This window comes from Lampetra planeri, chromosome 38 (genome assembly GCF_965212315.1).
Source record: "Lampetra planeri chromosome 38, kcLamPlan1.2.h2, whole genome shotgun sequence".
Classification (NCBI taxonomy): Eukaryota; Metazoa; Chordata; class Hyperoartia; order Petromyzontiformes; family Petromyzontidae; genus Lampetra; species Lampetra planeri.
The window spans coordinates 4498084-4611621 of NC_136144.1; the positions used below are offsets into that span (position 1 = coordinate 4498084).

General features: G+C 53.0%; 5 protein-coding genes across 5 annotated transcripts in view; 3 read left to right on the forward strand and 2 right to left on the reverse strand.

Annotated features, from left to right (window-relative positions):
- The window catches only part of IMP4 (IMP U3 small nucleolar ribonucleoprotein 4), an 8818-nt gene extending 689 nt beyond the window's left edge, over positions 1-8129 (forward strand). Inside the window, exons 2-9 of the mRNA XM_078612224.1 lie at positions 573-681; positions 1341-1424; positions 2572-2681; positions 3349-3481; positions 4107-4261; positions 5358-5452; positions 6465-6535; positions 7227-8129. Of these exons, the coding sequence (XP_078468350.1) occupies positions 573-681; positions 1341-1424; positions 2572-2681; positions 3349-3481; positions 4107-4261; positions 5358-5452; positions 6465-6535; positions 7227-7339 (870 nt within the window). The 3' untranslated portion in view covers positions 7340-8129. The remainder of the gene's footprint in view (positions 1-572; positions 682-1340; positions 1425-2571; positions 2682-3348; positions 3482-4106; positions 4262-5357; positions 5453-6464; positions 6536-7226) is intronic.
- A 3959-nt stretch (positions 8130-12088) lies between these two features.
- On the forward strand, positions 12089-23409 carry CNBP (CCHC-type zinc finger nucleic acid binding protein). Its single transcript, XM_078612227.1, has 5 exons — positions 12089-12140; positions 17097-17450; positions 19368-19430; positions 20465-20663; positions 22180-23409. The coding sequence occupies exons 2-5, from the start codon at positions 17264-17266 to the stop codon at positions 22295-22297; spliced, it is 567 nt and encodes a 188-aa protein (XP_078468353.1). The 5' UTR covers positions 12089-12140; positions 17097-17263; the 3' UTR covers positions 22298-23409.
- A 4443-nt stretch (positions 23410-27852) lies between these two features.
- On the reverse strand, positions 27853-36709 carry PEX26 (peroxisomal biogenesis factor 26). Its single transcript, XM_078612226.1, has 7 exons — positions 36462-36709; positions 34699-34830; positions 33759-33904; positions 32574-32673; positions 31337-31476; positions 29828-29989; positions 27853-28768 (listed from the first exon to the last, which is right to left on the reverse strand). Exons 1-7 carry the CDS (start codon positions 36581-36583, stop codon positions 28674-28676), a joined length of 897 nt encoding a protein of 298 aa, XP_078468352.1. The 5' UTR covers positions 36584-36709; the 3' UTR covers positions 27853-28673.
- A 5446-nt stretch (positions 36710-42155) lies between these two features.
- LOC144731222 (serine/threonine-protein kinase B-raf-like) lies at positions 42156-72674 on the forward strand. Its single transcript, XM_078612228.1, has 17 exons — positions 42156-42723; positions 48181-48282; positions 49103-49486; positions 50217-50320; positions 51475-51577; positions 52468-52616; positions 55422-55593; positions 58254-58284; positions 59792-59904; positions 61321-61438; positions 62090-62174; positions 63476-63652; positions 65272-65318; positions 65896-66014; positions 66546-66677; positions 68375-68509; positions 69923-72674. Exons 1-17 carry the CDS (start codon positions 42628-42630, stop codon positions 70112-70114), a joined length of 2259 nt encoding a protein of 752 aa, XP_078468354.1. The 5' UTR covers positions 42156-42627; the 3' UTR covers positions 70115-72674.
- Positions 72675-73393: 719 nt separating this feature from the next.
- LOC144731159 (solute carrier family 23 member 1-like) lies at positions 73394-109290 on the reverse strand. Its single transcript, XM_078612124.1, has 12 exons — positions 109213-109290; positions 106817-106894; positions 104465-104631; positions 98465-98555; positions 85915-86138; positions 84111-84228; positions 79604-79760; positions 77659-77912; positions 76331-76495; positions 75663-75771; positions 75090-75185; positions 73394-74513 (listed from the first exon to the last, which is right to left on the reverse strand). Exons 1-12 carry the CDS (start codon positions 109288-109290, stop codon positions 74284-74286), a joined length of 1767 nt encoding a protein of 588 aa, XP_078468250.1. The 3' UTR covers positions 73394-74283.
- Between the last annotated feature and the right edge of the window lie 4248 nt (positions 109291-113538).

A 113538-nucleotide genomic window follows, 5' to 3' on the forward strand; every position in this document is an offset into this window, starting at 1 on the left:
CGGTTGCGACCTCTGGTAGGTGGGAGCGATGGTGCTACAGCACAGTAGGGGGCACAGGTGGTGCATCGGCCAGTCGTCTCAGTCAGGCAACCAATGGCAACCTGGGTCTGTCTGTCCGTGACCTCCTGCTGCCAGCGGGAGTTCGACGCTTTTCACGTGGCCTTAACGTGCACGTAGCCTGGCACGAGCGCCGTGGTGACGTCACCGCCACTTGGTGGCCAATGGCGGTTGTTGTTGTTGATGGTCGTCTCGCGGTCAGCGCGACGCTGCGCTACGAACCCGGCCACCCGAGTTCGATTCCCGTTCACGGCCAACACCGGTGACGATTATCTGAACCGGTCCTGGGCCTCCCCTAGGTCGACTCGGCCTCAAATTAGTACCTGAGTGTAGCGCTGTGTGGTCAACATCGCTAGAACTGGGGGGGATACTAGCACTGGGGGGGCGTGGTGCTGGCCACCGCACCCCCCTTCGTGTATCAAAGGTGCTGCTCGCTAACAGCACTTGCACCCGACGGTCCCTTTGAAGGCTACACGGGGGGTGGGGTGATCTCTGTGTGTTGTGTGGTGGTGCAGCTGAGGAGGCAGGCGCGACTGCGCCGCGAGTACCTCTACCGCAAGGCGCACGAGGCCAAGAAGAGCCTCGTGGAGGAGAAGAAGGCGCGCCTCAAGAGGGCGCTCGACGGTAACGGGCGGCGGGACGGACCTCGAGACGGGCTCGCGACGACGACAAGACGGACCTAGAGACACTGAGACACGCGGGACGGACGAGAGACGGATCTAGAGAGACACGAGACGGACGAGATGCAGAGAGACAGATCTAGAGACACGCAAGACGGACCTAGAGACACTGAGACACGCGGGACAGACCTCGAGACGGGCTCGCGACGACGACAAGACGGACGAGAGGCAGCGAGACGGATCTAGAGACACTGAGACATGACAAGACGGACGAGAGACGGACCTCGAGACACTGAGACACACGAGACGGACCAGAGGCAGCGAGACGGATCTAGAGACACTGAGACACGCAAGGCGGACGAGATACGGACCTAGAGACACTGAGACACGCAAGATGGACGAGAGGCAACGGGACGTTGCAGGACGGGACGATACGGACTAGAGGCAACTAGACGGGACATTGGCTGTAGATGGAACTAATCGTCCTGGCGCTACAGACGAGAGAGGGGCGGATGGGCCCTGCAGACCGTACAGACGACGCAAACGACACTGACGACACAAGCGTTCCCGAATGAATCCATGCGTGCGCATGATTTTTCTTCCTTGTTAATTTTCTCCCCCCGCCCGCCCCCCTCCCCCGTCCCCCCGACGTCGTCACCGTAGAGAACCTGGTGCTGCCCACGGACCTGCGGCGGGAGGCGCTTGAACTCCAGAAGGCCGCGGAGTTCGACGACCAGGGAGGAGAGGGTGAGCTCACGTCGCCGCGGCGCTGACCGTCGCGTCTCCTCGCGTCTCTCTCCCTTCCCGTGAGCCTCCGGGGCAGGGGGAGAAGCGTCGCGAGTCTCCGCCCGCTAGACACGCCGGGTCGGCGCGCCTCCCCGGCTCGCCATGGGTCCTTCCTGCCGAGCGGTGGCACCGCGGTTGCGTTGACCGTAAATACCGCACGGCGATTGCTTCCCAAGTGGACGTTGAAAAATCTCGTGGCGTGAACGCGGAAGAGAGTCGGCCGTGGGAAGTGTGTGTGTGTGTGGTGGCTGCCGTCAATTTTGGTCGATTGTCGAATGAAGGCGGTGGTCACCGCATCACGTGCGCTTCTGCGGCCATCGTCTGGAACGCTCTTCCTTCCAACATTAGGAAGCCACTGGAGCTTTGCACTTTAAAATCATCGTCTAGATTGACAAACTCATTTCTTGAGAACTGCTTTTTGTGCTTACTTCGTCACACCTCCGATTAGCATGCTAGGCTACGTACTGTACGAGCTCACCTCCACCCAACTCCCCCTTTGTGTTGCTCCTGCATGAGCGCGCTGCTTCCGCAGCTCCTGTTGCTTGCGCAGCTCTTTCTGCCACCCACTCACTTTGGAACCCTGATAAGCAGCTACATTTGGAGGCTTGGCCACTCTTTTCTCTCCGCCTGATGAAGACCGCTTGTGTTGCGATCGAAACGTCGTGGGTTTTTTGCTTCTATTATTTTCAAAAAAAAATTTGTTTCGATTTTTTTTGTTTGTTTTCTATTTACGTCACTTTACCGAAAGAACCAAGAATATTAAATCCTGCAGTCACGAAAGTTTTAAGTCAGAATCGTACGAAGGAGGTTCAACATACACTGACCAACTCATTCACTCACTCATCATCTTACTCAATTTACCCACTCACTCGCCATCTCACCCACCCACTCCCAGTGGATGAGTCAGTCACTCACTCTTGCACTTGAGACTCATCCTGGTCTCATAAGTTCTCAGCTGACCGCACAAAATCAACGCGATCACTGCCGAGTGATCTTGTGAACCGTTCAACCCGCACGGTGAAGTATGACAAATGATCACCCTCTGCGTCTCCCCCCCCCTTCCCCACCTACCCCCTCTGTCTACCCCCCTCCCCCCCCCCGCCGATAGGAGTGAGCAGCCACGTGGATGACGAGTACCGCTGGGCCGGCGTGGAAGACCCGCGCATCATGGTGACGACCTCGCGCGACCCCAGCTCCCGCCTCAAGCAGTTCGCCAAGGTGCCGGCTCGCGCTCACGGGGGCCGGAGGGTTCGGGGTCGGGTGGCGCGTGAGGGATGTGGGTCCACGTGTATTGCGTGTGTACAAGCGCGCAAAGACACAAGTCCCCCATATAGCCTTAGCAGGCTGTTGGGGCAGGTGCTGTTTGTGAGGGGGTGGGTTGCCAGCACCACGTCCGGCCGCCTTTTTCTCTGTCGTGGTGATGTTGACACGCCACACGAGGCAATCATTTTGTTCTCTCCGCATTTAGAATCGACATCACGCGTTTAGAGTATTTGGCTGCTATAAATGTCCACGTGATGATAAGCCACTTCGTTTGGCTATCATTTGTGGACGGGTCGCTTCTGGAAAAGAGCTGCATAGCACAGTGGACCTTACCTGGTAAAATATAAATAGTAAATAGTTGAGTTTTTCCATTGGCGCATCTGAGTTGTGCCAACATGGGGGTTAGCGACCCCGTATACCGGCACGGCTCGGCTTCAGCAATGGAAAAAACAAACAACACAACCCAAGTCAGATGCGGTGGGGGGGTGGGGGGGGGGCAGGTGGGGGGGGCGTGAAAGCAGCATGGCCGGGAAGGACGCCGGCGGGACGAGTGGGCTCGGCGCGTGACCGCTTGCCGTCGTGTTACCCCACCATCACCACCACCCTCCCATCACCACCGCAGGAGATAAAGCTGATCCTGCCGAACGCTCAGCGGATGAACCGCGGAGGCCACGAGCTGGAGGCGCTGGTGCGGGCGTGCCGCGCCAACGCCGTCACCGACTTCATCGTCCTGCACGAGCACCGCGGCATGCCAGGCACGCTCACGCACCGCGGGAGACAAAGCTCCCCCGTGTAGCCTTTAACAGGCTGTCGGGGCATGTGCCGTTTGGCGAGCGACCTACGAAGGCCGGCACGGCACACGGCGGGGTGCATGGTGTTGTCATTGCCGCGTCTGGCCCCCTTTGTCTTCCCACTGTCGATGCTCGAACTCGGGTCACCGGGTTCGTAGTGTAGCTACTCCGCTACCGCTCCCCGGCGTGACGTGTGTGTGATGTGGTACAACAGACGGGGGATGGCGGTGTATTTAACTGCGTGTGCGATGTGCGTTGTGGTGTAGTATGACGCTGCAGATGGATTGCGGTGTCTTAACTGTGTGGGGTGTGATGTGGTATGACGCCACAGATGGAATGGCAGTGTGTCTAACTGTCCAGTGCACTGTCCGTGTGACGCGTGGTATGATGCCACAGACGGGATGGTGGTGTGTCTAACTCTCCGGCTTGTTGTCCGTGTGACGTGTGGTATGATGCCACAGACGGGATGGTGCTGTCTGACTCTCCAGCGTGTTGTCCGTGTGACGCGTGGTATGATGCCACAGACGGGATGGTGCTGTGTCTAACTCTCCAGCGTGCTCTCTGTGTGACGTGTGGTATGATGCCACAGACGGGATGGTGGTGTGCCACCTGCCGCTGGGCCCCACGGCGTACTTCACGCTCTCGAGCGTGGTGATGCGGCACGACATCCCGGACGTGGGCACGATGTCCGAGGCGTTCCCGCACCTCGTGATGCACAACTTCACGTCGCGACTCGGCAAGAGGGTGCGTGCGGGCAGCGTGCCAGTCTCACGCACATCTTCCTCCCCCCGAGCACAGAGACAAAGATGCCTCGTATAGCCTATAACGCTTCATCATTTCGATGACGCACACATACGTCGTCGAAACGGAACCATACGTCTTCTGACCTGACGATGTACCGAGACTCCCATAAGGCCATGCGGGAGGGCGCGTGGCACAGTTTTGCTCCATAGAGTGTGCTGGTCGTGTCACTACGGTTCTCTGCGGTGAGTGCAACGCCTCTAAAAAGCAGCAGCGCTACGCCTCTAAGTAAAATTAACGCTGAGCCGCTCGCGCGTGCCGAGATTCAGCGGTGAACGTGACACCTACCACCCGGCAACTTGCAGATGTCTCGGAACGGGAAGGGGTGAACAGACTTTTGGGCCAGGTGCTGTCTGCCCCCCCCCCCACCCCCGTCTATCTGTAACGGGTGGTCATCACGAGGACTTGCGTAGAGATGATCCGGTATGGACGAAGCCGGAGTGTAAAGTCGCGTTGTCGGTAGGGGCTCGGCACCACCATCACCGCCGCCGTCATCAGGAGTGACTTTGTCTCGCGACGAGACGTGCGTCGCTGAGCCGCGTAGCTCTTTCAGAAGTGACCTCGCTATGGCAAACGATAGCTCAACGAAGTGGCTTATCATCATCAAGTGGACATTTATAGCAGCCGAATACTCTAAAGCGCCTGACGTTGATTCTAAACGTGGAGGGGAAAACCGGAGGACCTGGAGAAAAATCCACGCGAGTTGGTGCAGCGGAAGGACGACAAACTGAACGCAAAAAAGCATTTCTAAAGAAATGAGCGTTCAATCTAGATTTTAAAGCGCGTACCTCCTAGTGTGTTCCTAATATCGGAAGGAAGATATCCACAGATGCCCACAGACATCCAGAGACTCGTATAGAAGCAAAGAGACCCATAGAGAGACCCCCGTTGAACTTCTTTCGCACCGTACGTAGACCAACCGTGCTAATCGGAGGTGCTGCTGGGGGTGGGGGGGGGGGGAAGAGGAATCTCCGCGCGCGCGTACCCGATGGTTACCCTCGGCGTGTTTCCCCCCGTCTCTCTCTCGTGGCGAGAGCAGGTGTCGGACATCCTCCGGTACCTGTTCCCCGTGCCCAAGGAGGACAGCCGGCGCATCATCACGCTCGCCAACGATGACGACTACATCTCATTCAGGTGCGCCTCCTCGCAACATCTCGGTTTTCGTCGTCGTCCGCTGATGGGTCTGCCGCAGCGTTCTTCATTGCAAGGCCCCCCGTGGGCCACTGGTGGCCTTTGATTTAACATCAAAATGGGATTTTTTTTTTTGCACGTTTTTGTACAAAGCATAAACAAATGGGTGCTTTTTCTGGACGATTTTATTGTTTTTGTAGCGGATGTTTCAATTTGCGTACAGTACATTTTAAATGTATCTTGTAATTTTATTGCTTGTTGCGGTTGCACCCGAATCAAGAGCCGAATGGCTCACAGGGATATTCCAAAATAAATGAAACTGAAAAAAATGAAACTGAAACTTTAGTGCGGCCCCCGAAAATGCACAAACGTGAAGCTAAACTATTTTGTAAGAATTGACGAACCGGGCGATGTTGCGATGTGATTTGACCCAACTAGGTAATTTGCGAGTTGTTTTTCAAACACGGTACATTTGCACCGTGACGCCGGCATGCCACGGTGGCGAGATGTTAACCACTTCGCCTGGTATGCGGGAGGTCGTGGGTTCGACCCCGACCCTGATGCTTTTGTATATTCGGAGTTTGAATATTCTCCCTGTGGTCGCTTCGATTTTTCTTCGGGTCCTCCGGGTTTTCCCCTCCACATTTAGAAACGTGCGTTTAGAGTATTTGGCTGCTATCAATTTTCACGTGCTGATAAGCCACTTCGTTCAGCTATAATTTGTGAGAACTAGGTCGCTTCTGAAAAAGAGCTACGTAGCTCGGTGGTAAAATAAAAATAGTTTAGTTTTACTTTAGTGTTTCGAACAATGGCACGGAGTTTATTTAACGCCCGCACTGAAGCTGACGGCGCGTAATGTTGTTTATTTCTTAATGCATCCGCAGTATTAACCGGGGCGGCTGCTGTTCTCTAACTGGCAAACGTCTGCAAGGACGCGCAATGACAGTCCAACGCCGTCCGTGTGACTTTCCGCGACCCCTCCCGTGACATCTGTGCCCGCCCCCCCTCCCAACAGACACCACGTCTACAAGCGCGACGGCAAAGACATCGAGTTGAAGGAGGTGGGACCGCGGTTCGAGATGAAGCGTAAGTCTGCTTGACACGTTGCTGCTCGTCTCAAGGAATGTGGAAATTCCACATTCCTTATGATTTCCCTACGAAGTGGTTGCTCCACTTTTTTCAACCCCGGGGAGGATGATGGGCTTGAATGTAAGAGTCTAGCGTCGGGCCGGGCGGCCCGCGGGTAATGCGCAGAATGGGTTGGAACTTGAGTCGTTGGGGTCGCGGGTCTGGTTGCGTTCGCTGTTCTGCGACCCGACCCGTATCCCAAAACCCCAGGTACGATCTGTGAATTCAAAGATGACCGGGCGTAATGCTGGCCACCCACCAGAGGTCGCAACCGGGTACCCGTTACCCGTACCCTACCCGATACCCGGCTACCCGTGCCTGGCCGGGTACGGGTAGCCGTTTGCGACCCTGGTGCGACCGGGTACGGGTAGGCCGTGAGTCACTGGTGAGTAACCGTTTGTCACTCATTTCGGGTAGGGTACGGGTAGGGAACGGCTACCCGTACCCGGCCGGGTACGGGTACCCATTTGCGACCCTGGTGCGGCCGGGTACGGGTAAGGAATCAAAACCCGTTTGAGACCTCTGCCACCCACCCCTTTGTGTGCCGTGCTGGCCTTCCTATGTGCTAACTCACGAACAGCGCTATTCCCAAACGGTCTGTTAAAGGCTACACGCGGGGGAGGGATCTTTGCCTTTGTGTGTCGCGCAGTCTACGAGATTAAACTGGGCACGCTGGACAACGCGTCCACCGCCGAGGTGGAGTGGCGCTGGCGACCGTACATGAACACGGCGAAGAAGCGGAAGTTCCTGAGCGTGGAGTGAGGGAGGGGGGCGACTTCCCCCCCCCCCCAACACCGCGGGGGGAGGTTTTTCCCTGGAACCCCGGAGTTGGAGTCGAACCTGGCGGCGCTCTCCGCCGAGGCGTTGAGAGGTCGTCGTGTGTGGATAGGGCAGTGCGTGAATCGCTGTGCCAACCCTCGTCACACACGCGCATCATACGCGTCACACACACACATTGCGGATGTACATTTATCACACACATGGCACGCACATCGTCACACGTGTCGCACACAGACGCACACAATTGCACAAAAAGACAAAGGTACCCCATATAGCCGTTAACAGATTGCTGGGGGCAAGTGCTGTTAGCGGGTCGCGCCTATGAAGGCCGGTATGGCACAGAAGTGGGTGGGTGGCCAGCCCCACGTCTGCCTGCCTTTGTTTCCCCAGTTTTGCGATGTTATACACACCACACCACGAACTCATTTATGACTGAATAAAACTCGGGGAGGCCCATGACCGGTATCATATATTCGCCACTCTTAATGGCCGTGAGCGGGAATTGAAGTCTGATGGCTGGGTTCGTAGTGAAGTCCGCTAACCGCTGCACCACCGCTCGCCAAACGGGGCACACAAACCTACACGCATAAACAAAATGAAACATTAACATTTATTTAAGTAAAAAGTCAGGCAGATGGAGATAGTGGCATGTCGCCGTGTACAGCACCTCTCTCGTAGCTACGCACCTCGGGTGGGAGCTCTTGGCTTCAGTGCTACCCAGGATGTTTGTATGTGCAAACCTGTCAAAATAAATCATATTTTTTGGAAGTCACAAGCGCCTTGCGTCACATATTGTCTCAACCATTTGAATGGACATTCTCCCTCTTCCACCCCCCCCCCCCAGCTGTCCCCGTGTGGCACAAACTAAACTAACAAAACGAATCTATTTTTATTTTACCAGATAAGGCCCACTGAGCTCGTTTTCAGAAGCGACCTGGCGACAAATGAAAGCCCAATGAAGTGGCTTGGGATTTATAGCAGCCAAATACTCTTAAACGCATGTTTCTAAATGTGGAGGGAAAAACCGAAGGACCCAGAGAAAAATCCTTTCGGCCACGGGGAGAACAAGCAAACTCCAAATAAACAGCCGTCGGGATTGAACCCGCGACCTCCTGTATACCAGGCGAGGCAGTTAACATCTCGCCACCGCGATGCCCCAAGGTGAATAGGCACGAGCCTTCGAGTGGGTACTATTAGTTTGCCAGCAGGGGGTGATGATTCCAGATTTCAGTTTCGATCGAAACTGAAATCTGGAACACTTTTATCGGAGGGGTTCGACTACATTGGGATGTTTTGCTCGTGCAAGTGTGTTCATCAAATACAAGTTTGGTTATTGAGAGTTATGAATGTCATGCATTTCATGTTTACTTTAATGGAGTATTACTGGTAGGAACGAAGTGAACCAGCCTACAATAGATTATATCGTCCGTCCGATGTCCGATTAGGTGTAGCAACATCGCCCCCTACTGCAAACACTTGGCAGGACCCTACAAAAACCTTTACACTCAGTGAGGCTTTCCTGGCTAAACAAGTGTAATAATACATTATGTTTATATTCTTTGGTTATTCGTTCCTACCAGCCCACCCCGCAGGGACCTGTTTAATGTGTGAAGACAACATCATTTGTATATTCTACAGTATGTTTCACACGTTCTTCAATGACGCTGCCTTGAGAAGGAAATATATGACGGGCGATGTTTGGGGCAATGGCCCTTCAACATGGCACATGCATGGAGGTCGTAGAACCCGTGGCACCGCCACTTCAACGGTGGGGACCGTGGCTCCATTGACACGTCTGTGCGTGGCTCTGCCTTCCCCTGTGGTGAGAATGAGACCAGAAAAAGGAAAGGAGACCCACTCCATATGAGGGCACAAGCGTCAATCCGTCACGCTCTGGATCTCGCCAACGGGACGTCGGATGGAAAACATGTGGAAGCGATAAGTTTCTCCTCTGGCGAGAACATTCCCACGAAATTGTTGCCTTTCCCAATTAAAGAAATGTAGTGCCCCAAATAATGAAAAACATCGCCCTGATCCAAACCAGCGGTAGCCGAACTCTTCCGGAATGCTCGGGATTTATTGGTACAACCGTTCGGATGTTGGTGTCCGCATGGACTTGCTTTTAAAACCCCTGCTCCATGTGACGTCTTTTAAACAACACCTGTGGTCGCGTCCGCTCCCCCACCTTTCTATCCCCTGCTTTTGTAATAGATATAACCGGTGTAGTTTATGTTGACGGTGTGTCCGTGCGTCACATCGCGATGTAACGGGACCCGCGCATTGCCTCAATAAATAAATAAACACGTGGCTTCGCTGTTGTGACGTCACCACGCGGGGCCGAATGACGGTTGGACGACGTCGCCGCACTCGCCGAGCGGGCAAGGGCTCGGTGAAATTACGGTACCGGCTAAACCCGTGCCCCCTCGCGGGTTTAGCTATTGCGGTTGTTTGCGCCGAGCGTATCGAGGTCGCCGATTGCGATATTTCTGTGGTGCCTGTGCCCATCGCAACTGTGCTGCCCGTGATGATGCTGCTGCTGCAGCTGCCGCGGAAGAACACACGTGGCGCCCTCTCGTCTCTCCAACTTGTCTTTCAAGTTGGGCCATCGTGGTTTTCAGGTCACTTGGTGTTTCCAGCCTCCGCGAAGGTTGCAGTGAGGTTAAAGTCGCACGATTTGTATTCCTGTAGTGCGCACTACAATACGCAGATACGTGCACAGTACGAGACCGTAGCTTTATTGAGCGTTCAGCAAACACGACTAACCCTCGCCCTATACGGTGCCATATATCGTGACACGCATTTGTTAACGTACAAAAATTGGATTTGTCAATCAAATTAGAACTGTAATGCTGAAAATGATACTCAATGAAACTAGGGGTTTTATGGAGCATCTGGGGCAACCGAAATGCTACCTTCTGGGGAGGGCTTCTCAACGCTTCATGCCTCGTCCCCACTGATGCCCTGTTCTCCCCACCCCCCATGTGTCCAGATACTACTGACTATTGTATGTCGGGTGTGCAGGCATATAGAGTCAGTAGATACTGACTTGTGTGTAAGTATACAACACATTCCTGCGGAGGGAGCTGGTAGGAACGTTGGGTTGCTCGGTCAATGACTAGGGTCAACGGCGGCGTGGTGTATTCCGCAAATATGCCCGACTGTGAGGGCGGGCACAAGCCGGCGTGAGTAGGTTAAACGTTGAGTTTCATAAGGGCACCACGGGGTGACCAGCCCCTCCCCACCCAGCCCCACCCCACCCAGCCCCACCCCACCCAGCCCCACCCTCCCCACCCAGCCCCTCCCTCCCCACCCAGCCCCTCCCTGCACGACGGACGGACACAATAATCCCCTGTCGGGCTGGTGGAACCAGTGGGTTCCTACCAGTATAAAGTCAGTAGATAATACTGACTATTGTATGTAGGGTGTGTAGGCATATAGAGTCAGTAGATACTGACTTGTGTGTAAGTATATATAAAGTCAGTAGATACTACTGACTTGTATGTAGGATGTGTAGGTATATATGCCTCCAAAATGTATTTTTTTTTTGGGGGGGGGGGGGTCGACAATTGTTGTAAACCTGTTGGATCAACGTTTTACCCCCACATTTAGTGGGGGGTGGTCCACTTTCTATAACTTGTAGATTCTGGACTTCTGAAAAGCTCTCATTATTTAGTTGACGGACACACGGAACGCCGGGCTTTTATATTAGATTTGCAAGTCCCTTTCATGATTACATGTCTTGTTCTCTTAAGAAGGGCCATTGCCTGAAACGTCAACAAGGCCACACAGACACTGCTCTTGATGAGCATGCTGAGTTTGTTTTTGCTAATTGTGCTTTCTCACCGCTGTCAACGCATACCTGTCAATTCATATGGTTTACGGGCCGTCCATAAATGACGTCACGCACCTGGGGGGGGGTCAGACATTTGTGACGATGTGTGACGAGGGTGGGGGGGGTTGAGAAATGTGACGTCACATCAAAATGCGCAACTTGAAATAAATATAGACAACACGTTATACTTAATTAAATAGACTTCTTAATAAATGTTTTCTCCTACAGCATCAGAGTGCAGGGCACATTAAATACGCACTACAATGACAATGGTTTAAAGCGATTTGAAGCATGTTTTTTTTTGGGGAGGGGGGCAGCGCTTTGTGACGTCATATTTGAGGGGGGGGGGGTCTGACTTTTTGTGACGCCGCGTGACGAGGGGGGGGGGTCAAAAATCATCCAAAATCGTGTGACGTCATTTATGGATGGCCCCTTAGCCGTATTCGTGTACAGGGAAATGTAGTTTTCAGGTCCATACGGCATACAGACGTTTAAAATAGGGCACACAAACTTGTTTTTGTCTATATGTTTGTGTTTCTCCCCTGCGATAGGACTTTGTAGGATGAACGTTGAGATTTGTAAGGGCACTGGGTGACCAATCAGCTCTGAATTGGTCTGTAATAAGCTCAGCTCTGGTAAGGGGTTGACAGATGTTGTAACACATTGGGCAATAACACTGCGCGACCTTAAAGAAAAGAAAAATATATTAATGGGCGACGTTTCGGGTGAACGACCCTTCCACATCGCATATAAATAGACGCCATAGAGATTGGAAATCGTTGCCCGCTATGGAGATCCTCTGGGCCTGTGGCTTTGCGCACGGCACTTTGACAGCCCCGCCCCCTCGCCCCACCCCCCCCTCCCCGCCGTGCCGTGCGCAAAGCCGCGCGCCGTGTGCAAATCACGTGTTCGTCCATTGACTCAGACACTGCGCGGCTCCGTGTGGCTCAGGTGGGTGCCGCGTAGGGGTCCAAAACGGGGGTTCTTTAAGGGGGTCTCACCTTCAGGTGGTGGTGGGGGGCGCTGAAGGGGGCAGCAGGTCTTGGTGGGAGTAAATGGACCCCCCCCTCGGACTTGGGGTGGGGGGGTTCCACACCACCGCTGTGTTACCCCTTACCACGCCGTGCTTACCCTCGCTGAGGCCTGCAGGCCCGGACCCCTTGACAGCACGTGGGGGTATCCTAGGCCTCGGGCTTTCTGATATGGCATTGGGTAGCCTCGTCTGTGGGTTCCCCTTGTAGGGGTCTCGGGTGTGTGGCGTTTCTCGGTGCCTGGGCTTTAAGGGGGAGGTGGGTGGGTGGGTCTCGTGGTTCCTTGCGCGAGGGGGTCCGGGGTGTCCCTGTGCAGGTATGCAGAGTCGGCTGTCTCCGCCGCGTAAGTGGCCCATGCTCTTGAGGGTTCGGGAGCCGCCTTATCGGCGTCGTGGACCCTGCAGTGTCTGGGCCTCCTGCCGGGGGGGTGGGTGGGGGTCGAGCTACAGGGGTTCGAGCTACAGGGGTTCGAGCTACAGGGGTTCGAGCTACAGGGGTTCGAGCTACAGGGGTTCGCGGAGGGGGTGGGGAGGAACCGGGTTCGAGGTGTCCCAGTGTTGCAGCTGCTGCTGCTGCTACTACAGCTGACTTAATCGTGGGGATTTTGCCGTTGCTTTCTATGCACTTAACCCAGGACCGCTTTCGATGTTAACGCGCCGTCTTTAGTCGTGGGAGGAGGGGGGGTCCCCTTTCTCCACCCCTCCCCTTGGGGGGGGGGTCCGTTTCTCCACCCCTCCCCTTGGGGGGGGGGGGTCCCTTTCTCCACCCCTCCCCTTGGGGGGGGTCTCCTTTCTCCACCCCTCCCCTTGGGGGGGGTCCCCTTTCTCCACCCCTCCCCTTGGGGGGGTCCTCTTTCTCCACCCCTCCCCTTGGGGGGGGGGGGGTCCCCTTTCTCCACCCCTCCCCTTGCGAGTCTTCACGGGGCGTGGATCGCTGCCCCGGGGCTAAAAATAGAACAGCGGCGTGGAGAGAGAGGGGGGAGTGGGGCCAAGGGAGAATTACTGACTTGTGTGTGTCTGTTGAACTTCTTTCGCACCGCACGTAGACATCCGTGCTAATCGGAGGTGCGAATGGGGTGGGGGGGGTGACCGAATCCCGGCGAGGAAGCGAGTGCGGGGATACTTCTTGAGTCCATGGACCCTGGTGGTTCGCCTGGTCCCATAGTCCCCACTGCGTTATGGGTCTTGGGCATCTAGGGATGGGCGTCTATGAAGTGGTCGTGTAGGGGGTCCAGGTGGCCTTGTTCTGTGTAAGGGGGTCTCGGGATGCTGTCGTGGTTCTCTGTGTAGGTGCCGAGGGATTCCGAGCTACCTGCTAAGGGGTTCTGTATATCGGGTCACTGGGGGCCTTGGATAACTGTGGATGCTTTACTGGGACCCCGTGCAAGGGCTGAGGGATCCCTGTATGGGTGTCGCGTGGGTCCCCTGTGTATGGGGGTTTAAAAGGGTTCCCTGTGTAGGGGTCTTTGGGCCCCTGTTGGGAAGCGTTCACGTGTAAGAGGGCAGTCTGTGTAGGAGGGGCGGTGTTCGGGACTGGGGGGGGGGTCTATGGGTCCCCGTGTAGGGGTCTTGGGAGTAACTTTGGGTCCCTGAATTCGAGGGGGTCTATGGGTCCCCGTGTAGGGGTCTTGGAGTAACTTTGGGTCCCTGAATTCGAGGGGGTCTATGGGTCCCCGTGTAGGGGTCTTGGAGTAACTTTGGGTCCCTGAATTCGAGGGGGTCTATGGGTCCCCGTGTAGGGGTCTTGGAGTAACTTTGGGTCCCTGAATTCGAGGGGGTCTCTGGGGTGCTCCCTCGCCGCCCTGCCCGGTTGTGGCGCAGTCGAAAAAGGCGCGAGATCTCGCGAGACTTGGAAGGCCGCGGCGGCCGCTCTTTTGATGAAGCCGCGAGCCTCGGCCCAGATCTCGCGAGATTTCCGTGAGGGGGGCGGGGGCGGGCACGCTCGGAACCACGTGACCGAACCCAATACTGTACCGTCAGTACAGTACAGCAACGCAGCCCTGATCAACGCGGGTAAACATCGTCACGGCTCCCTGCCATGTAATGATCTTACTCGGCGTCCTCTAAGACTCGTCTTGTGTTTCCCACAGTCGCCCATTCCCTCATCGTCGTTCACTCCTCACCCTCATCACCCTCATTTGCATCAACACAACGCGATCATAACATCGCCTTATCGATCTCATCACTCCTCACCCTCATCACACTTGCATCGACACAACGCGATCATAACCTCGCCTCATCGATCTCATCACTCCTCACCCTCATCACACTCATTTGCATCAACACAACGCGATCATAACCCTCTGTCACAATCACCGTCATTCACCTCATCACTCGCCCATCCCATCGTTATCGTCTTTTCGTCTCGTCTCCATCACTTCATCTCATCACACCTTACCCCTCATCACACTCATCACATCAACATCGCGCGATCATGACCCCCTGTCGCAATCACCATCATTCGCCTCATCACTCGCATCATCACCAAACCACCTTCACCCCAGAGGTCTCAAACAGGTTTTGATTCCGTACCCGGCCGCACCAGGGTCGCAAACGGGTACCCGTACCCGGCCCTACCCGTACCCTACCCATACCCAGCCGGGTACGGGTAGGGTACGGGTATCTGGTACCTTATTGCGACCTCTGGGATGAAGCCATGTTGCAGGCGCGTGTGGGTTGATTCTAGGAACTTGAATTGTGAGAAGAGACAAGACGTTGGGAAATGAGTGACAAACGGTGACTCACCAGTGACTCACGGTCTACCCGTACCCGGCTGCACCAGGGTCGCAAACGGCTACCCGTACCCGGCCGGGTACGAGTAGCCGGGTATCGGGTAGGGTACTGGTATCGGGTACCCGGTTGCGACCTCTGCCATACCCTCTACTGGCCCATTGATCGTAATAATGATGCCCATGAACAACCTGAGGCTCGAGGCTCTTGCAGGAGGGTCCAGCTAAAATTGGGGTGTTTGAATCAGAATCCGTATTTATACAGGAGGGATCCGCTGAGCTATTAAGCTCCTTTTCACAAATCTCCAGTATTTCACAGATCTCCAGATTGGTCAATTAATGAACTGTAATACACACAGACACAGTACAGTAAAACCTTGGACTGCGAGCATAATTCGTTCCGGAAACGTGTTTTGTAATCCGAAGCACTCGTATATCAGTTGTGAGCACGTGACGCTCGGCAGACAAAGCGTATACACGTACTGCTCGTATTGCAAGACCTCGCTCGTTTATCAAATTAATATTTATTAAAAAAATTTGCTCGTCTTGCAAAATACTCGCAGACCAAGTTACTCGCAATCCAAGGTTTTACTGTATATAAACATACATTACATAGATACACAATACATAGGCACCATACATAAATCCCTTACGTAGACACGTACATCAACATACACATCACATACACACTACCTATACATAAACATCACATCGACACAACAGTACATAGACAATACGTAGACACACCGTACGTAAATATACACGTAAAATAGACGTACAGTACACAGACATCCATACACATTATATACTATAGCCATACAGTGTATAGGTATGTATAGTATACAAATGCATTATATTGAGTGCATACTGGAGACATGCAGTAGATACAGTATATAAACCATGCGCATACAGACGATGCACTGTGCATTACCTAAATATAGTACACACAGTACATGCAGTACATTTTATACGTACAGTTACTACTAGTCAACCCTATCCGTATGCGCTACACATGAAGTTGTTTGTAAGCGTGGAGTGGTGTGGGCGTGAGTGAGTGGTGTATCTGTGGCTGAGTGGAGTGTGCGTATTGGCCAGTTGTATTTGTGGGGTGGAGAGTGTGCGTGCGTGTTCAGTGTGTGTGTGAAGTGGTCTGTTTTGCTGAGTGTATGAGTGGTTGTAGACGACTTTTCTGTGTGGAAGTGGTGTGTGTAATGGCTGGTGGTATGGGCAGTGTTTAGCGAGTGTGCCTGGAGTGGTGTTTGTGTGGCTTCGTGAATGATTGGTGTAAGTGTGGCTGCACGATTGGGGCTGGTGTGTGTTGCATGTGTTAGTGCTACTTGTATATGCGTTCTTTGGATGTCTGCATTGTACTTTGTGAGTGAGTGGGTGATGTATGTGTTGTTTGCATGCGTGGTGCTGGTGTGGCTGAATGTGTAGTGAAGTTGTGTGTAACTGGTGTAGTATCTGTACCGAGGTGTGCGCATGAAGTGTTTAAGAGTGGCACACGTGTGCCTGGGTATACACGTGGAGTGTTGTGCGAGTGGCTGCATGTATCGGCTTAGAGTCGCAAGCGCACATGCGGAATATTGCGAGTGTGATTCTAGATTTGAAGCTTTCGTGACTGCAAGGATTCATATTCTTGGTTTTTTTCGGTAAAGTCACGTAGGTAAAAAATTTAAATTAATAAACGTAAAATAAAATAAAAAACCACGACGTTTCGGAAGCAACACAAGCTTCCGTCTTCAGGTGGAACCGTCACAGCACGATAGCTGTATCAAGTGAGAGAAATACCAAGAAAACCGTACCTGCATATATACTGGTTGAGGGTGGGAGGAGCCAAGGTAGGCCCTGAATATTATTTTTGTGAGGTTCGGTGCGGCTGAAGCACGCTGTTAGGAATGAGCCTCTGTTGTGTAAACTAGGTGCGGATGATGTAAATGTGCGTGTAAAAGGGACTGAGCCTTTTGTTATGTAGAGGTGGTGCGGCTGAAACCGCTGCCAGGAATGAGTCTTTGTTGTGTAGAATGGTTGAACTGGGAGGTTCTAAGAGTTGTTAAGGTGCGGCTGATGATTTTACCTACGTGACTTTACCGAAAAAAACCCAAGAATATTGCAAGTGTGACATTGCTACTATCGCTCCCCACGCAGGGCAGGTGCGGGCGGAGGAGTGGAGAGGGGCGGAGGAGTGGAGAGGGGCGGAGGAGTGGTGAGGGGCGGAGGAGTGGAGAGGGGCGGAGGAGTGGAGAGGGGCGGAGGAGTGGTGAGGAGCGGTGAGGAGAGGAACGGGAGTGAAGGGAGAGCGGCAGGCGAAGGGCATGAGCAGTAACGAGTGTTTCAAATGTGGCCGCACAGGCCACTGGGCCCGTGAGTGTCCCACAGCCGGGGGTACCGGGGGTACCGGGGTTGCCGGGGGACCCGGGGCACCCGGGCCGGGCCCCGTTGGGGGGGGCCGTGGACGTGGGAGGAATCGTGGCGGGAGAGGAGGCTTCGCTGGCGGACGAGGTGAGAACTTGCGGGCGATGGTCTTGTTGTGTGCGAGCGAGTGCGTGTTATACTGGGGAGCGGTAGTGTAGCGGTCAGCACGCTGCGCTATGAACCCGGCGACCCGAGTTCGATTCCCGCTCACGGCCAACACCAGTGGCGATTATCTGAACTGGTCCTGGGCCTCCCCTAGGTCGACTCGGCCTCAAATGAGTACCTGGTGCGGTGTGTAAACATCACCACGCGGGCGACAAAGGCGGTCGGGCGTGGTGCTGGCCACCCACCCCCTCGTGTACCGTTGCGGCCTTCATAGGTGCTCGCTAACAGCACTTGCCCCTACAGTCTGTTAAGGCTATATGGGGGGTCTTTGTCTGTTATACTCTTTGGTTTTTTCGGTAAAGTCACGTAGGTAAAACAATAAATAAAATAACTAAATTAAATCACGACGTTTCGGAGGCAACACAAACTTCCTTAATCCGAAACGTCGTGATTTCATTTAGTTTTCATTTATTTTATTTTATTGTTTTACCTACGTGACTTTACCGACAAAACCAAAGAGTATGAATCCTTGCAGTCACGAAAGCTTCAAATCTAGAACGAGTGTGTTCTTCTGTCGTCCTCGACCTAATAGCAGGTCCTTGGCTCGGACTGATCCGTTCCAACCGTTATTGATCTGATATCAGGACGGGCCATTGCCTGAAACGTCATTAATGTAGTGTTGTTTTATATTTCGATTTAAAGCTTTCGTGACTGCAGGGATTCATCTTCTTGGTTCTTTCGGTAAAGTCACGTACCGAAAGAACCAAGAAGTTGTTTTATATTGTCAAGCAGCATCTTTTTCCGTCTCTTGGGCTTAATCCCAGCTTCCTTCCAGAACTTCTTGCATCAAGCTGTCATCTTCGGAGGATGTGTCCACTAACCACATCTCTTGACCATTCCGAAGCATCACACCATCATCGGTTGTCGTCACACACAGCATCATGACCATCATCCTTCTAGAACTTCTCACATTCTTATTTGTGGAGATTGTACGCTAACCGCATGGTTTGACTTTTTTGGATTGTTCTAATCATACGTATTCCTGAACATAATGGAGAAATACTTTCTCAATAATATCTATCGTATTTATATTTATGTGTGTAATACAGGTAGGAACAACAGTTCCACACTGCCCACCAGGGATTATTTGTCTGTCTGTCGTGCATAGCCACGCCCTCGATTCGTATTTCATAGAGCGCTTCGGGCGGGCTCAGCACCACGTGACGCGCCGCTCCACGCAGCTTGCGCCGCGTGACACGGATCGCACGAATGCGCCGTCCAACCAAGTTCCCACCTGCCCACTCCGAAGGAACGTGTTAATTATACGCATGTAAATTAATTATATATGTGTGTGTGTGTGTGCCATTGCACACCCGGTTACAGTTTTTCACCAGCCGCAAGTCCTAATCCGATTCCCGACATGGGCCAAGGTTGATCCACTGCAGGATGAAGGCCTCCCCAGGCCGCCACCTCACACGATCCTGCGATGTCACAATCCACCCAGCAGCCATTACAGTAAAACCTTGGATTGCAAGTAACTTGGTCTGCGAGTGTTTTGCAAGACGAACAAATTTTTTAAATAAATATTAATTTGATAAACGAGCGAGGTCTTGCAATACGAGTAGTACGTATATATGCTTTGTCTGCCGAGCTTCACGTGATCACAACTGATCTACGAGTGCTTTGGATTACAAACACGTTTCCGGAACTAATTATGCTCGCAATCCAAGGTTTTACTGTATTCTTATGGGTGGCATAATCTCTCTGGTTTTTTTTCTGTGTAGGGGGCCCAGTGTTCGGGACTGGGGTGGGGGGAGGGTCTCTGGGTCCCTGTGGAAATGCGTGCGGTGTTTGGGTTGACGGTGTCTCTTGACTGACTTCGTTCACCTGTGCTCGCAGATAATTGCTACCGCTGCGGAGAGTCGGGCCACCTGGCGAAGGATTGCGAGCTGCAGGAAGATGGTACAATCATGCACACGCATGCATACAACTGCACGCAACAGCAGCAGCTACAGCCGCCGTTAGCCACTACGGAGCTTGTGTCACACTAAGTGCACTGTGAGGCCATGTGAAATGTCGTAGGAGGTCATGTGACAGGCCGAGGTGCTGCTCGAGGTTAACTGAGATAACCGGCAAATGCACCACCACCTATGCTGCCCACTGTGCCAGCTTGCTGTGTCTTAGCCACCCGGCGCTCCACTCGTGAACGTCACTTCTGTCTTTTGTTTTTGGAGGGTGGCGAATGCCTCCACCTGCCCAGTAAAATCCTTCACGAGCCTCCTCCACATTGGCCAGTCTTGATTGGACACACGAGGTAATGATCCCCAGTATTACCTTGAGCAGACTGTACGTACTTTTAAATCTAGATAGAAAACTCATTTAGAACTGATTCTTGTGTTTAGTTTGTCCTTTCCCCACACCTCCGATGAGCACGGTTGGCTAAGTACGGTGTGAAAGAAGTTCAGCATGCATACGAGCCAAATCCCTAATTTCGATCGGATCATTGGGGTTTATCAGTAATAGATAAATCGGCATTTTACGACCCCCACTGCCACTGTGTAGCATATTATTATGTGCCAGGGACTCTGAGATGATAGGACAATAGTCTGAGTCCATAATTGACAATAAGTAACGGCAAAGCAGTTATAAGTGACTCACAGAATTGTGCGCAGTTGCGTACACAGTCCACGACTTCCTTGAAGGCAAACACCTTCAGGGAGCGCGATGCCGATCACACGCGGTTCTAATTCGAGCCTCGATCGATGGCTGCGCCATCGCCGAACACGCGTCGAATAAAAACCAAGGGACCAGTCCTTATTCACTAACAACTATCACTTTTCATTGCTGGAGGGTTTGCCCCCCTACCTGACACTCCTGGCTCCACCATTGGCTAGGGAGACTCGCATCTTCTGCGACGAGCAGCAGCAGCAGCGAGACGTCACCCTCGTCTTTGTCCCCCTCCCGCCTCTCCCGCCTGCCACCCCTAACCCCCCCAGCTTGCTACAACTGCGGCAAGAGCGGCCACATCGCCAAGGACTGCAGCGCTCCGCGCAAGGAGCGCGAGCAGTGCTGCTACAACTGCGGCAAGCCGGGCCACCTGGCACGTGACTGCGAGCACGCCGACGAGCACAAGTGCTACACCTGCGGTGGCTTCGGCCACATCCAGAAGGAGTGCACCAAGGTCAAGTGCTACCGGTAGGTTGGGGTGCGGGGTCGCGGGGTCGCGGCCCCAGACCGGGACGTGCGCCGGAGGAATACTTTCCCGAAACCGTCACCGCGGCTTTCGTCGTCGCTTGCGACCGCTTTGTTAGCATCCGAGTGAGTAGTTGTACGACGAGAACCGTCGTTTTAAAGCTTTCGTGACTGCAGGGATTCAGACGCTGTCTCCCCGACAGACCTGGTCTTCACCTGAGGACGGCTGCTTGCGTTGTGGCCGAAACGTCGTGAGAATTATTTTATTATGTTTTATTTTTATTATTTTATTACTTCCCTTCTACGTGACTTTACCGAAAGAACCAAGAAGGAGAACCGTCGTGTCTGGCCAGACAGCCCCTCTATAGTAGCGCCCACCCCCCGACCCACGTTGGGATCGGAACGGCCGATCGTAGCTGAGCAAATGTTTTGCGTGGTGACGGACTACCTCTGCTACAAATCGCTGAGCATCTCGAAGCTTGAAAAGTCGAGTCGGTCTCAGCTGTGAGCACCACGTTGCGCAGCTGCTCGCAACCGGTTGTGGAGACATCCGTGCGTAAGCGATTCGATTGCGGGTAACCAGTTGTTTAGGTGCGGGACTCCGCTTGTAGGGTTTTCTGCACCGCTGGAAGGTCACACACACCGCATCGTGTGCGTCTGTGGGTGTGTCCACGTTTGCGCGTGTGTTCATCGGTGCATGTTCACGTACGCGTGTGTGGGGAGCGGCGGTGCACCGATTTTTTTGTTCCACGTTGGGCCACGAACCCAGCGACCAGAGTTCGATTCCAGCTCGCAGCCAACATCAACGTGACGGCGATTATCTGAACTGGTGCTGGGCCTCCCCGAGATTCGTGGTTCTCAAACTTTTTGTTGTTGCTGCTGTTCCCCTTCTATTGATTTGTTTCAACCGAGTACCCCCTTGCTTGAGCCAATATGGTTCTAGGTTAACCATATGGATGTAAAATCTATCATAGTTATTTTATATTGGCAGATTCATACGTGATTATTTACCAATCAATGACTATTATGTGCGATGTAATTTCACACATTTATAAATTACTTCACGTACCCCCCTGGGTCCACGTATCCCCCGGTTGAGAACCACTGCCCTTGGATTGACGCCCTTAAAATGAGTACCTGGCACGGTGTGTAAACATCAGCAACTGGGGAGACAAAGGCGGCCGGGGTTTGTGCCGGCCACACACCCCCCACTAGCTCGTGCGCCGTACCGGCCTTCATAGGTGCTTCTAGATTTGAAGCTTTCGTGACTGCAAGGATTCATATTCTTAGGTTTTTTTCGGTAAAGTCACGTAGATAAAAAATTAAAATTAATAAAAGTAAAATAAAATAATTGTATTTATTTTATTTTACTTTTATTAATTTACATTTTTTACCTACGTGACTTTACCGAAAAAACCTAAGAATATTCATAGGTGCTGCTCGCGTACAGAACTTTCCCCCAACGACGACAGCCTGTTGAAGTGTACGGTGTGCGGGTTGCGATCTCTGTCTGTGTCAGGTGCGGCGAGACTGGCCACGTGGCCATCAACTGCAGCAAGGCGAGCGAGGTGAACTGCTACCGCTGTGGCGAGGCGGGACACCTGGCGCGGGACTGCTCCATCGAGGCCACGGCCTGAGAAGAGCAGCCGGGGCCGCCCCTTCCGTCCCGCCCGCCCCCGCCCCCCCTCTCTCGCCCCCAACGAGGCGGGGGAAAGAGTTCGGGGGGAGGGGGGCGCACGCAAGTGTCGCCGCCAGTGGATAAACCGCGCGGAGGAGGAGGAACGGGCTGCTGTTTTTGAGCTTTTCTTTCTTTTTCCCACCGAGTTTACCGGCCCTAACCCCCCCCCCCCCCTTTGTTTAGCTTGGTAGAGGTGTGTGCTATATTAAATTTACTTCAACGATGAAAAAAATTACGAAAGCGTAAACCCCCCCCCCACTCCCTTTTCCTCCTTTCTGGGGCTTTAATGGTTGTGTTTGATGTGTCTCTCGGGAGGTGGCGTGGGTGTCTATTCGAGGGATCAGCAGGGAGATGGGAGACGATGTGGTTAACCCCGTGTGACGCGCCCCTCCCTCGCTTCGGCTCCCTGCTCGTGGGCCCCCTCCCTCCCCTCCCTCCCCTCCCTCCGTCTCTCCCCACCACTTGGGCGCCGTCTCAACCAGAGAAGCGCCGTCAGCGGGCGGCACCTCTCCGTCTTTTTCTCACACCGGTTTCCATTGGAGCAGCAGCAGCAGCAGCAGTAACGGGGAGCGCGGGTTGTGCTTGCAGGCCCGGCCACGCCGTAGAACCAAGCTAGGGCGTGGGTTCGGGCCAAGAAGGGTCCTGACCAGGCGTGGGCTCTGAACAGATGTGGGTTCAGATCATGGAAGTTCTGGACAGATGTGGTTTCAGATCAGAAAGTTCTGAACGGATGGCAGTTAAAAATGGATCTGGGTTCAGGCCAAAGAGGCTCTGACCATGCATGGGTTCAGATTGGATTTGGGTTTAACGCCAAACTGGTTTTTGACCAGGCGTTGCGTACTGAAACAGATGTCGGTTCTGAACGAATGTCAGTTCTGAACGGATGTGGCTAAATAGGTTCAGGATACATAGGGTCCTGATGATGTGGAGTGGGATTCTGAACAGATGTGGTTTCAGATAGGGACGGGCCTTCCAGCCAAATAGGTTTTGACCTGGAGTGTCCGCTATTCCTGATGTAGGTTCTAAACAGAACATGGGTTCACATGTTAAAATGATTTGCAGTGGATGCACATTCATACCAGACGTGGGTTCTCAACCATATCGGTTTTTATCCAGAATTGTGACCATACCAGATGTGGGTTCTGAGCAGAAACTGTGGGATGGGTTAGGATCCCACAGAAGAGAAGGGTGGTATGCGGATTATGCGTACGATCTGGCTGGAGTGGGCGGTGCAGACTACAGCAGGAGTTTTCTCTGCGTCCGCGCCACTGGTCACTTGGTTTTATCTTGAAAATTCCCGTTGGGGCCACGGAACGCGATGCAGAGAGGTTTCGATACTGCCCACCCCTGCCACTCAACTTCCCCCGCCCACTACCCATGAGCCTCACGTTTTTTTCTGCATCTCGGGAGCGAGCTGAAAAAACGTTTTATCCACCGGCTAAAATTAAGAAAAAATGCGTTTGAGCCTCCAGACAAGTAACGTAACTTAATATATAAATATATTGCCGTACACCTCGTTATAATCCCGCATGTGAACGTCTCGGGGTAGTACAATTGAGACGATGGAGCGGCTCCGTGATCTCTGCACTGCCAATGGCGGCGTTCAGCTCAACGGTGCAGCCAAAGGGGACAACCACCGCCACGGGCGACACGGGAAGGGAGGGATCGGCTGGGCAACCACCTCGCAGAGGGTGGCAGCGGGGGGGGGGGAGTCAGAGTTATTTGGCAAAAAGGAACCAAATGCTTCCAGCTCAAAAGACCGTTTTAACTGCCCTCCCCTTCGAATTTCAAATCCTTTTCAACTCTGCATACCTCCGCTTAGCACGGAGCGAAACATGCGGAACGTTCTTTGGCCCCAAAGGCAATTCCTAACTGTTGCGACGTGAACCAAGTGACCATTGGATGGCAGCATGGACCAGAGAAACAAGTTTTTTTTTTACGAAGGTACACAATGTTACTTTTATCAGCTTCCAGAGCAAACGGCTCGAAACTGGGAGGAGGCATCACAGCGATGGGTGGCGGTGCACCGCGCGCACACGAACACCGTGAAGCGTGGGCCTCGCTTGTGCCAGTGGTGGTGTCGTGTCGATTGATCACTTCGCCGAAGTTTGGCGAGCGTTATTTTTGTACAACTGAACCTTATGGCGGTACCCCGGCTCTTGCATAATGTCCGTGATGCAGTCATTTTTAGGCTGTCGATGGTCGGCGATGCGGCAATCGACTCATCTCGACGAGCTTTACACGATGCACGACGGTGCGTGTGAACGTTCAGGGTTTCGGCGCAATGGTCATCGCTGCATTTCGACATCCTAAGTAGCACCGATTTCGGATTGATTGGTACCCCCAGTCACGGAGTTAAGTACACCCCTGGAAAAAAAAAGTGTCCCACAAATGAAATATTTAATTGCCTCGGACATTTTGTATTATTTGGAACCTCCATAAGGAGCAACTTAGCTTTGGTTACATCGTGGCAAATTGAGAAGAGGGAAAAACTTTTTTTTAAACGAATGATGAGTTAAGTATAAAAGACTAGTTCCTTGTTTGTAGCGCTTTATTTGAACTGTACTTGTCAATAAAACTGCAGGAGGAAGGGGATTTGGTGCACTCGCATGCGCGTCTATTTTTTTAAAATCCTTTGTATTAAGTTCGCTTGCTTGCTTACGACCGTGCAAATCTTTCGGTCGTTTTTTAACCCACTTCCCGTTATCCAATCGAGCTGACATTTTGCACACAGACTCGTTGTGCGTGACAATGTTCGTGAAATTTTTTTTTCCAAAATGTTACACTTTTTAGGACAAATATTATATTTAATTACCAATTGCAATCATCTGACCCATAGGTGGCAGCCATCTCAAGCCAGAGGACGAGAGGACTCTAGCCGCCACGCATATAAAGGATTTATAGTGAAAAACTTTGTTTTTACGGGTTAATTTTTTTTTTAGTTTCCGTGGGTGACGGCAGTGGTTTGTGCTCTGCTATTGGAACCTGGTGACTCGAGTTCTTCTCCTGGCCGTGAATAACGCCGCCAGTTCATTTGTCACCATATTCTCCGGATTGTTCAGGCACGCCTTACATTTTGGGGTATTTGTCATGAAGTCTTTTATAATCGGGAGAAAGTCTGGCAATACGGGCGCTCTTTAATAAGAATTCCATTTTTCATAAATGTGCTAAATTCCTCTGCTGATATGCAAATTCCTTTGTTAAGGCGCCCTTCCTCCCCTAACCCAGCTTAAATATACGCTGCCAAGCGTGGTGGTGTTCATTCAGACGCCGTCTTTCCGACAGACCTGTTCTTCACCCGAGGACGGCTGCTTGCGTTGTGGCCGAAACGTCGTGAGAATTGTATTTTATTATGTTTTATTTTTATTATTTCCCTTCTACGTGACTTTACCGAAAGAACCAAGAAGATGAATTACAACGGCGTATGCGTGTGCTCATCGAGCGAGAAGCGGTATTTATTTGGAGCACGCTGCTTTAAAATCGTTCTTCTGGAGGATGAGCCTGTTTTTGGGTGAAGCAGAGAAAGCTGCTCAAATCCGTCAGGCACGGCGTGGGCTTGTTGACGAGATTGTTTCTGGACGATGGTTCTGCATGGCTGGTGGTGTCGCCTGTCCGCTCCGTGTGGTGGTCGCGTACCGCTGGGGTGAACTGTCTTCCGGAAGATTGCGAACAACGCTCAAACGCGCCGAAAGCTCACGTTCATTGACGAGAACCGGACCGACATGGCATCCGAGCGGTATACACAAGGGCTGAATGTTTTGGGGAAAATATCTGCGATTTTTCTGACATTGCGATTTGATTTGCGATAAAAAAATTTAAACTGAAGCTTCAGTTCAATATTCACTGTGTAATAGATTTAAAACGTGAAGCATTACCACATGATACCATCAAAAAATGAACTGCTCTATATGCTAATGCAAGGATGAGCACTTAAAATATATCAATTGCTTCCAAAATGTATTTAAAATGTTCTAATCGAAATAGAACAATTAAACATAGAACAATTGTTAAGTTAAATAAAGTTATAATAAAAAATAAAATGATTCCAATAAGAAAATAGGACTTTTCAAATCGCAAAAAATTGCAGCCTTTGCGATTTGCTAATCGCATTGTTTAAAATTGCGATTTCGATTTGAAATCGATTAATCGTTCAGCCCCAGTATACACCGGGTCTCCTAAAGCCATCCATTGAATTTCAAATGGTGATTGCTACAAAAACCATGTCTAAATTAGCTCTAGCCACCTGTAATAAGTTGTCACGTGTGACCCACCCCCACTTTTGAATCCCTTCCCTCGCCACCTCTGAAAATGCACGCCCACTTCTGCGTGCGCCCCTCTTCCCGGACAACTTGGCCCAGTCATATGGTCTTTCGATTTTCCTACAAGTACCCATTGATCCCTCGCATTCATTTTTATTCCAACCGTTAAATCCTTGACCTCGCTCCCTCTCTGCCCATGCCGTGCCCATAGGTAAAGAGTTGCATGTCCGTGCAAATAAAAACTGAGCCAGGCCTGGTGCGGTGTGCAAACAGCTGGGAAGACATCTTCTTGGTTCTTTCGGTAAAGTCACGGAGAAGGGAAATAATAAAATAAAAATAATAAAACATTACGCTGTCTTTCCGAAAGACAGCGTCATTCAGAAGCTGTCTTTCCGACAGACCTGTTCTTCACCTGAGGACGGCTGCTTGCGTTGTGGCCGAAACGTCGTGAGAATTCTTTTATTATGTTTTATTTTTATTATTTTATTATTTCCCTTCTACGTGACTTTACCGAAAGAACCAAGAAGATGAATCCCTGCAGTCACGAAAGCCTTAAATCGAAATTTAGCTGGGAAGACGTTGGGAACCAGGCGTTGTGAACGCCACACCACCCTACTGTTTTCTGTGTTGACCTTAATAGGTGCTCGCAAACAGCACTTTCCCTGGCAGTCTGGAAAAACGTGCGATATTTAGTAATTCCAACTCCTACTCTTCAAGAGAGCAACTCGGAGGCTTGAGGAACCACAGGTAAGCGGGAAGGCAGAAGCCACGGAGTCGGCACCAACAATTGCCAAAGGTTTGCGGTCCTCTATATACAAGGGCAATGGTTCCTAACCTGGGGTGCGAGATGTCCTTTCTGGGGGTGCCGGATTTTGTTTAGAAGGTAAATCATCGAAACAAATTGAACACGAGCACGTACGTACAACTACTTTGTTTCATCAAACCCATCACATTTTTTTAAGCTCCAGAACCAAAGGGTGTAAGGCTGCTGTAAAGGTTAAGCACGATGTACTTGTGTGTATTGAGCCAATGGGTTACATGGCGGAAACCCAAGCGTGCGAGAGGCAAGCTTGTAGAGATGGAACAGGCGGAGTCCACATTTTGCTGTACCACAACACTCATGGGAAGGGAGTTTTGTGATCTACCAACCCTCGCTGCCATCTGTGCTGGTGATTGCAGGCGTCCGTAGTTGCCCCTACCCACCTTTCAGGCATGGCTGCCAAGTGCAGGATTAATCTACAACAACCAATGCTTGTTCCTTTGGCAAAGAGGCATTTATTTACAGCTCTTTGGAAATTATTTACAGTTGCGCGTTTAATCGCCTGCCGATTCGATACATTTTCACGCTTCTGGCTCACGATTCAATACCGGGATCTTGCAATCGGTGTTTTTCTACGGCGTGGTCTGTCCCGTTTAACTGAAGGAGCATAATGTGATTGCGTAAATCGCAGATAATTATTATTTGTTGTTTCATTAGCAAAATAATCCACTTTAATCTTGAGTTGTTTTGTGACATACCGGATTCAATCTAGGAGAGCTGACCACGTCGGTCGGGGAGAGCAAATGTCTCAGTTGGAATATTGTGAGTTTTCATCCGGCTTGGGAACGTGGAATTTACACCACTGCCCAGCTCGGGCTGTAAACATGAGAATGAGCAACACCGCAATGCTTCATTCGCTCGAAGCAAGAATTCACTTTAGATGGAATGAACTTGGCAGATTAAAACTTGCGAGATGTACAACGGAGACGAAATACTCGTATCGAATCGGGACCCCCCCGTTTGCATCGGCTTTCTCGCGTGTTCATGCTTCACGAGACCGCGTGTGCGCGCGGGCGACGGTTTGGGGGAAGCCTTCATCTAGTCGTGGATAGATCACGCACTTCCCATTTAGCACGGCTGGCTATGTACGGTGCGACAGAAATTCAACGCACGAAACGACGACAAAATTATTGGCCAGGTCACGCTTTCCCCCAAATCCGGCGGACGGTCATCTTAGGTGGTGGGGTGATATTGTTGCCTCTTCGCCACTCCACTGTGCGTGCTGCTCTGTCCTTAAACGGCCGCGGCGGGTTGGATCAGTGCGTGGGGTACAGCCGCCCCATCGTGGCTCTCCAGGCCCGCACCAGCATCCTCACCAGGGCCGAAGTGGGGCGCAGGGCGGCAGGTGACGCTGCGACGGAAAAACACTTGGAATTATTACCAACGTCTCCCGTTGCAGACGTGACGTTAAGGGGGTTAAGGGATTGTGTTTATCATTGGGCTGTTGGGGGAATGCTTTGGTGTATCATCGCCTCGCGTCTCGTCTCGACCCATCCGTCGCCAGAGGTCGCAAACGGGTTTTGATTCCTTACCCGTACCCGGCCGCACCAGGGTCACAAATGGGTACCCGTATCCGTACCCGGCCGGGTACGGGTAGTCGTTCCCTACCTGTACCCAGCCGCACCAGGGTTGCAAATGGGTACCCGTACCCTGCCGGGTAAGGGTAGCTGTTCCCTACCCGTACCCTACACGAAATGAGTGACAAACGGCTACTCACCAGTGACTCACGGCCTACCCGTACCTGTACCCGGCTGCAACAGGGTCGCAAACGGCTACCCGTACCCGGCCGGGTACGGGTAGCCAGGTATCGGGTGGGGTACGGGTATCGGGTACCCGGTTGCGACCTCTGTCCGTCGCCCTGTGGCAGTCGGGCCAGGTGACTCGGTGAGCGGTAAGGTTGCGAATTCAAATCCTGGTCAAGGAGTTCGCTCGGCACATCATCCCTCCGGGGGCCAATAAAATATGTACCACTTTGTGGGGACGTCAACAGTGGTCCTATGGGTAGACTGGCACCTACCATAGCAATGTTTCCACAATTGACTGAGGCCTGTTGAGAGATGAGCACCACTTCATTGCTTATTTGATCAGAAAATTCACTTTTAGGTTAGCACTGGTGGCCTTTACTGCGGCCCACGACAATATAAAAATGTGAAAACATCGTCATCGTGCTGCTGTCAAACCCCAATGGTTTCAATTGTATGGCGGCCCTCACACTGACGATGTCTTATTGGCGAAAGTGGCCCCCCCTCTGAAAATTTGTGAAGAACACTGGCCTAGGGGATCCCCAGCGGCAAGCACCCCTACTGCATATGGGAATGGCTTTTCATTCGGAGGCAATGTTACTCAGTGGGTTTGAAACGCGGGCTCGACTGCCCCCTGAGGCCTGTGTTGGGAAAGTTAAAATCCTCACCGGGGTCGAGTTGGAAGAGCAGCATGGAGAGGAGGAAGAGGAAGAGGGCGGCTTGGCGAACGGGGGCTCCGGCCACCGACATCACGGCCAAAATGGTCCGGCACACGCGGCCCCAACGCTCGTTAACGGGTCTGCTGCTGCTGCTGCTGCTAATGCCATCGCCTGGAACAACACCGCCAAAGTTATCAACATTTACAGCTGCTGTTCATCACCGAGTGGCGGTGAACGTCACCACAGCGCTTGTGCCGGGCTAGGTGGACTTTGAGGCCACGCGAAGTGTCGAAAGGCCCGTTGGCAGGCGGTCACAGAACAGACCCAGGCAGCATGGGTTGACTGAGATGGCTGGCAGATGCACCAACTGTACTTCCCACTGTGCCAACTGTGTTATCTGCCCGGCGCGCCGCTCGTTGTTGTGTCGCTCCTGTGCCCTCCGTTGTTGCTGGAGGGCCACTGCCTCCAACTCCCCAGCAGCAGCGTCCTTGACGAACCTCCACAAAGGCCGACCTTGACACCTGCTGGTACCGGTAATTATCGGCAAGTCCCAATTATGGCCATACCGCCACCAACATCATCGCACCTCGATGACCCCACCATCACTATTGCCGCCACCACCACCACCACCACCACGACACCTCGAGCACCGAGGGTGTCGTAATCTCGCTGCGAGCAGCAAACAAGCAAGAGTCGCGCTCCTTTCCATCGGTTGTCGCATGGCGGCCGACGGACGAGGCACGATGAACGTCTTCCACTCCTTGATTTGTGTGGTCACTGCAATCGCATCCTGTAGGCCAGGTATGGGGGAAACCTTTTCCTGAGCGAGAGCAGAATCGGACCTTCGGTGAGCCCCACTGGTCCTGAGTGCCCCGCGCCACCACCTCTACAACCACCAAACCGCACTGAGCGGTCAAACAATCCCCACAACCGCCAACATCGGAGACCATCCAGTGGTGGATTGATAAAGAGCTTTGCACAATAATACTGGTAGGAACCTCCTGGTTACACCAGCCCACAGGGGATTATTGTGTCTGTCGTGCAGAGAGGGGCTGGCTGGGGAGGGAGGGGCTGAGTGGGGAGGGAGGGAGGGGAGGGTGGGGAGGGGCTGGGTTGGGAGGGTGGTTTTTGGGTGGGGAGGGTGGGGCTGGGTGGGGTGGGGAGGGGCTGGGTGGGGAGGGTGAGGAGGGGCTGGGTGGGGAGGGTGGGGCTAGGTGGGGAGGGGGTGGGGCTGGGTGGGGAGGGGCTGGTCACCCCGTGGTGCCCTTATAAAACTCAACGTTTAACCTACTCACGCCGGCTTGTGCCCGCCCTCACAGTCGGGCATATTTGCGGAATACACCACGCCGCCGTTGACCCTGGCCATTGACCGAGCAACCCAACGTTCCTACCAGCTCCCTCCGCGGGAATGTGTTACCTGTTTTACCTCGGCAGCAATAATATAATGGTCTATCCCGATTGAAATTGACTTGACGGTGAAGCATAACTCTGCACTGTTGTGGGAAGGTGGGCTGGTACCATTTGTCTGGGCGGGCAGTGGTGGCTGCTGCTGCTGGTCACATGGCCTCTGTTTGGGCACAGAAGCCGCCCTCTCTCTTGCTTCCTGCAGCAAGACCTGGGCCCGGTCTCCCCGCCAGCTCTCCCACACCTCGGTCATGCTGCAAGCGCACATGCAGACACACGCACACACACCAACCATAACAAACACACACAGGCGTACAGACCTTTACATGCACACGATGAGACAACATGCATAAACGCATGCAGATCAACGCATACACGCAGATCATCGTCACGATCCATGGACAGTTAGCCCGTAGGTGTCCAATGCACATTTCGTCATTTGTTTCCACTTTCCTCTCTGTCTTGTGCCAATATGCTCAAGTAGTGACCACATCTTTCTGGCACCGATCTCTTGTGATGTCATCGTCAAGCCGTTCTCTGCGAGGTCTTCCTCTTCTCTTTCCTGTTTCCTTCCATTTTTTCCCCGAACAACACACTTTTAAAATGTCCTCTTGTCCATCGTACATGTGTCCAACCGGTGCAGATACTAAGGCAAAAGATCCCCCGTATAGCCGTTAACAGACTGGTTGGGCATGATCTGTTAACTGTCAACTATTAAGGCCACCATGGCACCACGCACGGACGCCTTTGTCTCCCCAGTGGTGATCTTTACACATCGCACCAGGTATGCACTTAAGACCGAACCGACCCAAGGGATGCCCCCTACTGGCTTAGATATGTGTGACCGTCGTTGTAGTAAGCGGGAATCGAACCCAGCTCGCCAGGCTCGGAGCGCAGTAAACTAACCACTGGTCCACCAATCCCCACAGCACATAGATACAAAGACATACACCATACCATGTACACATAGCAAGCATGCCACAAACACAGAAGCATTAGTTTTAACTTAATTACACTAAATTTCTGCTGCAGTTTTCTTGCCGTGCGACGAACTCTGGGCAGCAGGGCACATCCGATTAGCACGGTTGGCTACGTACGGTGCGAAAGAAGTTCAACATAGTTTGTTGTCCTTCCCCCGCACCTCCGATTAGCACTGTTGGCTACGTACGGTGCGAAAGACGTTCAACAAACGTGCATACACGAAACGTGCCCCTCGCGTTAAAAATAGAGATGTCAATCCAAGTCACGCGCAGGGTAGTCTCGCAACATCCAACGTCATTCACGGGCCGTTCTCTCTCGCACGCGGCGGTGCGCGCTGGCTCGCCGCCACAGTTTTCCCGAATCGGCTCACCTGCTGAGCAGCTCCTCCGCCTCTCCCCACCGCCGCAGCGGGAGCAGCACGTACGTCAGGTGAAGCTCCGCCACAAGGGCCGACCCATCCTGCGTCTGGTCTACGCAACATTCCAAGGACAAGCCTGTGATGATGTCGTTCTACGGGAGACGGAGCCTTCTGCAGCAGAGGTCGCAAACGGGTTTTGATTCCTTGCCCGTACCCGGCCGCACCAGGGTCGCAATGGGGTACCCGTACCCGTACCCGGCCGGGTACGGGTACTCGTTCCCTACCCGTACCCTACCCGAAATGAGTGACAAACGGTTACTCACCAGTGACTCACGGCCTACCCGTACCCGGCCGCACCAGGGTCGCAAACGGGTACCCGTACCCGGCCGGGTACGGGTAGCCGGGTATTGGGTAGGGTACGGGTATCGGGTAGGGTACGGGTATCGGGTAGGGTACAGGTATTGGGTAGGGTACGGGTATCGGGTACCCGGTTGCGACCTCTGTTCTGCAGCCAGGGCTCCCGGGATTGTGGAATCCCCTTCCTTGGGCAATTTGAGATTTCCGAGTACCTGTCACTTTTTAAATCACGTCTTAAAACTCACCTATTTGGACAGGCTTTATCCGTAACGTGAGATGTAAAAAGCAATTCTATTGTCCGATTGGATTACTCTGCAATTATTATTAGTCGCTTTTATCCGTTATTAATTTTATTGCCATTTCCAGAGTAGTCATTGATGTTGCTATTATCAGCTTTCTACTTCGCTTAGAATCTATTTATATTTGTGAGTATAGTTTTTTTTACGTACAGCACTTTGAGATACTTCAATATGGGAAGGCGCTTTATAAAATATATTGATAATTGTTTTTTTACCCTTCTATCTTGCAACAAAACTGACACCTTTTTTACGAGGAGTCATGTTTGCATAGACCACAATACCTGCAGTCATAATGCAAACAAAAAACATAACTCTGATAATGTATGCACTGTCCTTGAAGTTGATTGGTCCACACCTGAGACAGCTTCCAACTTCAATGACAGTGCATACATTAACAGAGTTGTTTTTGTTTGCATGACTCCTCGTAAAAAAGGTGTCAGTTTTGTTGCCAGATAAAAGGGTAAAAAAACAATTATCATTTTTTTTACTGGCAAATGAGGTTCCAATGGTGTAAAATATAGATTGTTATCATTATCCTCGCCTTCTCCCGTCAGGGTCGGCCTGTGGCCGCCGCCATCTGCCGTGGCGTCCGGTGTGGCTCTCCGGCGGGCGACGCGCTCCTGTAGCCAGGCCCACGCCACGTCCAGCACCATCTCGGGCTTCCCGACCTGGCTCATGAGCAGGATGCTGGAGGGTGGCCGGAGTCAGGAAAGGGTGGTGGTGGGGGGGGGGAGGAAAAACGATAAGTGTGAGTGCGTAGGATGATGAGATCTTCCACAGTTGAGCAAGTACAGGGTAAATCTCGACTTAAAGCTTTCGTGACTGCAGGAATTCATATTCTTCTTGGTTCTTTCGGTAAAGTCACGTAGAATGGAAATAATAAAAATAAAACATAATAAAATAATTCTCACGACGTTTCGGCCACAACGCAAGCAGCCGTTCTCAGGTGAAGAACAGGTCTGTCGAGAAGACAGAGTCTGACTGAGTCAGAAAGAACCAAGAAGATGAATCCCTGCAGTCACGAAAGCTTTAAATCGAAAGGAATTCATATTCTTTGGAACTTTCGGTAAAGTCACGTAGATAGCACACGGTGTGAGGGCGGGAAGGTGATGCGTTCCAGAGTTGAGCAGCACATTGTGTGAAGGTGGTGATGAGTTCCGTGGTTGAGCGGCACAGGGTACCAAGGTGAACGGTGATGCGTTGAGCAGCGTGGGCGTTTCTTAATTTGTGGGTTGCGGGTGAGGACTCTAGTCACGACATTTGGACATCAGGGCTTTGACGGGGCCCAATGTTACGAAGGTGCGGATAAGGGTCTCGAGACGGATGGAGAGGCGAGAGAGTTGCATTCGTTGAGTCGGGGTGCGAGGCGGAAGGCACGATCAAGCGTCTCCGCAAACAGCCAGGGCAAGCTACTGCCGGATGCGGGAGACGTCGCGCAGACACGGGCTCCTCCCGAAAGCTGTTGGCGCCTCGCTGCTCACCACAGCTGTAGCACCTGGGCCGGCAGGTTCCCCGCTGACCCGTACTGCGCCAGCACCCAGGGCAGCACCTCGGCCCAGCGCTCCATCTCCGCCAGGGCCTGCACGCCTAGGGCACAGAGCGTGGCGCGAGGCCTGCGCCGACCGGCACCAACCGTGGCACAGCGAGCGCCGGTTACAATCGTCATTGTTCGTTACGCTGGTAGTAATTCATGGCAAGCGCAATTGACGGTGTAAATTCACTCTTTGGTTCTTTCGGTAAAGTCACGTATAAAGAGAAAATTATAAATTAAAGAACAGCATACTGTATGATATTATTTAATTATTATTTTCTCTTTATACGTGACTTTACCGAAAGAATCAAAGAGTAATTCCTGCAGTCACGAAAGCTCCAAATTAAGTTTGGTGTAAATTAAGTCAACTGCGCTGCTGTAACTGTAATAACTGGACACATTCGTCAATAACACTTGCCATAAAAAGGCGAGACACCTACGAGTTTGGTGGAGCTCTCCTGGGTATGTAAATTATTTATCGCACAATTAGTTCAAAACTGTGGCGTCACGGTGGCTAGAAGATGTTAACTACCTCGCCTGGTATGCAGGAGGTCGTGGGTTCGATCGCACCCTGACTGCCTGCTGCTGTATATTTAGTTTGTGTGTCTCTCTCATCATCATCACGGTGGCTATGAGATGTTAACTACCTCGCCTGGTGTACAGGAGGTCGTGGGTTCGATCCCGACCCTGACTGCCTGCTGCTGTATATTTGGAGTTTGCGTGTCTCGCTCTCTCTCCCCGTGGTCGCGTGGATTTTTCTCCGGGTCCTCCTGATTTCCCCTCCACGTTTAGAATCAACATCACCACGCGTTCAGAGTATTTGGCTGCTATACATTTCCACATAAGCCACTAACTTCGTTGAGCCATCATCTGTGGCCAGGTTGCTTCTGAACAAAAATATCTTAAAGGTATAGCGCAGTGGGCCTTACCTGATAAAATACAAAAAATATAGTTATATATAGTTTTAAACTCTAGGCCGGTTTCGACATTCATAGTCAAGTCGGATTTAAATTCCCAATATTCAAATATGCTCAAAATTACCCCCTCCCCCCCGCCAAAATATTGCTATAAAGTAGATTTCTGTTTATATGATTGTGGTTATGGTTGTACTTTATTAATCCCTAATCTCTGCCATTAGTTACAATGAAACAAGAAAAGATAAAAAAAAACATAGCAATGTAATACAATATACTATTGGACATTATTGTAAAAAATAAAATAAAAACATAGCAATGTAACACAATACACTATTAGACATTAATGTAAAAAATAAAATAAAAATAAGAAAACCCGAGCAATGTAACACAATACACTATTAGACATTATTGTAAAAAATAAAATAAGAAAACCCGAGCAATATAACACAATACACTATTAGACATCATTGTAAAAAATAAAATAAAAATAAGAAAACCCGAGCAATGTAACACAATACACTATTAGATATTATAGTAAAAAAAAGAAAACCCGAGCAATGTAACACAATACACTATTAGACATTATTGTAAAAAATAAAATAAAAATAACCCGAGCAATGTAACACAATACACTATTAAACATTATTTTTTAAAAAATAAAAAAATAAGATTTGCCCCCCCACCCCCCCAAGTTGACTCCATGGCTACATCCTTGCGCCAACAACAACAGCAGCAGCAGCAGCGAGGTCCGTCTCGTGTTGCCGGCGAGAGAAGAGATCTGTGCAGACCGTCTTACCCACAGCCTCCTCCTCCTCCATCTCCCCTCGCGTTCTCCTCACACAGCGCCCACAGATCCTCGAATCTCCCCGTCACGAGAAGTCCATTGGCGCGTTCCGCCACCGCCACCGAGACGGACATGGACGTAGAAGACGACGACGACGAAGATGTCGTCCCAGGGAGAAGCGCTCCCTCTGCTCTCTCTCTATGGCTCCGTGCTTTGGTAGCTAAACACCGCACCGCGCTTTCCTACCACCACCCACCCCACGTAATATGGCGGGCGATTGGTTCGCTGCTGCTGCTGCACAGCCGCGGGGCTGCACTGGGGTCTCCCATCCCCATCTAACATGGAGGGAGGTTGATTCGCTGTTAGGGGCCGTCCATAAATGACGTCACGCGATTTGGGACGATTTTTTGACCCCCCCCCCCCTTTCGTCACACGACGTCACAAAAAGTCAGACACCCCCCCTCCCTCAAAAATGACGTCACAAAGCTCTGCCCCCCCCAAAAAAAATAAAACGCGCTTCAAATCGCTTTATTGTCATTGAAAATAAGAATAGTTTAAGTTGTTGTTACCCTTTCTGACTTTATTCTTTTCAAAAGGTATATATGTGGTGTTTGAACATCTTAGGGGCCGTCCATAAATGACGTCACGAGATTTTGGACGATTTTTGACCCCCCCCCCCTCGTCACACGGCGTGACAAAAAGTCAGACCCACCCTCAAATATGACGTCACAAAGTTCTGCCCCCCCCAAAAAAAACATGCTTCAAATCGCTTTAAACTATTGTCATTGTAGTGCGTACTTAATGTGGCGCTGCACTCTGATGTTGTAGGAGTGTTGTTATAACAATTAGTGTTGTTATAACAATTTTCTATTTATTTAAAGTTGCGCATTTTGATGTGACGTCACATTTCTCAACCCCCCCCCTCGTCACACATCGTCACAAAAATCTGACCCCCCTCCCTAGGTGCGTGACGTCATTTATGGACGGCCCCTTATTGTATTATCTGCTGGGTTCTCTGTGGTTCTGTACGAGGCTCTGGATCTCTGTTGGGACTCTTCCGATATTAGGAAGCCACTTTTCACTTTTACATCATCTAGATTAAGAAACTCATTTGTTTACAACTTTTTTGCTTCCTCCCCCCGCGCCTCCGATGAGCACGGTTTGGCTACGTGCGGTGCAAAGGAACTTCAACGTACAGTACATGGGAGCCGTCCATAAATGACGTCACGCACCTATGGGGGGAGGGTCAGACATTTGTGACGATGTGTAACGAGGGGGTGGGGGGGTTGAGAAATGTGACGTCACATCAACACGTTCTACTTAATTAAATAGACTTTTTAATACATGTTTTATCCTACAACATCAGAGTGCAGCGCCACATTAAATACGCACTTCAATGACAATAGTTTGAAGCATGTTTTTTTTTTGGGGGGGGGGGGGTGGCAGAGCTTTGTGATGTCATATTTGAGGGGGGGGTCTGACTTTTTGTGACGAAGGGGGGGGGGGGGATAAAAAATCGTCCAAAATCGCGTGACGTCATTTATGGACGGCCCCTATCCCGTGAAGTGTCGACGGTTCGATATGGGCAGGAGGTCACGGTGACAGAACCCAGGTGGTGCCATGGGTTGGCTGACTGAGATGACTGGCAGATGCACCAACTGTGCCCCCTACTGTGCCAACTTTTACTGGTAGGAACCTCCTGGTGACACCGGCCCACATGGGATTATTGTGTCCGTCGTGCAGGGAGGGGCTGGGTGGGGAGGGAGGGGCTGGGTGGGGAGGGGAGCGTGGGGAGGGGCTGGGTGGGGCTGGGTGGGGAGGGGCTGGGTGGAGAGGGTGGGGAGGGGCTGGGTGGGGAGGGGCTGGTCACCCCGTGGTGCCCTTATAAAACTCAACGTTTAACCTACTCACGCCGGCTTGTGCCCGTCCTCACAGTCGGGCATATTTGCGGAATACACCACGCCGCCATTGACCCTGGCCATTGACCGTGCAACCCAACGTTCCTACCAGCTCCCTCCGCAGGAATGTGTTAAGGCAAGGGTGGGCAAACTTTTTCACTCGCAGGCCACAATGGGTTCTAAAATTTGACAGAGGGGCTGGGCCAGGAACAGATGGATGGAGTGTTTGTGTGAACTAATATAAATGGCATGTAAAAATCATTACATGAAAGGATTTGGCCTTTAACAGGTAGCAAAGCATTTATTTGCAAGGAATTTAAATTTATTATTTTATCTTTATACGTGACTTTACCGAAAGAACCAAAGAATAATTCCTGCAGTCACGAAAGCTCCAAAATTAAGATTGAACCACTTCTATGGGGAAGTTTCAAGTTTACCTTTTCCTCTCTCTCTGGGTTTTTTGCTCTCTCTTTCTGCATGTATATTTAGTGTACTTTTTTCTGTCTACACTCGTTTTTTGTCGTTCTTATGTTCTGCTCTGTCTGTGTGTCTCCGTTCCTCTTGTTTTTATGTTTTGTCTTTCTTTAGAATTGACATTGACATGTAATTTTTTTCTCTAACCCCTCCCTCTCTCTGCCTCCGCCCCCCTCTGTCTATTTAAGGCCACCCCACAGAGACGATCCCCCTCTCTGTACCTGTGTTACTCTCTGTATGCATCTTGGTGATATCTGTCTGCTTATATGTCTGTCTATAGTTTTCTGGTTAGATTTTTTGTTGCTATTTCATTTATACCTGATGACGATTGCTTGTGTTGCAATCGAAACGTCGTATGCTATTATTTAATTTATTATTTTATCTTTATACGTGACTTTACCGAAAGAACCAAAGAATAATTCCTGCAGTCACGAAAGCTCCAAAATTAAAATTTAACAAATTGCACGAACATGAACAATACAAAAACATGTCGTAACGTGACTGATGAAACATCATGAAAACATCTGAGGCCTGCGCCCAAACCAATTACCTCACTTAAACTTTTTTATTATCTACATTAACAGGGTACAGCAGCCACGCAAGCTGTGTGATGGAGATTTGGCTCCAACCTCGCTGCAGCAACAGATCATCACTTTCAGTTTCAGTGGGAACAGTGCTGTTGATCTCCCATTTTTGCCAGTGCATCCAAGTCTGGAGTTATTTTGGTTGTGGCAATTCTCAGGATAGATCTGAGATGCTGATCCGTTAACTTTGATCTGTGACGGGCTTTGTTGGCGTTCATGACGCTGAATGTCTGCTCACACACATAAGTCGAGCCAAACAAAGTCAGTATCTTCTGTGCAGTCTTCCGGAGGTTTTGAAACGTGGCTCTGTTAAGTGAAGCATAAAAGTCATTCAGTTTAACAGAGTTTAACTTCTCCTTTAGGACGGAGTCAGACTGAAGATCTATCAGTTACAACTGCAGCTCCTGTGGTGCTGTTTCAGGGTCTTGTGACAGGGGACAGGAAACCAGCTGAAGTGACTGTTCAATGTTTTCGAAATCAGAGAACCTACGGCAGAATTCTCCGTGCAGGTCCTCAAGCGATTTGCTGTATTTTTTTGCGTTTCGCGGTGCCTCTTCCTGCATGGCAAGTGTGGGGAAATGAGCGAAAGATTTGTTCGCAATTTGTCCAGAGAACAAAGTGAGCTTGGATTTGAAGGCTTTCACATGTTTGTACATGTCGTGAACAAACTGATCTTTCCCCTGCAGTTTCACATTCAGCTCATTCATGTGTGAAAATATGTCCACAGCAAACGCAAAGTCACTAAGCCAGTTCTTGTCGCTTAGCTCAGGGAATTCGTCAGATTTCCCCATCAACTCCAAAAATGCGATGATGTCCTCTTTCAGCTCCCACACTCGTTGTAACACTTTTCCCAAACTTAACCAGCGGACACGAGAGTGGTACAGCAAGTCCTGATGATCCGCATCAGTTTCCTCCAGGAACGTAATAAACTGACGGTGCTGAAGTCCCCTTGCTCGTATAAAGTTCACAAGTTTTGCGACTGGATTCACGACATGATTAAGCTGCAATACAGACTTACACAGGGATTCCTGATGGATGATGCAGTGAAGGAAAATAAGATCCTGGACAGGGTTTTCCTCTTTCACTTTATCCTGGATTCTTTTCAGCAGCCCAACATTTTTCCAGTTAAATTTGGCGATCCATCCGTTGTGACATTGACAAGTTTACTCCGAGGTAGCGTCATTCTTTCGATGACAGCAGATACCTGGTTATACAAGTCCTCTCCCCGCGTTGTTCATTTCAGGGACTCCATGGTCAAAAACTCCTCTGTTATCGCAAAACTGTCGTCAATGCCTCGTATAAAAATGAGGAGCTGAGCAGTGTATTTTACGTCCGTACTTTTATCCAGTGCTAGTGAATATAATTCAAAGGAATCAGACTTTTTGTTTAATTGACTGGCTATATTTTCATCAATCAGTTCCACACGGCGAGTCACAGTCCTGTGTGATAAACTGACTTTTTCAAATTTGCTTTTGATCTCCGGACACAAGATGTCTGCTGTCTGTACCATGTATTCTTTTACAAACTTGCCTTCGGAGAAAGTGGTAATGAGTGGTAATGTTGGTGAGAAGAAGTTTTAAAAGAAAATTTAAATCGAAGTGAAGGAAATGATTGAAAAGTTTGTATAATTAATGATTTTTCAAACTTTAATTATGTTTTCTGTGCTTAAAACTCTTTAAAAAAAACTGTGGGGTCTAGAACGGACTCGTGAAATTCGGAGAGAACTCGGAGTTAAGTTTTGTATGTTTTGTTGAATTACACAAAGTGCGTCATCTATTGGGGAAATGGGGGCATTACAGGAGGAAGGTAAAATTTAATTTAATAATAATATTTGGACAAGTTCGGCGGGCCGGATTAAAAAGCCCAACGGGCCGTGTTTTACTCTTTGGTTCTTTCGGTAAAGTCACGTATAAAGATAAAATAATAAATTAAATAATAGCATACTACGACGTTTCGATTGCAACACAAGCAATCATCATCGGGTATAAAAGAAAGAAATAGCAACAAAAATCTAACTAGAAAACTATAGACAGACACATAAGCAGACAGATATCACAAAGATACACAGAGAGAGGACACGCATCGGCACAAAGAGAGAGATCGTCTCTGTGACGGGGCCTTCAATAGAGAGAGGGGGGGGCGGGGTCGGAGAGAGGGAGGGGGCAGAGGAAAAATTAGCATGTCAATGAGTAGGGCGACGTGTGGTACGGTACGCAAGCTTGAAAATTATGAGAAAGGGAGAAAGACACACTAAAATTAAATAACCTAGCAAAATATCGAAATGTAATGTAATGCAACACAGAGAGTCGGTCAACACACAATTAACGCATAGCCTGGTCGATTACGTATTTCAAAGATTGCTAAGTTAGAATTTAAGTGTGAACATTCCAAAGAGAGGACACACGTGACTTTACCGAAAGAACCAAAGAGTAATTCCTGCAGTCACGAAAGCTTCAAATTAAGGGCCGTGCTTTGCCCATGTCTGTGTTAAGGCCACACACACAAGAGATAAAGACCCCCAACCCCGTATCGCCTTAACAGACTGTTGGGGCAAGTGCTGTTAGCGAGCACCTATTAAGGCTGGGTACGGTGCACGAGGGGGTGGGTGGCCAGCAACACGCCCGGCCGCCTTTGTCTCCCTAGTGGCGATTGTTTTGACGCACCGCGCCAGGTACTCATTTGAGGCTGAGTCGACTTAGGGGTGGCCCAGATAATCCCTTCACTGGCGTTGGCCGTGATTCGAACTCGGCTCGCCAAGTTCGTAGCGCAGCGCGCTCACCGCTATCCCCTCCCCCCCATCACAACAACAACCGCGGTGAGGCCACCACGGTGCCTGTGCCAGGCTAGGTGCACGTTGAGGCCACGTGAAGCAGGTCACGGGGCAGACCCAGCAGGTGCCACGGGTCGACTGACTGAGACGACGATGACGATGGCACCACCTGTGCCCCCCCACCACCATCACACACACACAACACACAGCGACGAGATTATTGTTGTGTTGTTGTTGTTTGTGCGTGTGTGTAGTTGTGTGTGAAGAACGCAATGACGCCGGTAGTGACGTTGTTTGGCGGCTGCAGCGGCCGCTGGGAGCGAGTGGCGCTGCTGCTGCCGCTGTTGTTGACGGCCGCCGCCGCCGTTAGCAAGCGGCGGCTTTTGTTGCTGTCGTTTTGATCGTCGCGAGTTGTTTGTTGCTGTTGTTGTTTATTCTTTGTCCGCGACGCCATGGCGGCGGTGATCCCGGGGCACGGCACCGGCGGCCGAGACGAAGCGAGGAGCGAGGCCGGGCCGCGCCTCGGGGACCCCCGGGCCAACGAGGAGGTAAACGGCGCAGTCGCAACCGCCACGCCCGCCAGGCCCGCCAGGCAAGGAGGCAGGCTTCGAGTCGGGGTTAGGCCGCAGAGAGAGAGGCCTCTGGAAACGGCTCGGGGAGAGACATCGAGGGGGTAGAGAGGGGATAGAGAGGATAGGGGGTGGAGAGGATAGGGGGTGGAGAGGAGATAGAGAGGGGGTAGAGAGGGGATAGGGGGTAGAGAGGGGATAGAGGGGGGGGGGGGGGTAGAGAGGGGATAGGGGGTAGGGGGGTGGAGAGGGGATAGGGGGTGGAGACGGGGTAGAGAGGGGATAGGGGGGGGTAGAGAGGGGATAGGGGGTAGAGAGGGGATAGGGGCTTTAGAGGGGATAGGGGGTAGAGAGGGGGGGTAGAGAGGGGATAGAGAGGGGGTAGAGGGGTAGAGAGGGGGTAGGGGGGGTAGAGAGGGGGTGGGGGGGGGGTAGAGAGGGATAGGGGGTAGAGGGGGGGGGTAGAGTGGGGATAGAGAGGGGGTAGAGATGGATAGGGGCTGGAGAGGGGGGGGGGTAGAGAGGGGATAGGGGGTAGAGAGGGGATAGGGGGTAGAGAGGGATAGGGGGTAGAGAGGGGAGAGGTGGTAGAGAAGGGATAGGGGGTAGAGAGGGGATAGGGGATAGAGATGGGATAGGGGGTAGAGAGGGGGTAGAGGGGGGGTAGAGAGGGGGGGGTAAAGAAGGAATAGGGGGTAGAGATGGGATAGGGGGTAGAGAGGGGGGGGTAGAGAGGGGATAGAGAGGGGATAGGGGGTAGAGAGGGAGGGTAGAGAGGGGATAGGGGGTAGAGAGGGGATAGGGGGTAGAGAGGGGATAGAGAGGGGGGGGGCTAGAGAGGGGGTAAAGAGGGGGGGGGGTAGAGAGGGGGGGTAGAGAGGGGGGGTAGAGAGGGGATAGAGAGGGGGTAGAGAGGGGGTAGAGAGGGGGTAGAGAGGGATAGGGGGTGGTAGAGAGAGTTGAGGAATGGGGGGGATATTGTCATTGTTTTACAACCATTAGCCGGAGGGGAAATTTTTTAATAATATTTCCATTAATTGAAAGTAAAATCAATTCTTCCACCCCCCAAAAGACAAACATCCCCCGTATTGCCTGAGCAGCCTGTTGGGGCAAGTTCTGTTAGCGACCACCTATGAAGGTAGGCACGGCCCACAAAGGGGTGGGTGGCCAGCACCACGCCCGACCGCCTTTGTCTTCCCAGTACGTGATGTTTACACACCACGATAAGGTACTGTACTCATTTGAGGCTGAGTCGACCTAGGGCAGCCCAGGACCGGTTTAGATAATCGCCACTGGTACTGACCGTGAGCGGGAATCGAACTCGGGCCGCCAGGTTCGTAGTGCTGCGTGCTACCCATTGCGCTACCGCTCCCATCGCACGCACTGGGCCAAAAAAAAAATCCACTTTAATCCATCAATGGATGCGTCATTGCATTCCCATTCCCCAAAGACATCTCAGATAGGCCTTTAATGCCCTCTCAGCTGCTTCTCAATGTGGACCCAATCCTTCCCAGTTGCCTCATTGCACGGGTTAAAAGCAAATATAATTATAAACAATTTATTTGTTTTTCCCGGAAAGCCTTGATGAGTCGAAGGGCTCTCGTTCAGGAGGGTCCAGCGATGGGTTTTTATTTCGGTATCTTTTCATCCAATTGATGGGTGTTTACATGTGTGGGAGGAAACCGGAGCGGCCGGAGAAAACCAACACGTGTTAGGGGAGGCCATACTGTCGCCATGCAGATGTAAACAGATGGCGATTAGTCCACTTGCTGTACTGCCGTCTCCTGGCGAGCCCGGGAATGGCACCTCGACACCCACGGGGAGGGAGTTGAACAACATTTGTGCCATTCGCCAGCCCTCATCCACACAGTGCATCAGGCATCCCGCAAACTCCGGTCATTCTCGCAGCAGTGGCCATTGGCTGCTAGTAACTCGAACAAAGACGTCTACTGCGTGGCGTGCTTTCAGTTGAACATCTGAAGCCATCTGGAACGCTCTTTAAATCTCGATTGAAACCTCATTTCTTTAGAGCTGCTTTTTGTGTTTAGTTTGTTGTACTTCTCCGATTTGCACGGTTGGCTCCGTACGGTGCGAAGGAAGTTCAACATTCATACGTTGCGTACGTGTGCCACCACCCGCCAGGCTGTTATGCAGAACTCAATTCTGTGCCTACACAGTGAGCTGCATTTGAACATCGCATCAAAAATACGAGAAGCAGCCCATCCGCGCAATGCGTCTGTGGTGTATCAAAGCCAAATGTGGGAACACATCGTACAGCAATGTCCCATGGTTCAGTCATTCGCTGGCAACATCTAAGGCATTCTCAACATCACTCCCGTAGCCTCAACTGCTTCGCCAGCCTTGATATGAACGCAGCACGTTGCTTATCATGAAAAAAAAAATGTTTGGTTTCCAGACTAATGTTATCCACCACGAGCTTTTTGTTTAAGCAAGTGAACTCTACCGGTTTTGATCTTCTAGATCTCATCAGCAGTCAGACTTGTTAAACAAACACTGCTGGGATTACCATATGGTATTGGGAAGTGTACACCCTGCATAAATGATCACACAGGAGATGACCAATTACTCCAATTTGTAATTTTGTTTTCAACGTAAAGGAATATAAAGCGGCCAAAATGTAACTGCCGCCCTACTTTGTCTTTTCATAATTTCACGTCCCACGACACAGTGTCCATTCGTATCTCTCGCCCGTGTGATAAGAGACGCCCCACGGTACGGAACTGCTTCTGAAGATCCCTTTTGAAGTGACCTTTTTTTATCCGCACATTTTGAGGATGCTCCAATTTACCACACGCACACTCTACGACGGAAAAATGGTTATCACACGGTGGCTAAAGTGACGATTATTTTGCGGTTTTCAGTTGAATCAGATCGCTGAATTGGGACCGTTAATCCGAATTGCTTTTGGGATTGAGAGGTGCAGCACTGCAATGTTTTGGAACATCCTTGTTTTTCACTCCCTGGACATCGTAAATCTTGATAATTGGTTTTTTACCCTTCTATCTGGCAACAAAACTGACACCTTTTTTACAAGGAGTCATGTTTGCATAGACCACAATACCTGCAGTCATAATGCAAACAAAAATCATAACTCTGATAATGTGCACTGTCCTTGAAGTTGATTGGTCCACACCCGAGACAGCTTTCCTTAGAGCCTAGTCTCACATGGTGTTGGACCAGATGACGCCAAAAGGCACACAACTCAAAGACAATGCACCATGAGAGCTCGGGGTAAGCATTTACACCATTGGAACTTTATTTTTTACTGGCAAATGAAGATCGTAAATCTTCCTTTAAAAAAACACATTCTCATGAAGCAGAAGGTTAGTGGTGCTGGATACAGCAGTCACATTTGCGAATGTGATTTGTAACTTTGATCCGTGCAGTTTTGACAGTGCGGTGTTAATGTGCCATTTTATTGAGGTGCTGCCGCTGTGGGGTTATCTTGGTGTGGTCTGGGACTCTGTTGTTGTTGTTGTTGTTTTTGCTGCTGCCTTGCCCAAGCTTGATCAACTGGACTTGTATAAATAAATTGCTTATTCTCATTGTTTTTTTTTCGGTAAAGTGACGTATGTAGAAATGAAATAAAATTTAAATAAATTAAATTAAAATAAATCACGACGTTTCGAACGCAACACAAGCGCTCATCATCAGGTGGAAATGGGATAAAACACACAGCGAGGGAACACAGGGGGACACCACGTACATAGCACATAGAGAACGGCAAACTGCATTTTATTTTATTTATTTAAATTTTATTTTATTTCTACATGCGTGACTTTACCGGAAAAAAAACCAATGAGTATAATTTCTGCAGTCACGAAAGCTTAAATTCTAGATGAAATTGCTTATTTTTCATTTATATCTCGTGACCTGCGTACCTGTTATCTCCATTTTGCACTCCCATCGTTTTTTTTATTGTTTGCTGTTGTAACTTGCTCACCCGCCCATACTGGACATCTGTGAACAAGAGCTTCATAGCTCATCGGATTCCTCCTCCAGTCTAAATAAAGATTCTGATTGTGACCTGGAGGGGGAGGGTCCTGTGGTTGATAGGCACAGGTTGGAGATTTGGCTTTTGGGGTGAGATTTAGGGTCTCGTGTTTTTTCTCTCTCTGTGCCAGAGGTCGCAAACGGGTTTTGATTCCTTACCCGTACCCGGCCGCACCAGGGTCGCAAACGGGTACCCGTATCCGGCCGTACCCGTACCCTACCCGTACCCGGCTGGGTATCGGGTAGGGTACGGGTACCTGATTGCGACCTCTGGGATGAAGCCATGTTGCAGGCGCGGGTGGGTTGATTCTAGGAACTTGAATTGTGAGAAGAGACGAGACGTTGGGAAATGAGTGACAAACAGTTACTCACCAGTGACTCACGGCCTACCCGTACCCGTACCCGGCCGCACCAGGGTCGCAAACGGGTACCCGTACCCGGCCGGGTACGGGTAGCCGGGTATCGGGTAGGGTAGGGTACGGGTATCGGGTACCCGGTTGCGACCTCTGCTCTGTGCTTTACTTGCATTGCGAGTAAATAATGTTCCCTTACAGCGCCTCTAATCACCTCAATTTAAGTAGCACATTAAAATAGTTTTATATTACACGTTGAAGTGTTTTTGTTTACCCCTTTTGGGCCTGTGCCTATTATTTTCCGTCCAGTGCTCGCTGAGCTGCATTGGTTTCCAGTTGCCAAACGAATACGTCGTACGGTTACGCTCATTACGCGCACACAAGGTGCTTGCCACAAATTAAACACGATACCTCGCTGATCCCGTCCAGGAGCATAAACCATCATGCAAATTCCGCTCATCCTCGTAGCGGCTTTTGACTCGCCATCAAACGAAGACAAACTTAGAACAGGACAGTCCCAGCTCAATTATGGACCAAATGATTGTTCACAGCCATTACGGACCAAGTCTGCGTCGACCAGGGCGGTGACGTGGCCTTGCGGTAGTGCTTTCCCCGCTTGTTGCAGAGGGTTCACGGTTCAAATCCAGCGGCCGCCCTGATTAATACTGCGCGAGTGCGATGACCGTGATGTTACTACTAGTCATCGAACAAAGACGGTCACTGCGTCACGTGCTTTCAGATGCGCCTTTCTGTGGACGTCTGGAACGCTCTTCCTTCCGATATTAGGAAGCCACTGGATCTGTGAGCTTTTAAATCTAGATATCTTTAGAACTGATATTTTGTCTTTAGTTTGTTATCCTTCCCCGGCACCTCCGATTAGCACGGTTGGCTATGCACGGTGCGAAAGAAGTTCAACGTACGTGCATGCAAATGTGATTTAAATAAAATGAAAGAAACATTTGTGGTCGAAGCCAGCATCCGGTTCGGGCTTCGTGGCACCAGGGAGGCTGATGTTATCTGGAATTCTGCTCGCTGCCAACCCCCCCCCTCAACTCTTCCACCCCAACAGGTGTGGAACCTGCAGCAGATGATCAAGTTGACGCAGGAACACCTGACGGCGCTACTGGAACGTTTCGGAGGCGAACACAACCCTCCCTCCATCTACCTGGAGGTGAACGAGCGGTGTCAACCCCCTTTGTGTTGTTACAGAGCGGCCCGCGGAAGCGGACGTCACGCAACTACTTCTTAGATATTCTTTGGGTCTTTCGGGAAAAGTCGTGTAGATAGGTTCAAAGAAAATAACAAAAAACTATGACCCCTTGTGTTGCGATCGAAACGTAGTTTTTTGTTATTTTCTTTGAACCTATTTACGTGACTTTCCCGAAATACCCAAAGAATATGAATTCCTGCAGTCACGAAAGCTTTAAGTCAAGATTCACTTCTTAGATCCACACGGTACAGAGAATCACTTTCCTCCCCACCTGCCCTGTCACATCGAGCAATTCTCATCTGAAGACTCTCAACCCAATATGAGAATAGATCTCAAGCCAATAGTTTTTAATTCTCAGAGCTGGAGTTTACCCAAATCAAGTGCAGAATTCCGTATGAAGGGATGGTGTTTTGAGTAGCCATTGGTGAAAGTGGGCTGATGCAATTGAAGCTTTAGACTCGACAAGCCGGTTCAATCGCAGCTCTTTGTAAATGTATTTTGAACTTCTGTAGCACTGTACGTAGCCAACCGTGCTAATCGGATGTGCGGATTTGTAGGTCTCTTTGTGATTTTATGGGTCTCTGTGTGCATCTATGTTAGTCACCGGTGATCGGACTGACACCATTGCCTGAGAAGCTGGTTTTGGTCACGGTTGGGCGGCTGAACCAGGAATTTCAAGCGCAGGATCTCAGCGGTGCCCGGCTCAGCACTCTGGCCTCTGAGTCACGCGCTTATTTCTTCATCAAACCCCCACCACCTCCCAAACCCGTGTGTCTCGCAGGCGTACGAGGAGTACACGCACAAGCTGGACGCCCTGCAGGCTCGCGAGCAGGAACTTCTGAGCGCCCTCGGCAAGGGGTCGGCGCCGGCGGCCCCCTCGCATCCCCGGCAACCGTCGCGCAAGCCCCCCGCGGCTACGCCAGGGCCCCCCGTCCACGTCGCGCCCTGCCCGCCGTGCCCCTCGAGCGACAAGCAGCGCTGCCGATCGCCGGTGTTTGCCGACAGCGCTCATTGCGGCGGCGGCGGTTGGGGCGCCGCCTTCTCCCCGGCTGGGCCGGCGGCCGAGGTGGCGCCGGGGGAGCAGGCGACGGCAGAGGCGACAACGCCGCAGTCGCCGCTGAGCCGCACGGTGCGCGTGCACCTGCCCAACAAGCAGCGCACCGTGGTGAGCGGCGGCCGCGCGGCCGGTGGACTCTCGGTCGGCAGATCGGATGACACGAAAATAGTCGGGACGAAGTGTCTTGTTTGTAGCGCGCGTACCGCCGGATGGGAGGTACAAGGTGGCCGGGCTTGGTGACGTTAGCAGCAGCGTCGCTTTTGAAGTGGTGCATTTTGGGAGTATCTCGCCTTCGGGAGGCAGGGTTGGGGGCGGCCGCCGTTTATACCACGAAGCCATTGTGACGATGTTTTCTACCTCGCCGGTTATACAGGAGGTCTTGGCTTGGATCACGAAAATGACGGCTGCTGTATATTTACAGTTTGCACGTTCTCCTCGTTGTCGCGTGAATTTTTCCCGACACATCGAGAAAAATGCGTTTAGAGTATTTGGCTGCTATAAATTTTCACGTGATAAGCCACTTCGTGGAGCTATCATTTGTGGTCAGGTCGCTTTTGAAAAAAACCTAAAAACTCAGTGGGCCTTATCTAGTAAAATAAAATAGTATTAAATTAAGAGGTTCGAGTTATCGAACACTAAAAAGTTGTCAATATTTTCCTCTGTCATGAATCGGCGCTCTCTGCATCATGTGACACACCACGTAACAACAACAACAACAACCGCCATTCGCCACTAAGTGGCGGTGACATCACCACGACGCTTGTGCCAGGCCAAGTAGACACCACACACACACGCACAGGACCTCTGCCTAACTGGATGTGTCTGTGGTTGCGTGCAGGTCACAGCAAGGGCTGGGATGACTGTCAAGGATTGCCTGGCCAAAGCGCTGCACATCCGTGGCCTCTTGCCGAAGTGTTGTGCCGTCTTCCGCCTTCAAGACGGGTACGCGTCTGCGCATGTGACTCGGTTAACCCATAACACCTCGGTTTGTCTCGTGACCTGCCAGTGATGCTTTCGACGCTTCACGTGGTGGCCTCTAATTGCACCTAGCTCGGGACAAGCGCTGTGGTGACATCACCGCCACTTGTTGGCGAATGGCAGCTGTTGTTGTCGGGTGCGCTGAGTGAGTGGTAGAATAGTGGTTTCGCACACCGCACTTCGAACTCCAACGACGTGGGTTTGATTCCCGGCCATGGCGTACATCGGTGGCGAGTGATATTTACCAGCACTGGGCCTCCGTTAACGCTTCCCTGGTGCGGTGTGGAAACATCAGCACAGGGGAGACAAAGGTGGCCGGGCACGGTGATAGCCACACACCTCTTGGCTTGTCACGTTAGCCCAAACAGGCGCTCCCTAACAGCACTTGCCCCAACAGTCTGTGTAGGCTACGCGGGGCGTCTTTGTGTGCGTCGTCGGATCTTTTTCTTTTGTGGAGAAGTGTGCACCGCTATTTTTACTTCCGGCTATAGAGCGCCGTGGACGGTCAGAACCAGCGGCGTGGCTATCGCGTGCGCAGAGGGGGTGCAATTGCACGGGGGGGTGCCGGGGGGCGAGGGGGGTTCCCGTAGGCCGGGGACTCCAGCCGCGGGGGCTATGAAGAGGAAGGAAATGTGGACATTCGTTGGACAAGTGCCCGTGCCAACCACTCTGCGACACCGGTTGCAACAGCGTGTGTGCCGTGGACTTGTGCCAATTTTATTTTTCTCGTGTTTTTTTGTATCTTGTGGATCGGGTGTTTGACCCGGTTTTTTTAACGCTTTTCACCTGAGCCAGGTGCCATTTAGCTTACCACGACACAGCCAATTCGTAAGGTTCGTCACGTAAACAACACGTGCCAATTAGTTACAAGTTCAGCACACCGGTGTGTTGGAGAGTAAACCCACAACATTAAAAATGTTCAGAACCATGATGTTTTGTTGGCAGTTACAACAACCAGATTCATATTCATGGGATCTAACCTAAAAAAAAACCTTTATTAAAGGTAGCATTAATGCATTATCTCCCCGTCTGTCTAAACCGGGGGGGGTGGGCGGTGGGGCACAATCGCTGTCATAAAGATGGTGCTCCAATGGAGGTGTTTTTGTCGTTGTATGCAGCCAAAAGTCGGCGGTGGACTGGAGCACGGACATGGCCTGGCTGTCGGGGGAGGAGCTCTCTGTGGAGGTCCTCAAATACCTGCCGCTCTCCACACACAACTTTGTACGTCCGTCACGTCACAAGCCCAGAGCCCGTGTCCCAAGCCCAGGGCCCGTGTTCGAACCCGGTTTTTTTTTCCGTTTTCCCGCGATGAAATCCGGTTCTGTGCAGCATAGCGAGTTGATGTCTCCCAATGACGGCACAAAAAAAAAACGTAACTCTTTGGTTCTTTCAGTAAAGTCACGTGGTTAGAAATAAAATAAATAAAACAATCACGACGTTTCGATCGCAACACAAGCGGTCGTCACGTTGCGATTGAAACGTCGTGTTTTTATTTTATTTTATTCCTACTTACGTGACTTTACCGAAAGAACCAAAGAGTATGGATTCCTGCAGTCACGAAAGCTTAAAATCGAGATTAAAACCCGTAACGTTAAATTTGGTTCTTCCCCAAATGTACTGCCCGTTGTGTAAATGGTCAGCATGCTGGTCGCCGATTCGATCTCCCAATTACAGTTATATTTCTGTGGTTTTATTTTTGCTTGGACTGTCGCTTAGTCTTTTTCGAGTATCGTCACAGTAATCCTGCATGGCCCACCACGACAACGTGTGGCATTCACGGTCAATAAAACACCCGCGGCATTCACCGGGATGGCCGCCGCCGCCGCCGTTAAACCACGAACCCCCACGACGAGCGGATAGGTGCGCGACCGCTCTCCCGTGCCCCCCCGGCTGTTGTTGTAACTTCGCTGGTCCACTCAGCCTCAAACGAGCACCTGGTGCGGTGTGTAAACATCGCCACCGATTAGACAAAGGTGGTCAGGGTGGTGCTGGCCACCCACACCCTCGTGTACCGTGCCGGCCTTCATCGGTGCTCGCTAACAGCACTTGCCTTCACGGTCTGTCGAGGCTAGACGGGGGATCTTTGTCTTTGTCTATCTCCACGCCGACAGGTCCGCCGGACAGACCTGATGCTGGCGTTCTGCGACATTTGCCGCAAGCTCCTGTTCCAGGGATTCCGTTGCCAGGAGTGCGGCATGCGATTCCACCAGCGTTGCAGCACCGACGTGCCCATGATTTGTATCAGCTTAGACGGAATCAAGTGAGTAGTTTCCCCTAACCCACCCTCCCTCCCCGGCCCCACCTCCAATGCAATTGCACTATTAATTGGAAGTCGAAGTAAAAAAAAAAACTTTGTGTCTGTCTCGTCAAATCTCCATGTGTCTCCATGCGTCTATCTTGTCCAGGTCTTCGCATGTCTCCGCGTGTTTTTCTTGCTCGGTACTCTGCGTGTCTCTGTGTGTCTCCGTGTGTCTCCGTGTGTCTCTGCGTGTCTCCGTGTGTCTCTGTGTGTCTCCGTGTGTCTCTGCGTGTCTCCGTGTGTCTCCGTGTGTCTCTGCGTGTCTCTGCGTGTCTCTGCATGTCTCCGTGTGTCTCTGCGTGTCTCTGCGTGTCTCTGCGTGTCTCCGTGTGTTTCTGTGTGTCTCCGCGTGTCTCTGCGTGTCTCTGCGTGTCTCCGCGTGTCTCTGCGTGTCTCCGCGTGTCTCTGCGTGTCTCTGCGTGTTTCTGCGTGTCTCCGTGTGTCTCCGTGTGTCTCCGTGTGTCTCCATGCGTCTGTCTTATCCGGATTTCTGCGTGTCGTTATGTGACTCCGTTTGTCTCCCTCTGTCTCCTCTGTCTCCCTCTGTCTCGTGGGAGGGAGCGCATGATCCCGTGTGAAGGGGGCGAGGGTGGGAGTCTGATGGCAGCTCACGTAAAATAATGATTAAAAAATAATAACAGTGGAGAGAATGTGAAGATACTGCGGATGGCAGTAATGCACAAGCGAAAATAACTTCAACAGTCTCAACACATTCGTCATTAACACCACTGCATGTGTGTGTGCACTTAAAATAAAAAATATATATATAACAGGCGTCGTTTCGGGCAAAGGCCCTTCTTCATAGCCCGAAACATCGCCTGTTTAATATTTTTTCTTTTAACGCCCGCATACCGTGTTGTTATTGACGCACCTGTTGAGTCGTTTTTTTTGTTGTGCAGCGTGTACGTGTGCATCACTGCCATCTCGGCAGCAGCAGCAACAAATAATCTGTTGACTCACACAGCAAACGTGACAAATCAAAATTTACTTTTAAAAGATGTTCACAAATGGGACCTTTTCGCGCTGAACCCTGCGTGTGTGTGTGGGGAGCGGTGGTGTAGCGGTTAGCGCGCTGCGCTACAAACCTGACGACCCGGGTTCGATTCCCGCTCACGGCCAACATCAGTGACGATTATCTGAACCGGTCCTGGGCCTCGCCTAGGTCGACTCAGCCTCAAATGAGTACCTGGTGCGATGTGTAAACATCGCCACTGGGGAGACAAAGGCGGCCGGGCGTGGTGTTGGCCACCCACCCCCTCGTGTGCCGTGCCGGCCTTCATAGGTGCTCGCTAACAGCACTTGCCCCTACAGTCCGTTAAGGCTACACGGGGGATCTTTGTTCACTTCCCTCTCTTGCACAGTGGGGCAGCGGTGGCTCACACGTGTAAATCTCTCAGTGCCCGCTTATTTTTGTCAAGTTATCTATCGTTGCACGACGGTGTAAAACTGTCATTTTATGTGCACATTCACATGTGACCTCTTCACATATCCGGTTACGCCACAGACCCCCCCCCCCACCCGCTTTCACCCACCTAGCCGCATGTTGCGTTGTTTAAGCTTCATGTTTAAACTTTAATGTTTCGCTGCACCGGCTGAGATCTCGACTAAATACCGGGATTCAGTCTCATTTGCACGAGTGACCTGAGGGCACTAGCCTGCCAGTAGGGGGCGATGCTCACGACGTTTTGCACCTCCGGTGAGCTCGGTTTGCTTCGTACGTTTGCGAAAGATGTTCAGCACACGTGTGAATATCAGCAGAACTCCATTCTGTGTGGCCACGTCAAAAAAATCCATTGGTCTGCTGACTTTGCAGACCAATAGTATCTTGCGGCAATTTGTTCTGAGCAATGGAACGCAATCGACCTTGAGTGTTCTGTCAGTCAATCGACTAAATTGACGCGAATCGTCCCAGCTTTAACGTCCGATGAGTTTGGTTGGCTACGCACGGCGCGAAATAGGTTCGCCATTCACGCAACTGAGTAAGTTTCGGTGTAAATGTTTTAATTTGGCAAGTTTTGAATCCTGACCCCGGCGCAAAATAACCTCCTCTTGCGGATACTGTCACGGGGGGGGGGGGGATCCGTAACACCCACCATGAGGTAGACACCACGTATAATTATTAATATTACTACAGTTGTCACACCCGCGCATCTGTACTATACAATGTACTGCTTACAGCACCGCTTGTCAATCCACTGCTGGATGAGGGTTATCGGGCGTCGTTTGACAAAAAATACCCCGCCGTGCCTAGCCTCCCAGAAATCCAAACTACAAAAAAAAATTTTATTTCACCAGGTAAGGCCCCGCTGAGCTACGTAGCTCTTTTTCAGAAGCGACCCCTGGCCATCACAAATGATAGCTCAACGAAGTGGCTTATCGCGTGGAAATGTATAGCAGCCAAATACTCTTAAACGCACATTTATAAATGCGGAGGGAAAAAACGGAGAAAAATCCACGCTACCACGGTGAGAACACGCAAACTCCAAATATACAGCAGGCGTCAGTGTCGGGATCGAACCCATGACCTCCTAAATTTCGATTTAAAGCTTTCGTGACTGCAGGGATTCATCTTCTTGGTTCTTTCGGTAAAGTTACGTAGAAGGGAAATAATTATTTTATTATGTTTAATTTTATTATTTTATTACTTCCCTTCTATGTGACTTTACCGAAAGAACCAAGAAGACCACGACCTCCTGTATACCAGGCGAAGTAGTTAACACCTCGGCATTGTATCTGCGTGTCTCTGTGCGTGCGTGCACGACACAGCCCGTGGTGGCAACCACCGTTGCCCGCACGACCTTCGACCCGGACGCACCACTCGGAGGCGGACAGTTCGACGCCCCGCCGGGCGTCGGTTCACCCCCCCCGGCCGCGATCCACGTCCGCTCCCAACGTGCACACGGGCGTCGTGGGGCCAGTGACGGCCAACCTGGTGCAGGTGCGTCACTCTCTCTCTCTCGCGTCAACGCTGCTCACCTTGCGCGCGGTTTTCCCATTCCTGCGCGTGATGGTGATGGCGTCGGTGGCAGCGTCGTGATTGAGCGGCGGCTAGAATATTGATGATACTGATGCATCTTCTTGGTTCTTTCGGTAAAGTCACGTAGAAGGGAAGTAATAAAATAATAAAAATAAAACATAATAAAATAATTCTCACGACGTTTCGGCCACAACGCAAGCAGCCGTCCTCAGGTGAAAACCAGGTCTGTCGCCTCGACAGGACGGCTGCTTGCGTTGTGGCCGAAACGTCGTGAGAATTGTTTTATTTTGTTTTATTTTTATTATTTTATTACTTCCCTTCTACGTGACTTTACCGAAAGAACCAAGAAGATGAATCCCTGCCGTCACGAAAGCTTTAAATCGAAAAGATACTGATGTAGTTTATATTTTAGTTTTTTACATGGTGGTTTAGCTGCTGCAGCTCCATACTATTAACATTCCTTCCCTTTATTAATGCTAACCCTACTCCCTCCCTTTGTTGCTGCTAATCCTGCATACTGCATAATGCACGGGCATAATATGACTTTGAAACCCCCCGCCCACCTCCTACGCATTCCACAAGTAGTGACTAATCCCATATCTGCATTTCCCATAAATATGCTGAATTCCTCATGATATGCAAATTCCTTTGTCAAGGCGCTCTTCCCCCTCCAACCCAGCTTACATATACGCTGCCAAGCCTGGTGGTGTTCATTCAGACGCTGTCTTTCCGACAGACCTGTTCTTCACCTGAGGACGGCTGCTTGGGTTGTGGCCGAAACGTCGTGAGAATTATTTTCTTATGTTTTATTTTTATTATTTTATTATTCCCCTTCTACGTGACTTTACCGAAAGAAACCAGAAGCCAGAATGGCGGCGTTGTTGAGGGCGGTCTGCTGCTGGCCACGATGAGAGGGCTTCAGGAGAGAGAATTTGTGTTGTTTAGTTCAAAGTGGAAATAATTTGAAGGTGGCGAGGCCATGCTTAGGGTGGTGGATCGCAGTCTCAACCAAACTTTGCTCTTTTTCAGAAGCGACCTGGCCACTAATGATGGTCCAACAAATTGGCTTATGCGGAAATTTATAGCAGCAAAATAATGAAGGCCCCATCTTCTTGGTTCTTTCGGTAAAGTCACGTAGAATGGAAATAATAAAATAATAAAAATAAAACAATAAAATAATTCTCACAACGTTTCGGCCACAACGCAAGTCGACTTTACCGAATGCGGCTACTTGCGTTGTGGCCGAAACGTCGTGAGAATTATTTTATTATGTTTTATTATTTTATTATTTCCATTCTACGTGACTTTACCGAAAGAACCAAGAAGATGAATCCCTGCAGTCACAAAAGCTTTAAATCGAAAAATAATGAAGGCCGTCACCACACACGAAGAGGTGGGTGGCCAGCACCACGCCGATGTTTGAGGCTACGTCGACCTAGGGGAGGCACAGGACCGTTTCAGATTATCGTCACCGGTAGTGGTGGCTGTGAGAGGAAATCGAACTGGGGTTGCCGGGTTCATAGCGAAGCGCGCTAACCGCTACACTACACAGACACAGACACACGCGCGCACGTACACGGAGCGCGGCGCTAAAATTATACACGCGGTGTTGTTGCCCGGTCGAAAGCGTTCCCCTCTTGTACCCAATTAGCGCGGCAAAGACACTCGCAGCGACGGATAAATATGGATTGCGCGCCATTTCAAAAGTGCCGGGCCTCTCGTGGCCCCAGGATGCATCGGCGGAGCCGTCGAGAAAAAATGTGGACCGTGGGCGGAGGAGGAGGAGGAACGCGTGCGAGAGGTTTTTACGAAGACGGGAGTTGACAAAAAGGATGCTCTAATCCATAATGGAGGCGGGTTTTTTGTTGTTGTTCTCGTTGGGTTATATCGCGTAAATATAAACGTGTCTTCTTGGTTCTTTCGGTAAAGTCACGTAGAATGGAAATAATAAAATAATAAAAATAAAACATAATAAAATAATTCTCACGACGTTTAGGCCACAACGCAAGCAGCCGTCCTCAGGTACTGCTTGCGTTGTGGCCGAAACGTCGTGAAAATTATTTTATTATGTTTTATTTTTATTATTTTATTATTTCCATTCTACGTGACTTTACCGAAAGAACCAAGAAGATGAATCCCTGCAGTCACGAAAGCTTTAAATCGAAATATAAACGTGTCGTTAAACCCGCCACCACCCGACACGGCCAATTAGTAAGGTTTGTCACGGAAACAAAACGTGCCAATTAGTCACTAGTTCAGCACACCGGTTGTGTGTTCGAGAGTAAACTCACAGCATTTACCAATTCGAGTACGACGTTATGCCAGTGATTACAACCGGCATGTCGTCGTATTTGTTACAATGAATATCGATTATTAGTTGGGTTATTCACGGTTAATTGGCTGTGTCGGGTGGTGGCGGGTTTAACGACACGTTTATATATTTACGCGATGTAAACCACCAAAAAATGCCTATTATGGATAACATTGGTGCTGATTAGGCTGCTTTAACACAGCGGGAGGCTCCCTTGGTGGACTTGCTGAGCCAGCTTTGTTGACATCCGATCGTTGCCTGCATTGTGATCACATCTCCGTGTGTTCGTGCGTGCATGTGTGTTCCACAGGACATGATGCGTGACTGCAGGCATCATGAAGGTAAATGGGCCTCTGATGCGTTGCAGTTCGTGGAGTTATTAGCAATCCGGGACTAACTGTCGGGTATTGCTGATTAGGCGTTAGGGTTGTAACGGTGTGTCAGTCGTCGATTGGGTGGTAGGGTGCGATGCAATGATAAGATTTGTGCCACACAGCAACGAGAACCTGGGTTCGATTTCCAACTTTAGGCGCCCTTTCCGTGTGGAGTTTGTATGTTCCCCTCCTGTTCTGCAGAGCGTGAGTGTTTGTGAGTGTGTGGAGTTTGTGTGAGGATCGATAGTGTAGCGGTCAGTGCGCTGCGCTATGAACCCGGCGACCCGGGTTCGATTCCCGCTCACGGCCATCACCAGTGACGATTATCTGAGCCGGTCCCGGGCCTCCCCTAGGTTGACTCAAATGAGTACCCGGTGCGGTGTGTTAAATCATCGCCACTGGGACAAAGGCGGTCGGGCGTGGTGTTGGCCACCCACCCCCTCGTGTACTGTTTTGGCCTTCATAGGTGCTTGCTAACAGCACTTGCCCCAACGGTCTGTTAAGGCTATACGGGAATCATTTGTCTTATTTGGAGTGTTTATGTTCTCCCTGTGTTCATGTGGTTTTCCCCGGGTGGTGGATGCTAAATGACTTTGGCATAAAACTACCACCACGTTGCCTAACCAAAAAAACAGCAATGGACAATAATGTTATAACAATCGGGGCGCAGTGGTGACGAGATATTAACTACCTCGGCTGGTATGCAGGAGTTTGTGGGTTCGACCCCGACCCTGATGCCTGTGTACTTGGAGTTTGCGGGCTCTCTCTGCCTGTGGTCACATGGCTTTTATCCGGGTCCTCCGGTTTTTTCCTCCATGCGTTTAGAGTCTCTAGATTTCCACGTGATAAGTCACTTTGTTGTGCTATCATTAGTGGCCAGATCGCTTCTTAAGAAAGCTATGTAGAGCTATGTGGGCCTTACCTTGGAACATACATTTTTTTAGTTTAATGTTGAGTTTAATAATCCATTTGAGGGCGTCAGGAGTTGCTTGATTGAGTCCCTGACGGAGGCTCTTAATCTCAGCGGGCTCTCGCACATTTATAATCACCGCACGCACACACACACGCACACATGTACGCACACATACAAAGACAAAGATCCCCCGTATAGCCTTGACAGACTTTAGGGGCAAGTGCTGTTAGCGAGCACCTATAAAGGCCGGCACGGCACACGAGGGGGTGGGTGGCCAACACCACGCCCGGCCGCCTTTGTCTCCCTAGCGGCGATGTTTACACATCACACCAGGTACTCATTGTAGGCTGAGTCGACCTAGGGGAGGCCCAGGACCGGTTCAGATAATCGTCACTGGTGTTGATCGTTAGCGGGAATCGAACCCGGGTCGCCAGATTCATAGCGCAGCGTGCTAACCGCTACACTACCGCTCCCCACACGCACACACATACACGCACGCACACGCACACACACGCATGGACACGCGCGCGACTGAGTGAGCAACACGCGTGCTGCATGCAGGCACGAGTGTGGGTCTGACGGCCACCTTCCCCATGGACCTCCCCGGGGCTCGCAACGCGTCTCCCGGGCCCTCCCGTCCAGCCTCGCTCACAGACGATCGCATCATACACATGGTACGAAGACAAAGATCCCCCGGATAGCTTCTAACAAGCTGTTTGATCGGTCAAGTGCTGTGAGCGAGCGCCGATGAATGCCGGCACGCCACACGAGGGAGTGATAGTCCAACAGCACGCCCGGCCGCCTTTGTCTCCCCAGTGGTGGTGAGATGGTTATTTCCCTCGCCTGGTATGCAGGAGGTTAGTGGGTTCGATCCCGACTTTGATGCGTTTATGTTTGGAGTTTGTATGTTCTACCCATTGTTGCCTGCATTTTTCTCCGGGTCCTCTGGTTTTTCCCTCCACATTTATAACACTGGTCAACACACTTTTTCTGGCATAAGATATTCCAACGGTTTTTAATGTAATTTTGGGGTGCTGATTCCAAATCTGGCATAAGTTTTTGTCTATCACGTCAGGTTTTTGAGATATCAAATATTGCATTTTCAATAAAAACTGCAGAAGAAAAAAATTAAATAAATGTGGATATCTACATAAAATGATATTATAAACACACTATCCTAAAAATACAGCACCGTATTTTAACACTAAAGCAGTCACTGACTCGCAACAACTTGCAATCATAAGTGACAGAGTTAATTTCGGGTAAAATCAATGAAAATGGGGTATGCCGATAGCATAAAAATGAGATCAGATTTGGAATCAGCACCCTGAAATTAGTCTAAAACAGCTGCAAAAGTTCAGGCCAGAATTTTTTTTTTTTTGTTGTTGACCAGTGTGATCAACGGGCTATACATTTCCACGTGATAAGCCACTTCGCCGAGCTAACATTTGCAGCTCAGGTGGCTTTTGAAAACGAGCTTTGTAGCTAAGTGGGCCTTACCTGGTTAAATTTAAACATAAAAATTAAAGAGTGACTGAGCGTGTTGGTAAATTATTGTGTGAAAGAGTTGCGTGCAAGTGAGTGTAAGCATTAGTACGAGTGCGTTCTCATTGAGTGAATGTAAATGTTCGTGGGTGTAGACACCAATGGTTGTGAGTGTAATTGAATGTGAGTGAGTGAGGTGATTTTGTGTGTGTGAGTGAACGTAGCCTTGAATACATAAATGTGTGAAATCTAATGTCTTTGTATGTGTGTGTGCCCGTGTGTGTGTGTGCATGTGCCCGTGTGCGTGTGCCTTACCCGTGTGTGTGTGTGTGTGCATGTGCCCCATGTGTGTGTGTGTGTGCATGTGCCCCATGTGTGTGTGCATGTGCCCCATGTGTGTGTGTGTGTGTGCATGTGCCCCATGTGTGTGTGCATGTGCCCGCGTGCGTGTGCGTTACCCATGTGCCCTTGTGTGTGCGCCGTGTATTTGCTCGTGTGTGCGTCTCTCTGTACGTGTGTGTGTACCCGAGTGTGTGTTGGTACATGTGTGTGTGCATGTATCCATGTGTGTGTACGTGTGCGTACACGTGTGTGTGTGTGTGCAGCGTCCGCTGAAGAGGAGGGATTCGTGTGATGACTGGGAGATCCCGGAGGGGCAGATCGCATTCGGGCAGCGGATTGGTTCGGGCTCCTTCGGAACCGTCTACAAGGGCAAGTGGCACGGTGAGTGGTGAGCGGCGAGAGTGAGCGGCGCGCGTGCAGAGCGTGGTGAGCGTCAAGGGGCGTGGGGTCCGTGAGCGCCTCGATCTGCCGATGTGACCGGTTGTCTGTGTGATTGAAAAACATTTTCTTTTGACCAGGTAAGGAACACTGAGCTATGCAGCTCTTTTTCAGAAGCGACCTGGCCACAAACGATAGCCCAACGAAGTGGCTTATCACGTGGACATTTATTGCAGCCAATACTCTGAACGCGTTTGTTTTTCTAAATGCGGAGGGAAAAACCGGAGGACCCGGAGAGAAATCCACGCGACCATGGGGAGGGAGAAATGCAAACTCCAAATATACAGCAGCAGGCGTCAGGGTTGGGATCGAACCCACGACCTCCTGTATACTCGGCGAGGTATTGAACATCTCGTCATCGTGATGATGATGAGAGAGACACGCAAACTTCAAATATACAGCAGCAGGCGTCAAGGTCTGGATCGAACCCACGACCTCCTGCATAACAGGCGAGGTAGTTAACATCTCCTAGCCACCGTGCACGCACCACGCATCCCGTAGCGGCAACTACCATTGCCCCCGCGGAGTGCGTTGTCACCGCAGTGTTGCTCGTGCGTAAACTCACACTTGACTGGCCGTGTCGCCGGCGTGCAGGAGACGTAGCTGTGAAGGTGCTGAACGTGACCGATCCAACACCGCAGCAGCTGCAGGCGTTCAAGAACGAGGTCGGGGTGCTGAGGTGAGTGCCGTAGCAGCGCCCATCACCCCCAGTGACGGATAGAGCACCCAGAGGGGGGGCAGCACTACAGCTGCAGCACGCAGAGCGCACGATACTGCAACAACCGCACACCCAGAGCGAGGGAAACAGCAAGAACCAAACACACACACCCAGAGAGAGTGAAACAGCAACAACCACACACACACACACCCAGAGCAAGTGATACAACAACAACCACACACACACACAGTGAGTGATACAGCAACAACCACTCACCCACACCCAGAGCAAGTGATACAACAACAACCACACACACAGTGAGTGATACAGCAACAACCACACACACACACACCCAGAGCAAGTGATACAACAACAACCACACACACACACAGTGAGTGATACAGCAACAACCACTCACCCACACCCAGAGCAAGTGATACAACAACAACCACACACACACCCAGAGTGAGTGATACAGCAACAACCACTCACCCACACCCACAGCAAGTGATACAACAACAACCACACACACACCCAGAGTGAGTGATACAGCAACAACCACACACACACCCAGAGCAAGTGATACAACAACAACCACACACACACCCAGAGCGAGTGATACAGCAACAACCACACACACACCCAGTGAGTGATACAACAACAACCACACACACACCCAGTGAGTGATACAACAACAACCACACACACACCCAGTGAGTGATACAACAACAACCACACACGCACACAGTGAGTCACACAGCAACAACCACACACCCACAGACTCACAGTGAGTCACAGCAACAACCACACACACACAGCGAGTGACACAACAACACCCACGCACACACAGCGAGTCACACAGCAACAACCACTCACCCACACACACAGTGAGTGACACAGCAACAACCACTCACCCACACACAGCGAGTCACACAGCAACAACCACACACACACCCACAGTGAGTGACACAACAACCACTCACCCACACACCCACAGTGAGTCACACAACAACCACTCACCCACACACACACAGCGAGTCACACAGCAACAACCACACACACACCCACAGTGAGTGACACAACAACCACTCACCCACACACCCACAGTGAGTCACACAACAACCACTGACCCACACACACACAGCGAGTCACACAGCAACAACCGCGCACAACCCTCGCGAGTCGTGCCGGCCTTCATAAGCGCTGCCAACTCGCCAAACAGAACTTTGTCCCCCCAACAGTTTGTTGACGGCTATCTGGACGGGGCGGGCGGGCGGGCGGGCCGGGGTGGCGAATCCTCGTTTGTCGTTGCGTGCGTGCAGGAAGACTCGGCACGTGAACATCCTGCTGTTCATGGGCTACACGATGCAGCCGCGCCTCGCCATCGTCACGCAGTGGTGCGAGGGCTCCAGCCTCTACCGCCACCTGCACGTGCTCGACACCAGGCTGCCCGTGCTGCAGCTCATAGACATCGCGCGCCAGACCGCGCAGGGCATGGAGTGAGTGGGGCGAGTCGGGGGGGTGTGGGGGGGGGGGGCGCTAGGGTCCGTGTTGCTGTGTGGATAGGATGAGTGTGTACGCAAGTGTAATGTGAGGATATATCCGGCTCACTGACGTTTCACAACTCGTCACGATGATTGGCTCTGCCGGTCCTGGTTTATAGCCAATGGGGGGAAGCCTAGGGGCGTGGCCCTGACGTAAACAGGTCCCTGCGGGGTGGGCTGGTAGGAACGAATAACCAAAGAATATAAACATTATGTATTATTACACTTGTTTAGCCAGGAAAGCCTCACTGAGTGTAAAGGTTTTTGTAGGGTCCTGCCAAGTGTTTGCAGTAGGGGGCGATGTTGCTACACCTAATCGGACGATACGAAGGGAGAGTTTGAGGCCTAGTTCTAGGCTTTAGGCCTAGCTGTAGGCTTTAGGCCGCTGTGAGTAAATTTTTAATTTAAATATTTTAATTATTAATGTAAAAGCTTTAAATGTAAATGTTTATATTTAAAAACATCAGGGAATGTAACATTGTTAAACATTAACTCCCTTTCACACACGCGGGGGTACGATACGAAGGGAGAGTTTGAGGCCTAGTTCTAGGCTTTAGGCCTAGCTGTAGGCTTTAGGCCGCTGTGAGTTAATTTTTAATTTAAATGTTTTAATTAAAAACTATCTCAGGGAATAAAAACTATCTCAGGGAATTATAAGGGAATGTTACACTTGTTTAGCCAGGAAAGCCTCACTGAGTGTAAAGGTTTTTGTAGGGTCCTGCCAAGTGTTTGCAGTAGGGGGCGATGTTGCTACACCTAATCGGACATCGGACGGACGATATAATCTATTGTAGGCTGGTTCACTTCGTTCCTACCAGTATAAAAAGGTGACGGTTGTAAGGATTGATTCTGCTGGCTTTGGCTACAGCCAATGGGGAGATGAATCAGGGGCGTGGTCCCGGGAGCTGACGAGGGAGCCTGGAATATTCCATGGAGGCTAACCAGGACTGGTGGAAACGTACCATGTGACCCGGGTATTAAATAGGGGTGGAGACGAACGACACGTGGTCAGAACGGGAACGAACGGAGGAGGGGGCCACGCGTGAGCGGGGCTCCGTGTTGCCACGTGGCGGTGCGTCTCTCTCTATCCCTCTCATGCTGCCTGTCAGCAGCAAGTTGAATAAAAGACGGATTCCAGAAGTCGCCTCAACGACCTTTATTACAAATGCGTGTCGTTGAAATTTCTATCGCACGTAGTCAACCGTTAGGTGGGCAGGTCGCTTCTGAAGATGATGAAGCCATCTTCTTGGTTCTTTCGGTAAAGTCACGTAGAATGGAAATAATAAAATAACAAAAAAAAGTTTAAGAAAATTCGAGTTATTATATTATTTTATTATGTTGTATTTTTTATTATTTTATTATTTCCATTCTACGTGACTTTACCGAAAGAACCAAGAAGATGAATCCCTGCAGTCACGAAAGAAGCTTTAAATCGAAATGATGAAGCCACTTCCTCCCGCTGTCATTTGTGGTGGCCAGGTCGCTACATAGCAGCTCCTGGTCAAATAATAAAATGTTTGTTTTTGTTTGAGCGTCTGAGCTGCGTTGATGCCGCTTTGTGCCCCTTTCTGCAGCTACCTGCATGCCAAGTCCATCATCCACAGGGACCTCAAGTCCAACAGTATCCTTGCGCAGCCCTGTTGTCTCACACAGTCATTGTTGCGTTTCTAGAGTATCAGGGTGTCAGGGATCCATTTAGTGTTGATAGTATTCTTAGGGTGTAGCGTCCGGATGTTTGTTTGGTGAATGTGCGTTCGTGTCTTCTCTGTGTGTGTGAGGTATTTGAGTGTTGTGTATACGTCTGCGTACGTTATGTGTATTGTGTGTTTTTTGTATATTTGCATTTGTGTCTTTGTTCATATGTCTCTGCATTTTTGTGTGTCTCTGCATTTTTGTGTGTCTCTGCACATGTCTGTGTTGTGTATGTGAACCTGGCGACTCGGGTTCGATTCCCGCTCACGGTCAACACCAGTGACGATTATCTGAACCGGTCTTGGATCTCCCTTAGGTCAACTCAGCCTCAAATCCTGGTGCGACAAAGGCGGCCGGGCGTGGTGTTGGCCACCCACCCCTTCGTGTGCCGTGCCGGCCTTCATAGGTGCTACTCGCTAACAGCACTTGCCCCAACAGTCTGTTAAGGCTACACGGGGGATCTTTGTTGCATGCATGCCCCGTGTCTCCTTGACCACCTTCTGCAGACATCTTCCTCCACGATGACCTCACGGTGAAGGTCGGAGACTTCGGTTTGGCCACGGTGAAGACTCGGTGGAGCGGCTCCCACCAACTCACACAGCCATCCGGATCCATCCTGTGGATGGTGAGCGAACTCGCTCGCGAACTCGCTCGCTCGCTCACCAGTTCCCTGTTCCGTCGCGCAAAGATCTCTCATGTAGCCTACACGGTAGCATGGGGGGGGGGAGCGGTAGTGTAGTAGCAGTTAGCGCGCTGCACTACAAACACGGCGACCCGAGTTCGATTCCCTCTCACGGTCAACACCAGTGAAGATTATCTGAACTGGTCCTGTGCCTCAATTTTTGTCTACTTGGTCTTAAATAAGTATTTAGGTATGGATGTTGAACTTAGTTCACATCGTACGTAGCCAAACATGCTAATCAGAGGTGGTACCTGCTGCAGATGTGTAAACACCGGCACTGGGGAGACAAAGGCGGCCGGAGCCCCGTCACCCCCCGTGTGCTGTGTGGGCCTTGGTAGGTGCTCGCTAACAGCACTTGCCCCAACAATGTATATATGTTGAACTTCTTTCGCACCGTACGTAACCAACCGTGCGAAAACGACAAGCCTATGTGAGGCTATAGAGAGGGGCGGTGGTTCTCTGTGCTGTACGCAGGCCCCGGAGGTGATCCGCATGGAGGACGAGAACCCGTACACGTTCGAGTCGGACGTCTACGCGTTTGGGGTCGTGCTCTTCGAGCTCATGTCCGGCCAGCTGCCGTACTGCCACATCAACAACCGCGACCAGGTGCGGTGGCGGCAGCAGCAGCTGCACCTCCAGTAGGAGTAGCAACAGCACTCGTACCGACACCAGCGGGACCAGCAGCAGCGGCACTTGACATCAATAGTTGCAGCAGCAGCACAAATGTTAACACTCATTGCCAACGGCACGACCATTAGCAGCAGCACCACCACCACCACCACCAACAGCACAAACAGCACAAACAGCACAAACAGCACAAACAGCAGCAACAACAGCAGTAGTGCCACCACCAACACTTTACACCCAAGCTGACAGCAACAGCAGCAGTAGCACCACCACCAACACTTTACACCCAAACCGACACCATCACCACTGCCACCAACAACAGTAGCACCACCACCAACACTTTACACCCAAACCGACACCATCACCACTGCCACCAACAACAGTAGCACCACCACCAACACTTTACACCCAAACCGACACCATCACCACTGCCACCAACAACAGTAGCACCACCACCAACACTTTACACCCAAACCGACACCATCACCACTGCCACCAACAGCACCAACAGCAGTAGCACCACCGACAGCACTGACACCATCAGCAGTTGCAGTGTCAACTCAAGTAGCAGCAGCAGCAGCAGCAGCTGTATTGTCTACACACTCGGGGATGCTGCATTTGCCCAACGGTCCTGCTGTAGAGAAAATTATGATCACATGACACTGATATTATTTATAATTCCAGAGTGGAAATTATACCATTCCCAGTGTTTTAGTGCAGTCGTTGGTGACCGAACTGCGGCCGTAAACTCACGACCCATAAGAGCCCGGTGTCGTCACGGGCGGCTGAAACGCGGGCTCCAAACCAGCAGCACCTCAGAGCAGAGGTCGCAAACGGGTTTTGATTCCTTACCCGTACCCGGCCGGGTAGGGTACGGGCACCCGTACCCGATACCCGGCCGGGTACGGGTAGCCGGTTATTGGGTAGGGTACGGGTATCGGGTACCTGATTGCGACCTCTGGGATGAATCCATGTTGCAGGCGCGGGTGGGTTGATTCTAGGAACTTGAATTGTGAGAAGAGACAAGACGTTGGGAAATGAGTGACAAACGGTGACTCACCAGTGACTCACAGCCTACCCGTACCCGTACCCGGCCGCACCAGGGTCGCAAACGGGTACCCGTACCCGGCCGGGTACGGGTAGCCGGGTATCGGGTAGGGTACGGGTATCGGGTACCCGGTTGCGACCTCTGGCTTAGAGGTGACGTCTCAGCGCTGTGACCTCCTGAGCCGCCCAGCCACTGCTCGGTGTTACCTGCTCCATCGTGTGTCGTGCGGCACGCGCACACGGGTGGTGAAGTTGACAGATCAAAGTGTTCTTGGTTCTTTCGGTAAAGTCACGTAGAATGGAAATAACAAAATAATCAAAATAAAACATAATAAAATAATTCTCACGACGTTTCAGGTCTGTCAGAAAGACAGCGTCTGTTCTTCACCTGAGGACGGCTGCTTGCGTTGTGGCCGAAACGTCGTGAGAATTATTTTATTATGTTTTCTTTTTATTATTTTATTATTTCCCTTCTACGTGACTTTACCGAAAGAACCAAGAAGATAAATCCCTGCAGTCACGAAAGCTTTAAATCGAAATCAAAGTGTCACCAAGTTTGTAGGCTTCCTGCGCTGTGCGGTGTGGCTTGAAGCTCCAGTGACGACGGAATCTCTGCGGTTGGCTGACAGATCATCTTCATGGTGGGCCGAGGCTACTTGAGTCCCGACCTCACCAAAGTCCGCAGAAACTGCCCGAGAGACATGAGGCGCCTCATGGCCGACTGCCTGAAAGCACAGCACACCGACCGGCTGCTCTTCCCGCAGGTACCAGCTGTGCGTGTGTGGCGACCACTGCGGCTAGTCGGTACGAGAGAGAGTGTAGTGTGTGTGTGTGTACGTGCGAGTGTGGTAAGTTGGTTTGCGCGGAGAGTTGATGCGGCAGTTAGCGCGCTGCGCTGCGAATCCCGACCGCTCGAGTTCGATTCCCGCTCATGGCCGTCGATCGCCCAGTGATAATTGTCTAAGCCGGTCCCGGGCCGCCCCTAGGTGGACTCAGCCTCAGATTGAGTACTGAGTGCGGTGCGTAAACATCGCCACCAGGGAGACGAAGGTGGTCGGGAGTGGTGCTGGTCCGTCATGTCATGCCGGCCTTCATAGGTACTCGCTAACAGCGCTTGTTCCAAGTCTGTTTAAAGCTATATAGGGGGATCTTTGTCTTTGGTAAGTTAGTAACCTACGCGTTGATGTGTACCGTAGTAATCCTACCTTTCTGCTGCAATCGCCGTTAAGCGTGTTTTAGCGTCACCATGTCACGTCCACTGAGTCTTCACCGGGCCTGTGAGGTAACCCGGCTCATGTAATGTAATCGGTGCATCTGGTATTCCTGCCTTTTTTTTTGTTTGACACAATGTCACTTACAGGAAAGGCAGACCGAGTTGTAGGACCTTTTTCAGAAGGCTCCTGCGTTGGGGCTTTTATTTGAAGATGCCCTCAGCCAACGACTGAGCGTTCATTATACAAGTTGGAGAAAGCCCACGCTTCCCGACGGGGCAACTCTCCCCGTACAGATGGAACCCGCTGGCATTCAGTCCCATTTGCCGCACCTGGCGAGCCAGGGTACGGCGGCTCCTCTACGCCCACGGGAAGGAGAGCGTCACAACATTCGTGGCCGTGATCCGCCCGCCGTCGGTGCTGCTGCCTCCACAGCGCTGGATCACCACGCGGCCACGTGCAGCAGCGATAGCCGCCACCCAGAGGTCGCAACGGGTTTTGATTCCTTACCCGTACCTGGCCGCACCAGGGTCGCCAACGGGTACCCGTACCCGTACCCGGCAGTACCCGTACCCTACCCGTACCCGGCCGGGTAACGGGTAGGGTACGGGTATCGGGTACCTGATTGCGACCTCTGGGATGAAGCCATGTTGCAGGCGCGGGTGGGTTGATTCTAGGAACTTGAATTGTGAGAAGAGACAAGACGTTGGGAAATGAGTGACTCACGGCCTACCCGTACCCGGCCGCACCAGGGTCGCAAACGGGTACCCATACCTGGCCGGGTACGGGTAGCCGGGTATCGGGTAGGGTACGGGTATCGGGTACCCGGTTGCGACCTCTGCCGCCACCGCGCGAGGTTCCATCGCCGAGCCCCTTGCTTGGGCGATCAGCGTGCCTCGTTTGTAAATGTGCCGGGTAATGCGGTGCCCCTCCCCCTCGCCCCTCCCTCCGCACCCACCAACGCAGATCCTGGCGTCGATAGAGAAGCTGGCGCACTCGCTGCCCAAGATCCACCGCAGCACGTCGGAGCCGTCGGTGGCGCGCGCCGGCCTGCACGCAGACGAGCTGGCGCTCTACCTGCCCTCGCCCAAGACGCCGCTGCACCCTGCCGCGTACAGCGGCTTCACCTGGCTCTCGCCCAACACCACCGTGTGGTAGGGCTGGCCTGGTACCGGGCGCCACCACCGTGAGCGCGTGGCGAGGCCGATACCCCGCTGTCCAATACCGCCGCCGCCACCGCCGCCGCCGTTGTGTTGGCGAGCGCGGCCGAGTGCGACGAAACATCGCCGCCGCTACGGCGCGGTGGGGCCAGCGTGCCGCTCGACACTCCTCAAGCCGGCCGCCCGACACCGCCACCGTCGTGTGGTAGGGCCGTCCTCCCGTTTGAAACCGTGCCCACCGTATCGGTGGGGCCAGCGCAGGGGGCACGGCAGCACCCAACGCCAGGGCGTGGGCGGAGAGACTTGGGGGTGGGGGTGGGGGGGGGCACGGGCCCTGACGCAGCCTCGTGGTAGGGCCGGAATAAAAACGCGTCGCTCGGTAGCATCGTGTGACAAGAAGGGACGGCAGCAGCCAGCGGCGACCGTGTCGTTGTTGGGGCCGAGTTGGGGGCAACGCATCGTGGAACGTCCAGCACAACCGCGGCGGTGGCAGTGGGGGGTGGCGGCACTCGTCAGTCAGCCACCGCCACGCACGCACCCACTGCGCCGCCCGTCTCGTCCGCGTTTCTCCATAGCATTATGAAGGCGTCTGACGGCCCGGACCGGAGTGAGGACGGGAGTGTACAAGTGTCTGCCGGAGCGTGTTAACTCCGAAGGGTGGACGGCAGGAGCCGACCGGAGCCGACCGAAGCGTGGTCCGGAGTGGCAGAAGTTTGGACCGGAGTGTGAAGTGTGGACTGCAGCACTGGCCAGAAATACGGACCCCGGAGCGTGGACCGGAGCACCCACGGTTGTGGGTTGTCAACCGCGTGGATCGGTGCCGCCCACGCCGCTGGGTGGCTGCCGAACCAACCGCTACCGATGGTCCGGACTTTGGGGGGGCGTGGGGGGAGGGGATAAGGGCTTTAAGTTGGTGGGAGAGTTCGAGATTTGAAGTTTTCGTGACTGCAAAGATCCATACTCTTTGGTTCTTTCGGTAAAGTCACGTAGGTGGGAGAGTTCGAGCGAGGTCTCGGGGTTTTAGTGGTCGGAGGGATGGCGTTGACGTTCGTTTGAGGATGGTGCTGATTGTTTGATTGTTGCGGTGTGATCTACACTGCCTCCTTCTGTGGTGCGTCGACAGTGAAGGTTGTTTTGTGTCCGCGTGTTTGCACGTGTGTGTTCATAGTATTATTATTGTTGTTGTTGTCGCCCGACCTGCTCCATCGGCCAAGTGCTGCCTCAACCAACCCTCCCCGCCCCCCACTCCTGGCCCCCCCCCCCGCCTCTATCCCCAAGGGAAGAGAGAGGGAGACACGGGGCCAGGTGTGGGTGGAGCGAAGCGACGGCCGGAGGCGCGTGAGGGTGTAACCCAGTAACTCGCAGCTCTCGTACCGCCGGCGTCTGCCTGGTGGCCGCGTGGCTCAGGAGGCGACGCGTTGTCGCGACTCGCGGTGGAGGCCCGAGGCGGCCGTCGCTCCCTCTCCGGCAGAGGTCGCAAACGGGTTTTGATTCCTTACCCGTACCCGTACCCGGCCGCACCAGGGTCGCAAACGGGTACCTGATTGCGACCTCTGGGATGAAGCCATGTTGCAGGTGCGGGTGGGTTGATTCTAGGAACTTGAATTGTGAGAAGAGACAAGACGTTGGGAAATGAGTGACAAACAGTTACTCACCAGTGACTCACGGTCTACCCGTACCCGTACCCGGCCACACCAGGGTCGCAAACGGGTTACCCGTACCCGGCCGGGTATGGGTAGCTGGGTATCGGTTAGGATACGAGTATCGGGTACCCGGTTGCGACCTCTGCTCTCCGGTATGAAGCTCGCGGGCGGAGCGGCTGGGGGGGGCGGGGTGCCCGCCGAGCGTCGATCGACGCGACGTCCGACGTTCCGCTCCACCTGCTGGGGGCTTCCTCGGGCGAATTGAATTTTATTGAATTCGGGTCCTAACCGCTTGTGGCACAGCCGCGAAAAACGTCCCCAGACGGATTCGGGAACCCATTCGCTTTCATGGCCCCCCGTGTTTTTTTTTAACCGTCTCGTTTCTACTGTTGTTTGCCTTTTTTATTACCATCATCCTATCCCATTTGCACAGATCTCCTCGCCGCTAGCGGAGATCTAACATTAGCCTGCAATTTCCACGTAACTTGTATAAATTGTAAATAACCTTCTTGCCGATTTGGATTGATACGAGTCGATGCGTCGTCGTCGTCGTGTGCCGACTACCTAAGCCACGCGCGCGTCCCAGACTCTCCCGACGCCCGTTACAGAGGGGACTCCGATTGCCGCGCGCAGCCGAACGCGCCGTCCTAGCGCCCCCGGTGACGTCACCGCGGCGACGTCACCGGAGCAGCGCTCGGCACGGCACGCTTTGTCGCCTGATCACGCGCACGAGAGCCGCTCCGTTGTTCCCATTGGGTTGCACCTCGCGGCAAACGCCGCCGCCGCCGCCTCCGCTGGACCTCCTGCGCACGCCTGGGGTGGAGCGGGTGAGGAGGAGCGCCCCGTGTGTTCCCACCGACAGTTGCGTGCGGGGAGCGGTCGCTGGTGAGCGTGGAATAAAAGTGGTTGCATGGATCCGTCGTCCTCGTGAAACTTGATGTATCGAACCCGGCTGGGTTAGGGTTCAGGTTTCGGGCTGCGGTTGAGCCCAGTGTTGGGCTGGGTTAGGGTTGGAGTCTAGATCAGGGGCGATGGTTTAGTGCAGGGGCCGGCAACCAAACTAATGAGAACCATTTTTTTAATTCGGTAAATAACTGCAGGTGAATATGGCACGATGGTCATAAAATAAATACCGTCAGGAAGCAGTCCTTAGAGGCACATGCGGCTCTGGAGCTCCAGGTTTGCCGACCCCTGGTCTCGGCTCATTCTTTGCTAGGTTACGGTTAGAGTACGGGGCTGGGTTAGGGTCATAGTTCAGATTGGGGCCACGGTTTAGCCTCATTTGCTGGGTTAGGGTTAGAGCAGTGTTCTTCACAGATTTTCAGAGTGGGGGGGGGGGGGCTCTTTTGCTGATAAGACATCATCAGTGTGAGGGCGGCCAGACATTCGATAAACCATTGGGGTTTTACAGCAGCAGCACGATGACGATGGGGTGGTGTTCTCACTCTTTGTGTATAGTCGGGGGCTGCACGTTAGCGGCCGCCAAGTGGCCATGGGGCTTTGCAATGAAGAACGCTGCGGCAGAGAGAGTGGGTCAGGGTTATGGTTTATCCTCATGCTGGACTTGGCTACGGTTAGAGCCAGGACCACACACTTACAAAAAAACTATGAAACTGATCCTTTTTAATGCGCGTGTTTACTGCGTTGAGAACGCATTTCTGTGCACTGTTTAAAAAATAATCCTAAACCACAAAAGCCCACGGAGCCACAGCCTCTTCCCGGGAGCCACAGAGAGGGTGATACTTCATGGGGAACGTACGTACGTGTGTGTACGTTGAACTTCTTTCGTACCGTACGTAGCCAAGCGTGCTGCCCGGAGGTACGGGGGAGGGACAACAAACTAAACACGAAAAGCCGTTCGAAAAAAGTGAGTGGATGGGTGAACGAGAACGAGTGAGTGAGTGGGTGTTTGTGTCTTTGTGGGTGTAAGAGTAGGCAGGTGGGTGAGTGGGTGACTGAGCAAGTGCATGAGTATATGGCTGGGTGAATGAGTCAGTGGGTGAGCAAGTGCGTTTGAGTTTGTGTGAGTTAGTGTGTGAGTGAGTGGGTGGGTAGAAGAGTTGGCAGGGGGGTGAGTAAATTAATTAGTGGGTGAGTGAATTGGTGGATGAACAAGTGAATGAGTGTGTGTGTGTGTGTCAGTGGTTGTGTAGACGAGAGAGTGTGGGGAGTGGTAGTGTAGCGGTAAACACAAAAACAGCGTAAGACCTCTGCCAACTCGAGACCCTCCCTCTCTCACACCCTTAGAGAGAGAGGCCCTCGCTACAACCAAACGGGCGGCACTTGTTTTATTTTTATTATTTTATTACTTCCCTACTACGTGACTTTACCGAAAGAACCAAGAAGATGAATCCCTGCAGTCACGAAAGCTTTAAATCGAAATTTAGGCACTTGAATTTCCCTTCGCTTGCCACTCGCTCCCCAACAAATGTGTCCCTCATCCAATCCCTTTCTGGGTATCGAGAGACGGCTCGAGGACTTGGGGGGGGTGGAGTGTGTCTAAGGGACTCCCAAGGGATCACAATCACACGTCGCACGGAATATCCTTGTCCACCGGGGGCAGTGGCGGCGGGAGGGCAGGGCTGGGGCAGCAGGGCAGCACGCGGCAAAGCGCAGCCAGGCGGGGCAGCCTGGACAGATCCAGGGGGAGGTCGTAGCAGTTCTGGAGTTCGGGGGAGTAGGCGGAGGAGTCCGAGCCGTCGGCCTCTCCGTGTGCGCGTCTCCACGCCTCCAGACCGCGCTCCTCCGACGAGCCTGCGAGACACGGGCGGACACGGGGGATGAGAAATCGACCGTGGGGCCGTGGGGAAGATACACGAGGGTTGGATCGCCCCAGTGGCTTGAGGGCGCATGGTGGCATGGGTTGTCTATGCCCATGTCTCTGTGCCATGGGCGAGGGCTACGTAGATAGGAATCGTAAATCAACACGGCAGCTGAGCGAAACACGGCCGAGGCTGTGTACAAATGGGGACACAGGCATGAGCCAAAGATCCCCGTGTAGCCTTGAACAGACTGTTGGGGCAAGTGCTGTTAGCGAGCACCTATGCAGGCCGGCATGGCACACGAGGGGCTGGGTGGCCAGCGCCACGCCCGGCCACCTTTGTCTCCCCAGTACTGACGTTTACACACCGCACCAGGTCATCAATTGAGGCTGAGTCCGATATTCGGCACCGTTTTTGGCCCTGAGCGGGAATCGAACTCGGGTGGCCGGCTTCGTAGCGTGGCACGCTAACCCGTGCCGCCGCTCCCCGCTGACCAACAGAGACACGGAGAGAGAGACATCAGCTGGACTCCGTCACGGTCCACCCCGACCCCTCCGCGCTCACGCACCGGGCACCGTGTTGTCCAGGATGAAGCCCAGGGCTCCACCCACGAAGGTGCTGGTGGTGAGCAACACCTGTATCACCTGGTCCAGCCCTGGCACACCTGTGTGGGAGGGATGGGCGGGGTGGGGGGTGGTGGGGAGGGTGGGGGGGGGAGTGCCAGTAAGGACGGACGTGTGTCTGTGTGTGTGAGGCTGGGACAGGTGGCTACCTGAGCTGACCGAACCCCCGACCTCTGACCCCTGACCCCAACAACCTGTGCGTGTGTGTGGGAGCGGTGGTGTAGCGGTTAGCGCGCTGCACTACGATCCCGCCGACCTGAGTTCGATTACCGCTCATGGCCAACGTCAGTGACGATTATCTGATCCGGTCCTGGGCCTCCCCTAGGTCGACTCAGCCTCAAATGAGTACCTGGAGAGGTGTGAAAAATCGCCAGTCGAGAGACAAAGGCGGCCGGGCGTCGTGATATGCCACCCACCCATGCCGGCCTTCACAGGTGCTACTCACTAACAGCACTCGACCCAACGGCCTGTGAAGGCTGCACGGGGCGTCTTTGTGTTTGTGAGCGATGCGGTCTCACCGGTGGCGATGGACTCGGGGTTCTGCTCGAGCCAGGCGGGCACGGCGAGCCCAACGAAGAGCGAGAAGCCGGCGATGAAGATGTTGCGGGGGGAGTTCATGTCGGCAAACTGTGGGGGCGGAGAGGGGGGCGGGGAGGGGAGGTGGTGGACGTGGCTAAGAACTCACTAAACCCAGGGATCCCGACAGCAGTACTGGTGGGGTAATCTTCTTGGTTCTTTCGGTAAAGTCACGTAGAAGGGAAGTCGGGGACACGGAGGCGTGGGGGTCATTCAGACGCTGTCTCCCCGACAGACCTGGTCTTCACCTGAGGACGGCTGCTTGCGTTGTGGCCGAAACGTCGTGAGAATTATTTTATTATGTTTAATTTTTATTATTTTATTACTTCCCTTCTACGTGACTTTACCGAAAGAACCAAGAAGATGAATCCCTGCAGTCACGAAAGCTTTATATCGAAAAATGGTGGGGGTAATGTTTACAGGCCTTCATCAATCCACTGCTAGATGAAAGGCGCCCCACGCCAGGTTGTTTGAGCTCGCTTATCCGTGCGGGACGGTGACGGCGCGGAGCGTGAGTAGGAGACCACCGCCATCGCCGTGGAAACTCCACCGTCACCGTGCCGACCCCATCCCCTCCCGTCGCCGTGGCGATGCCACAATCCCCGCTCACCTGGAGGCTGGAGATCCCGACGGCGGTGATGACGCCGAACATGACGATGAGCATGCCGCCGATGACGGGCTCGGGGATGCAGGCGAGCAGCGCGCCGGCCTTGCCAAACACGCCGAGCAGCAGCAGCCAGAGCCCCGCAGAGAGCACCACCGAGCGGCTACCCACCTGGGCCACGGGAGGGGGGGGGGGGGGATAGACACGGAGGCGTGGGGGACACGGAGGAGATACGGGGAGTTAGAGACACGGGGACAGAGCACAGGATAATTTTATGCATGGGGCTACGTCCCCTCCCCAAGGAACCCATACTCCTGGCAACCCCTACTCATCCTTAGCAACCCATACTCCTTAACAACCCCTACTCATCCTTAGCAACCCCTACTCCTCCTTAGCAACCCCTACACCTGGCAACCCATACACTTAGCAACCCATACTCTTAGCAACCCATACTCCTAGCAACCCCTACTCCTGGCGACCCATACTCCTTAGCAACCCCTACTCCTGGCAACCCATACACCTTAGCAACCCCTACTCCTTAGCAACCCCTACTCATCCTTAACAACCCCTACTCCTTAACAACCCCTACTCCCTAGCAACCCCTACTCCTGAGCAACCCATACTCTTAGCAACCCCTACTCCTTAGCAACATCTATTCCTGGCAACCCCTATTCCTAGCAACCCCTACTCCTTAGCAACCCCTACTCCTTAGCAACCCCTACTCATCCTTAACCCCTACTCCTTAACAACCGCTACTCCTTAGCAACCTCTACTCCTTAGCAACCCCCTACACATCCTTAACCCCTACGCTTAGCAACCCCTACTCCTTAGCAACCCCTACTCCTTAGCAACCCCCTACTCCTTAGCAACCCCTACTCATCCTTAACAACCCCCTACTCATCCTTAACAACCCCTACTCCTTAGCAACCCCTACTCCTTAGCAACCCCCTACTCCTTAACAACCCCTACTCATCCTTAACAACCCCCTACTCATCCTTAACAACCCCTACTCCTTAACAACCCCTACTCCTTAACAACCCCTACTCCTTAACAACCCCTACTCCTTAACAACCCCTACTCCTTAACAACCCCTACTCCTTAGCAACCCCTACTCCTTAGCAACCCCTACTCATCCTTAACAACCCCTACTCTTGAACAACCCCTACTCCTTAGCAACCCCCTACTCCTTAGCAACCCCCTACTCCTTAGCAACCCTCTACTCCTTAGCAACCCCTACTCCTTAACAACCCCTCCTCCTTAGCCACCCCTCCTCCTTAGCAACCCCTACTCATCCTTAACAACCCCTCCTCATCCTCCTCCTCGCCCTCCGTAACCTTGGTGATGCCGATGGCCGCGACGTTCTCGCTGTAGGAGGTGGTGCCGTTGCCGGTGCCCCAGGCGCCGGCCAGGAGGCAGCCGAGGCCCTCGAGGGCGATGCCGCGGTTGACGGCGTGGCGCGGGGGCGGCGGCGCGCCCGAGAGGCGGGCGCACGCGTGGTAGTCGCCCACCGACTCCACCACGGACGACACCACGCCGGCCAGCATCCCCACCGCGCCCGCAGCGCTCACACTCGGGACGCCCCACTGGCCTGCCGCGGTGGGGGGCGGGGTGGGGGAGCGGTGGGTGAGGGGGTGGCGGGTGGGTGGGGGGAGCGGTAGGTGGGGGGGTGGTGGGTGGGTGGGGGGGTGGTGGGTGGGTGGGTGGGGGGTGGTGGGTGGGGGGGTGGTGGGTGGGTGGGGGGAGCGGTGGGTGGGGGGGGAGCGGGGTGGGGGGAGCGGTGGGTGGGGGGGTGGTGGGTGGGTGGGGGGAGCGGTGGGTGGGGGGGTGGTGGGCGCGGGGTGGGGGTGGGTGGGGGTTTTGGTGGGTAGGTGGGTGGGTGGGTGGGGAGAGCGGTGGGTGGGGAGGTGGTGGGTGGGTGGGGGGAGCGGTGGGTGGGGGGTGGTGGGCGCGGGGTGGGAGTGGGTGGGGGTTTTGGTGGGTAGTTGGGTGGGGGGGTGGTGGGTGGGTGGGTGGGGGGGCGGGCGGGCGGGAGGTGGGGGAGCGGTGCAGGGGGGTGGTGGGTTGGGGGGGTGGTGGGTGGAGGGGAGTTGGTGGGGGGGAGTGGGGGGGCGGGGGGGAGTGGGGGGGTAGTGTGTAGAGGGGGGTGCACGAGGCGAGCGGAGTGAGTGCTGAGAATCAGAATAATTATTTATCCTGGAGAAATCCGATGAGCTGTGAAGCTCGTTAACGGCACACGTGCAGCGAGCGGCGGTGTCACCGTCGCCATCGTGGTGGCGCAGTGGAAAGCGCCCAGCGCCACGAAATCCTCTCCTAGGTCGGCTCGGCCTTAACAAATTAGTCTCTGGTGCAAACTTCAGCGATGGGGAGACAAAGGTGGCCGGGCGTGGTGCCAGCCACACCCCACCCCCTTCACCCTCCCTCGTGCGCCGTGCCGCTATTCATTCACTAACGGCACTTGCCCCAACAGTCTGGATGAGGCTATATGGGGAATCTTTGTCGATATGATCGCCGTCCAACTCGACGTGCAATGCCAGAATAACGCAGAGCTGAGCGATGGTTGTGATGTACATTTCTATTGCACCGAGAATTGCGTTGTGTACCCCCGAATAGCACGGTTGGCTACGTAGAGTGTGAAAGAAGTTCAACATACATACGTGAAGCATGTAGTGTGTCTGCTGCACTGCCCGATAGTTGCAATAGAATACAGTGACTTTGTATGTCGTCATTATGAACCATGATCTATTCACAGTTGGATGAAATCTGCCCCCCCTGTTGACCCAGAGGAAAAATCCACGTGACCACGGGGAGAACACGCAAACTCCAAATATACAGCAGCAGGCGTCAAGGTCTGGATCAAACCCACGACCTCCTGCATACCAGGCGAGGTAGTTAACATCTCCTAGCCACCGTGATGATGATGAGAGGGACACGCAAACTCCAAATATACAGCAGCAGGCCTCAGGGTCTGGATCGAACCCACAACCTCCTACATACCAGGCGAGGTGATTAACATCTCGCAAATAGCATACAACCCGGGAGCCCACTCCCTTTCTTAACAATCAATTTGACGTCTCCACTTTGAGTGTCTTCTCTAATCCACGAGCTCCTCTTTCTGTCTCTCAGTGTAATTCCAAGCGTGCCTATCTCCACACGTCATCGTCACCGTGTTCTTTCCACTGCTGGATGAGGACCAATGCGTTGTTGTCCCGGACCCGTGTCTGTCTCTTTCTGATCGTCTTCCCCACCTTGATTCGCTCCGTGCTTCCTTGCGCACTCTACCTGGGTAGGGCAGGTAAATCCAGGGAGCGCTCCCCATCGCCTCGGCCTTGAGGTCGGTGCGGGCCAGGTAGCCGTAGGCATCGGGTTGGTGTGGCAGGCCCCCACACACGGTCAGCAGGTGGCACACTAGCCAGGCCAGCCCCATCCCCAACAGCACCTGGGGGGGGGGGGTGTGTGCACACACACACACGCGGCACAAAGATCCTTCCGGAGAGCCTTAATTGACTTTTTGGGGCAAGTGCAGTTAGCGAGTGGCACCTATGAAAGGCCGGCACGGCGCACGAGGGGGCAGGCGGCCAGCACCACGCCCGGCCGCCTTTGTCTCCCCAGTGACGATGTTTACTACTCACCGCTCCAGGTACCCGTTTGTATGTACGTTGAAGTTATTTCGCACCGTACTTAGCCAAACGCGCTCATTTGAGGCTGAGTCGACTTCGGAGAGGCCCAGGACCGGTTCAAATATTCGCCGCTACGACGATTGGGAATCCAAATTGGTTTTGCCAGATTCATAGTGCGGCGCCCTAACCACTGCGCCACCGCTCCCCACTGCCGCGCATACGCACGCACAGACACGCATTGGCAGCACGTCCTTGTATGTATGTTGAACTTCTTTCGCACCGTACTAAGCAGAGGTGTGGACAGCGGAGGGAGGTCAGCACTCCAGGCAGCGCCCTCCGGTGGACGCATGCACGGAAGGAGTCGTTGGTGAACATTGATTCTTGCATTAACGTTAAAGGCATGCGATCCTGAGTTATAACGTTAAGCACACTTTCTCTCCGTTAAGATGAATGGGACCGGAACAAACGAAACAACGCAAACGAGACTCAACAACGCGTACAACAACGCGTACAACAGCGCGTACAACAACGCATACAACAACGGAACAACAACGAAACAACAACGGAACAACAACGCAAACGAGACGGAACAAATGAGCAAAGGCGGTGCTCCCGAGACAACGAGTGAGACGGACGGTGCAGACGGCGCGGCACGAACGATGCCGACAAAACAGAAACATGTTGCCAATGAGACAATCAACAGGGAACAAGACAGACCGACAACACTATCGGAAGATTTTTAAAAAAAATATGTATAATTTTCGGCACCAAATCGTGGTGATCCAGTCACGGCGCCTGCCGATGACAGTTTAGAACCACGGACAGCGCTCGCGAATAGAGAGTGCAGTCAAACACTAGCCCACCTGTCTAGACAACCAGCCACACACACTCACACTAGCCCCACCCGTCTAGACAACCAGCCACACACACTCACACTAGCCCCACCCGTCTAGACAACCAGCCACACACACTCACACGAGCCCTACCCGTCTAGCCAGCCACACACACTCACACTAGCCCTACCCGTCTAGCCAGCCACACACACTCACACTAGCCCTACCCGTCTAACCAGCCACACACACTCACACTAGCCCTACCCGTCTAGCCAGCCACACACACTCACACTAGCCCTACCCGTCTAACCAGCCACACACACTCACACTAGCCCTACCCGTCTAGCCAGCCACACACACTCACACTAGCCTTACCCGTCTAGCCAGCCACACACACTCACACTAGCCCTACCCGTCTAACCAGCCACACACACTCACACTAGCCCTACCCGTCTAGCCAGCCACACACACACACTCACACTAGCCTTACCCGTCTAGCCAGCCACACACACTCACACTAGCCCTACCCGTCTAACCAGCCACACACACTCACACTAGCCCTACCCGTCTAGCCAGCCACACACACACACTCACACTAGCCTTACCCGTCTAGCCAGCCACACACACTCACACTAGCCCTACCCGTCTAACCAGCCACACACACTCACACTAGCCCCACCCGTCTAGCCAACCACACACACTCACACTAGCCCTACCCGTCTAACCAGCCACACACACTCACACTAGCCCTACCCGTCTAGCCAGCCACACACACTCACACTAGCCCTACCCGTCTAGCCAGCCAGACACTCACACACACTCACACTAGCCCTACCCGTCTAGCCAGCCACACACACTCACACTAGCCCCACTCGTCTAGACAACCAGACACTCACACACTAGCCCTACCCGTCTAACCAGCCACACACACTCACACTAGCCCTACCCGTCTAACCAGCCACACACACTCACACTAGCACTACCCGTCTAACCAGCCACACACACTCACACTAGCACTACCCGTCTAACCAGCCACACACACTCACACTAGCCCTACCCGTCTAGCCAGCCACACACACACACACTCACACTAGCCCCACCCGTCTAGCCAACCACACACACTCACACTAGCCCTACCCGTCTAACCAGCCACACACACTCACACTAGCCCTACCCGTCTAGCCAGCCACACACACTCACACTAGCCCTACCCGTCTAGCCAGCCAGACACTCACACACACTCACACTAGCCCTACCCGTCTAGCCAGCCACACACACTCACACTAGCCCCACTCGTCTAGACAACCAGACACTCACACACTCACACGAGCCCTACCCGTCTAACCAGCCACACACACTCACACTAGCCCTACCCGTCTAGCCAGCCACACACACTCACACTAGCCCTACGCGTCTAGCCAGCCAGACACTCACACACACTCACACTAGCCCTACCCGTCTCGCCAGCCACACACACTCACACTAGCCCCACTCGTCTAGACAACCAGACACTCACACACTAGCCCTACCCGTCTAGCCAGCCACACACACTCACACTAGCCCCACTCGTCTAGACAACCAGACACTCACACACTAGCCCTACCCGTCTAACCAGCCACACACACTCACACTAGCCCCACCCGTCTAGCCAACCACACACACTCACACTAGCCCTACCCGTCTAACCAGCCACACACACTCACACTAGCCCTACCCGTCTAACCAGCCACACACACTCACACTAGCCCTACCCGTCTAGCCAGCCACACACACACACACTCACACTAGCCCCACCCGTCTAGCCAACCACACACACTCACACTAGCCCTACCCGTCTAACCAGCCACACACACTCACACTAGCCCTACCCGTCTAGCCAGCCACACACACTCACACTAGCCCTACCCGTCTAGCCAGCCAGACACTCACACACCCTCACACTAGCCCTACCCGTCTAGCCAGCCACACACACTCACACTAGCCCCACTCGTTTAGACAACCAGACACTCACACACTCACACGAGCCCTACCCATCTAACCAGCCACACACACTCACACTAGCCCTACCCGTCTAGCCAGCCACACACACTCACACTAGCCCTACCCGTCTAGCCAGCCAGACACTCACACACACTCACACTAGCCCTACCCGTCTAGCCAGCCACACACACTCACACTAGCCCCACTCGTCTAGACAACCAGACACTCACACACTAGCCCTACCCGTCTAACCAGCCACACACACTCACACTAGCCCCACCCGTCTAGCCAACCACACACACTCACACTAGCCCTACCCGTCTAACCAGCCACACACACTCACACTAGCCCTACCCGTCTAACCAGCCACACACACTCACACTAGCCCTACCCGTCTAGCCAGCCACACACACACACACTCACACTAGCCCCACCCGTCTAGCCAACCACACACACTCACACTAGCCCTACCCGTCTAACCAGCCACACACACTCACACTAGCCCTACCCGTCTAGCAAGCCACACACACTCACACTAGCCCTACCCGTCTAGCCAGCCAGACACTCACACACACTCACACTAGCCCTACCCGTCTAGCCAGCCACACACACTCACACTAGCCCCACTCGTCTAGACAACCAGACACTCACACACTCACACGAGCCCTACCCGTCTAACCAGCCACACACACTCACACTAGCCCTACCCGTCTAGCCAGCCACACACACTCACACTAGCCCTACCCGTCTAGCCAGCCAGACACTCACACACACTCACACTAGCCCTACCCGTCTAGCCAGCCACACACACTCACACTAGCCCCACTCGTCTAGACAACCAGACACTCACACACTCACACTAGCCCTACTCGCATAGACAACCAGACACACACACTCACATCAGCCCCACTCGTCTAGCCAACCAGACACTCACACACTCACACTAGCCCTACCCGTCTAGCCAGCCAGACACACACACTCACACTAGCCCTACCCGTCTAGCCAGCCACACACACTCACACTAGCCCTACCCGTCTAACCAGCCACACACACTCACACTAGCCCTACCCGTCTAGCCAGCCACACACACTCACACTAGCCCTACCCGTCTAGCCAGCCACACACACTCACACTAGCCCTACCCGTCTAACCAGCCACACACACTCACACTAGCCCTACCCGTCTAGCCAGCCACACACACTCACACTAGCCCTACCCGTCTAGCCAACCATAAGCTAGCATTACCACTCGCCCAGAACTGTCCCTCGGTCCGCCTCTGCTGCCTCCCCGGCTATGCCCTGTTCACTCGTTGTGCAACAGCGTTGGCGGCGATCGCTCCGAGTGGACGCGAGGTACCGGGAAGAGCTTGAAGATCGGCAAGGGCTTGAGGCGCGGTCCGCCCCGCCACGCGGGCAGCAGCGGCACATGGAGGTCGCGCAGGTACTGGGAGAACAGCACGATGAGAGCGATCGTCCTGGTGGGGGGAGCACGACCCAATGGTGGCGCGTGAATAAAAGAGTGGGTTGGTAAGTGAGCGAGTGAGTGAGTGATGGGCTGGGTTGGTGAGTGGATGAGTGACACGATACCCATCTGTGAAACACAGCGGCGCCTTCGTTCCTTTGCGACGATGATCGCTCTGCGCCGTCAACACGATAGCGCCAAATACCACGTGTGCTACAATACCACGTGTCGTGACGGGGTACTGCAAGATCCGACCGTGTCCGTCCAGTGCTCGCCGAGCTGAATTGGCTTCCGGTTGCTGAACGAATGCGTTGTAAGGTCGCACTCATTGCACACAAAGTGCTTGCCACAAATGAACCACAGTACCTCGCTGATTTCGTCAAGGAGCATAAACCATCACGCGAACTCCGGTCATCCTCGCAGCAGCTCTTGGCTAGCCGTGGAACAAAGACGGTCACTTTCAGATGCGCTTCTGCGGCCGTCTGGAACGCTGTTCTGATATTAGGAAGCCACTGGAGTTATGCACTTTTTTCTTTAGAAACATTTTTTGTGTTTAGTTTTTTGTCCTTCCCCTGCACCTCTGATTAGCACGGTTGGCTACATACGGTGCGATAGAAGTTGAACATACAGACATAATCATCATCATTATTTATCAAGGTGGTCCACGTCAGTTGATTCACGGCCGTGTGAGTCGCGTGGGGAACTGGGGGCGCAGCCGGAGGACGCCATGGTGGCGAGATGTTCACTACCTCGCCTAGTGTACTGGAGGTTGTGGATTCTTCTCCGGGTCCTCCGGTTTTTCCCTCCACATTTAGAATCAACGTGCGTTTATAGTACTGTATTTGGCTGCTATTAATTTCCACGTGATAAGCTATTTCGTTGAGCTATCACTCGTGGCCAAGTCGCTTCTGAAAGTGATCTACATAGCTCAGTGGTGCTTATCTGGTCAAATAAAAAAAGTTGAATCGTAACACAACGACCACCGCACCCATCCTACGATCGCCAATTCGATTCCATCTTCCCGGTGCGGCAGTCGCGCAACTCGCTTTTCGCCTGCAACCGGCGAGTTGCTTCCGAAAGTCTCAGCGACCGGTTGCGAGCAGGCGCCGTGACGGGCCCGCCTCCCTCGCCGTGCCCGGGCGACGATCGTCCCGGCAATTCGTGGTCTGCGCCCCTCGCCCGGCTCGTCGCCCGTCGTGGCTGCGAGCGCGCGTCCGGCCGCTACGATCTGCGATCCACCCAAACGCGACCGGCCGCTCGGACGCGGACTAAGGTCTGGTGTCATCACCAGACAGATTCTAAAAGTGAATTGATTTTTGTTTAACCCAACGAAGCCCCCAAGAGGTGGAGCGGCGGTGCGATGGATCGCGGGCACTGCAGTTTGGTATTCATGTTCTTAGGTTTTTTTTCGGTAAAGTCACGTAGGTAAAAATTTAAAATTAATATTTTACTTTTATTAATTTAAATTTTTTTACTTACGTGACTTTACCGAAACAACCTAAGAATATGAATACCAAACGTAAAATATTAATTTTAATTTTTTTACCTACGTGACTTTACCGAAAAAACTTAAGCATATGAATCCTTGCAGTCACGAAAGCTTCAAATCTAGAACTGCAGTTTGGCTCCGCGGCTACGTCGGCGAACCTACCGCGACCTCCTCGCGACCTCTTCGCGACCCGATGACCCGCGCACTCACATGCAGGCCACGCCCCAGTGGTGGCCGGCGCTGGTGGCGGCCGAGCGCACGAGCGAGAGGCCGATGAGCGCCACGGTGGGCGCGATGGAGAGCGGCCCGACCAGGCGCAGCAGCCAGCCCATCGCGCCAGAGCAGCCCAGCAGCATCTGGAAGCACGAGGCCACCATGATGGCGCCCTGCAGCTGTAGGGGTGAGGGAGGGCGGTAGAGGGGTGATAGAGGGCGGTAGAGGGGTGAGAGAGGGCGGTATAGGGGTGAGAGAGGGCGGTAGAGGGGTGAGAGAGGGCGGTAGAGGGGTGAGAGAGGGCGGTAGAGGGGTGAGAGAGGGCGGTAGAGGGGTGAGAGAGGACGGTAGAGGGGTGAGAGAGGGCGGTAGAGGGGTGAGAGAGGGCGGTAGAGGGGTGAGAGAGGTCGGTAGAGGGGTGAGAGAGGGCGGTAGAGGGGTGAGAGAGGGCGGTAGAGGGGTGAGAGAGGACGGTAGAGGGGTGAGAGAGGTCGGTAGAGGGGTGAGAGAGGACGGTAGAGGGGTGAGAGAGGGCGGTAGAGGGGTGAGAGAGGGCGGTAGAGGGGTGAGAGAGGGCGGTAGAGGGGTGAGAGAGGGCGGTAGAGGGGTGAGAGAGGACGGTAGAGGGGTGAGAGAGGACGGTAGAGGGGGAGCAGAGGGCGGTAGAGGGGTGAGAGAGGGCGGTAGAGGGGTGAGAGAGGGCGGTAGAGGGGTGAGAGAGGGCGGTAGAGGGGGAGCAGAGGGCGGTAGAGGGGGGAGAGAGGGGCGGTAGAGGGGTGAGAGAGGGCGGTAGAGGGGTGAGAGAGGGCGGTAGAGGGGTGAGAGAGGACGGTAGAGGGGGAGCAGAGGGCGGTAGAGGGGTGAGAGAGGGCGGTAGAGGGGTGAGAGAGGACGGTAGAGGGGTGAGAGAGGACGGTAGAGGGGGAGCAGAGGGCGGTAGAGGGGTGAGAGAGGGCGGTAGAGGGGTGAGAGAGGGCGGTAGAGGGGTGAGAGAGGGCGGTAGAGGGGTGAGAGAGGGCGGTAGAGGGGGGAGAGAGGGCGGTAGAGGGGTGAGAGAGGACGGTAGAGGGGTGAGAGAGGGCGGTAGAGGGGTGAGAGAGGGCGGTAGAGGGGTGAGAGAGGGCGGTAGAGGGGTGAGAGAGGGCGGTAGAGGGGTGAGAGAGGACGGTAGAGGGGTGAGAGAGGGCGGTAGAGGGGTGAGAGGGGGCGGTAGAGGGGTGAGAGAGGACGGTAGAGGGGTGAGAGAGGGCGGTAGAGGGGTGAGAGAGGGCGGTAGAGGGGTGAGAGAGGGCGGTAGAGGGGTGAGAGAGGACGGTAGAGGGGTGAGAGAGGGCGGTAGAGGGGTGAGAGAGGGCGGTAGAGGGGTGAGAGAGGACGGTAGAGGGGTGAGAGAGGACGGTAGAGGGGTGAGAGAGGGCGGTAGAGGGGTGAGAGAGGGCGGTAGAGGGGTGAGAGAGGGCGGTAGAGGGGTGAGAGAGGACGGTAGAGGGGTGAGAGAGGGCGGTAGAGGGGTGAGAGAGGGCGGTAGAGGGGTGAGAGAGGGCGGTAGAGGGGTGAGAGAGGGCGGTAGAGGGGTGAGAGAGGGCGGTAGAGGGGTGAGAGAGGACGGTAGAGGGGTGAGAGAGTGCGGTAGAGGGGTAAGAGAGGGCGGTAGAGGGGTGAGAGAGGGCGGTAGAGGGGTGAGAGAGGGCGGTAGAGGGGTGAGAGAGGGCGGTAGAGGGGTGAGAGAGGACGGTAGAGGGGTGAGAGAGGGCGGTAGAGGGGTGAGAGAGTGCGGTAGAGGGGTGAGAGAGGACCGTAGAGGGGTGAGAGAGTGCGGTAGAGGGGTGAGAGAGGGCGGTAGAGGGGTGAGAGAGGACGGTAGAGGGGTGAGAGAGGACGGTAGAGGGGTGAGAGAGGGGGCGGTAGAGGGGTGAGAGAGGGCGGTAGAGGGGTGAGAGAGGACGGTAGAGGGGGGAGAGAGGGCGGTAGAGGGGTGAGAGAGGACTGTAGAGGGGTGAGAGAGGGCGGTAGAGGGGTGAGAGAGGACGGTAGAGGGGGGGAGAGAGGGCGGTAGAGGGGTGAGAGAGGACGGTAGAGGGGTGAGAGAGGGCGGTAGAGGGGTGAGAGAGGGCGATAGAGGGGTGAGAGAGGGCGGTAGAGGGGTGAGAGAGGGCGGTAGAGGGGTGAGAGAGGTCGGTAGAGGGGTGAGAGAGGGCGGTAAAGGGGTGAGAGAGGGCGGTAGAGGGGTGATAGAGGGCGGTAGAGGGGTGAGAGATGGCGGTAGAGGGGTGAGAGAGGGCGGTAGAGGGGTGATAGAGGGCGGTAGAGGGGTGAGAGAGGGCGGTAAAGGGGTGAGAGAGGGCGGTAGAGGGGTGAGAGATGGCGGTAGAGGGGTGAGAGAGGGCGGTAGAGGGGTGATAGAGGGCGGTAGAGGGGTGAGAGAGGGCGGTAAAGGGGTGAGAGAGGGCGGTAGAGGGGTGATAGAGGGCGGTAGAGGGGTGAGAGAGGGCGGTAGAGGGGTGAGAGAGGGCGGTAGAGGGGTGAGAGAGGGCGGTAGAGGGGTGAGAGAGGACGGTAGAGGGGTGAGAGAGGGCGGTAGAGGGGTGAGAGAGGGCGATAGAGGGGTGAGAGAGGGCGGTAGAGGGGTGAGAGAGGGCGGGTAGAGGGATGAGAGAGGGCGGTAGAGGGGTGAGAGAGGGCGGTAGAGGGGTGAGAGAGGACGGTAGAGGGGTGAGAGAGTGCGGTAGAGGGGTGAGAGAGGGCGGTAGAGGGGTGAGAGAGGGCGGTAGAGGGGTGAGAGAGGACGGTAGAGGGGTGAGAGAGGGCGGTAGAGGGGTGAGAGAGTGCGGTAGAGGGGTGAGAGAGGACCGTAGAGGGGTGAGAGAGTGCGGTAGAGGGGTGAGAGAGGGCGGTAGAGGGGTGAGAGAGGACGGTAGAGGGGTGAGAGAGGACGGTAGAGGGGTGAGAGAGGGGGCGGTAGAGGGGTGAGAGAGTGCGGTAGAGGGGTGAGAGAGGACGGTAGAGGGGGGAGAGAGGGCGGTAGAGGGGTGAGAGAGGACTGTAGAGGGGTGAGAGAGGGCGGTAGAGGGGTGAGAGAGGACGGTAGAGGGGGGAGAGAGGGCGGTAGAGGGGTGAGAGAGGACGGTAGAGGGGTGAGAGAGGGCGGTAGAGGGGTGAGAGAGGGCGATAGAGGGGTGAGAGAGGGCGGTAGAGGGGTGAGAGAGGGCGGTAGAGGGGTGAGAGAGGTCGGTAGAGGGGTGAGAGAGGGCGGTAAAGGGGTGAGAGAGGGCGGTAGAGGGGTGATAGAGGGCGGTAGAGGGGTGAGAGATGGCGGTAGAGGGGTGAGAGAGGGCGGTAGAGGGGTGATAGAGGGCGGTAGAGGGGTGAGAGAGGGCGGTAAAGGGGTGAGAGAGGGCGGTAGAGGGGTGAGAGATGGCGGTAGAGGGGTGAGAGAGGGCGGTAGAGGGGTGATAGAGGGCGGTAGAGGGGTGAGAGAGGGCGGTAAAGGGGTGAGAGAGGGCGGTAGAGGGGTGATAGAGGGCGGTAGAGGGGTGAGAGAGGGCGGTAGAGGGGTGAGAGAGGGCGGTAGAGGGGTGAGAGAGGGCGGTAGAGGGGTGAGAGAGGACGGTAGAGGGGTGAGAGAGGGCGGTAGAGGGGTGAGAGAGGGCGATAGAGGGGTGAGAGAGGGCGGTAGAGGGGTGAGAGAGGGCGGTAGAGGGGTGATAGAGGGCGGTAGAGGGGTGAGAGAGGGCGGTAGAGGGATGAGAGAGGGCGGTAGAGGGGTGAGAGAGGACGGTAGAGGGGTGAGAGAGGGCGGTAGAGGGGTGAGAGAGGGCGGTAGAGGGGTGAGAGAGGGCGGTAGAGGGGTGAGAGAGGGCGGTAGAGGGGTGAGAGAGGGCGGTAGAGGGGTGATAGAGGGCGGTAGAGGGGTGAGAGAGGGCGGTAGAGGGGTGAGAGAGGGCGGTAGAGGGGTGAGAGAGGACCGTAGAGGGGTGAGAGAGGGCGGTAGAGGGGTGAGAGAGGGCGGTAGAGGGGTGAGAGAGGACCGTAGAGGGGTGAGAGAGGGCGGTAGAGGGGTGAGAGAGGACCGTAGAGGGGTGAGAGAGGGCGGTAGAGGGGTGAGAGAGGGCGGTAGAGGGGTGAGAGAGGGCGGTAGAGGGGTGAGAGAGGACGGTAGAGGGGTGAGAGAGGACGGTAGAGGGGTGAGAGAGGGCGGTAGAGGGGTGAGAGAGGGCGATAGAGGGGTGAGAGAGGGCGGTAGAGGGGTGAGAGAGGGCGGTAGAGGGGTGATAGAGGGCGGTAGAGGGGTGAGAGAGGGCGGTAGAGGGATGAGAGAGGACGGTAGAGGGGTGAGAGAGGGCGGTAGAGGGGTGAGAGAGGGCGGTAGAGGGGTGAGAGAGGGCGGTAGAGGGGTGAGAGAGGGCGGTAGAGGGGTGAGAGAGGGCGGTAGAGGGGTGATAGAGGGCGGTAGAGGGGTGAGAGAGGGCGGTAGAGGGGTGAGAGAGGGCGGTAGAGGGGTGAGAGAGGGACCGTAGAGGGGTGAGAGAGGGCGGTAGAGGGGTGAGAGAGGGCGGTAGAGGGGTGAGAGAGGACCGTAGAGGGGTGAGAGAGGGCGGTAGAGGGGTGAGAGAGGACCGTAGAGGGGTGAGAGAGGGCGGTAGAGGGGTGATAGAGGGCGGTAGAGGGGTGAGAGAGGGCGGTAAAGGGGTGAGAGAGGGCGGTAGAGGGGTGAGAGATGGCGGTAGAGGGGTGAGAGAGGGCGGTAGAGGGGTGATAGAGGGCGGTAGAGGGGTGAGAGAGGGCGGTAAAGGGGTGAGAGAGGGCGGTAGAGGGGTGATAGAGGGCGGTAGAGGGGTGAGAGAGGGCGGTAGAGGGGTGAGAGAGGGCGGTAGAGGGGTGAGAGAGGGCGGTAGAGGGGTGAGAGAGGACGGTAGAGGGGTGAGAGAGGGCGGTAGAGGGGTGAGAGAGGGCGATAGAGGGGTGAGAGAGGGCGGTAGAGGGGTGAGAGAGGGCGGTAGAGGGGTGATAGAGGGCGGTAGAGGGGTGAGAGAGGGCGGTAGAGGGATGAGAGAGGGCGGTAGAGGGGTGAGAGAGGACGGTAGAGGGGTGAGAGAGGGCGGTAGAGGGGTGAGAGAGGGCGGTAGAGGGGTGAGAGAGGGCGGTAGAGGGGTGAGAGAGGGCGGTAGAGGGGTGAGAGAGGGCGGTAGAGGGGTGAGAGAGGACCGTAGAGGGGTGAGAGAGGGCGGTAGAGGGGTGAGAGAGGGCGGTAGAGGGGTGAGAGAGGACCGTAGAGGGGTGAGAGAGGGCGGTAGAGGGGTGAGAGAGGACCGTAGAGGGGTGAGAGAGGGCGGTAGAGGGGTGAGAGAGGGCGGTAGAGGGGTGAGAGAGGGCGGTAGAGGGGTGAGAGAGGACGGTAGAGGGGTGAGAGAGGACGGTAGAGGGGTGAGAGAGGGCGGTAGAGGGGTGAGAGAGGGCGGTAGAGGGGTGAGAGAGGGCGGTAGAGGGGTGAGAGAGGGCGGTAGAGGGGTGAGAGAGGGCGGTAGAGGGGTGAGAGAGGGCGGTAGAGGGGTGAGAGAGGGCGGTAGAGGGGTGAGAGAGGGCGGTAGAGGGGTGAGAGAGGACGGTAGAGGGGTGAGAGAGGGCGGTAGAGGGGTGAGAGAGGGCGGTAGAGGGGTGAGAGAGGACGGTAGAGGGGTGAGAGAGGGCGGTAGAGGGGTGAGAGAGGGCGGTAGAGGGGTGAGAGAGGACGGTAGAGGGGTGAGAGAGGGCGGTAGAGGGGTGAGAGAGGGCGGTAGAGGGGTGAGAGAGGGCGGTAGAGGAGTGAGAGAGGACGGTAGAGGGGTGAGAGAGGGCGGTAGAGGGGTGAGAGAGGGCGGTAGAGGGGTGAGAGAGGGCGGTAGAGGGGTGAGAGAGGACGGTAGAGGGGTGAGAGAGGGCGGTAGAGGGGTGAGAGAGGACGGTAGAGGGGTGAGAGAGGGCGGTAGAGGGGTGAGAGAGGGCGGTAGAGGGGTGAGAGAGGACGGTAGAGGGGTGAGAGAGGGCGATAGAGGGGTGAGAGAGGGCGGTAGAGGGGTGAAAGAGGACGGTAGAGGGGTGAGAGAGGGCGGTAGAGGGGTGAGAGAGGGCGGTAGAGGGGTGAGAGAGGACGGTAGAGGGGTGAGAGAGGGCGGTAGAGGGGTGAGAGAGGGCGGTAGAGGGGTGAGAGAGGACGGTAGAGGGGTGAGAGAGGGCGGTAGAGGGGTGAGAGAGGGCGGTAGAGGGGTGAGAGAGGACGGTAGAGGGGTGAGAGAGGGCGGTAGAGGGGTGAGAGAGGGCGGTAGAGGGGTGAGAGAGGGCGGTAGAGGGGGGAGCAGAGGGCGGTAGAGGGGTGAGAGAGGGCGGTAGAGGGGTGAGAGAGGACGGTAGAGGGGTGAGAGAGGGCGGTAGAGGGGTGAGAGAGGGCGGTAGAGGGGTGAGAGAGGACGGTAGAGGGTGAGAGAGGGCGGTAGAGGGGTGAGAGAGGACGGTAGAGGGGTGAGAGAGGACGGTAGAGGGGTGAGAGAGGGCGGTAGAGGGGTGAGAGAGGACGGTAGAGTGGTGATAGAGGACGGTAGAGGGGTGAGAGAGGGCGGTAGAGGGGTGAGAGAGGACGGTAGAGGGGTGAGAGAGTGCGGTAGAGGGGTGAGAGAGGGCGGTAGAGGGGTGAGAGAGGACGGTAGAGGGGTGAGAGAGGGCGGTAGAGGGGTGAGAGAGGGCGGTAGAGGGGTGAGAGAGGACGGTAGAGGGGTGAGAGAGGGCGGTAGAGTGGTGAGAGAGGGCGGTAGAGGGGTGAGAGAGGACGGTAGAGGGGTGAGAGAGGGCGGTAGAGGGGTGAGAGAGGGCGGTAGAGGGGTGAGAGAGGGCGGTAGAGGGGGGAGCAGAGGGCGGTAGAGGGGTGAGAGAGGGCGGTAGAGGGGTGAGAGAGGACGGTAGAGGGGTGAGAGAGGGCGGTAGAGGGGTGAGAGAGGGCGGTAGAGGGGTGAGAGAGGACGGTAGAGGGGTGAGAGAGGGCGGTAGAGGGGTGAGAGAGGACGGTAGAGGGGTGAGAGAGGGCGGTAGAGGGGTGAGAGAGGGCGGTAGAGGGGTGAGAGAGGGCGGTAGAGGGGGGAGCAGAGGGCGGTAGAGGGGTGAGAGAGGGCGGTAGAGGGGTGAGAGAGGGCGGTAGAGGGGTGAGAGAGGGCGGTAGAGGGGTGAGAGAGGGCGGTAGAGGGGTGAGAGAGGGCGGTAGAGGGGTGAGAGAGGACGGTAGAGGGGTGAGAGAGGGCGGTAGAGGGGTGAGAGAGGGCGGTAGAGGGGTGAGAGAGGACGGTAGAGGGGTGAGAGAGGGCGGTAGAGGGGTGAGAGAGGACGGTAGAGGGGTGAGAGAGGGCGGTAGAGGGGTGAGAGAGGGCGGTAGAGGGGTGAGAGAGGGCGGTAGAGGGGTGAGAGAGGACGGTAGAGGGGTGAGAGAGGGCGGTAGAGGGGTGAGAGAGGACGGTAGAGGGGTGATAGAGGACGGTAGAGGGGTGAGAGAGGGCGGTAGAGGGGTGAGAGAGGACGGTAGAGGGGTGAGAGAGTGCGGTAGAGGGGTGAGAGAGGGCGGTAGAGGGGTGAGAGAGGGCGGTAGAGGGGTGAGAGAGGGCGGTAGAGGGGTGAGAGAGGGCGGTAGAGGGGTGAGAGAGGACGGTAGAGGGGTGAGAGAGTGCGGTAGAGGGGTGAGAGAGGACGGTAGAGGGGTGAGAGAGGGCGGTAGAGGGGTGAGAGAGGGCGGTAGAGGGGTGAGAGAGGACGATAGAGGGGTGAGAGAGGGCGGTAGAGGGGTGATAGAGGACGGTAGAGGGGTGATAGAGGACGGTAGAGGGGTGAGAGAGGGCGGTAGAGGGGTGAGAGAGGACGGTAGAGGGGTGAGAGAGGGCGGTAGAGGGAGGAGAGAGGTGAGTGGATAGGGAGATTGAGGAGAGGGTGAGACAGGGCAGAGAGGGGGGGAAGGGGCAGAGTGAGCAATGGAGCGAGACAGGGGAGTCGAGGGTGGCAAGTCATGGTGACGAGAGAGGGAGAGAGTGGGAGAGGGAATGAGAGATTCGTGGGAAGGGAGAGAGTGATAGAGGTGAGTGGATGGCAGATGGCGAGGGCGAGGAAAGAGGCAGAGTGATAAACTTCCTATGATGATCTAGACCAGGGGTCCTCAAACTTTTTAAACAGGGGGCCAGTTCACCGTCCCTCAGACCGTTGGAGGGCCGGACTATAGTTAAAAAAAACTATGAACAAATTCCTATGCACACTGCATATATCTTATTTTGAAGTGAAGAAACAAAACAGGAACAAATACAATATTTAAAATGAAGAACAAGTAAAGTTAAATCAACAAACTTGCCAGTATTTCAATGGGAACTATGGGCCTGCTTTTGGCTAATGAGATGGTCAATGTCCGGTTCCATATTTGTCACTGCTAGTCGTAACAAGTGATGCAAGTGTGCATCCGTTAGTCTAGATCTGGTTGGAGATTTCAAATGTTTCATTCTGGAAAAAGTCTGTTCACAGACATAAGTGCTGCCAAAGATGGTTGCCATTTTGAGTGCATGGTTCCTGAGATGAGGATATGTCTCAGAGGGGAGAGATGCATAGAAATGATGAAGGCTGCTTGACTTGAAAGCGTCTTTCAGAGAGTCACAATTCTGCAGTTCAGCCAGTTCCATTTGGTAAATTGTATCCACATTTTCAATGTCAATAGAAAATGGGTTACGGAAAAGCTGTATGTCCTGTTCATGGAGATGAAGCTCTTTAAATCTAAATTGGAACTCCTTTTGCAATTTTTTCAGTGAATCCACACATGTTTTGTTTGGGAATTGCAACCAATGGTTTTTCCGCTAACAGATTTTGAGTTGTGGGGAGATGGCAGAAGTTTTCCTCCTTAACTTGTTTGATGAAGAGGCCTAATTTTACTTCAAATGCTTTGACATGTGATTGCATATCACAGAGGAGCTTCCCCTTTCCTTGAAGTTGCACATTGAAACTGTTGAGTAGCTCTGTTACATCTGTCAGAAAGGCAAGGTGCCATTTCCATTCTGCATCATTGAGCTCTGGTACTACTTTGTTTTTTGAAAGCAGAAAAGCTGTAATCTGTGGAAGTAAGTCATAGAAACGTTTCAAAACTCTCCCTCGACTCAGCCAACGGACTTCTGTGTGGTACAGAACATCTTCATAGTCAACATTTAGTTCAGACAGAAATTCCTGAAATTGTCTGTGGTTTAGTGCATGAGCTCTAATGAAGTTAACACAAGATACCACAATTTTCATAACAGAGTTCCACTTCAGTGATTTACTACACAGCGCTTGTTGGTGGATGAGGCAGTGTATGGCTATTGGATGAGAATGGTTATGTTTGTCCATCTCTTGGTTAATGCGAGCAATTACTCCTTTCTTAGACCCCACCATGCTAGGAGCACCATCAGTTGTCACACTGGCTAGTTTAGCCCAATTCAGCTCCAAACCATTCACAGTTTGGCAAACCTTTTCATAGATATCCTCTCCTGTAGTTGTTCCTTTGATGCTTTGCAGTGCAGCAAGCTCTTCTGTGACTTCGAAATAGTCATTCGTCCCACGGATAAAAATTAGAAGTTGTGCAGAATCACGAACATCATTGCTTTCGTCGAGTGCCAAAGAAAAATAGGAAAGTTTTTTTGTGGAGTTTTGCAAATGCTGATGCAATTTGTCTCCCATTTCTTCAATCCTCCGTGTAATTGTAGGTCCTGAAAGACTCACTGTGCTAAATAAATCGGCCTTCTCTGGACACATCTCTTTGGCAACAGAAAGAAGGCATTCTTTAACAAATTCTCCCTCCACGAATGGTCTGCCAGTGCACACTATTAGCTTGGCAACTTGAAAACTTGCTCGCAGTGATGAAATATTTAGCTGCTTCTGCTTCACAAAAGTATTTTGCTGAGTTGTTAATGTATTTTTCAGTTTTAATATTTTATCTTTTCTCACTTCTCCGACCAAACAATCATATTTATCTTTATGTTGACTTTCATAGTGTCGACGTAAATTGTATTCTTTGAACACAGACACTATATTCTGGCAAACACAGACACTATATTCTGGCATATCAGACACACAGCTCTTCCCTTGTACTGCATGAAAAAGTAATCATAAGTCCACTTTTCTTTGAATATCCTACACTCCGAGTCAATTTTTCTCTTTCTTGACATCAGTTTCCTAGGGAGTCAAAATTTCTATTAGTAAAATACCAATATATATACAGCGCTACAAAAACAATATACCAGCAATAACTTTGCCCACACAGAGACATACAGACTGCACTGCCCATCAATGCAGTCTGACTGAGGGAACTCCGCTTTTACCCCAGGCTCACACTGGTGCCGGTGCCATTAAAACGTTAATTACACCTGCAGTTTTGTTCACAGATCGCAGTACATCCCCAGCACACAGGAATATCACTGGGAGTGGAGCCGAGGGGCAAGTGAGGGAGCTGAGGGAGGGTTGAGCCAGTCAAGCGCAGCCAGGGGAGGGCTGGCAGCCTTAGGCCTGGGGGGCAAGTCCAGTCAATTGGCCCATTGAACCATTCACCAGCGCAGCCCAATGAGTGCCCACAGCCGCAGCTCAATCAGTGCCCACCGCCGCAGCTCAATCAGTGCTCACCAGCGCAGCCAAATCAGTGCTCGCCACCGCAGCCCAATCAGTGCCCACCACCGCAGCCCAATGAGTGCTCTCCAGCGCAGCCCAATTAGTGCTCACCAGCGCAGCCCAATTAGTGCTCACAAGCGCAGCCCAATTAGTGACCATGGGCCGGATAAATGTCCTCGGCGGGCCGCATGTGGCCCGCGGGCCGTAGTTTGAGGACCCCTGATCTAGACGATCATGGTTAACGATCATGAGATGATTATGACGATGACGATGATGATGGTAACGATCATGAGATGATTATGACGATGAAGATGATGATGGTAACGATCATGAGATGATTATGACGATGAAGATGATGATGGTAACGATCATGAGATGATTATGACGACGACGATGAAGATGATGATGGTAACGATCATGAGATGATTATGACGATGACGATGAAGATGATGATGATGAAGATGCTGGTAACGATCATGAAATGATTATGACGACGACGATGAAGATGATGATGGTAACGATCATGAAATGATTATGACGACGACGATGAAGATGATGATGGTAACGATCATGAGATGATTATGACGACGACGATGAAGATGATGGTAACGATCATGAGATGATTATGACGACGACGATGAAGATGATGATGGTAACGATCATGAGATGATTATGACGACGATGAAGATGATGATGGTAACGATCGTGAGATGATTATGACGACGACGATGAAGATGATGATGGTAACGATCATGAGATGATTATGACGACGATGAAGATGATGACGATGGTAACGATCATGAGATGATTATGACGACGACGATGAAGATGATGATGGTAACGATCATGAGATGATTATGACGACGATGAAGATGATGGTAACGATCGTGAGATGATTATGACGACGACGATGAAGATGATGATGGTAACAATCATGAGATGATTGTGACGACGACGATGAAGATGATGATGGTAACGATCATGAGATGATTGTGACGATGACGATGAAGATGATGATGGTAACGATCATGAGATGATTGTGACGACGACGATGAAGATGATGATGGTAACGATCATGAGATTATGACGACGACGATGAAGATGGTAACGATCATGAGATGATTATGACGACGACGATGAAGATGATGATGGTAACGATCATGAGATGATTATGACGACGATGAAGATGATGATGGTAACGATCATGAGAATATGACGACGACGATGAAGATGATGGTAACGATCATGAGATTATGACGACGACGATGAAGATAATGATGGTAACGATCATGAGATGATTATGACGACGACGACGATGAAGATGATGATGGTAACGATCATGAGAATATGACGACGACGATGAAGATGATGGTAACGATCATGAGATTATGACGACGACGATGCAGATAATGATGGTAACGATCATGAGATGATTATGACGACGACGACGATGAAGATAATGATGGTAACGATCATGAGATGATTATGACGACGACGACGATGAAGATGGTAACGATCATGAGATTATGACGACGACGATGATGATGTTAACGATCATGAGATGATTATGACGACGACGATGAAGATGATGATGTTAACGATCATGAGATGATTATGACGACGACGAAGAAGATGATGATGATGGTAACGATTATGAGACGATTACAACGACGACGATGAAGATAATGATGGTAACGATTATGAGAGGATTACAACGACGACGACGATCATGGCAACGGCCGTGAGACCACCACGACAGCGATCACGGCAGCGATGACGAGCTGATCACGACGATGACGTTCACCAACCTCGCAGATTCGAGCTTGCCAGGAGATGGCGGTGGCGGACGCCGCTGTGTGGTTGAGTCCCGGGGGGGGCCACCCCCCCCCACCCGGCGGGGGGGGCCGCCCCCCCCCCCCTCGGCCCCCGCCTCCTCGCAGCGCCACTCGGGCAGGGAGAGCAGCGCGACGCTGGGCACCAGGAACGTGAAGGTGCCACCCTGCACGATGGGCAGCCTGCACAAGGTGGGGGGGGGGGGGGGGGGGCAGCGGCGGAGGAGGGCATCACGCGACGTTAGCTGCCGCTCGGTAACGTTTATCGACTTTTGCGAACGTTCAGCCACGTTCGCCAACGTTTGGCAACGTTCACCAACGTTCACCAACGTTCACCAACGATTACGAACGTTCGCCAACGTTCAGCCAACGTTCGACAACGATTACCAACGTTTACCAACGTTGAGCTAACGTTCCCCGAACGTTCGCCAATGTTCACCAACGTTCACCAGCGTTCAGCCAACGTTCACCAACGTTGAGCTAACGTTCACCAACGTTCACCAACGTTCCCCAACGTTCACCAACGTTCACCAACGTTTACGAAACATTCGCCGACCGCGGCCAGACGATTTCCACAGAGGGACAAGCTGCCGTTCGTAGGTCCCCTGGGCCAGGGCTCGGCAAGCTGCTGCTCCTCCGTTCGCGCACGCCACGCGGCTGCTCTTGGAGGGCCCCGCGTCACGACGTCCTTCATCGTGGTGAGGACGAAGCGGGCCTTCATGACGGACCGCCGTCTCGTGGTGACGACGAGACGGCGGTCGTGATGAAGCCCCGCGTCACGACGTCCTTCATCACGGACCGCCGCCTCGTGGTGACGACGAGACGGCGGTCCGTGGTGAAGGCCCCGCTTCACGACGTCCTTCATCGCGGACCGCCACCCCGTGGTGACGACGAGATGGTGGTCAGTGATGAAGGCCCGCATCACGACGTCCTTCATCACGGACTGCCGCCTCGTCGTCACCATGACGCGTTGTGGCTCCTGAGATCGTGAGTTTTCTTTTTTTTTTGCCGAAATTCGATTTAAAAAATGGCTCCGCTTGTTATTTTGCTTTGCCCCCGGGCTAACAAACTGTGCTCGGAGACGTTTTGATACGTAATTTACGTAATTTATATTACGTATCAAAACGTCTTATTATTACAATAAAGACTTGATTGTTTAATTTAAAGTATTTTTTCATACTCCACAAATGAATCGTGGTTGTGCGATCGGTACCACCCCCCTCCCCACAACACCCCCAGATGTTACTGAATTGGCGCGCTGAAGAGGATATCACAGAACAACTTCTGAGATTCCTTAGAATATTTTACACAACGCACCAGGTACTCATTTGAGGCTGAGTCGACCTAGGGGAGGACCAGGACCGGTTCAAATCATCGTCACCGGTGTTGGCCGTGAGCGGGAATCGAACTCGGGTCACCAGGTTCGTAGCGCAGCGCTCTAAACGCTACACTACCGCTCCCCCACACACGCACATACACACACATACACACACATAAACACACACATACACACGCTGTTGACAATAATCCTACAGCTACAGATGATTCAACTCCCATGGCCATGTACCCCAGACCCCCCCCCCCACCACCATCACGTGGGGTCTTAATCTCCCCCCCCCCTCGGCAATGGCTGAGACCCCTGCTGCACAGAGGAGCCATTCATGGGCCCCCAGGCATGGGATCAACAGGAGGGGGAGGGTTAGCATAGCCAAAGGGGATCATAATGGCCGTGTCGTTTCAGGGTCTGTAAAGAGGATATAATTATGGCCTGAGTACAAAGGTGGAGGAGACCCGGACGCGGATCCTGCACCGCTGAGACCTTGGGGGCTCCAGTCCGAGTTTTAGCAGCCGCCCACACGATTACACGCTCGTTCACTGAGGTGGTGGCCCAGCCTTGTCATGGGTACCTTACATAGAGACCCATAGGCATAGAGACCCATAGGCATAGAGACCCATAGGCATAGAGACCCATAGACATAGAGACCCATAGCCATAGAGACCCATAGGCATAGAGACCCATAGGCATAGAGACCCATAGCCATAGAGACCCATAGGCATAGAGACCCATAGCCATAGAGACCCATAGCCATAGAGACCCATAGCCACAGAGAGCCATAGGCATAGAGACCCATAGCCATAGAGACCCATAGGCACAGAGAGCCATAGCCATAGAGACCCATAGCCATAGAGACCCATAGCCATAGAGACCCATAGCCACAGAGAGCCATAGCCATAGAGACCCATAGCCATAGAGACCCATAGCCATAGAGACCCATAGGCATAGAGACCCATAGGCATATAAACCTATAATCAGAGAGACCCATAGGCATAGAAACCTATAAGCATATAAACCTATAGGCATAGAAACCTATAGGCATAGAGAGCCATAGGCATAGAAACCTATAGGCATATAAACCTATAGGCAGAGAGACCCATAGGCATAAAAACCTATAGGCGTAAAAACCTATAGGCATAGAGACCCATAGGCATAGCGAGCCATAAGCTCGCATCGGGAGACCGGTAGACTTACATTGCGACTCACGGACTTATATAGACTCACAGAATTACAGAGAGACCCGTAGACTTACATTGACACCAATATAGACTCACACTACCGGGAAAGCATCCCAAACTCGATTATAATTTGTGGGAATAAAAGTTAAAAATAAAAGTTACAAATATAATCTGAAATCACGAGAATGACTGACTTGTGCGTGTCCTTCTGAATGTTGTGAAGTCAGGGACGTGACCTGACCTATCCCGACACGCCCGATAATTTCTTGGGTGACGCTGGCGTTATTATTATTATTGTTCACGATGGTGGCGTTGATTATGTCTCTGTGTACCGGCACTGCGGCAGGAACGCGTTAACCGCAGAAGCCCTGCGGTGGATTCGAGAATAACTCGGCCGCGGTCTCTCGTGACGCGGCCACGTGTGTGTCAACGGCCTTCCGCTACGCTTCTTCAATGTCATGGTCACGATCGCGGGCTGTGACCTCTGCGCTGCCTGATTGCTGACGAAGCCAGCTGTATTCCACCATGCTGTCGAGTCAAGTCCATTTATTTATTTTTGGGGCGGGCGCCCCTGGTGCACATCGGCCACCCAAAGCGCCATCAACATCTGTCTGTGCACACACGTACCGACGGACGTTAAACAACGCCACCGTCCCTGCCCCGCGTGTGCAATTATTGCGGTGCACCATCTGCCGCCCAGCTTCTGAATCCACCTTGGGAGCGTCGCGTTCCATTACGCCACCATGTTCTCAGCAGGTGAGAACCTTCTCGCGGCCTCCGTGGCATCACCGGCAGCGCGTCATCCCGCCTGTTGACCGAGGGGATCGGTGGTTCAAGCCCGAACCCCGGAATGAGTTTATTTTATTTTATTCGGAGCCATACCCCCTGGCTCGCCAGGAGAGGGCAGTGCAGCACAGTGTGGACTCCCATCTGTTCCATCTGCACGGGAAACGGTGTTTGCCTCTCTGGCTTTCCTCTGGGTCGCTCTGGTTTCATCCTTCACGTAAAAACACTCGTTATTATTTCGATGAAAACTACCGTCATATACAGAGGACAGCAGAGCTTGGGATGGGGTGGGGCGGGGAGAGGGGTGAGGTTTTGGTGCCGGCTCATGGATAGAATTCGTGACTGAAGGAACCGACGTAGCCACGTCCCTCCTGCTCGCAACAGAGTGATGTCCTTGAGGCCCGCCGAGGCTTCTAGGCGTAAGCAGAGGGCAGGGCATGCGTGTCATTGTCCACATTCCAAAGCAATCAAGAGGGGGGGGAGGGGCGGAGGAGGACGTGAGACCGCAGCACCGGATTTGGCACCGCCCTGGGGCACCGCTGCACGAGGAACCGCGTTTAGAGATGCGGTTGGAGCGCCGTCAAAAGGAGCGTGTGGGGTGCGGGGGAGAGACACGAGACGATCCCACCCCCTCGCTAGCTGACAACCGGCACGGCATGGGGTGGATCGACCCGTACCATCCGCTCATCCCTCGCATCCATCACTACCATCCACTCATCCATCACCACCATCCATCCATCACTACCATCCACTCATCCATCACTACCATCCACTCATCCATCACCACCATCTATCCATCACGACCATCTACTCATCCCTCGCATCCATCACTACCATCCACTCATCCATCACCACCATCCATCCATCACTACCATCCACTCATCCATCACCACCATCCATCCATCACTACCATCCACTCATCCCATGCATCCATCACTACCATCCACTCATCCATCACCACCATCCATCTATCACTACCATCCACTCATCCATCACCACCATCCATCCATCACTACCATCCACTCATCCATCACCACCATCCATCCATCACTACCATCCACTCATCCCACGCATCCATCACTACCATCCATTCATCCCTCGCATCCATCACTACCATCCATTCATCCATCACCATCCATCCATCACTACCATCCACTCATCCATCACCACCATCCATCCATCACTACCATCCACTCATCCATCACCACCATCCATCCATCACTACCATCCACTCATCCCACGCATCCATCACTACCATCCATTCATCCCTCGCATCCATCACTACCATCCATTCATCCATCACCACCATCCATCCATCACTACCATCCATTCATCCATCACCACCATCCATCCATCACTACCATCCACTCATCCCTCTCTTCCATCACGAACACCTGCTCATCCCTCTCATCCATCTATCCCTCTCATCCATCACAACCGTCCAATCAAACATCTCAAACGAGCGGTGACGCGGTGCTTGTTTTCCGTTAACAGCCCTGCAGCCAGTGATTACAATTCGACATTCCTATGGCGGGGGGTGAGCCTGTTGACCTTCCCCACAAAGTGATGTCTATTTTGTCGACCCTGGAGGCAGGGATGATGGGTTGAGTTAACCCCTCCCCCACCAACCAGGACTTGAGACTGATTGCCGGCCACCATCACTCTGGTCCACCAGTCCATCACATCCATCGCATCCATCGCATCCATCATGTCCATCGCGTCCATCGCATCCATCACATCCATCGCCACAAACAAACACCTCTCTCGAATCCATCACCGACTCTAGATTTGAAGCTTTCGTGACTGCAAGGATTCATATTCTTAGGTTTTTTCGGTAAAGTCACATAGGTAAAAATTAAAATTAATAAAAGTAAAATAAATAAAAGAAACATTTTTTTTCTCATTTACTTGATACAGCTGTCGTGCTGTGACGGTTCCACCTGAAGATGGAAGCTTGCGTTGCCTCCGAAACGTCGCGATTGTTCTTTTTATTTTATTTATTTTACTTTTATTAATTTACATTTAATTTTTACCTACGTGACTTTACCGAAAAAACCTAAGAATATGAATATCCATCACCGACCTTCGTCCCTCAAAACCACCTCTCACATCCACCTGTGCTTAGTTTGTCATTCTTCCCCCGCACCTCCGATTCGCACGGTTGGCTACGTACGCGCTAAAGAAAGTTCAACGCACGCACGTACATAACAAGCGAATGTATATCTAAACGTCTAATTTAAAATCATTGCAGTTTTACGTCATCAGTTTTTCTTCCGATTCGGTTCTGATGACGTACGTGTACGTCATCGAAACGAAGCCGGAAAAATGTAATACAATTACTTTACCAGTACCAAGGCTTCCAGAAGGCCATGCGGGAGGGCGTGTGGCACAGTTTGGCGCCAGCTATCATAGAGTGCGGTTGCCTCACTACAGTTCTCTGCGGTGAGTAAAATGTCTTTAAAAAGGCATAAGCCAGGATCTATCCAGTGCTCGATGAAGGCCTTCCCAAATCATCTCTAACGGTCATACCATGTGAAACCGCTTTTACCTTACCCTCACCCCTACCCCCTCACCTGACACCCACCTCATCTTACGCTCACCCCCGTACCTGACTCTCACCTGACCCTCACCCCCTAAACTGAATCTCACCCTCTCACCCGACACCCATCCGCACCCCCTCACCTGACCCCTGACCCCCTCACCTGACACCCACCTCCTAACTTGACCCTCAACCCCTCACCAGACCTTTACCCCCCCCCGCACCGCCCTCGCCACCCCCCCCCTCTCCTCACCTGATCCCGACGGTGGCCTGCAGCAGAGTGCACATCCCGGACACGAAGAGGATGGTGCTGACGAGGTGGCTGCGCACCTCGTCGCCCGGCTGCCCGGGCGGGACGCAGAGGAAGCGCGACAGCAGCAGCGGGATGGCCACGAGGCCCCCCATGGCCGTCACGCAATGCTGCCCCCCGTCACGTGGTGGTGGCGCGGGTAGGGGGGGGAGCGGGGACAAGGGGGGCGGGGGGGCAGAGTCACGGTTAGGGGTTTGGTAGAATTTTGCCGGGCGGTGGCGATGGCGGTGGTAGTTGTGGCGGTGGTGACAATGGTGGTGGTGATGCCGGTGGTAGTAGTGGTGGTCACGGTGATGGTGGCAGCAGTGGTGATGGTAGTGGTGACAATGGTGGTGGTGATGGCGGTGTTAGTAGTGGTGGTGGTGGTGGCGGTGGTCACAATGGTGGTGGTGGTGACGATGGTGGTGGTGGCGTTGGTAGCAGTGGTAGTAGTGGTGGTGACGGTGGCAGTGGTGGTGATGGTAGTAGTGACAATAGTGGCAGTGGTGATGGCGGTGGTGACGGTGGTGGTGATGACAGCGATGTTCGTGTCTACGCTGCTGCACGTGGCTGCCTGCAGTGATCCAGCGCTGTGGAGGCAGCAGCAAGGGTTGGTGGTGTTGTGAAACTCCCTTCCCGTGGGTGTCTGGCTCTGCCAGAAGGCAGTACAGCAAATTTTGACTAATCTCAATCTGGGTTAGAAATATTAAATAGCAGTGTATATCAAACCCTAAATATTGAATAGTAAAATCTGAAGGCTAAATATTTGATAATAGCTTGGGTAGGGTTAGGGATCAGGGTTCAAAGGTTATTGCCAGGGATAGGGGGTTCGGGTCGGGGTTAACATTGGTGCTAGGTTTAGACTTGTGGGTTCCGGTTATTTGTGTAATTTTTGCCAATCGGAGGTGAACGTGCCCGAGGAGACGTCCGCAGCGGACATGGAGCCTGTGTGTAGGCCGAAGGTGGATCACTCCATCGTGTGCCCCGGAGAGATGGCGACAGCTTGGGGGTTGGAGGCCCTTCATCCAGCAGTGGATTGATCATGGCTTCTGCTGCCGCCGCTGATGATGATATTTGGTGATGAGGGGTAGTGTTTAACCTTGAGGGAGGTTGGGCACTGGTGCCATGAGGAGGTGGATGGGGTGATGGTTGCAGTTATGATGAAGATGGCGGGAACCATGAAGAGGTGGATGAGGTGATGGTTGCAGTTATGATGAAGATGGCTGGAGCCATGAGGAGGTGATGGTTGCAGGTATGGTAAAGATGGCTGGAACCATGAGGAGGTAGATGAGGTGATGGTTGCAGTTATGATGAAGATGGCTGGAACCATGAGGAGGTGGATGAGGTGATGGTTGCAGTTATGATGAAGATGGCTGTGCCATGAGGAGGTGGATGAGGTGATGGTTGCAGTTATGGTAAAGATGGCTGGAACCATGAGGAGGTAGATGAGGTGATGGTTGCAGTTATGATGAAGATGGCTGGAACCATGAGGAGGTGGATGAGTGGTGGATGAGGAGGTGGATGAGTGGTGGATGAGGAGGTGGATGAGGAGGTGGATGAGTGGTGGATGAGGAGGTGGATGAGTGGTGGATGAGGAGGTGGGTGAGGAGGTGGGTGAGGAGGTGGATGAGTGGTGGATGAGGAGGTGGATGAGTGGTGGATGAGGAGGTGGATGAGTGGTGGATGAGGAGGTGGGTGAGGAGGTGGATGAGTGGTGGATGAGGAGGTGGGTGAGGAGGTGGGTGAGGAGGTGGATGAGTGGTGGATGAGGAGGTGGATGAGTGGTGGATGAGGAGGTGGATGAGTGGTGGATGAGGAGGTGGGTGAGGAGGTGGATGAGTGGTGGATGAGGAGGTGGATGAGGAGGTGGATGAGGAGGTGGGTGAGGAGGTGGGTGAGGAGGTGGGTGAGGAGGTGGATGAGTGGTGGATGAGGAGGTGGATGAGGAGGTGGATGAGTGGTGGATGAGGAGGTGGATGAGTGGTGGATGAGGAGGTGGATGAGTGGTGGATGAGGAGGTGGATGAGTGGTGGATGAGGAGGTGGATGAGTGGTGGATGAGGAGGTGGGTGAGGAGGTGGATGAGTGGTGGATGAGGAGGTGGGTGAGGAGGTGGGTGAGGAGGTGGATGAGTGGTGGATGAGGAGGTGGATGAGTGGTGGATGAGGAGGTGGATGAGTGGTGGATGAGGAGGTGGGTGAGGAGGTGGATGAGTGGTGGATGAGGAGGTGGGTGAGGAGGTGGGTGAGGAGGTGGGTGAGGAGGTGGGTGAGGAGGTGGGTGAGGAGGTGGGTGAGGAGGTGCTGCGTAGTCGCACCTGTAGGCCAAGGAGCAGGCAGAGAGGCCATGGAGGCGAGTCCAGGATGGAGTAGGCGAGCGTGGACGAGGGGGTGACCTGGGCACAAAGACAAAGATCCCCCGTGTAGCCTGTGACAGACTGTTGGGGCAAGTGCTGTTAGCGAGCACCTATAAAGGCCGGCACAGCACACGAGGGGGTGGGTGGCCAACACCTCGCCAGACCGCCTTTGTCTCCCCAGTGGCGATGTTTACACACCGCACCAGGTACTAGTTTGAGGCTGAGTCGACCTAGGGGAGGAGGCCCAGGACCGGTTGAGATAATCGTCGCCGGTGTTGGCCGCGAGTGAGAATCTCACTGTTACAACAACAGCCGCCGCCGTTCGCCATTAAGCGGTGGTGACGTTACCACGGCACTGGTGCCAGGCTAGGTGCACTTTGACGCCACGTCAGGTGTCTAAGACTCGCTGGCAGGAGGGTCACGGGACAGGCCCAGGTGCCGTGGGGTTGGCTGACTGGCAGATGCACCAGCCGTGTACTCTGCTGTGCCAACTCGCTGAGTTTTAGCCGCCCGGCGCTCCGCTCGTTGTTGTGAGCGTCACTCCTCCGCCCTCCGTTGTTGTTGGAGGGCGACTGCCACCAACTGCCCAGTAGCAGCAGCAGCGTCCTTCACGAGCCTCCTCCACAGAGGCCGGTCTTGACACCGCTGGTACCAGTCATAGGCAAGTCCACTCAGCTCCACATCCTCCTGTACCACATCACTCCATCTCTCCTCTAGCCCGTGCCGCGCCCGTTAAGCTCCCCTCTATCCGGCCAAACAGAAGCTGCTTGGGCATGCGGTGGCTGGGTCATGTAGCCCGCATTCCCAGCCACGAAGGTACAAGCACAGGTATATATACACAGGCAAGGCCGTAGCCATGGAGTCAACATTGGGGGGACCAAATCTTCCAGGGTGTCTGGGGGTCCCAACCCAGAAAAATATCTACATTTGAAAACTAATTTCCTGCCTAAAATATAAAAAAAAAATCACTAACACATGGGATGCACTTTTTATTTATGTTTTACAATAATGTCTAGTAGTGTATTGTATTACATTTCCCTGTTTTTACTTTTTTACCATTTCTGGTTTCATTGTATGTAATGGCAGAGATTAGGGATTAATAAATTACAACCATAACCACAATCATATGAACAGAAATCTATGCATTGATTTATATGAAGACAAGTCCTGATATTGTGGCCAAGGTTTAGCAAATTGTTTTTTATTTACATAACATAGCAATTTTAAATAATCGTGATTGGTGTTGGTGGCCGTGAACGGGAATCGAACTCGGGACGCCGCGTTCGTAGCGCAGTCCCCGCTAACAACCGCTGCACCACCGCTCCTCTCACGATGGTCACACAGGCACACACAAAGATAAAAATCCCCCGTATAGCCTTAACAGACTGTAGGGGCAAGTGCTGTTAGCGAGCAGCTATGAAGGCCGGCACGGCACACGAGGGGGTGTGTGGCCAGCACCACGCCTGGCCGCCTTTGTCTCCGAAGTGGCGATGAGCGGAAATCGAACTGGGGTGGCCAGGTTCGTAGCGCAGCGCGCTAACCGCTACACTACCGCTCCCCACTTCACACGCGAACCGATACACACACACACACAAGTATACACACAGATGCACAGCGCAGCACAGTTGCCAATACATTTGCACCGATAAATCTATGATCTTAGGGCCCTGGTTCATGGTTCCAGGTCCCTGGTTCCAGGTCCCTGGTTTCAGATATCTGTTCCGGGTCCCAGATCCCTGGTCTCAGATCCCTGGTCCCAGGTCCCTAGTTCCTGATATCAGGTTCCTGATCTCAGGTTCCTGGTCTCAGATCCCTGGTCTCAGATCCCTGGTCCCAGGTTCTTCGTCTCAGATCTCAGGTTCCTGATCTCAGGTTCCTGGTCTCAGATCCCTGGTCTCAGATCCCTGGTCCCAGGTTCCTGGTCTCAGGTTCCTGGTCTCAGATCCCTGGTTCCAGGTTCTTGGTCTCAGATCCCTGGTCTCAGATCCCTGGTTCCTGATCTCAGGTTCCTGGTCTCAGATCCCTGGTCTCAGATCCCTGCTCCCAGGTCCCTGGTTCCTGATCTCAGGTTCGTGGTCCCAGGTTCCTGATCTCAGGTTCCTGATCTCAGGTTCTTGGTCTCAGATCCCTGGTCTCAGATCCCTGGTCCCAGGTCCCTGGTCCCAGGTCCCTAGTTCCTGATCTCAGGTTCCTGGTCTCAGATCCCTGGTCTCAGATTCCTGGTCTCAGATCCCTGGTCCCAGGTCCCTGGTGCCTGATCTCAGGGTCGTGGTCCCAGGTTCCTGGTCTCAGATGCCAGGTTCCTGGTCCCAGGTGCTAGGTTCCCAGATGCCAGGTCCCTGATCCCAAGTACTCACCAAGGGAGGGCTGTTGACGGAGGGAAGCTTTAGCGCAGGGTGCTGGCGGTCTCCGACTCTTCCCGGGACACTCGGCATCGTGTCTCCGCGTGTCTCCACGTGTCTCTCTGTCTCAGCGTCTCGTTCAGTCTCTGTGTGTCCCTCCCGCCGTGTCTCTGTGTGAAATCCGCGTGTCTGCGCGTGTCTCTCTGTCTCAGCGTCTCGTTGAGTCTCTGTGTGTCCCTCCCGCCGTGTCTCTGTGTGAACTCTGCGTGTCTCCACGTGTCTCTCTGTCTCAGCGTCTCGTTCAGTCTCTGTGTGTCCCTCCCGCCGTGTCTCTGTGTGAACTCCGCGTGTCTGCGCGTGTCTCTCTGTCTCAGCGTCTCGTTGAGTCTCTGTGTGTCCCTCCCGCCGTGTCTCTGTGTGAACTCCCCGTGTCTGCGCGTGTCTCTCTGTCTCAGCGTCTCGTTGAGTCTCTGTGTGTCCCTCCCGCCGTGTCTCTGTGTGAACTCTGCGTGTCTCCACGTGTCTCTCTGTCTCAGCGTCTCGTTCAGTCTCTGTGTGTCCCTCCCGCCGTGTCTCTGTGTGAACTCCGCGTGTCTGCGCGTGTCTCTCTGTCTCAGCGTCTCGTTGAGTCTCTGTGTGTCCCTCCCGCCGTGTCTCTGTGTGAACTCCCCGTGTCTGCGCGTGTCTCTCTGTCTCAGCGTCTCGTTGAGTCTCTGTGTGTCCCTCTCGCCGTGTCTCTGTGTGAACTCTGCGTGTCTCCACGTGTCTCTCTGTCTCAGCGTCTCGTTGAGTCTCTGTGTGTCCCTCCCGCCGTGTCTCTGTGTGAACTCCCCGTGTCTGCGCGTGTCCCAGTGTGTGTCACTGTGTCTCGGCGTGTCTACCCGTGTTCATTTCAGCGTGGCTGAGTGTGTGTGTCTCTCTCTCTCTTTCTGCCTCTGTGAGTCTCAATATGTCTTAGTGTCTCCGCGTGTCTGTCTGCTTGGGTCTCTTACGTATCACTCTATGTGTGCCATTGTTTTACGTCTCCTTCTCTGTCGATATCTCGATATGTCTAAGTCTGCCCGTCTGCCTGTGTCTCTGTACGTGTTATTATCCAGAACTTTTTTGCGACTCCTTGTCTTCGTGTCTGTCCCTACGTGTGTCTGTCCCTACGTGTCTAAATGTATATAAGCGGGGATGTCTCGGTGGTGTCTCCCGTGCGTCTGTGTCTCGGCTTGAACCTGTCTCAGTATGTCTCTCTTTTGTGAGCGTGTCCACGTGTCTCTCGGTGTGTCTGTGCTCCGTGCGCCCCGTTTGAATCTCCACGTGTCTGTGTCGTTGAGTCTCCAGGGGTCTCAAGTTTCCGCGTGTCTCCACCTGTGAGTCTATGCGTGTATCCACGTGTCCCTCTCGTCGTGTCTCCACGTGTCCCTCTCGTCGTGTCTCCAAGTGTCTGTCTCGTCAAGTCTCCGCGTCTCCACGTGTCCCTCTGGTCGTGTCTCCACGTGTCCCTCTCGTCGTGTCTCCGCGTGTCTCCACGTGTTCCTCTCGTCGAGTCTCCACGTGTCCCTCTCGTTGAGTCTCTGCGTGTCTGTCTCGTTGAGTCTGCGCGTGTTTCCACGTGTCCCTCTCGTCGTGTCTCTAAGTGTCTGTCTCGTTGAGTCTGCGCGTGTCTCCACGTGCCCCTCTCGTCGTGTCTCCAAGTGCCTGTCTCGTCAGGTCTCCGCGTGTCGCCGTGTGACTCGTTGTGTCTCCGTGTGTCTCCCTCTGTCTCGTGGGAGCGAGCGCGTGACCCCCTGTGGAGGGGGCGGGGGTGGTGGTGGTGAGGGGGGGGTACTTTGATGGCAGCTCACATAACATAATTATGAATAAACAAGTATTAGTAAATAATAACAGCAGTGAGACAATGTGATGGGACTGCGATGGCAGTAGTGTAGTGCACAAGTGGAGTCGCAGACGTTATCTTGGGAGCAACACTATTTATTCCGCATTAACACGCAACACATTAACACGATCTACACTCGGGTCTCGAATGCCCATCTCGCCACGCTACGGCAGAACTAGACACGGTTCGCTATCCCGGACCGCGTGGCTAGAGGCTTCTTCTCCCAGACGTGGATCTTCGTGACACCAACACTCGAAGAACCTCGGGCTCCGCCCTTCGCCCCGCCCACCTTCCAGGTCTCACCTGATGGCGGACGCTTGTGTTGTGCCCGAAACTTCGTGATTTAATTCATTTTCTTTTATACCTACGTGACTTTACCGAAAGAACCAAAGAGTATGGATCCCTGCAGTCACGAAAACTTCAAATCTAGGGTAAAGTTAGTCTTTGAGAAATGTAAGTCGGTGAGCAATGTAAGTATATGGGCAATGTAAGTCAATGGGCAATGTTCGCTTATGGACCATATAGTAAACCCACTGTGGTTTGCGCTTCTTCAACGGAGGAGGAGGATGAGGATTTTCTATCGTACGGCTGATGTAGATGCAGAGCAAAAACTACAATTTCACATTCAGGTGATCAAACCAGGGAGATGGATCAGCGGACACGGCGTGAACTCTCTCACTGCTGAAGCCCCTCTCATCGTGGCCAGCAGCAGACCTCGACACTGGCTGGCATCTAGCTCCTGAACGTGCATTTAGATCGCTTAGATTACCGCGATGATTATTTTTCTCTGCTATAAAAAAAAATGTGTCCACGTGGTAAGCCACTTCGTTGAGTTGTCATTTGTGATGGCCGAATCGCTTCTGCAGAAAAAAAGAGCTCACCTGTGTAAAATAATAAAATGGTTGAAATAGTAAATGGTTTTAGAGAAGAGGCGAGGCTTGAAGAGCGGTAATTATAGGGGGCATAGGCAAGAGGAAGCGGTTGTGCACCGAGTCGAGCGTCCACACTCACGAACGTGCTGGCGGTACACATCGGTGGTGCACGGAATAAACAAACAACATCAAAACAAATGTTCGAAATGATTATTGAGTTCATCTTCTTGGTTCTTTCGGTAAAGTCACGTAGAAGGGAAATAAAAAAATAAAACTTAATCAAATACAATTCTCACGACGTTTCAGCCACAACGCAAGCAGCCGTCCTCGGGTGAAGAACAGGTCTGTCGGAAAGACAGCGTCTGAATGAACACCACCAAGCTTGGCAGCGTATATTTAAGCTGGGTTAGGGGAGGAAGGGCGCCTTGACAAAGGAATTTGCATATCAACAGAGGAATTTAGCATATTTATGGAAATGCAGATATGGGATTAGTCATTACTTGTGGAATGCGTAGGTGGGTGGGGGGGAATCTCAACGTCATATTATGCCCGTGCATTATGTAGGATTAGCAGCAACAAAGGGAGGAGGTAGGGTTAGCAGTAATAAAGGGAAGGTATTTTAATAGTAAGGAGCTGCAGCAGCCAAACCTCCACGTAAAACACTAAAATATGAACGATTATTAAAAGATTATTGAGTTTCCCGCGATTCGGAAACCCCGGTCATAAAAATGAAAGTTCTCGCGATGTCGAAGTAGTCGTAAGACGAACGTCGGCTCACATTTGGACGAGGAACTGCTTGATGGGGACCGGTGTGTTAATTCGTTTTTCACCCTTCTATCTGGCAACAAAACTGACACCTTTTTTACAAGGAGTCATGTTTGCATAGACCACAATACCTGCAGTCATAATGCAAACAAAAAACATAACTCTGATAATGTATGCACTGTCCTTGAAGTTGATTGGTCCACACCCGAAACAGCTTTCCTTAGAGCCTAGTCTCACATGGTTTTGGACCAGATGACGCCAAAAGGCGCACAACTCAGAGACAATGCACCATCAGAGTATGAGAGGTGTCAGTTTTGTTGCCAGATAGAAGGGTAAAAAAAACAATTATCATATTTTTTACTGGCAAATGAGGTTCCAATGGTGTAAATGCTTACCCCGAGCTCTCATACTCTGATGGTGCATTGTCTTTGAGTTGTGCGCCTTTTGGCGTCATCTGGTCCAACCCATGTGAGACTAGGCTCTAAAGAAAGCTGTCTCGGGTGTGGACCAATCAACTTCAAGGACAGTACACATTATCAGAGTTGTGTTTTTTTTTTGCATTATGACTGCAGGTATTGTGGTCGATGCAAGCATGACTCCATGTAAAAAAGGTGTCGGTTTTGTTGCCAGACGCTCGCCTCAACAGACCTGGTTTTCACCTGAGGACGGCTGCTTGCGTTGTGGCCGAAACGTCGTGAGAATTATTTTATTATGTTTTATTTTTATTATTTTATTACTTCCCTTCTACGTGACTTTACCGAAAGAACCAAGAAGATGAAAGTTTAAAGAAGACATTTACAGATACTTGCCACCAGACGGCAGCATCCCAGTGAAGATGGC

What these genes read in the sequence shown, in the direction of transcription:
- CNBP (XM_078612227.1), top strand. Translation starts at nt 17,264, where the DNA reads ATGAGCAGTAACGAGTGTTTCAAATGTGGCCGCACAGGCCACTGGGCC. An exon ending in AGGCTTCGCTGGCGGACGAG is followed by an intron (nt 17,451 to 19,367) that starts GTGAGAACTTGC and finishes CTGTGCTCGCAG; the next exon opens with ATAATTGCTACCGCTGCGGA. An exon ending in ACCAAGGTCAAGTGCTACCG is followed by an intron (nt 20,664 to 22,179) that starts GTAGGTTGGGGT and finishes TGTCTGTGTCAG; the next exon opens with GTGCGGCGAGACTGGCCACG.
- PEX26 (XM_078612226.1), bottom strand. Translation starts at nt 36,583, where the DNA reads ATGTCCGTCTCGGTGGCGGTGGCGGAACGCGCCAATGGACTTCTCGTG. An exon ending in GCCCAGGTGCTACAGCTGTG is followed by an intron (nt 33,905 to 34,698) that starts GTGAGCAGCGAG and finishes GCCACCCTCCAG; the next exon opens with CATCCTGCTCATGAGCCAGG. An exon ending in GCGGAGGAGCTGCTCAGCAG is followed by an intron (nt 31,477 to 32,573) that starts GTGAGCCGATTC and finishes GTGCGCTTGCAG; the next exon opens with CATGACCGAGGTGTGGGAGA.
- LOC144731222 (XM_078612228.1), top strand. Translation starts at nt 42,628, where the DNA reads ATGGCGGCGGTGATCCCGGGGCACGGCACCGGCGGCCGAGACGAAGCG. An exon ending in CGCTCTCCACACACAACTTT is followed by an intron (nt 51,578 to 52,467) that starts GTACGTCCGTCA and finishes CCACGCCGACAG; the next exon opens with GTCCGCCGGACAGACCTGAT. An exon ending in CCGGATCCATCCTGTGGATG is followed by an intron (nt 66,015 to 66,545) that starts GTGAGCGAACTC and finishes TGCTGTACGCAG; the next exon opens with GCCCCGGAGGTGATCCGCAT.
- LOC144731159 (XM_078612124.1), bottom strand. Translation starts at nt 109,290, where the DNA reads ATGCCGAGTGTCCCGGGAAGAGTCGGAGACCGCCAGCACCCTGCGCTA. An exon ending in CGGCCATCGGCATCACCAAG is followed by an intron (nt 76,496 to 77,658) that starts GTTACGGAGGGC and finishes CCCGTGGCCCAG; the next exon opens with GTGGGTAGCCGCTCGGTGGT. An exon ending in CCCCGAGTCCATCGCCACCG is followed by an intron (nt 75,186 to 75,662) that starts GTGAGACCGCAT and finishes CCTCCCACACAG; the next exon opens with GTGTGCCAGGGCTGGACCAG.